This window comes from Larus michahellis, chromosome 4 (assembly GCF_964199755.1).
Source record: "Larus michahellis chromosome 4, bLarMic1.1, whole genome shotgun sequence".
Classification (NCBI taxonomy): Eukaryota; Metazoa; Chordata; class Aves; order Charadriiformes; family Laridae; genus Larus; species Larus michahellis.
Genome location: NC_133899.1, coordinates 17295167 through 17439345, shown reverse-complemented (window position 1 = coordinate 17439345; position 144179 = coordinate 17295167). Strand labels below are relative to the sequence as shown.

At 40.1% G+C, this 144179-nt stretch overlaps 1 protein-coding gene across 2 annotated transcripts; it reads left to right on the top strand.

Moving 5' to 3' along the window:
• Positions 1 to 37498: 37498 nt before the first annotated feature.
• On the top strand, positions 37499 to 116564 carry TOX3 (TOX high mobility group box family member 3). Of its 2 annotated transcripts, none has more exons than XM_074583119.1 (7): positions 37499 to 38229; positions 90637 to 90702; positions 94609 to 94863; positions 109226 to 109495; positions 110824 to 111051; positions 112414 to 112494; positions 114685 to 116564. In XM_074583119.1, the coding sequence occupies exons 1-7, from the start codon at positions 38128 to 38130 to the stop codon at positions 115417 to 115419; spliced, it is 1737 nt and encodes a 578-aa protein (XP_074439220.1). In that variant the 5' UTR covers positions 37499 to 38127; the 3' UTR covers positions 115420 to 116564. The 2 variants fall into 2 exon arrangements, with proteins under 2 accessions (XP_074439220.1, XP_074439221.1); XM_074583120.1 differs by having other exon boundaries at positions 37500 to 38229; positions 94612 to 94863.
• Positions 116565 to 144179: the final 27615 nt, after the last annotated feature.

The following is a 144179-nucleotide window of genomic DNA, read 5'->3' as shown; positions in this document are numbered from 1 at the left end:
CATTGAACATTTTCTGAAGCCGAGAGATGTGAATGAGTCATTGGGAAGTGTAATCTCGAATAACCCTTGACCTTCCACGCTCTCATTCAGGCTGCTGCTACTCACGGCTGTTCATTTCATGCAAAAGCAGCTCATTCTTCTAAGGAAGACTTGAATCCATTGCCTATGAGCGTTATTGGGACATGGGATTAACACACTGTAAACAAGATTTATCTTATCACAACTCATAGCAAGAGACTGCTACGTAGAACTGTAAATTGTCATGAAGCTGTCTCCTTAATCCTTTCTGCATTCACTTTTATTAGATTTCTTACTGCTTCCTTCAGTCATGTTTGCAGATTATTAAAAGTAAGAGTTTGGGAAAATGTGGTCTTTTGAGCTGTCAACTCTGACATTGCTGCATAGACAGAATACATATAAATAAAAACCCTCTTAATATTTGCTTCAGTATTTTCTGGCACAGTATTGTGTGTAATTGTGCTGCTAGCTGCAAGTCCCCAGGTGAGATTGGAAGTGATTTTTGTCTCCCTTATCATGGTTTGATGACTTTTATAATACTGAAGGAACACTCGTTTATTAGAATGGCAGGCTGGGAAAACCACCAGGTCGATATTGAAATCACTGCGTTTTGTGACATTCTTACCTTTGTTTCCACTTTAACACTTCAAACTTTGAGTTTGTTAGCAGTAAAGCACCTACAGCAATAAAAACCAAGTAGTGGGAAGAACAAGGGAATTATGTTCGAGGCAGGGGAGGAACAGGAAGTTTGTTCACTCCGTACAGAGATAAGGCAGAGACACACGGGATACCAAGCTATAATGGGAGCTCTTCCGTAACCGTGTAGCAGCTTTGAGAAGTCATGAATTTAACCAAGAATGGAAGCCAACAGAGCACACCTGTATCTCTGGCACAGCCTTCTCTCTCAAGTTCAGCACAGTCACTTCAGAGTGCTGCTGGTTTTATATCTGTTTGCCAAAGTGGCCTGTGACCTTGTAAGAAATTTCCCTACCTTACCCTGGAAGGAGAACACTCCCCCACCTCCCCAGCTTTTGCCTTGGAATAATCTTTCTATTATTCTTCTAGGACAAGATAGCAACCCTTTCTCATTTCAATTTCTCTGCCACTTATGCCAGGAATTGCTCTCTAGAATATTTGATTCTTTGATCAGATGGCCTAAGTGCCTTCATAGTGCCCATTTCCCACAGCAGGTAGCTAACCAAGCTTCTTTTATTGACTACAAAAATTCTTATTTCTGGTTCCTGCATATCTTTTCTTCTTTAGAAAGCAACAGCACCCCCAGCCCTCCTTTACAGAAGCCTGAAAGTTAAAAAAAAAAGTATTTCTTCTTGCTTGCTGGGTTTTTATGGGTTTCCCATTCCTGATTCACAGCTGTCCTTCCTCCAGGGTAGAAGACCACCCCTGTAAACACCTCTGCCTGCTGGGACTCCTTAGAGAATTGTTACAGGCTGGATTTCTTCTAAGCCCCGTCAAGGGACTTATATAAACCTCCTTACACTGCAAGTAGTTAGTATATCATTTGTAGTAAGCTGTTAGCAATAATGCACTACTGCTTCAAAACAAAATCTAATTAATCACAGAAGCAAGTACAAATGGGTAATTAAATGCAGATAAAAAATATAATTCACACAAGTGCCTAATTATTGTCAAGTTATTACAAATTTCAAAATCTCTTATGTACCTAAGTCACTTTTGAAAATGGGAATGCAGCTCCTGTGTCACTTAAATAGTTTTGGAAATGTTATATGCTGGTTCTCGTTTCTTCCATTGAATGTATTTTATGTGTTCACGTTGAGTGGTTTATACCAGCTATCTGAAATAGTACACACTAGCACAGCCCTGGATCATTAAATATTAGGCCAGTATTAAACTAGACCAACTGAAATGCATGTTGTTGCACGTTGAGAAGGGAGAAAAGAAGGTTTTACTGTGCTTTGCAGATGTATGTTTTATGATAAATGATATTCACATGATTTACGTTAATTTATGAGAGACCAAGGGTGTCTAGTGGTGTCAGAATAATTAGAGAGAGAGGAGTGAGGCCTGGATATGAGAAGATACATTACTCATAATGCATTTGATCAGATTCATTATATGTGGCTTCACACATCTCTGAATTCTCACTGAATTTGCAAAATAGAAAGGGCAACATCATGTCTTGGGGTGCACCCAAATAAGCAAACCTTTTGAAATATGCATCTTTACTGGCGTCAGGGGTTTTAAACAGCAAAAGAAGTAGATGGCTGGCTAGTTTTCCATGAAGCGTCATTTTTCCAGTGGTGTGCTACCTTAATTTTCCCTTGTGGTTTGGTGAAGGTTTTGAGATACAAAATTGCTTTATTGCCTGATTGCCCTGCAAAGGGATAATTCCAAGGAGGTTAGTAGAAAAGGCAGGCTAAGGCAGGCGTGGCCTACCCAGCCCTAGCAGCCTTTGCCTTATGTTTGCCCACAGGATTGAAGGCTGGTGCCGTGTTGGATGGGGCAGGAACTGGAGCAGGATGTTCTCATCAGCCGGTTAGCCCATGCTTCTGGGAAATCTCGCAGGGATCTTGGACACCCGAGCAGATCCTGGAGCAGAGCAAGTCTTTGGAAGAGAGAAGATACAAATTTGCTTCATTCTATTTCTGCCCGCACTAGCACTGCACAGGCTTTAGCCCCAGTTGCTCCCTGGTCAGATTTAGACCCTATGCCAATGCCTTCTCAGTGACACCACGTGAAGCATGTTTGGGAAACTAATGTTAACACAAGTTCATGTAATTATGGAATAGTTTGCAGACTTCCTTACTGGTTTATGTTTGCTGTTGCAGTCAGGCGCACTGGGCTGGATATACTATGGGCAGCTTAATGTATCGTTAATTCTACAGTTGAATAAAGAGGAATTAAAGTAATAAGGCAAAAGAGACTAGCAGTTAGGGTAAATCAAAAGTAGAAGTTGTGTATATTTGGTTCTTCTGCAGTTTAAAAGAAGAAATAATGATGCCAAAAACATTAAATCATAATACCTTTATGGAATGCAAATTTTAAGAAAGGAAAAGCCATGGCCTTCAAGGTGGAAGTGGATGGAATGAGAAGACCCAGTGGCAAAACAAATTTTTCAATGAAAAAAACTGTTTCAAGGTCCGTTCTTGTTACCATGCTTAGAAGATATCACAGAGCTGGAGAAGGACCTAAAAAGAGCAATCTGGAACAGTTCAGGGGTTTTAGGAACTTAATTACAGAAAGGGAAGTCAGGAAAACTATATCCATGGAAAAAAAAAATAAAAGGTGACTCTACTGGTGTATTTAAAATCCTGAAGGAACAGAAAGCATTGACATTATGAGACACTTTGTAATTGTGGCAAATACAGGTATTTGGGGATGTGAATCGCTGCTGGAAAAAGATCAGTATGAAAGAATTAGAGACAAATTTACTTACACGTGGAACATAATGGAAAAAGAACAAATAGAATAGATGGCTCTGACTATGCTAAAAGAGGTGTAGTAAATGGAAGAGGAATTAGGAAAGCATATAGAGGAAGAGATATTGTGAGCCATGGTTGTTATATTAGGGGCTAGCTGAAGCTAAAGGGGGCAGTGTATTGCCTTGTGTCGTATCAGTGCTTCCTAATGCAGTTTGAGCTGTAAAAAATGACCTGGGCAGCTGGTGTACTGCCCAGCATTCACCCTGACACCTGCCTCCTGCTGCTCCTTTGTTCTTCCATGTCTGTGGGCTCTTTCCAGACTCTTTCCTTGGTTAGAACAGCAGTGAGCAGGGCTCAGCCTTTCTGGACCCAAGAGAAGCCTTTTTGCCTCTAAAAGTAGCAAGGACGTATTTTGCTACGTCTGCTGTAGAGCAGCACATCTTGGAGACAAATCATTAAATTGCAAGCTCAGCTTATTTGGAAAGGAATATATCTTCCTAGATGGACATTGTGGATGTTAGGAAAATATGGAAGTGCGAATTGCAGAGACCAGCGCTAACATAGGAAAAAAAACACCTTAATAATCATTAGCTATTAAAAATCTCACCATTTTAAGCTTTTTTACAATTTATGTATAAACACTGTGAAATTTTTCACTTTCATTCATATGTGTTTGATTGTCATCGCCTGGGGTAAGCTAACTTGCATGGTAGAGAATTCCAGCTCCAAACCCTTAGATTGTCGCTATTTGAAGCGCTAACAAACGAATACAATCTAGTTTTCTGATTGTTACCACTTAGCTACGTGGACAAATCAATCGGAAAGTCTGACTCCATCTGATAGCAGTGTTGTTAACCCCAGATATTCCGAAGTCTTAATGCCAGTTTAAAAAAACCCCCACACATTCTTAATGAAGTAATAAATGTTGACTTCCCTTTATTGCCTTTTTGATTTCTGAGTACAATTTAGGGAATGTTCCTGTTGCATTTTTCAGCCTTTTTTCCACAGCAAATGAAGTGTAAAGGTATGTTCTCCTTTTTTAATGGAAGAAAATCAGTGTGTTCAGTGGGTAGGGCGTTCTGGTTTCTTATGTTGTATTTCTGATTCTGCCATGGCCCCGCAGGGTGATTTGGATTAGCAGTTTTCCTGTACTTACATGCTTTGCAAAGTAGGTTGAAAGCTGTGGGTGTGGGATACCAGAGACCAATCATGTTATAGGGTTATCTGGATCCAGAAGACTTTCTTCTGTCCCAAATTCCTGGTAGGTATATTTCCTGTTCTCTCACGTACGCCAAGGAACCACAAGAAACACAGGGTAGTTTTTCCTCTCATCTCTCCTAATCCTTGGCATCGTTCCTCAGACAGTCTATATATCTACTGGTATAATGTATGGCTTAAAGTTTATCTCTTTTATGTTTATATTGTCGTTATCTTGGCTTTCAGTAGAAGTTTATGCCTGTGCTCAACTTGTTTGGAAACATTTTTCTTCATTTCATTTCTCTTCTACAATAATTAATTTTGAAAATGGAGTCCATATTTTATATTTCCTGGTCAGTTCCTGCTCAGCCCTGGAATACACACTTTTGCTCCCAGTGAACAGTATATTTGTGTTTTCCTTTCTGTAACCTGGGGAGAAATTTGGAACAGCATCCATTCTTCCAAGTATTTTCTTTTAAATTTTTGGTCTGAGTTGGTCTTTTCTTAGTTTGCCATAAATGTAACAATAAGCATTTCTCATGAGTTTCAAAGAATACCAACTATGACTCGGTAACGTTAACTTTCTTTTCCATTCCTCACCTTTATGAAACAGTAGAGCTTCAATTTTGGTTACGAACTACTTAAGTTTCTTTAGATTACTGGGATCATATACAATGTTTTTGAACCTGTTTCTTTAAATTACCGAGAGGAGGGCTTTGCTTCCAAAAAGCTTTTGTTCTCACTCGAAGTGAAATTGCTCATAGCATTTTAAATGTGAACTACAAACTAACAGAGTTTCTCCTTAGCAACTGCTGCCTCTGCCAGTGTACGAGCTGTATTCTGAGATTTGAATATGCAAAATGACTAGGTCAGGCTGTCTTGAGGATATAAAAAATATTGGATGAAGTAAAATTTTGCCTGAAATTAAATTTGCAGAAAATCAAATATCTGTTGTTTAGTTCTAAGCAGATGTTGAAAAGGTTTTCCTGGATGCCGTCCTTATTGATAGTATGTCTTTTGATCTGAAGCCAAATAAGAAATCTGGATGTTAGTCTGGATTTGGAAATTTTCTTTAAATAAACATATTAGTTAAGTATGTAAATCTGCTTATCATCACTTAAGGAACGTTGCCAGAGTAAGAAACATCTGGAGCTCAATATCAGCTAACTTATTAATTCACATTTTTAGTATGTTTCATCCAGAGTATTGTAGGATTCTGTTATCTCAATTGCTTAAGTCAGCTTTATCTAAAAGGCAATTAGTTGTAAGTTCTGTTGTTTACACTTAGACTCATATGAAATCCACGGAGCATAGTTTTATAGGCCTAGTTACTTAGCTTTCCAGAGCTGTTCAGAGGTAGGGCAATACACACTGTGGTACGAGTAAATCAGAGCTAAAATAATCATGGCTTTGAAACACCAGTGCTTTCTTTCACAGGAGACAGATTCTGAAAATTAATTGTTACCGTTAAGGATTATGAATTACATGGTCTGGTTTATTTATCTGAACTCATCACTGTGTAATTCCAAGAAAGGCTTATTTGACCTGTTCTTGATAAGGACATAAGTACAGATATCAATACAGCCTTCTGCCATAAAGCTTCCTCAGTTTCATGACCACATTTCCCCTTAAGCTTAAAAAAGGTTCTCAATCGGGTTCAACTTTTAAATCTATAGCAAACCATTTGTACATTAGTATTTTCAGAACTGACGGATGCTGAATGTGTTATGGTGTGCTTTTGCTAGCACAGATGATAGGTTTTATTAACCCGTGACACATACCTTGTAGTTACTGAAGTCAGAATGGCAAAGGGCTGAACCTTCATATGTGAAAAGTGTAATAAATTAAGGAAACGTGTTGTTTAAGGAAATATTATTTATTGGTGGTGAGAAATTAGTATAAATCTCTACATAAAAAACAAAACATCTTGAAACTATGTGCCAAAGCCTTAGGAGTGCACAAGCAAGCATGGAATTTGCACTTCTACACAATTATTATGGAATGTACCTCGTTCACATGCTGTGTTTGGCTGTGAGGTTAAGACGACTACAAAAAAAAAAGTGCGTAGATTTCTCTGTGTATGAATTGCATGCACGTAATTCTGAACTCAGGTAGCAAGATTTATTTTAGGAATGTAAAATTAATTTCGTTTCATTTTTTGCAGTGAAGTTTAATGATAATGGTATTATTAGAGTAAAACTTGGCAGACATACTGGAATTTAGGAAATGTATGGACTCCACTTAATATCCTAGATGGATCCAGCCCTTTCTGGGAACTTGGTAACAATGTAAAGTAGTTCAGGTTTGTGTTACCTTAAAATTAAAGACTGTTTTAGTTGCGAGCTCTTGCAAGAGGCTATTTCTGTTGCCTTTACTCCAGCAGAAGAGGAGTTGGGCCCGTACCGGAGTGCTGGGTGAAGGCACTATTCTCAAGCACTGTTCAACGTCCAGTGAAGTCAGAAGTGTGGGTCTGGTGTCCTTGGGCAGATTATGTAGTGCTTGATGTGGCATCTGCTGATTAATTTAAATGCAATCTTACAGACAGACCATAATGATGTTTTTAATAACTTGATTATCTGGAATGGCTTTGGAGCAAGGGTTGCTTTGCTGTTGTTTGTATTTGTCATTGTGGAAGAGAATACTGATATGGAGTTTGAATTCCTTGGTGCTGCCATAAAATGAAAGCTAAATAACAATATTAATAATAATTTGGAAATATAAGGCAGGTGATGACTTTAGTTTCTAAAGATGATTTTCTTTGTTCTTGCTGCTTCCCTGACTATGGGAAGTTACATTAGGGAAAAAGGAGTTGACCAGGTTTTGATATATAAAAGGAAAAACTGAAATACCTTATGGTGAATCCATGAAAGAATTTTAATATTAGCTGAGCAAACAAAGCTTGTGGGTATGCGCCTCTGTTACTGTTTAAACGATCATTGTGTTTCAGTGTTTTAATAAGTGGAAGGTGCTTCACAATGTACCTACTGTCTGAGTTAAGCTGTTCCGTGTCTTTTTTCTGACTCAAATCAATTAAGTATATAGTGTATCAGTGAATATCCTTGTTTGTGTACTTATAGATACAGTTGCCATCTCCCTCTAGAGAGCGTATAAATTATCAGAGACAGTTTCTCAAAGGAATAGACAAAATAGAACTGGAGGGCAAGAAATTACTATCAGAATAGTACAGGAAAAGTGTTTCCTACATGAAACATAGAAAGTGTCTTGATTTGCATCTTGTCCAGTAATTGCACATTGCGTTACTCAGCACATCACGTACCTACTTTTTTTATTTCCTTATGATAACTTATGGTTCTATATAATAGATTATAATTTTCTACTGTTCAAGATGGAAAAACAAGGGGAGTATAATAATATATATAAACCGAAAGTAATACTTACTCATACAGGAATGTTTCCAGTCACTTATTTTTTAGAGGAATCTCAGTGTTGGAGTGAGAGAAACCTCTCTCATATTATTTTAAACCCTTTTTCACACACATCTCCGCCTTGGAAAGAGCAGTGGAGTCAAAGTAATCTTCATACTGGCTTTCTTATATACAGGCAAAATATATTTAACAGGGAACATTACTGCTATTTTCTGTTGTGATTTTATTTAATTAATGTTATTTCATCTGTGTACAGATGACATACTGGGTTGGGTTCATAATGTGTCTGTTATTGTGAATCCATTAACTTCAGGTGAGATACAGCAGTATGCACAAGCTGAAACCTGTTCTCTCAATCAGATTACACCCATGCGTAGGCTTTTTTCTATTTGTGTTAGTTTGGACCTTCTCCTCTTTCTCCTGTCTTCCCTTTCTTAAAAGAAGTGAAGAAGCTTACCCAAATCTTAGGGGGAAAGCTAATAAATATTATGTAAAGAAACAGTTATCTGAAAAGAAAGGCATCTGTGATACAGTTAATAGTTTTTCATCTACTTCAGGGGAAAGACGTGAACTGACTGGTGCTCTCCTTGCCTTATTTGTTCTTCTGGAAGAAGCATAATAGGAGAAGATGAGTCATTAGTGTGTTATAGGAAAAACGCAGCTCAGTAGTACATTTTATTTGTGAAGCTGACTTGCTGAGATGTGTACAGTTAGGAAGATACCATTGCACAGGCAGTGAAAGGGCTAAGAATGCTTTTCCAGCCCCTAAATGATCAATTGTGTGTGTGTAAGTGATCACCAATGTACCTTTTAGGCTGAAAAGTTTTGACAGGGGATTTCAAACAACTTCCGTGGAGCACTGCAAAGACAAATACTCTTTCTAATGCCATTGAGGGTTACAGATTATTATTTGCTGAATGAAAATGAAAACGCATTCACTCGCACAGAACACAGAATTTCATCACATTCATATATCTCGAATAAGCTGTTGAAAAGGAAAATATTTACTGGAATTCAGAAAGAATTTTTTTGAGTTCTTATGGTGATAATAGGCCCACTTTCTCTGATGCATCACTCGGCAGGTGTCAGCACTGAAAATGCGGACCTAAAATTTTCACATGGAGTTTTCTCTCTTATTTTTTAAGAATAATAAATAGCGGGTTTTGTTGAATCCAAGGAAGAAATTTGTTGCGACTGTAGAATGTGATTCTGTTGAGGAACAATGTGTAGTAGCAAGTAGCCAATGAATCATACTTTCCAAACAAAAAACAGCATATAAAAAAGATCAAGGTTTATTATGCCTCACTTACTATCAAAGAAAAATGTACCAGCAAATGCAATGTTAGCAAATTCAGGGTGCACTGTTCACTTTTCCACAGCAGATGAATGACTGTCATTGATAGACTGGTCAGACAGACTAGAACAAAATAGCATTTATCTTTTGCAGATCAAGGATTCACCTGCTTTCTTTTCCAAGAAAAACATGAAAGCTGGAATGAAATTTTATTGGAAGTGATGCTCCTTCATTGTCAATAGCAGGAAAATGAGTAGTGGAGTGACAGAAGGTAAGCTCAACGTTTGTATTTAAGATTTTATTGCTAAAAGGCATGGAATTCTTCTGAGTCATTCATACTTTTAAGAGCAAGATTGAGCAAGACTCAGCGTTTAGTACCAAGTGATGAGGCCAAATGATTTTTCAAAATTTACTGCCTGGAACAAAATCATTTAACTGCTCAGTATATCTCAGAGTGTGCGCCATGGACTCAGCAATATGGAAAATAACCATGAGGCCCTTTTTCTACCATCTTTTCTCCTTCTTGCTGGATGGTATTTTTCTTCACGGTACACCTCATGACTCTGTGTTTGGGGGACATTCCTCAGTATGGTTAAAATATTCTCGAAAACCACAGGTTATCTTTGTACATTGAAGGAGAAGAGCCCATCCATATTGGTAGAAAAGATCTTTGGTCCACATGCCTTCCCCCCCTCCTCTCCCCCCCCCCCCCCAGTTAGACTGTACCTTTTAAGTACAGGAGGAATGCTATAGTAAAATGTTAGTGTAAGGATAGGTTTTGTGGACTTTGGTTGTCTTCCAATCTCTCAATTTTCTTGACAGAAAAAGTACCCTGCCTATCTAATGCACTACTTGTGTAAATTTGGAAACAAGATAATTCCTAAAAAATAAAGCTGAGAGCTAGGTCTGTGCTTTGGTTTGATTGCAGAAAAAGGTTGAAGAAAAATCTTTGTCTTTGAGTTCCTACTTTGCAGACTAACTCATCTCCTTGTTCACATTAGTGCGTTTCCTTCATAATGCTAAATGTAAATAGGGGCTGGAGAACTGAATCCAGTGATAGCTGCAATGGGTACTAGTAGAAAGAGGCAATAACTTAAAACAATGTGAAGCAAGCAGAAAATAAAGTAGGTGGTCTTATAAATCTAATTTTATCCAAAGACTTCCAATTCAAACAAGGACTTAGAGAAGGAAACCCCCACTCTTTAAATAAATATCTATTATTCTTCAAAAAAAAATAATTAGGGCACTTCAAAAAGTTAAGGGAAAAGGTTTTATTTACTGCCATGCTATCTGAAGTGCATGGCCCTTGTAATGAAAAAAATCCAGTATAGTAAGCAACTTTTCAGATGAGAGCTGAATAAACAGTAAGCTAATTGTGTTTCATTTGCAGACTATTAAATTTGTGATAACCCTATTTAAACACTATGATTCTCTACTGTACTTATCTGATATAATTCTTTCTTTGCAGTATGGCCATGTCCTTCTAATATATGTTGTCACATCTCTGATAAAATGGAGTTGAGGGTGAGACAAAACCAGAAACATCTGGGAAATGAAACCAGAAAAGCGAAGTGTCAGATAGCAATCAATGGATCACTTACGGCAATTATGCTTGGGAAATGAAAGTAGTTTGTATGATGTAATTTGCAGATGATCAGGCTGGTGAAGGGAGTCAATGCTGCTTCCCTGAGGCTGTTACAGAGATGTCTGTGCAGATGTCTGTCCCAGAAATGCCACGCATTCAGGAGAAGCTGTCAACTCCCTGAGGTACCACCCACTTCAGATGGGATAGAAGAGGGCATGTGCCCTGTGGCAGTGCCATCCATTAGAACAGTCTGTGTAAGCTACACTGTAAAGAAATGAGCAAACTGGAAGAGAATGAAACATGAATTGTAAAGCATGGAGAAGTTCCCCTTCCAGTCAGTTTAAGCTTCCTGGCTCAGCCCGATCTCGACACCTCTCTCTCTGGTGACACGCAACTTACTCCGTTTTGCCAGGTCTGTCCTTTCCCATTTGTCCAAGTTTACTTTTTTGTCATTTCAACGCAGCCCATTTTCCTTCTTTATGTTTTCTAGTGCGATTAATTTAGTGATTTTGCTCTCTCCCTTTTCGCATCATATCAACTAATCACTTGCCTGTATTTCTGCTGCCTCAGTTTGGCTAACGTTTCTCCTATGCAACAATTCAACTTTATGCTTCCCCTCCTCTTAGCGCCCCTCCCACCCCCCATTATTTATTAATGGATTGCACAACTCTTCACCAAGAACCTTGACATATCTTAAAGACGTTCAATAATTAAGCCCTACAATGAGCATCCCTATAAAGGGTGCAATTATATTATCTATTTACCAGATGGCTAACCAGGAACAGACATAAGTTAGGTAAATTGCCTTGGGTTAAAAGTTGGGGAAAGGCAGCACTGGGAATAGAATCCAGTCAGTTGAGTTTCTTTGCCAAAAGCTTGTAGTACTACGAAGTACATATACCAGCTGTTGGAGAATCGCTGTGCTGGCCCAGAATTGTCCTGTTCTAGCTTGGAGCTTAAGATCTATTATTGAATAGCTTTTCAAACTCCGTCCTTGCCCTTTTCTTTCCTAAGGGGACAACAGAAACATCTGAACTTGTAAACTTAAAATAGAAGTCTGCCTATGTTTTCAGGCCTCTCCTATACTAGTTCTGTAGGTTAGCAAGGTCTATGCACAGCTGGATTTTTTTATTCTAAAATGTGTATTAACAGCAAAACTGTTTCAGGAAGAGCAGGTCGTTGTCTGTCTGTCTATCAATCTACCTATCTGTCTGTCTTAGTGTGAGACAGTCAGACAGCCTGTCCATAGCATCAAAAAGCCAGGCTAGGTTTGTTATCTGTGCGACCATCTGGACTACATCCTGGATTCTCTGTCACCATTAAACAGATGAATCACACTTTGTAAATAGTGACTTAAGGGTTTTTTGCTGGAGCTACTTGTTTTGTGAGGCTGGCAAATTCTGCAGCAGTCCTTGTAAGATTAGTTCTTGATGTCCATGTTCACCCTTTTATCACGTGAATGACCTTCTTTGATATGTAGAATACTGAGCAGAACACAACCTGTAGAATATTCCAGATGCAGGGTTTGCAGCACATTTATGGAAACATTAACATGGCACACTAACGATTTTTGTGATATATTTTAGGCTCATTTTAAGCCTTGGGGGGATGGACAGTGTGACATTGCAGATTCATAGTCATTTCACGATCAATTAATACACTGTGATCTTGAAATCTCATTTCAGAGTAGACATTCTTAATTTTGATGCTGGGAATTAATCTACAAAGGATAATTCTTATGTTGGACAAAAGTACTGATTCTCTGCTGCAAGAGCTGCAGGCCAAAGCGTGACCACTTCTATAAGGTTGGTCCCATCACCAGGCGTTATGTCCCTGCTCTCACTGTCCTAAGCTGCACCACGCCTCTGGAGGGAGAGCTGGTGAGCAAAATATTGTCATTATTCAGTTGTAAACGTGAAGAAATGACTTTTGGTCATTTTGCCTTTTTGGTTTTCGGTGTCTGACTTGAAATATTTGTGGGTTCCTGGAAGCTTTCTGGTAGGAACACCGAGGGCAGTAGTCTCCTAGCCTTTGGTATTCTCAGCACGCTTCCAAATCTTCAAGAATTAGCGCGTTCCAGGGCCCAAGGTGGTGCCTTGCAGTTGGGCTGGCTGCGGTATCTTGCATAAACTCAGTGGAGTTGCAGATCTTTAGAGGGGCCACTTGAGGTTTTGGCACTAGAAGGATTGAATGCTGCAATATAGATTGCCTTTCTGTTTTGTGGAGAAAAAAAAAAAGCGCCCATCCATATGAAATTGTGCTCATTACTGAGGGAAATAAATTCTTGTCTGTCAAGCAAATGGCCAGCCTTTAGAAGTGGTTAGACTTGCACATCAATTACTAGGGAAAAACAACACCTGTGTACACTAATTATTTCTTTAATGGAAGGTTTTCAGATAGAGGGTCAAATTCTCCACTTGCATCAATTGTATGCTGGAAAGATTCCCTTGTTGTCAGTGGAATAACTACTGATTTACACTGGTAGGTGTTAGAGTAAATTAGGTGAATGTATGTTACGGTGCACAACAGGAGAGTCATCGTAATAGGCAACAGCTTTAACTTTTAAATAGATATTTTATATATTCTTACATGATCGGTGTCCCCTTAAATACTGTTTGAGTTAAATTGAGTACAGTTTTGTTTCTTGTCTTTGTCTCATGTTTGTTGACTTTCTACTCTCCTTACTACTGTCAAAAACATTTTGATGCTATAAATAAAAGCATGGATTAAATACATTCTTTGTGACAAGCAATGTGCAGTGTATTCACTTTTTTCTTCTAGAAGAAAGATATATTATCTTTTTTATTATTTTGAATCTGCACTCTTCCATTGTGCTGAAGATCAGTAGAAGTACATCTGAGACCCAGTTATGAAAAAATGATGTGTCTGTGTGTGTGTATATATATACACACATATACGCGTATATATTCTGCTTGTGACGGGTATACACTTGCACCTGAAAATATCCGCAGTCATACGAACTACAATTTTAAGGAAGTTTCAGACTCTGTTGTTGTTTTTATTTACTAGAGGGGTTCTGTATGATGCTGTGATACCAGATCTTGTGGTATGATGAGATTGCATATGATTAGTAGGATAAGTCAATTAGGCTTTGAGTTTTCCTTCTGGCTAAAGAGTTAAGTGTGCAAAGGATCAAAACCGGAGAGTCACCATGTGTTGGTTGTACCTCCCTGTGCCCAGGCACTTGAGGAGTTGTGTCCTAATTCCCACCGCAGCCAACCATTCTGCAACGTGTCTGATGTTCTGGCAGCTATGTTTATGATTTATACGAATATGGCCAAATCTTTTGCTGGTGTAAGCTGACTCGAGTGAAACTGTGTCTCTTTGCATTAAAGGGAAATTTCACTTATGATGTGCATTATCCCCATCGCAGAGGGAGACTGATGCTTTTTGAAAATCTGACCTTGTCACTCGCTGTGGTGCACAGGAATTCACTTTTAAATGAAACCAAGATACACACAGGAGAAAACATCAAGGGCAGTTAGGTATACATTTTAGGTGAAGACAGTAGACATTGTTGTATATTTTCAAGTTGTATATTTGTACTGAATGTCGTATTAGGCCAGTGATGTGCAGGTATGAGAAAGATGGAAAAAGAGTCCCTGTGTAACTGTCCTAGGGTACTGTCCAAAGTCCAGTAACTGTAAGCTCTAGTCTCATCTCAGGCAATTCTATTTTGTATTTGTCTTCATTATTAACCATGCTTCGTATTCTCTTCCTCAGCTCACTGCAGTTTCCCTTCTTCATTTTATATATCAGGAAGCCGGACAAAGTCAGCTCAACTGGCAGCAGAATTTAGACTTTTATTAAGTCGGATAGAAATCATCCTACTCGGTAATCTGGAAAGATGGTGAGAATTTGTGGGTTTGGCATGATGGTCTTTTTTAATTACTGTGGATTTCAGATCTACGTTTCCCTGCAGTTTAGCATGTAGTTGTGAACTTGCAACATGAGTGTCAAACTCCCCTCTAGTGGTTGCTCTACACAGAGAATAAACATTAATTTAGCTTGATGACAAGTATTTAACTCTGGACTAAAAAAGATGACAATTCATGTGAGATTCTGATGATTGTACATGGCAAAATTTATTTTTTGCCTCTCTCCCTCTTTTAATGATTTAGTTACTTCACATGTTGAAATACTGTAATTAAAACATGAATCATTGTCAAAACAAACAAACAAAAAGAAAAAAAAAAAGAATTATGGCACTATAGTCTGCAAAATGCGAATGTGCCACCTATTGGTGATGGCTTTGCAGTTCTTGATCACTCGTGCCAACAGGTCAGCAGCAATGTCAGGACGAACAATGTCGTTTGTCCCACACAGCACAATAGAGCCACACACAGCTCTCTGCATAGTTGTATCAATGCAGTACTAGTGCTGCAATAATATACAAGCAAGAATTGAGCAATAAGTGTGAAATAAAGAACTGAGTGTTAAAAATGTGCAAAGAATAGAGTGACTCATTAAGTGTCATTAAGATTAAAGAGTTCCATTTCTTGCTAACAGAGTTCTCAGCAGCAGATTGTGAAACCAGAAATATACTCTACAAGGCAGAAGTTTTTTGCTATGTGTGAAGAGGAAAGATATGGTGAACTTGTATGTTTCTCAGCCATCTGAGCTGTAAATTTGCACCTCTACAATCCTCTCAGAGAATCTGTTAATAACTTTTTGGAAGCTATTCTGCTTGAATCTTATAAGGCAGTAAGATTGGACCCTGCCTGCACAGGGACCGTGCCTGGAAAGGGAAAAGCCTAGGGACATCTGACTTTTTGCAATCTCTTTTGTGAAGGTTTTCTTTCCCAGTTTTCAAAAAGAACCTTCATTCAACCTTTATGCATATTCAGAATTATATTTTTGTTGATTATATATTTTACACAGGTACCTCTGGTCTTCTGTAAGTGCCAGTAATTACACTTGTGCATGCAGAGATGGAGATTATATTTTAAAACTGTAGGTCTTCTAATTTAATTTTCTTATGGTTTATATAGCAGTTACCAATTTTGCCTACTCTCCAGGATAATATTCAGTCACTGCTTGGGGTACAGTATCACCTCTACTGCATTTTATTAAGTAGAAAAAAACTTAATGGTAATGTTATTAGTTTCCTCAGCCTAAAAAAGAGAAAGTGCTGTCTAGTAAATAATTTTGAAATGTGTTTTTGCTCATAATCTTGCTGCTTAGTTTTGACGGTGGTTTGGGTTTTTTTTGTTTGGTTGGGTGTTTTTTTTTTTGTGAGTGGCTCAGCTTAGTGAAAGGGCAGAGTCAACCCTGACTGGCTGCAATAAGCTAAGCACTGGTGTGTGACATTAAATGTACACACTAGAATGTAAGATGTCAATGAAAACAAAACCAGTTCTGGAGAGATAAGGTAATAATGATAGCTAGCATACAGCAAGCATGATTAAAATACACCACAGTATAATATTTGACTAATTGTCTAAAAATATTGTTTTTCCTTAAACTTGAGATTTGTCAGAATAACAAAACAACGCAGCAACCTAGACAAAACTTGGAATGAAGAACCAAAAAATCTGCAAATATGGGGTATGTTGTTATACCCATAAACATTGTAAAGCAATAGCTGTGTCAGGTCCTCTTAAAAATAATATGCTTTCATCTTATGTCTTAATGTAAGACCGTCTTTTATAGCAGATGTTCGGGGAGTGCTCCCTCCCTTACGCAATGACAGAAGCACACCAATGCTCCTAGAGAGGTTTACCTTTCAGAACTGACAAGTGCTAAAAGAAAAGTGGGGTGAGAACAGGTTTATAATCTACATCACAGATATGTGGGAAAGGGTTTTAAAATATACTGTGTAAGGGAGAGGAGAAAAATCAGACACATTAAATAAAATCTATATAAATAGTAACAGTGAAGTCATACAATGATCTTTAGCAAAATAAGCCCTGCTGGAGCAGACCACGAGCAGTGAGAGCCTGCTATTTCTTATGGGATGCAGTGATAAAGAAATTACATACTTATTTGAGAGGAACATAAATAAAGATTAATAGGTTAATGAGTTATTTTCCTTTCATTACTATACTATTGTACTTTATTATAATTGCTTTGCACTCATTTAATTAAATTTGAACTAGGGCCAACACAAGATAATTTGTTTTCCCTGTACTAAACAATGAGTATGCAGATTGGAAGTACTGAAGCAGTAATCAGCCCTCTGTTTGCAACACTTTTCTACTCTGAGTAGACATTATAATTGATAATTTGATTGTTGCAGCACTCCGTGCAATATATTTTAAAGCAACATTAACATAATGGAAATTATGTTGTGTGCCTAATCCGAGCTTTTCACTGTGTAAGTATACGAATCCCATTCTGTAATGAATTAGGGTGCTATCCACCAAACGTTCGTACAACCTTTACATGCCTCATTTTGGAGTAGAGCTCTCTGCTTCTGGTCTCCATTCAACGTCTTCCCTATCAAGTTATATCACTTAAGCTGTACTCAAAAAGAGCAAGTGTCACAAGCTAAAATAGCTAAGATAAGCATTTCAGTAAAACCTGATTTGTTCTGGCATAAATCTGTCATTAAAATTAAGTACTTTTTATATAGTCCCTGTACAATTCTTGCATTGTTTCAAAAGAAGACGTTTATCCAGTCCATTAGGATTTATCTTTCTATTGTCTTTTTCCAGCTTCTGAGAAACTGGTAGCAATTCACCTGAGTAGCAAAAACATGATGTGACTCAGATACCAAGGTAGGACTTTTCAATGCCTGTAATATAAATGAAGTTACCTCAGGCTCCCTTTTTTTACACTTTTATATATATTGGACTCTTTTAAGAAACAGAGAGTGTAATTTGTGCATGTTCTACAAGAACAAAAGGAAAGGCTGGGCTTCTGTTTGATCTTTTCTTTATCCCAGTCACTTGCCCAACACGCACTTTTAATATTTAGCTTCCAGTTGCCCCAGTACCTGCTGAGGAGTTAGCCTCTGCATGTCCTTACCGAATGAAGTCCTGAGAACCGTGGGACAGTCCTGAGCAGTTGTGTGCAACCTCGGCAGTCACCAAGGTTACCTTGCCTTCCAAGTTCGGGTCGTGAAAAAGAAGTGGAAAAACAAAGTGAAGTGTGATGGCTTATAAAACTCTGCCAACATTGAACTTTATTTGTTTTCTGACAAAATAAGAGTGGCTTTGCTTGCGTAAATGTTTGAGTCACCTCATTTAATATTTGCCTATTTGCTTTTATGGCCTGAAGTGTCCCTGTATTAAGAAGGCGAGTTGTGGGTTTGCAAAATAAGTTCAGTTTGTTTGAGAAAAGTGTTCTGGAGGAGAGTATTTCACTTACTGTCTTTTAGGACTGAGCTTGCAGAGCCTTCTATATTCTTTCTTGTGCAAGGAATCCTACTGAAGAATAATCACAATTAGTATTTTAGAGAAGTCGTCCTGATGAGGTTAAATGTGCCTGTCGGTCTGGTTGGGAAGCACTGCCAGTGAGTGTGGAGTGGTCCAGGTTGCCTGCTTGGGCTTCTTTTGTTCTCTGCCATGTTTCCAAAGGAAGTTCTTGAAGAAGACAGGAGGCCCGACTGACAGGCTTGACTTCACTTTTGGTTTTGGTTCTAGTGTGTCATTCTTTTTTTCTTTTGCTAATGAGTATTCAACATCGTTATAAAGCCCAATATGTTAGGAGAGATGCCAGTACAATAATCCTGGAGCTGAGAGAAAATTAGAATCAGGACAGGAGAAATGAACAGTGTTACATGTATTTAAGAAGGTGTCAGAGAATGCTCCCTGCGTCGCCAACTGGCTCTAAAATGACTGATCCTCCAAGAGGTTCTCTCTCTCCTTTGCTGTGGTCTGACACTATGTGCCACACCTTCATCCTTTTGGAACTTCTGCAATTTTCCAGCCATGTAATAAGTAGTTGAGGAATCCTGCCCCAGATAGTTTCTCTCTCACATACTGATTTTTCACTAATTTGGTCCTCAAGATCTATTTAAAGTCCAGAAGTAATGAGGTGGACTTTGTGTCAGTAAAATGAGATGGAGCTGACTGCCAGCGGTGGTGAGGCACCACGCATTGCGAAGGAGCCTGGAAACCAGGTTCCCTTCTGTCAGTTAGGATGTAGGGAGCTCCACTCTTCTTCATTCAAAGCCTGTAGGCAGGTTTCTTTCCCACACATAACAGCACAAAGCACAGAAGCCTTTGTAACTTCTCTACTGTTAGGCCTAGCCAAAAAGTAAGACTCTCCTGAGTCTTAATAAAGGTTGCAATCATCTCGGTATGGCTCGGTTTTGCAATAAAGGCTGGTGCCTTTCAGCAGCTTTTGAGCTTCCCAGAGATGGGTTTTGCCTGAGCAAGGAGACATGGAAGACACAGCATCATTTAGTCTTCATCTTGAAGAGTGGTGGGATTTTTCCACACCACTTTAGAATTTGTTACAGTGGGCTACGCCTTCAGAAAAACTAATTTCTATGTCTCAAGTAAAAAGTGGATCATAAGTGCTCTCTCTTTTTATACAAAGCCACTGCTATCAGCCCACAGGGCAAATCCAGGGAGGTTTCTGTTTTCCATTTACCGTACTTTTCAATTGATTGGTCAGTGGTGTGTGTCCTTTTTCAGTTTCTTTATTCCCTCTCTTTCAGACTTTGGAATATCATTGCCTGAAATCCTGAGGGTAACATTATAGATTTCTTTTTCTTTCACACAGAGACCTTTAAACACACAACATACCTGAATTGCCCCTCCATCTATCTTTAATTCAGTCTGGGTGTGTAGCCCAAATCAGAAACTAAACACTGTAATATTGCTTCTTTATGCAATTTAAAAGGTTGGACTAAAAAGGGAGCAATCCTTTTCATAGACGTGCATAATAAATATACCATGGCTAGAGTTGTAAGAACGGGAGAATATCTTGATATGAGGTGTTATAACCGAGTTAAGTTTATAATTAAATCAAAAAGTGCATGAAGAAAGAAAAGCTCTAAAAAGCATGAGGATCATGGAAAAGAACAGAAGGAAAATAAAATAGGAGATTTTCAAAGCTGAAGTTTTGGAGCTAGAGAATTATACCTGCCATCCAGTGTGGATATTTATTTGGGATAAATTAAATAGCGGTTGAGACTACTGAAATGCATGTATCAATCATCTGTAAGATAAAGCTGGTGGAGAAGATTGAAAGATTACAGAACAAAGGGATGAGTGTAAGCAAAAGGAACAAAATAAAACAAGTTTGTGCAAAGGGCTAAGATAAATAAGAGATTTTCTGAATACAAAAGAAATGAGGTCACTGGAGAAAGCAGTGGAGTTTGAGACGTTGCAAAGGTAACCTATGTTTAGTTGACAGAAACGTATTTTTCAGATGTTAAACATTTCGACTCAGTTTTCTCAATGAAGATAAGGTTAATACAAATAAAAGAGGGACAGAAACCGACTCTGAACGCTGACAAAATCCAGGACTTTAAAAAAATCAACCCAGATTTCTGTGAGAAGTTAAAACACGCAGGAGGAGACATGAAGATGCTGAACATGTCATGGGAAGTAGTAGCTGGCTGGAAATGCCTCATGACTTGAAGTATAGTAAAGACTTTTAATTCTTGGCAGATTTTAAGTCATGACAGATGTTTTGGATAGTCTGTGGTTACAAGAGAATAGTTTTGCACACAGCAGTTTCCATTATCCTGCTGTAGGACGTGCTTTTTTTCTCGTTGGCTGTATAGAGAAGGGCACCAAAATACGACCAAGTTGAGGCTGGTGCGGAGGAGCAGTGATGAGAGGCCACATCCTCCTTCTATTTGAGTAGGGTGTTTAATGGTAAATTTAACAAGTAGAGCAGTCAAAGAAGAGAAACAATCTGCCAAAGCAATGTCTCCCAGTGCTTTGCTGGTGCTTGTGTTCATCATACCGTATATAATCTAGCCCAAATTCTTCTATTATAAATACAGTAAGAAAAATTGGACATATGGAGTTTCTGTACAGGCAATTTTGGGTTGTGTATACTCTTAAGGAATATGTATCCTATTCATCATCATCTCATATAGTTCCAAACACTAGGTACATGTAAATCCTCCCTAGAAGGAGAAGATAAAGATATACAATGACATTTTTAGATAGAAGTAGGGGTAATTTTCAGAAGCTGACTTAAAAATCTGAGAAGACACAATGAATAGTACTTATGAGAATAGAAAAGACCATAAGCTTGCAGTCAAGTAAAGAATTATAAAATATGCTGTCAAAGACAGCACAAACCAATGGACAGCAGTAAGGCTGAAGAGTTTTCAACAACAAAGAACAAACAACAATAATAATCAAGGCAAACTGCGAAATGCAAATACAGAGGATTCCTGTAATCTGATATTGGTGAGAGATGATAGTGTTATGGTAGTGCTCAAAAGACCAGTCTCTGGTTTTAGTTGTGGTTTTTTTTTTTTTTGTTTTTTTTTTTTTTTAAAGTTACTGTACAAACAAACAAGGTTCAAAACCAATGCTAGTATGGTATGAGGGCAGAGAGACCGTAAGTGTTTGTTAAAGTTCGAGAAAGCAGGTCTGTATAAGAGATGAAATTAAGAGGTCACCTTGTGGAGTTAGAGATAATTCTGAAGGGAATAGGCAGGATAAATGCCGCCTGGTTGGTTGAACTCTTCTGAGATGCAAGAACAAAGGAGCATGAACTAAAAGAAATGGATGGCAAAAATTTTTAGTTGGAATTTCTTATACGAATAGGAAGCAAGTGCATATATAAAATATTTCACTAATGGCAGCAAGAGTAAGAAATAATTGAAACAATAATTTAAAGGTTTAGTGTATCTAAGGTTTAAAACAGGTAGACATTTAACATTAGCATTTACAGTGAGCTGTTTTCTTTGCAAATAATTATGCATAATCTTTTTGCAAGGCAGATCTAATCTAATAAACAGTAAAATAAGGCAGAAAAACTTTGAAATAGAAATTTTAATTTAGAGGTGGTCATAATTCTGGTTATTGGAAATTTTTCTGCAGTGATTCCTCTGCAGCAGTAGCGTGTTGTGTGGAAAGAGGGAGTAAGAATTACTTCACTATTTTTGTGTCTACCATTTACCCTTTTTGAAAACCTGTATAGCAGAAGGGATTGTGTGATGTACAGGTCATCAGAGGAGTTATTTGTTTCTTTAAAAAAAAATTGAAAATTTAATTTTACATCTGTGCAGAGGAGTACACAAATGCACACATCAACTAAAACACAACACAGGAATTTGCCTGTTGTAGCTCTGAAGAAAAATGGTGAGAAAAATGGAAAAGTGCTAAGTGAAATGTGAAGGAAACAGGATGCATATGTGAATTTTTTACCAGAGACAAACAAACTGCTGTTTAAATGGCAAAATGGAGAATTCTGTCTGTGGGTGCCCCAGACTAACGTGTGCTGTATTTGTTGTTATACGTAAGGGTCGCTCAGAAGCTCAGATGAGGCTGTTGTGTCCTGCCTGGAACTGGGAGCCTTTCCACCAGAGTGATGATGGATCGTCAGATTCACTCTATTGGATAGAAATCTTAATCTTGAATAACTGAAGCTCAGGTATCGTGCAAGACCACTTCTATTCATCCAAAGATGACCGTCTGTATAGAAGCTGTCAGCAGAGGTCCCTATGGTCTGCTGAAACCTGGATCTTCCATTTTTCTTCAAGGATATGAAGATGGGCAAAAATGTAAGTTAATAGTAAATGATGAAGCAATTTGAAGAGCAGAGAATGGCGTATGATTGTAAAGATTATTGAATATTGAATTGCTGTATACTGAAGCAGTTAGGAACATTGATTACTGTGGATTTTAAATATTGGAGGGGGGGCATCCAGTATGTGCTTCCAGTGTGCGTGCTTGAGAAATTGAAATATATGTGCATAACCCTAGAAAACCCTATGGACTCCGAACTGTTCCTGAAACATGCCTAGATTGGGTTTTGCTTCACTAAGCTCGTGGGTCCTGAATTGGTTCAAATCCAGGTAATCCATCCTGAAGAACGAAACATTCCTGAAAAGAGGGGGTACGCTGTCTGCAGTACAGATCTATGCTGGGGCTGCTGCTCTTACAGGCATATCCAAGCTGGCTTGAAATTAGGTTGCTGGGCTAGTAACGTAGCCACAGCAGCACAGAGGCAGTGTAGGGCAAGCTGTTTACCCAGTTTTTCAGCCACGGAACAACATTCACATCAATGAATGCAGTGGAGACATACCCAGAATAAGAATGTGATTTATTCTTTCAATGTGAGAAGCAGCTATATGTTCAACAAAGGCTTTCCTTAGACTAATGGCCAAAGTAGGCCCCAGTGCAGCTCCTCTATAGACCGAGAAGAAAGGATTGTTTGTTGAGGCCCAACTGTCCCCAAAACCCAGTCTGCTGAGTGGATTCCATCATGTATGAGTTCTCTGCTCACTTCATTGTCACGGGCGTTTCCGCAAGCCTGCCATGCACAGCATAACTGGGGAATTTACTACAGCGGTTGCTGATAGAGCAAATAATTCAAAGTCCTGTCACATCTTGAAAAGAACAGATGACTACTATAAACCAGTTTAATATATAAGATATTGTTTACCGATGGAATACGGGGCAATGTGATTTTCCACAGAACCTCTCATTCTCAAGGAATGGCAAAGCATTTAATGAAGGAATGAGTTAGAGTTGTAGTTGTTCAGTCCAGAGCGTGGCTGGTTTAGCACTTCAATGCAAAACCATCATGTGCGCAGCAGTGGCTCACAGGGCCGTGGCCACTAAGGGCTGTGGTGCTGAGACAGGGGACACTGGCCCTGACACTCTTTGTCCTCCTGAACTATTTGTCATATTGCTTACCCTCTCCTTGGATGGGAACCAGAGGAAGAAATAAGGAAACTTTTGTTAATTCTTAGCATTTCCCCAGTGCTAGCAACAATAACTTTGACCGTGTGGCATCTTTAATAATTCATTGCAAGGGCTGCCATTGGGTGAGCCCTAGTTTGCCTGTAGGAATTCTGTTCTCCACAACTATTTTCTTGGTCAGCACGTGCCTCCTGGATTCTTGTGAAACAGATACGTGTTCTCCTGTTCCAGTGTGGGTACCTACCCTTCCTGAACAGGTGAAACAGCCAAGGAGTAAGAGTACACCATTTGCTTTCCAGGGTGATTTGACTTCAGCTGAATTTGAAAGCCGTTTATGCGTCTAATTCGTGTAAAACTAATGCTCCTGAAAATTGCTGCTTTTTAAACCCAGTTTAAAAGATCACTCATTTTGGATGCTGCTCATTTCCAGCCTTTTGGAATACTGTTTTTATTTGCATATCTCTAGCACTGATTCTTGGATGTAACACTGCTGCATTCTTTGCCTTTCTTAGTATTCAGTTTAGGTTATCATTACGGAAAAGCAAGAGCACTCTTCCCAGCAATGAGGTGTCTCTCACCAATGTACTGCCAGCACATTCAAGCATGTGATGCAGATGTTTGAACTGCACATTAGCAGGGTTTTGGTGCTTGCACAATTTGCGGTAAACTTGGCTGGAAGTGTAGGATGGGAATAACTGCTCTAAAATAATGGTGATCAGCTGAAGGAGGCAGAGTAAGTCTGGGAAGCTTGCAGAAGAAGGGAAAAATGCACGTGTTCAGTTGTCTTAGGTGAAGGTTGGTTATAAACCACATGCAAGAGCAGAGACCAGCCCAAAAGGGCTGAGCCAGAAGATGACACTGCTCATGTGACATAGAAAATTATTTTGCTCTATTCTGCTGCCTGCCGTCTCTAAATAGCCCATGCAAGTTTTCCATTAGTGGGGGAAATTTATTTAGTTGGACTAATATTCTTCTTCTGTCTGTAAATAATACCAAGGTGGTGCTGAAATTACAGCTTTTAACGTTTGAGTTCTATATGGCCTGAAAACAATGGAAATAGCTTTTGTCCTATGCTGTGGTCATCGGGGGGCACTCAAACTGCTCTCCGAAGTCTGCAGCAGACAGTGTAGTTTTCATAATACTCTGGGAACCTGAACCCCAGTGTGGGTTAAACAAAGCCTACCAAAGCTTGCTGAGCAGGTGCGCAGCCTTGGATGTTGCAAGTGGTGCGGCTCATCTTGGAATGGCGAGTGCATCCTGAGTTTAGCTCTGTGGCAAATGAGGCAGAACTCCAGGAGCGGTGTATCTGCCCACAGTTGGCCACATGGTCCCCCTCTACGGGCACTTTGGCTTTGTGGTAGCAGCACGCTTGTAGGTAAGTAAATGTTGGGTTCCTGATGGAGGTGGCTGGAGGCAGAGTTCTGTTCCAGAATGCCCTGCAGTTTCTCTTAGCGTGCAGCTCTCGGCACGGGCTGATGCCCAGCTATTATGAGATTCTGATTGGTTTTTGTCACATGCATGATATACTGTGCAAGCACTGGCGATGTGCAGCTGGCAGGACATAAAGATGCCATGGAACCATGGGCAGAAATGGCTGGAATATGATGGCAAAATGCAAAAAATCTGGAAAGACCCGAGAGGAGGATTCCTCAAGGGAAAGGACAGAGTTTATGGAAGTCAGTAGCTACCTACAGTAACTGCTTTGGAGCTGCTGGGGTCTTAGTGCTTTATTAATGAGGGGCACTGAGTGCCTTTCTTCAGTGTCAGTTTTCTGATAATTATTTAAATACAAATTAAAAAAATAAAAAAAAAGGAAAATTGTCCATTCCAATTTTTTCTAATATTTCCACTCACTGATTGTTCAGGCAGCTCACAGGTTTCTGGGAGATTTGTCTTGAATAAATACATAACAATAGAATATTTGCAATACTATTATCCCCATTTAAGGCATCGAATATTGAGGTTGCAAGAAAGCAAATGTGGGGGAGCTAATAGACTTTTCCTGAGAGCCCTGAATTTACTCTGCCTGGAATGATACCCTTTTTAAGCTGAATTACAACAAATCCTTCAATGAGTGAGTTTCAGGACAAATATTAAACATGTGAATTTTAAGTTACTTGTCGGAGAATATTCATCTAGAATTTCTTCTGAATGGACAAAAATGAGATTTTGTAGAAGACAATCAATTATTTCCACTTATCCCTGATAAAGAGGAGGAACTATACAGGCTGACTGCTGAAGCCAGTAAAAGCCAACAAAAGAAACCCAGTCTAGGCATTTCACAATAGATATTCACATAAATATTCACAATTTATAGGCCAGTAAGGTCTCATGCTTGGAGCATGAGACATGTTAATGGGTCCCCAGCTTTGCTCTGCCTGTTCCAGCCCTTGCGTATCATGCAATGGTGGCTCAGCCCAGAACTGCAGCCACTCTCCAGCCCAGGTGTTTGCTGGCCCACACGTGGTGTGTGGAGCCCCGGAGCAGGACAGAGATCATGGCTTCGTGCTCCACAAAAGCAGAATTTCGTCTGGTTGGGCTCAGCTCTCAGAAAGCTGTTCCTTATGCAGGTCTTCCTCAAGTGTGGCTTGTCATGCAGAGCCTCACAGATTGGTACTTAGAAATGTGGGTGGTCTGGTTTCAGAACAAATGCAGATTTATTGGGAAGACAAGACTTTTAAAGGTTCTGATTCAATCAAACACTTAAGCATATCCCTACCTTCAGCCATGTAGGCTATTTGGTTTTTAATGGTACTTACCTTTGGAAAAAACACAAGCTGTTCCTGACATTTCGTGAACAGAAAGGGAGCCTGTGTTCATCAACTTTTTTTCTGCTGGAAATTACTCTTTCAGGTCACCCTTTTACTGTAGAAGTATGGGAGCAGGAGCGAGTCATGCTGAGCCCTTTAGGGGTGGAGTTGCTCTGTGGCATGCAGGAGGTGGAAGGATGGGTGAGAGGGTGGGGAGGGAAAGAGCTGCTACCCCCTCATGCTCCTGGGCCCCAAGCACTGTGTTGGTCACAGTCCTCCATGCCCTGGTGTGGCACAGGCTCCTCTTGCTGGCCCAACCCTGATGCCTTCCATGCAAGAGATTGACTTCACGGTACCTCTCCGTGACTGCTTTGCCTGTCTTCCTTCCACTGCCCCATGGCATTGGTGGCCCTCGGTGTCACAGGGGATGTGCTCTCCACCCTGCAGCACTGCAGGTAGAGCTGCCCCCACCATCCCCTGGGTCACACTCAATTCCCTCTGTGCCCAAGAGAAACTTGCAGAGCCTTGATTGGCGTGAAGGGCCTTGCAGTTACTTCAGCAGTGGGACTGATGTCATTGAAAGAGAGAGAAGAGAGGAAAAAAACCGAAACAAAACCAAGTTAAGTTTTTGAGAAATCCTTGTCAAACAATACCTGTTGTAGGAGCTGCTTTCAGCAAGACACCAATGCGTTATCCTTTCATTTCTGCAACGGTTCTGAGTTGCTTCATTAATGACAGACTTGTTTTGGAGAGTGACGAGGTGGGAACCGGCCCTGTAGTTACACACTGCTCTTTTTGTGAGATCTGCTGTAAAACCAACTGTGTGTTCTCATTACCTCCAAAGACAAGCAGCGAAACAAATTTCTAACACCTTGCCCTCTGTTACAGCTGGACGCTGTTCCAGAATGGTGTGAATCATTCAAAAGTGAAAATGTAACCCATAGAAACATTATTCAGTAGACTTCATACAAAAGAAGGCATTTCTACTTGCCTAATTAAAGGATAACGAAAAAAAAATTGTATATTTTTGGCAGTAGTTGTGGAAGCTCATTGCTTTTTTCTCAAGAGTCAGATCATCATAGCACAAACAATTTACAAAGGAAAAATGTTTCCTTTTCCTGGAGTTGGGTAATTAAAAACTTTCACCCTCATCAATTCACCGAACACCGAAGGAGACATTCCGTGGCTTTTTAGTACCTGGAATTCCATATTTTATTTTTTTTTCAGTTGAAAAACTGTGGTATAGTGAACTAATATACACAGGGCTTACCTGTGCGTTTTCAATAAAGCAATGATAATCTTTGTCGTTGCTCTCTTGACTTTGTTTCAACGTGCTTTTTAATGCAAATTTCCTAATCTAACTTGTAAAACATTTAATATTTAGAATATACTCCTTTAAGATCCATCAAAAGAGGCAAAGCTGCATAACAATGCCTGGTGCTGGAGCATTGTGAGCCGGCTACAAAGGAATGAGGTGATTCTTTCTTTCAGGTCAGAAGGTCAGGCTTCACTGCATTAATTTTGCTGAGTCTCTTTGTTATTTATAACAAACAAGGTCATTTATTTTCATTTCCTTGTTTCTAATTGCATGCATCTCCTTTGGAGTATGAACTCAGTAAACAGGTGGCTGAAATGCTGGGGAAAATGCTTGAAGCTGTTCCAGAAAAAGGGCATGTCCCACACTGGTAAAGCAATTTGATGAGTTAGAGATTTAGTCATAGCAGGATGTGCACCTGCTTGAAAGCAAACACGCTTCTCTTTGGCACACACAGATACATGCAAATTAAAAGAGATTATTTCACTCTGAATGGTGGGTTGATATTTGATCAAATTTAACATTGTATATTTTAAATAAAGCCTTGGTGTATATTCGTGAAACGCAATCTCTTTTCAGCTGCTTTTGATTTTTTTTCCCCCACTTCTCTTTGATGAGTATTACAAATGAATGATATTTCTTCACTAGCTGAGCCTACAAAAAGAGTGTATCTCTGGAGGAGAACTTTATCAGAGAATCTGTATGATGAGAACTACCTCCATGCACTGCAAAAATGGAATAATGAAAAGCTAGGATGTTTGACTGACAAGGAATAAACCAGATCTTAAATTTTTAATTCTAAAATGAATTCCCACAAATTAAAGGGCATTTATTGGAGTGATTGTAGTATGTCTTTTTAATCCAGTAAGACCCACATTTCCAGGCAGCCCAAACGGAACTCCTAAATATATTCATGGGCAGCTTTTGCATAGGTAGTTATTGAATTTGCATTTGAAAATACAGGCACTGTATGGCTAAATCTGTGGCTGCTTTGTTCTGAAAGATGAGATACGTTATGGACTACCTTGATTTTAGGGGCAGTTCAGAGCATAGCAGGAAGCAGTAATTGTCTGGCATGACTTGAGCTTTTGTTGTTGATAGTTGGGAACGGGTCCGGGGCTGAATCCATAAGGGAAAGAGAGGGAGCTTTTTTAGCAAGATCCTCTATTTCCCCCAAGAATGGGAGGCACCATCCCTTATGTCCACAGGCTCTGTGGAGAGCTCAGCGGTTTAAGAAACTGTCTCTGAGCAAGGGGAAAATGTGGGAGCAAAGCTGGAGAGGTGGCCCTGCCATTCCAAGGGACAATTGTTTTGTCCATTTTCTAAGATTGGGCATATGGGGGGCGTTTGGAGGAGGCTCCGCAAGGTTGTGAATCCCCCTGCTCTCCCTGTCATTTTTCTAAAGATTATTCCCGAAGAGTGGGGCAGGGAAGGCAATTTGGTTGTAAGGATTACGCTACAGCTTTCATTGTTTAGGATGCATACTGTAGCCTTTCTATGAGAAGATTACTGTCCCGGGGCTTCTCCTTCCATGCATATGAAAATACACTTTGTAATTTCAGGGAGAAAATAACTTTAACCGGTATGTTGGAGGAAAGAAAATATTTTGTATCTCTTAAAAAGATAAAAATCCAAAACCTTTCTGTAGGAAAATATTTGTTTCTTGAATGTAATTATAAATGTCATTGTACATTCTTCCTGACTTCAATGCTTATCTTGAAGAGTTCAGTGAAAATAAATTGTTTTCATGAAAGCAGAGAAGCCATTTGATAAACACACTGTCTCAGAAAATTGTTCCCGAAGCAGAGGTCGTTCTCTCACTTTAAAAGAAAGAGAATATGTTTTAGAAAACAAGCCAGGCAGCAGAAATAAGCATTTTTTGTTTCAGTCAATTCATTTTAAAAAGCAATGTGTAAATCACATGGAAAATTCTGCATTGATTATTTTGACTGCTGTAGAACCCTGGAATAAATGGAGTTGAAATGGACTTCTATCAAAGAACATTGCATTTAGTAGCAAGTTGGAGTGTTATTTTAGTACTGATTTTTTAGATTTGCTTTTGTGATCAGATGTTTTATTAAATATCAGCCATTCATGGAAATGAGGGCTGATTCTTTAAGAACAGCTTGGCACACACTGTTTATGAGCTTGGGGAAATAGTCTAGAGAACTGGATAAAATCTGTCTTTGGCTTTTCAATGTTGAAAACCCGGCCCATTGAAGCATCAAAAAAGAGAGCTCAGCTCTATAAACTGAACGAAAGTCTCCTGAATGAAAGTATAGCAGTTTGTTTTGGAGATGTTATTGCGGTCCCTAGATCACACTTCTAGAACTCTGTTAATTTTTAATCTGATGAATTTATAGAAGTGTCTGTTACTACATCCTAAACTCTATTGTACAGGTTCTTAGAAAAAACTGTTTTATTTTTTTTAATTCTCAGCTAGAATTATGCTGCTATTAATACCAGAGTTATTAATACTCTCTCAGAAGACCACACCATTAATTAGGAGACCTAAAGGATAACTAATGAGTCCTTTGGAAGACTACTTCCAGTTATTGTATGGACCTGATCTATCCAAATAAAGCTGTATGTCTACAGTTATATCGAATGGGGATAATTTTTTTAGATCTTTGCATGTTCTCTAGCATTGGTCACTAATTATTTTATGTTATAACCTGTGCTGGTAGAAGGTGATGTTAATATCACGATAAGGCTCTGTACCGTTTGAAAGGGACATGACAACAGCAGCATTCTTAGATAATGATTTTTATTTTTAAGGCATGACTGTAACGCTATATACATGGCTTTTTACCTTAAATCTTGGCAGTGTCTCATCAAGTCCTTCAGTGGCTTCCAAGCGATGACCAAAAGCCCATCCCTTCTATACCCACCAACAAAAGATGTGTGTTGCGGTCACTGAGAGTATAGATGACCACTTCCACGGCTTCTGGGGCAGGCAGGACACTGCTGCTCCCATCTCCCCGGGCTACCACGCAGGCTCTCAAGGGTAAGTGTGCCCTCTCTTTGGGAAATACAGTATTATTGCATTAAACCCACAAAAATCACAGAAAGGTGTTTTCTTGATCACTCCAGAAACATCACCACATCCTTGTTTAGAAGCTTTATAATGAAACGTGTGCACCAGAAATATATCGGAAGTCATATAAATGTGTGCTATATATTTTGAATAATTACCTTATAGAATATTGGATGACATTAAAACTGAAAAACATATATGAGTGAATCTAGTGCAGATACATGGATTAAATGTAACCTTTCTCACCTGGAAATACTCTCCACCATATCTCGCTAAGACTTTTTAGATATGTTTCATTAAAGTAATTCTTTCGGTAATTAGACTTGATTCTACTGTAAAATGAAAGTTTCTGCCTGACATTCCTCTAGACTAATACAGAAATTTAAAGAAGAATTCAAATTGCTCATGGTGAGCATGTTTTTTCTTCCTGTAGACGTTGTCCTGAATCTCCCTTAAAAAAGTAGATGCCAGCAGCTTCCTCTGCCCCCCTCTTTTAATAACCCTTTTAGTTTAAATTCAAAAAAATTATGAATGTGGAGAGGGCTGGAGGGGAGAAACAAACAAACAAACAGAAACATACCACACAACTTCCACAGCTTTATATCAACAGATGATATAAATGCAATATATATATATATATATATACACACACACACAGACACAAAGATCCATTTCTAACCAAGTTTTCCTGTCTTGCTTTTAAAATGGCATCCCTGGAAGAAAGGAATAGATTGCAACAGTTTCTTAGTTTCAGTTAAAGCTTTTATTCTTTAATGGTAATCTAGAAACGACACCGTTCCAGTCATTGTTCTCTTAAAGATGTTAATTTTTATATTACTGGACAGTTCCTTTTCTGTTTTCAGTACTGCAATCAGTTTGTTTTTCAACGTGGTCTTTATCTCACAATAACTGTATGCTAGTATGTCAGGATACTGTAACGCTGCAGTCAATAGCAACAGGATATGCGCTCTGCCAGAAAGTAATCCTATATTGTCCATTACACACAGGTTATTTTGGAGGGTTGTGGAATACTTTCTTTAAAGCGGCAGAAACCTTTTTGCTGTGACATTGCTCAACAGTGTTAGTGGTTGTCTCTGCTCTGTAGACAACTAAAATACTTCTTCTTCTGCTAGAATATGGTTAAAATTGTTGTATGTGAGTTGAGGTGGTAAAATACTTCAGGTAAGAGAAGAGAATTCAGCAATCCACAGAAATATCAAAGCAGGCGCATGTGAAAGTTTGAAAAGTTTAATAATTTTCTTTTTCCCAGTTTCACAAAGTAATGCATTCCCTGACTTGGGCCTTGGAAAGGAAATGGAATTTCCAAAACCAAAAAACTTTCTGTTGTGATTTACTTTTTTCCTGCAACGCTCCATACTTGTATTTTGAAATAATCATTTGTATTTTTAAGGAATGCCTAATTAAAAATACTTTTTTTTTTAAAATCCTTTGATTTGTAGTTTTTTAGGTGCAGCAACTGAGACAAAGAGAAGGTAAATGATCATCTGGCAGACAAGCACTAGACTCCAGCTCCCCCGATTATTTGGCTGCTCCCATCTGCTGGCTGACATTCCCTCCTTTACTGCAGGAAACATGGTCAGTGACTAATAAGTGTTTATTGATCTCTGCTTGAGACACTTGCTGAGAAATGTAGATATCAATGAATATTTGATCTGAATTAATGCTGAGAACAAAAGTTTTTTCTTTAGTGCCTCGTTTCTATACGATATTCATGCCTGCATGATCACTTGTAAACGCCAACTGGCTCTACAATCTGATGAGAAAAGGGGACTTCAGTGAGATAAACTCTAATGAATTAATATGCTGTTAATTGTACTTTTTCTTAGTCAAAAGTTACCAGTGTAGTTGTTGCTTTGAGGGGTAAGTCAAAATATTATTGATTCTCATCAGCTGTACTTGATAAGTAGAATATAGGTCTAATTCAAAGCTCATTGCAATCAATTAAAGGGACTTCCTATTGATTCTAGGAGGCTTTAGATTATTTTCTAAACCAGACCTGGTTGGCGCTCTGTCTTCCTTTTCTCCTCCTGTATTCCATCCTTTTTGTGCCCTTTCATCCTCCACATGTGCTCTGGGGGGAAGGGGCTAAGACACTGCTCCTTAAAGGTGATGTTGGGGATGTTGTGTTCTCCCATCCCCTCTTGTTCCTCCCAGTTCTTATGGGACCTAATAGATGTGGATGGACCCTGCACTGGGAAAATGAATGTCAGGTCTTTTATAATGTTGATTCTGCAGTCTTGGTCCAGCCTTGGTTCATTCCACTCCTTCTTGCCTTATTCCTCACTTTCCTGCCCCCTCCCCTGTTTGCTGCCCTTGCCCTGAGGGAGGGGGCTGTCCTGCCGGAGACAGGGGGATGGTTGAGTTGCGGTACTCGTGGGAGGCTTGGCTGGCCAGCTGCACATTTGGGTGTTTGAGAGCCAGCGTGTCTGCTCTCATCGCTGCGGTTTCTTCCTGACTCTGCTCTTTGGTGGACTAAATCTCCTGGTGCCTTTGACTTCTGGAGAGTAAAAAGACCGAGAACGTTACTGAGCCTCTGGTACGGTATCTGTGTTACAGATCGGGAGACTGACACGGGGTTTGCAAAGCAGTTTGCAGAGACTGTAAGGGGACCGGTTAAAGCAGATAAGCCGTAACCATTAGACACATTCCTTTGCTATGTCCTGGTACAAAGAGGACTCGCCAGGCTTGTGTGGGAATGAGCTAGGCCTGGAACATTAGTATTTACCCGTGGAAGGTTTCTGGGCAGCAGTGAGAATTTGTGCACGCTCACTTTGGAGTTCGTATGTGACTGATTCACTCCAATACAATTTCTGCTCTTACATCAGAAAAGCAGCCTGAGTGTTCTTAATGGCTTTTAAAATTGAATTGTGATGATGAGTCAGAAGAAAGTATAGCTGAGGATGGAACAGAGTCACAGTTTGTGTGTTACTGCCTGAATCATAATTGTTGGCATCGGTAGGCATACATTTAAATCGTTATGGAACAGTGCTTTTTGAAAAGTTTCTTCGAAATCAAAGCTACCCAGGACCAGGGAAGCTACCGGAGTACTCCACTTACTGTAGGTAGATGCTTACTTTTATTAAACCAGCAGAAAAGAAGGGAATACTTACTCAAAATTGCAAATACTTCATACTTCCAACTGCTCTGGAGGAAAAAAAAAAAAAAAAAAAAAAAGTAGAATTCCAAAGCCATAGTTTCACTGAAGGACCTTAAAGAGAATAGCTTGAGAGAAGAATTTGTTGGATACCTTTCAAGTGATATGTACAGAAAGATATAAATACTTTGGCTCATATTCCCTCTTTAATGTACTCCTGAAATAAATACATTGTTACTAACAAACAGATTTGACGTCATGTATATGGATTTAAAATGTAGCAGAGATTACTCAAGTTTACTTATTTAATAAACTATGTTGCAGAGGCATTGAGAAAGGAAAACGCACACTTGCCTAGTGTTTTAGTTTGTAAAAGTCTCTCTGGCACAGTATCACATAAAACCTAATATTTTGTTTAAAAAGAAAAAGAAATTAGCATATATACGCCAGTTTCTCTTCTGTTTTTCTCTAAATGACTCATTAATTTCACTGCAGTCTTACTAGTTCTGCAAAAGACTTAATTTGGGCACTCGGTAGAGGTGCCAAAACTAGATTATAGTCAGGAATTTTTTTGGTTGGAAATATCACCAAATTTTTCTATATTCTAATTTCATAATTGTATAAATAGACAGTATTTCAAAAGTTTTCACCAAATAATATTTTTGGGGAAAATGTTTTGCCTAGCTGGAAATGTTGGTTTTTTGTTTTTTTAATTCTTATTCTGTTTCAATTTTTTATTAACTTCCTGTGCCAGTGACATCGAGATGGAATATTTTGGGGTTTTCCTATTGTGGTCTGTTCTTTTCTTTTCAGAAGAAACTGTCAGAAACAGTATATTCATAGAATCATAGAATGGTTTGGGTTGGAAGGGATCTTAAAGATCATCTAGTTCCAACCCCCCTGCCCTGGGCAGGGACACCTCCCACCAGACCAGGTTGCTCCAAGCCCCGTCCAGCCTGGCCTGGAACACCTCCAGGGATGGGGCAGCCACAGCTTCCCTGGGCAACCTGGGCCAGGGGCTCACCAACTTCACAGGAAAGAATTTCTTCCTAATATCTAATCTAAATCTCCCCTCTTTCAGCTCAAAACCGTTACCCCTTGTCCTATCACTACACTCCCTGATAAAGAGTCCCTCCCCAGCTTTCCTGTAGGTTCCCTTTAAGTACTGGAAGGGGCTGTAAGGTCTCCCCGGAGCCTTCTCTTCTCCAGGCTGAACAGCCCCAACTCTCTCAGCCTGTCTTCACAGGTGAGGTGCTCCAGCCCTCTGAGCATCTTCATGGCCTCTTCTGGACTCGCTCCAACAGGTCCATGTCCTTCTTATCTTGGGGCCCCCAGAGCTGGATGCAGTACTCCAGGTGGGGTCTCACCAGAGTGGAGCAGAAGAACAGAGTCATCTCCCTCATCCTGTTGGCCATGCTTCTTTTGATGCAGTCCAGGGTATGGCTGGCTTTCTGGGCTGCAAGCACACGTTGCTGGGTCATGCTGAGTTTATTCTATCACAGTACTTAAAATCATCATTATTTACTCACCATTATTTGCTTATCTTCTGAATTTAACACTTCTAACCTAGACGTGATAGTTGCCCGCCCACCACAGCACCTCATGTGCTTCACGTTCCTGGCTGTAGAGCAGAGACCATTGCCAATGTGGTGGGACAGGAGAGATGAGTCACACTGGTAGCCTGGGGTGAGCTCTCTCAGGGAGCCCCTCGCCAGCCAAGGGAGGAATCGTGCAGCAGCCAAAGTGCTTTGTAGGCCATGCAGTGCCCAGAAGCCACATGCTGCATAGGTCTGCAGCCTTTCAGAGGCTCCTTTCAATATGGCAACGGGATCAAATCCTAAACTTGGAATCATTTGCCGTTCATTCCTCACTGAAGGAATTTCCCTCTGAATTCAATGGGAATATGTTTTCATATTTCATTAAAAGTGTAGAGAACCAGAGCAAGGCAGTCTGGAAATACCTGTATTTATATAGCAGAGCACCTCAGAACTTGGTGCCAATGATCTGCTCCTGTGCCTGAGAATCTGCTCATTCTAACTTTTACACTTGGGCTTACAGAAATGTTTGTCACCTGGTGAATAAAACAGCGCAGGTATTACTTTATTAACCTCCGTTGAAATGCGTTTGCTGTGCCTGTATGCGACCACGTTTCCATCACTGCTTTGGAGGAATGCTCTAACGCAATGTTGCATTCTGAACCAGATTCAATGTCTTTTTATTTCTGAACAATTTGTTTCTCTCAGGAGCGTAACTAATTTGTGCCACAGGTATGGGAGGTGTGCTCGTGTGAACACTGTGCTGTATGTTCCTCAATCCTTTCCCTTCTAGCAACAGAGTAGATTTTGCAGTTTTTTTGCTTTGATTAAAAATGGTTGACACAATGAATATGAAATTGGATTAAGTATTTGACAGAATATGCCTGTTTTCTTTTCTACCGAGGCATTTAACAATTCTTATACCTTTTTTTTCTAGAAAATTAAATTCTAAATACTCCATATAAATACCGATGTATATCTGTGCTATGTTTAATTCTGCTCTTCGTGCAAAACATCATTTTTAGAAATCTTTCTTTGCTTCAAGCTGTGACACATCAGGATCAATACCCTGAGTAAGGGTGATCTGGTGTCTCTGTGCTAGCAAGGGCTGCTTGTGCCACTGTAAATATTGAAAATATGATTTCTAGGAATGGAGTTGGGAAGATATTCCCTTTCTACATGTTGTAGCTGTTGACTGGTTTACGCTTTGCTCCCAGTCTGCGTAGGCAGTGCAAAATGATGCATGGACATGAAGTGGGAGGCATGAAGCCCCTGCGGTGTGGGCTTTAGTCAGAGTTGGGGCTGTGGCACGGGCCCAGGATACCTGTCCCCGGCAGCCACAGCAGGGATGCATGGACCTTTAGAGAAGGTCTTGATGGTGGTGTACAGCTAAACCTTGTGTACTTGTGTTGTCATTGCTACTTTGCAACCAGCTGGAGTAAACTAAAGACACTTTGGGATGTATTTCCAGTTGTGTTATAACTGCACAGGACTCGGCCCTGCACCTGAAGGGCCATTCTCCCCGACAAGGGCACATTTTCAACCTCCTCCTTCCTCACACCTTGTCTGCAGGGCACAAATCATGAGGTTAAATGGCCTTTGTACCGCTTTAGTGTTTCCTCCAAAAGTTCTGGAGCAAGGTTTTGGGTAGAGCTCCACGCAGGGTAGCAACTAACAGCTGTGCAGCGCTGGCTAAACAAATCTGGATTAGTGGATCGCTTTGAGTCAGCAGCCAGTGACTCTGAGAGTTCAGGAAGGTTCCCGTGGGCCAGGCTACTGCGTTTTCAAGTCCTGCTCTTGACAGTACGTTAGCAAAATCTCCTTTCTTCTGCCACCTACCCGGTGTCAGTCAATAAAGTGCATTATAAAAAAAAAAAGGGGGGGGGGGGCGGGGAGAGAAAACCGGTGGAAGAGGTGAAAGTTACTCACCTAGACCCTTCCCGGGGCGGGGGGGCCGCGGGCGGGGCCGGCTGCTGTGCCCCCCCGGGCCCGTTGGAGCGGGGGGGCGGCGGGAGGGGCGGCGGCGGGGCGGGGAGGGGCGCGGGGCCGCTCGCTCCTCCCGGGGAGCGGTGCCAGCGCGGCGCCGGCTCTTTCGGCACTTCTCCCCGGCCGGCGCAGCCCCTGTTGCACCAACTCCGGGGCAGCGGCGGGGCGGCCGCGACACCGCAGTGCCCCGCTCCCCCCCGCCCCCGGGCCCCCCTTTGTCGGCGGCGCGGGAGGCTGCGGCGCTCGGTCCGTCCGTCCGTCCGTCCGTCCGCGCCGGGCGCGTGGCTCCTTTGTGTACAGCAGCTGCTCCTGAATGCGGAGGCAAAGCCCGTGGCTTGGCACCGAGCTTTTAAAAAACAACAGCCCTCCCTCTCTCCCTCTTTCCCTCCCTCCTTCCCTCCCTCCTGCCCTCCCCTCCTCCCGCCGAGGTGGACGGGCACCCACCTGGGCTCCGCCGCCCACCTCTCCTCCTCCTCCTCTCCTTGTTTACCTGCACTTTTCCGCCGCCCCTTTCCCTCGCTGCCCCCCGCCGCCTCCCGGCCCTCCGTCGTTCCCGCTGCTCGGGAAGGCTCGGCGCCCCGCAGCTCCGGTCCCTCGGCGGTTTGCCCGTGCCCCAGCCCCGGGGAAGGCACCTGAAGGTGGATCTATTAAACCTCCCGGCGGTTTCTCCAAGTGCACTTCTTGGACCAAAGCACCGGCATGGATGTAAGATTTTACCCGGCTGCGGCGGGCAGCTCGCTCCCCGGAGACCCCTCCAACCTGGACTTTGCCCAGTGTTTGGGTTACTACAACTACAACAAGGTGATTATGCCCGCGCGTGTTAATTCCTCGTTGCTGCTGCCGGGGCCGCTTCCCCGAGAGCCGGAGCTGGGGCTCCGTCGGGGCGGGGGGATGCCCGAAAGCGCCGGGGTCCGCCCGCGGGTCTCTGCGGGGCCGTGGGACGCCGGGCCCCGGGAAGTTGGAGGCGGCGAGTGTCGGCGGGGCCGGGAGAGCCGGGCCGCCTCCCTCCTCCTCCGGCGGCGGGGTGGCCCCGGGGACAGCCGCTCGCCAGGCCGCAGCCGGCCGCTGCCCCGGCCCGGCGCTCCGGTGCCGAGCCCCGACGGACCCGCCGGTAACCGCGGGGTGCGGGTCCCTCTCCCCGCCGCCGGCGAACAAAAGGCGGCTCTGCCGGGCGCGCAGCCGCCGGGGCTCCGGCCGGGACGCGCTGAACTTCTCCCCGGGCTGGAGCCGCTGCGGGGGCCGGGCATAGCCCCCGTGGAGCCCGGGCATCCCTGCCGGGGAGGGCAGGAAAAGGGACGCCTCCCTCCGCTCTGCTTCCCCAGGTGATCCCGGCTCTGTTATGGCCAGTCTCTAACTCAAGGGATGTAGCAAACAGGAGGATTATCTAAAAGTACATCAGCCGCTAGCACGGGAAGGTAACAACGCTTTGATTTGACGAGGATTGTCAGAGAAGTTGCAGTACCACTTCTGTCTATTCACACCGTCCCTGCGGCATGTGTAGTTTATGGAGTAAGCCTTACCGTCAGGAGCAATGGTCATTTCCCAGTGGCTACCTTCATTTACAAAAATATGCTTTAATAATACGGGGATGATTTGTTTCACAAATTACCCAAATCTGGGAAAGGCAAAGTGAAGAATGACACTGTGACTCATGCTATTTTGAAAAAGACTTAGCTGTTTGCACTGTGATGTGTCAATAGCACATTGAGCTATTAGCACTGGGCCCTCACACATGCACATAAAGATCCCTTTCACACTGTGTTTTTCCTGGTGCTATGTTTGTCCAACCTCTGGGGCCTTTTGTGAGGCACTGTATGAGATGCTGGGGAAAAGAAGGGTGCTGCGCAAAGTTTAAACTTAGGTTAAGACCTGTGTTTTTTAGAATCTTTTCCAAATGAGCAGATAAAGTTTGATGAATTAGAAAGATCACTGTAAGAGGGAGAAATAATGTGGGCTCAAATAAGGAGGTTCCGTAGCTGAAGAAAACTTTCTCCTAGAGAAATTGCTTCTAAATAGATCTCGTGAGCGTATTTCTCTGTTGCTCTTTACGATCATCTCCATCGCCGCTGCTGCGATGTTCAAGTTTGTCGGTACAGATTTGGTGGCTGCCTGCCTTGTGGAAGGGCAGAGATGTACTTCTCTGGAGATGCAGACCAGCGTCCGGGCAGCGCGCACAGCCCCTGCCTCGCGCATGCTCCCTGCGCCCAGGCCGCGAGCATGCTGCTTTGTTAGTAGTTAATATAGAAAGACACAGGAGCATGAATTAAAGATGAAATGTCAGCCTTAACTTTGAGTGCTGCTAAGGACTTCAAGAGCTCTAAAATGCATAGTAAATGTTCACTGTTGTCTGATATGCCAGCTAATTTTGGAAACTCGCAATGCTTACTGACAGCATGCTTACTGTAAATTTCACTTATTCAGTAACTTTATTGTGTTATGCGTGGTATGCATTTTTTTCAGGCTCTGTTACAGGTTACTGTACATGTTCTTTTTATTTTATTTTTTACGCCCAAAATGTTGAATGGCTTCTGAAAACCAGTGGTTTATTGTGACCATTGAGTTGCTGCAAATGCACAGTTATATATAACCTTTTGACTGTATTTCCCTTCATCGTACAATGAGAACAGAGCACACATTCAGAAAAAGTCAGAAGTGACTAACTTTTGACCTATTCAAAATCGCATTTCAGTTGCTGTGCTCCTGAACGTAATTTTGTCAAGTATCTTGTAGGCCAGGCTTCCAATCTGCAGCAGAAAATATTTTAATTAACAGGGTACGGCTCATGGTGCATGTGTCTTATAATAGATATCTTTGTATGCAGAAGGCCTGATGCGGCGCAGACGGGCACAGGCAAAGCTGTGTTGTTGCTGTGAGCTCTTCTTTGGCTCAGCTGGGAGAGCAGCGACGTGGTGTACAGGTGTTTCAAGGACAGAGGAGGAATTTGTGAATGAGTTCCTAGAAAGGAGGATCTTAACGGTGTTAATCTAATCTCATTTTCTCTATTGTTTGTAATCTGTAACTACAGGAATCATTGTAAGTTTTTGTTTGTTTGTTTGTTTTAATTAGTCTGGGAAAAGAGTATGTTTATTTTGAAACCTTTCCTCCCTCCCTCGCGCTCTATCCGTCCTGTCCTTTTCTCTGTGCTCCTAAGGAAAATAAATGATTACTGTGTTAGGCACTGAGATGACCAGAAGGCATAGGAAAAAAAAGAGTTGAAATATTTACTCTGCTGAAGTAAATGGGAGAACTGTTATTGATTTCACTGGGGACAGTATTTCACCTCAAGTCTTTCTGAAACTCATTTGAGTATCCTGCCCACTCATCCGTGCCTGCTTCATTGTTAGGAGCTGAATCCATATTCTCCTTGTGACAGTGACATTGCTTGTGACAACTGCCAGGAAGCAGGAAGTGTGATGGCAAGGGTAAATACGTTGCCTGGTCGTATATACGTGCAAAAGCAGGATTATTTATGTGAAAGTATTCTCAGGATCGTTAAGACATAGAGTTGATGGCACGTGGCCTACCTGTGGAAAACTGCATCTTGTATCGCAAAGTCTGAAAATATCGAACACAAAAGCCTTTTAGTGTTACTGCATTGCACCCTGCGAGACAAGGCTGTCTCCCACCTACATGCTTTAAGCAGGGTTTCCCAGGACTGTCCAGTTTTTTTCCTTTTGTGGGTAGAGCCCTGGCAGAGTGACTTGAGGCAGGGCTTGGGATCTCCTTGCCCTGTGACTAGCAGTGGGAGGGGAACTGCAGCGCGAGTCCTGGGCTGGTAACCCAGGGGGGTTTGGGTGCTTGGGGGCTGTCCTGGACCAGACCCGCGGGTACCCTTCACTTGGTGTCCTTCTCCACAGCTGCTTTATAAGAGCAATGTCGTTCTTTGAAATTGGCTGCCAGTGCTGGATAAGCAGACCTAAGGGCAAGGGATCTCAGCTTGGGGTTTTTTTGGGTGTGAGCATTAATTTAGAGTATACGACAGGTATTTCAAAAGAGACTAAAGTACGTAAGCATCCCTGCCGTTATGTGTAGTACAGCAGTTTCTAGAAGATTCCAGATTGGAATAATTTTTGTTGAGAATGGTGTGCAACATGGTAAGCGCACGTAAAGGGCAAAAGAGGAAATAAAGACACAGAAATACTGTGATTTGTCCAAGGTTACGCGGTCGGTCACTGACATAATCAGGGCCACAACCAAGGTATTCTGAGATTCAGTCCAGTGGTTTATGCTGAATCTCATTTACTCTAATAGGATTACTTACGTGTTTAAAGTAAAGCATGTGCTTAAGTGCTTTGCTGGAGCAGGGCCATATTTGATAAGTTTTCAGTGCTGGTGTGAGAGTACATAACTTGACCCTGCATGTGTCTGGCCGGTGGTGGTTTGGGGTAACAGCGATCCACCTCTGCTTCGTGGAATTGCAGGAGTGAAATCATGGTCTGCCCGTTTCTAGAAGAGTCCTGCTGTGACGTACTAAAAAAAAAAAATTCACTACAAAATAGCTATAAAAATTACAGAAAGTTGAAAGAGACCAGCTGTTGTAAAACATTCTGCTTCTGTTTTGAGCCCTTTTATGGTTCTGCAGACGGAGAATGATTTTGGACATTCGCTATAGTTGAGTAGTTTTTTCTAAACAAACTTTTTCACTTATTGAAATTACATGTCTTGTACTAAAAATATTTAGGGAAGTACTATTCATCATAGCAAATACTTTTTTTTTTTTTATTAAAGGAACCATAATTCTTGTAATGCAATTTGGAAAAGGGAAAATAAAACTCCAAACCCTAAACTTGTGCAGCTCAGTGCTTGAGTTATCATTATATTAAATTCCAGAATCCTTACTTCATTATTTAGCTGTCTACGTTTTATAATGTTTATCTCTTCTACACAGATTGTCCTTGAAGGATACAGATTTCAAACGTACATACCTTAATTTAGGCACTAGCATACATATGTGAATGTCAGAGCTTGATGTTTTTGGCTGAAATATTTTGCATTTTACAAAGGAAGCTCAAGAAGGTTATCTTGTTCTTCCAGAGGTAACGCAAAGACAGCAGTAGTTTAGTAGCGTGCTAAACTGGGGCTATAAGTCATTCCTATTAGTGTGTGTTGTTAGGAAAAAATGGATTACAGTTATGCAAACGATTGAAAATTACTCTTCTTGCAAATTTAGTGTGGCTATATATGCATAGGTTTTTCTTTCATCTAGCAGATGGTGAGAGACAATGGGTGGATGTATGCTGTTAAGATAGAAAGCTCTCTGCTTGCTCATCATCTGCCCTGCATATACGCTCGTTTACATCTGGGCTCTGCCCTGATGCAGGCGGGGCACTCTCTGGCGACTGGAAGCTGATGTGTGCCGTGGTCGCGCGCATAGCTGCAGCCTGACCATGGCAGAGGTGGCCCCAGGTGATGGAGAGGGCCAGAAAGCACCAAAGAGCTCCCACAAAGCGGAGAGCAGAGATGCATAAGCAGAGATGCAAATATGGGTCTTGCTGGAGACAATTCAAGGAAGGGATTGGGAATTTTCTGTTGCAGTGTCAACTCAGTGAATGCCGCTTTATCTTCAGTATTTCCCACTGGTCTTCTGGCACATGTGGCAAGTGTGCTGAGCTGCTGCTTTCCCAGAACAGCCCTCCCCTGCCTCTCATATCTCAAAACCTCAGGACGGTGCAGGCAACTACTCCTGGGGAGCAAAAAAGTTCCCCAAATATTTGTCTGTCCAATCCAGCACTAAAAACATTGGCCGTGTGATTCCCAGCGCTTGGAAGAGGGAGTGCAATGATCAGATGTATACGTCCACAAGAATACGAGTTCTGATTTGTATCATCACCCCGGCTTGTGTGATGCTGTTTTTCAGGGGCGATCCTCCCACAGGCTTCGTGCCGTGGTTGAGGAGCTAGCTGGGAAAGGAAGCCCCTGTGTGCCAAGGGCAGCAACTCTGCAGGACCCACGTTGCTCAGAAAGAGCATGTGTGATGTGTATACCAACTGGATCGTGCAGCATACAGTTTTTCTGTTGCTCAAATAACGCAGCTCCTGTACTGAACGTACCATTTGAGTTGGTTGTATACAAAGCATACCTAGTAGAAGTTGGTTTTTAAAAGTATTTTTAAGATGTTTTTGTTACAATGGGTTACAATTGTATTAGTAAGATAGTTGTAATAATATCCGGTAATATATGAAGAGCTTAACGCTTAGAGGTAATGTGGAGTACTTATGGTTTGTGTGGAAATGACTAGTGTGTGTGTTTTAAAATAATGATAATTTGTAGTGATCACAAGGCTGATGTGTGCGTGCCATGGACATGGACACCGACTCCCAGGTCTGGTTCTAGCGTGGGGAAATACCGACCAAATGCTCTGGGACGGCAAGAGCCATGTTCCCGTAGCATCGCCCGCATCACACGTTGACTGCACACAGGGGTGCTGAGTCCAGCCTAACCCTAAAATGAATTATTATGAATTTCTAATAAACTCTAAAATAGAAAGACAGGAAATAACAGCTTATATTCTTTGGCAGATACTGAAAATGAGAATAGCTTGCGTCGCCTGTAAGTTGTGTGACTCATTTGTTGTGGTTTTGTGCAGTGTTTGGCAAAGCGAGGCCAATCAAACTGCGACCTTTGGGTTGTGCTGCAGGCTTTTATTAAATTTAAAGTTAATACGTGCCTATATATTTGTAGAATTCTGACACTCCCTAAAAACCTAACTAGTGCTATTGAAAGATGATAATCTAATTTAAGAGGAGAAGAATTTGTACAGCACTAATCCTACCTTTTTATCTGTAATCACATTTCTGCTGCCGTAAAAATTGAGTACTGTTACACAGACCTAATAGCAGGGTTGAATTTTCAAATGCTTCAAACTCTTATCTGATAGCCGTCTTCTATACTGTTGCCTGTCTGTGTGATGTATTTATAGAGTGCCAGTCACCATAGTATCTTTGCGATGATTGCTACCAAAATTGAGAACTCTGAGGTGAAAATCTAATCAGGACTTTAGATAACAATGTCACACAAGAGCCTTCTGGTCTTTGCCACTCTGCTCCCTTCAGATGAGGACTTTGATGAGATCACGCTTGCTGCCGCGTTATTCATTATTTATTTCTGTAACAAGATTTCTATTTCATATCTTTTCCACTGCACGTTAGCACCTGTCAAACCAATCCAAATTCTGTTTTGAATGTATTCTCTCTGTTTGTACCTGAAACAATATATTGAAAAATACAGGCGGTGCAGGGCTGCTGAACTAGCAAAACCAAAAGGGGAGACGGACGTTTTAGACCTGCTTCTGCCACAGGTACCTCGCGTAGCCGAACAGATGTTTTCAAAACTTTTTCAGACACTTCATGGGAATGGGCAGACAGGCTGAAAATACTATTTTCGTCACATTAAAAATAGCTGAGTTTGATGAGCAGACTGCTGGAGATGTGATTGACCAGTGCTGCAGACTCAGGTCTGTTGGAGAAGGTGTGCTACTAAAACTAGGCAATATTAGTTTATTACTGAAAATGAAAAACGTTTTAAACAAACAGTTCATCTAGTTTTCAGTTTGTTTGTATTGTTCACGTGCCAGCTCTTGCCATCGGTGTTCTCTGCTCACTCCTGCACGGCCAGTTTGCCCAGCAGCCTGCATTTTGTTGAAAAGCCCTGTGTTAAGTATCAAGAGGGAAAAGAAAAGCGGTCCATTCTCAGAAATGGCCAGTTGAAAGTATCCCTTAATATCCCTTTAAGCTTGATTAAAAAAAATAATAATCGTGGATAGAAATCTGCTTCTCCCCGCCCCCAGCACTTGTGTCTCAGCTTTGTTTATGCTCATTGGAGACTGATTCTATGTGGGCATCTTTCACTTACTTATATGGGCATTATATCAGGCTTGCCCTTGGCCTTTCATGGGAGAAGTTGTTATCAATTCCATGTTTTATTTTTGCTGTTGTAAAATTATAGCCCTTCTTACTGTCTGGGTCACGTCGACCATATATTATCATTCCTGGCCAAAGACTTGTGAGAGCTAAGACTAAATCTTACAGAAAAGAGTGGGTTGTGACATAGTGAAGTTAAAAATGAAGGGTGTGCTGGGATGAAATGCCAGCATTTGGACTGGCAGCCTCTGAAGTAAGGGATCTGTTTGTCTTCTGCTTTTTTTTTTATTATTATTGTTTTTAATTGTTTTGTCATGACCTTGTCTGCTACTGGCTGAGGTGAGAGCTGCAGAGGCAATAGCATGGGTATGTCCTCGCTTTCCTCATCTGCTTTGCAAAGTATGGAACCGATGATTATGTAAAATCATTATGTTAAAGCAGAATATTGCTTGAATAGACACATTTACATTTAGATTTTCTTTCCTCTCTATTTGATATTCTGAAGAGTTTTGATCAACTGGGCAACCTAACAACAGGTTGCAAATATGTAAAATTACCAGCATGGTAGGATTTGTGGAAAATGAAGGCTACATGCAGATGGTTGTGGTCACTTGCAGCAAGTTGTCTTCATCTCTCCGTTTGCTTTCCTTCAGAGAATTTTTCAAGAGAAACTCTTTCGTGTTTAGCACCCAAAGTGGATATAGTTTACGCTGTCATTTTGTAAACAGTTAATATGAGAGAAATTAGATAGCGATCTAAAACCTAAATAGTTTTAGATATATAAATATAAATTAGTGAAGTATTAGTTTTTCTGTTTTGGGGTGGGTTTTTGTTGCATTTGTTTTGGTTTGAGGTTTTTTTTGCAAGGAACCCATGCATGGAAACAACCTGAGCTGTATGAATCATCCTTTCTATCCCAATGGAACAACTCCTGTATTTAAAGTCACTGAATTATATAAAGGTTTGTGGGTTCAGGACATATTTAAACACCTCAGTATTGATTAACTGTCTAATTTTGATATGAAAAATTGTGTTAAAACCATGCAAAAATCAATTGCTGCATAGTGGAGTAGCTTATTTTTGGAGCAGATCATATTTATCTGCTGTTCTTTTTGTGCTACTCTCTTTATAGTCTTATGGCTTATACAAATAGTTGAATTTTGAATGGCTTAGGATACTGTATTTCACTATTACTTTTTTATTAATAAAAGAGCTGTTGTTGAACTGTACTTTTATCAGTAAACTATTTTACTGATAGAGGATTAGCAGTTCTCTGTTTTTTTTAAGCAATTTGCTTTCTGAAATAAATAGGAATTTGATTAGACATGGGAAAATAGTCATTCTGTTTGCTTTAGTAGGTTAATGCTGTTACTTTTGGTGGGTTCTTAGTAGGCGTGTGGATGAAATGATGATAATAATAGGCGGTCATGTAAATATGGGGATATCATGGTATTGATTTGTTCCAGTGAAAATCTTGATAGTTGTGGTTTCCTACCACAACCCAGCATGGTTCCTTTTTTCCTATTGTTTTGCTTGATATGGTTTGAAAAACGTAAAACTTCTATAAACAAACAAAAAAGCCTAATCTCTATACATGTGGCAAAATAAGCAGAATTCTACAATGCGTTTTCTGTTCTTTTTCACAGCAGAACTGTAAGTAAAAACAAGACTGATGTCAAGACTGTATACTGGGCATACAGCAAATGTAAATAGGTTGTGAGGTGCAAACACAAGAGCTTAATTTAGATTTGCTCTACAAAGTAATCATTAAAGTAAATAATATGTTTATACCTATGTGACTTCCTGTTTGTGGTTTTCTGAGTGTCTAGTAACTGTATTTCAAGTGATAAAACGTATCAATTTATTTTGTCCTGCCAAATAATTTACAAGTTCAAGATATTATTGAATAAAGGGATTTAACAGATGCTTCTGCTGCCCTTTCCTTCTGACGTTTTAAAAACCTACTTAAAGTTATCTTTCTGCTCCCGAGTGGTAAATCGGACGCTGTGTCATACGAAGCAGCCTGGCTTCCTCAGCGGTGGCTTGGGTCATCGCTGCTGTGTGAGGAGAGACCTACCTCTTGTTTATGACATAGCAGAAGTAAGGGAAGCCGCCTTTTTTTTGTTCTCATGCCTTCGTCTAAGCCTTTTTTAACATGATAGCTTTGTGCTGGGATGTTGGATGATGTTTGTAAGGTGCATAGGGTGTTGTATGGCTTGTTGAAGATACCAAATGGTTGTTTCAAGGATTTGATGAGCCATACATAGGGGCATTCTCAGTTCTGATGGTTGTCTTACCTTGGCCTTTTTAAAGGAATGTTTGAATCAGACATGTGCATCAGTGGCTCCAGTGCAGTGTTTCAGAACCCCATGCTCTCCCAGTCGTCATGCCTTATGGGATGATGACTTGCTTCTGAGATTTTGCCTTTGTGGGTGCTTTTCCTGTGGGAGGACCCTGGGATCGTGCTCTGCGTCAGCACATTCCTTGGGCGGCTTTCTCACGTCCCCGTGGCTCGCCTGCCTGCCTTGGCCTGGACTCCCTGGCTGAGGGCACACACCAAAGACCTGAAGTTCTGGGAGCCGCCCACAACAAGGACAGAATTTCGGTTGATGTGCAGCTCTGACTGAACAAGGCGAAAGGCAGGCAGTGTAATCTAGGGCTAAATATAACTCAGAGAGATTAATCAAAGACCATGTGAAAGGAAAACTTAGTAGTTCTGCTCATTAAATACCAACTTAAGTAGGAAAACCAATAGCACTTCAGTCTGTTTCATACGCACATTTGTGGTATGTGCAGTGTACAGCTTAGAGATCAATCTTGCTGTACCTGTAATTCTGCTCAAAAAAACAGCTGTAAGATTGTAGTCTGAGCTTCTATGTTTGTTTTGCCTCAATCTGCAATGATAGCTTGCCCAGTGTAAGTAGCAAACTGTTTTTTCTAAATTTATTTGGCAAAAAACTTGTGATAGGATAGCAGCCTTTTTCTGGCTTCTCTGTTAGAAAGTGTTTGAGTAAGGATGGCGAAGATTGGCTTTGGCTTCTATCAGCACAAATATGTTGCTGGTGATAACGTATCATTCAAGTGTGCTGCCTATCTGCCTGTATTCTTCTCTCTAGTAAATAGCAGTTTTTCAAGGAAGGTCTCAGAATTTGCCCTTTTGTTAATAGTCTGGCAGAGAGTTTACATACCAGAAAAGAATCCTGATTCTTCACTTGATAACGTATTAAGGGTTGGGGTTTTTTTTTTTTTTGAGCTTTGTGTTGGTTTTTGTAAAGAAAATTGTCAGCCATTACTTGTAATACATGTAACTAATAAAAGTTGAATCAAAAACGTGACTCTTGTACAGTCACACATTTTTAAAGCGCAGACAATGTGTATTGGTCTGCATCAGTCGTAACAACCTTCCACTGCTTGAGAAATGTTGGGGGAGGCTATTTGCTGCTGTACAGGGTACATATGTCAGGATACAGACATCTTCCTTGGAGATCATGGGGCTCCTTATCATTGCTTGTAATTTCTGGATTGCTAATTAACTGAATTCTATTGTAGTGCTCTCTGCATCATGTTCCGTGTTATTTGTGTGTTTGTGCAGAATTATTTCTAAATAAAAGCTTTTAAGGTTATTCCATCATGAGGCATAAGTGAAAGACAGTGATGATAAAGAGCTTGATTCACATTATGACTAACTGCAGGTGAACATTGTGGTGTTATGCCTCATTCTCAGTGTTTCTGTGACTCAAAAATGATAATAAACTCCATTAAGATACTATGACATCAATAGAGTGAGTATTTAAAATGCATATGAAAGGATAAACCATAGGTAGAAATCATAAGGATATAATAGCTATCTATATAATTTTAGACTCTATAAAGTATTTGTAGATCTTCTGAGTTTCATTTATTCTCTGCATGGATGAGAACTGATATCAAGCATACACCTTCCTTTCTGCCCCCCCCAGATGTAACCTGTTTCTTTTAAAATAAATGTGAAAGTAAAAGAGAAGGAACGATTTCCATGGAGGAAAATCAATTCTGGTCCTTCAGAATCGTGAACTCAGATTGATACTTTGCAGCTGCAGTGAGCACAAGCAACGCGCCACAAATCTGGCATGGAATTTTGACAGTGAGAAATCTTTGCTCTCCTACGTCTTTTTAACTACAATTTTTCCATTTCTTATTTTGTTGAGTCCTACTGTTTTACTTCATCTTCCACGCTGCTGGGGTAGGAAACAGTCGTTGCGTTCTCTGTTGCCAAAGGAAATGGCCATTTGTTGATTTAGAAAAGAACAGAGAAATGCCTGTGAAACACCTTAATGAGCAAGAGGGAATGGTGGCTAGGGAACACTGCTCAATATTTACAATTTGAGGATCAAATATGTTCACTATGCCTGAGTTCCTAAACTTACCGCAGTCCTGGGTGGTGGTTGTTTTTTGTTATGTTTTTTTTTTTGGGTGGGGGGGTGGGCAGGAGAGAGAAGATGGCGAAAATACATGTTTTTCACATTTAAAGATTTCCTATGCATTTTGGAGAACTGATCTTTGGTTCTCATGTGATCAAAAGAAAAAGACAGGTTCATCTTTGCTTCTTCATTCGGTTGGCTTATGGCACCCAAGCAAAGGAGCTCCTATCTGCAGCCTTTTTCCAAAACTCTAGTTGCCAGGGATCTTTGAATGTAGAAATAAGAAATAAGAAGATTTTAGACGATGAATCTCAGTATGTATGCTAGAGCAAGGCCAGTTGCTTTATCGATCCCAACTACTGAAGTTTTCCCTGTGAAGATGATTTATGTTTATCTTAAAAAAACTCCCAAACAATCAATGAGAGAAACAAACTGAACTTCATGTAAGAGCTGATTAAAAACATGCTCAACTTCTTCTTTCTCATCCTTACTTTCTGAAGCCTTCTATGGGTTCAAAAGAAATGGGTGCAGTCCTGCTCTTGCACATAGGAATATATCCTCTTTGAAGAAGAGAGATGTTTCTGCTTTTGAATTGAGCTTCATAAGCTTGCTGGAGAAAATTCAGCTGGGAGGATGTATTTTGAAGTAGTAGTTTCTTGGGCACTGAACCGTTCATTTCCTAAAAGGATAAAGCCACTTCTTTGTACCTGCTGACAAAACAAAGGAGTCGGTGCTGATGATACGTTACGTGGGGACAGGCCGTAATGTCGGTAAGTGTTACTGGGGCTGCTGAAAAGCACCAGTTCTGTCTGGCCTCTCATCCTTACCAGAAGCGACACATCTGCCTCACTAGAAATCGTAAAAATGGTCTCCACTCAGTTTTCTCTGCACTTTTACTAAATGAATGAATCACTATTATGTTTTCTCCAGCTTAGATACCGTATGAGAATGAGGCAAAATGCTATATTCACCTGCTTCAAGTTGGGAAGGTCTAGATAGTCTTCATCTCTGAAGTGTGAAAGAACTGACACATAAAATTGCAGGTCTGGCAGCAAAGATTTTTTTTTTTTTTTTTAAATAAGTACCTTACAGTTGGAGATATTTTTTTTGTTAGGAAAAAAGATCTGAGAGACCTGAAGTATCTGTGCTTTAACAGTAATACTGGAAACAGCAGGGTGAGAGAGAAGACAGTGTTGTTACAAGCGTGGCTGTGTAAACACTGGGAATGAGAAGAAAGCCTCTGTCTTCCCGAGGGGTCAGGTGCTGAGGCAGCCTTCCCGTGGTGGTGGGGACAAGGGAGCAGTAGCCACTTCTGAGGCTCTGAGTTGGTGCTAAATATCATATCATGTAGGTGGCTGAAACAGGAAGCGTATGGTTGATTATAGTTTTAATCTTGTTTAACCTGATTCTTTCAGGCTTTATGTTTACGTTCCTAAACGCGCGATAATGAAGTTGTGTTATGCACTCTGATCCCACGTGAGTCTCGGGTTTGGATAAGGCGACCACAGATGTGATAGTTACAGACTCAACAACAGTTTTGGAGTAGTGCATAACAGCTAGTACAGAAAATTTGTGTCTGAAGTCTAATTTTAGAGTGGAAAACTATTATAAGTGAGATTTATAGATGCTGGGGAGTTGCCTAGTGTCTGTGAGCATGGAGGGACTGCTTAGTTCTTCCTCCAGAAGTGGTGTGCTTTTCCTTGGTGGTATGGAGGCGGGGCGGGCCTTTAAGTTTCTGAAAGAGATGATGGAAAAATCCACGTCTAGAAGTTTGTCAGTCTGTAGAAGCATGGGATCAAATGATTAGATGGTTTGTCTTGGCGTGGGTGTCTTGAGAGTGCACATCTGCCTCCTTACTGCCATGCTCTGCTAACTGGTAACTGCCTCAGTTCCAAGTTTCTAAAAATATTCTGGTCTTGTGGATCTGAATGAGAACTTCATTTTGAAAAAGCATTTGGACAGTGGAACTAAGCAGCCCTTCAGAGACGTATATGAAACACTTGCAAAAATTTGCAGCCCATCTTAGTATCCATTTGTGTTCTTGAGCAATGCAAGTCTGTTTCTCTTCTCTAGAGGTCATAAAAATTGGAAATGATGGTAGTGGGTGTCTTGGTTTTGCCTTCAGTACATGAAGGCAGAGTATGTAGTCTTGTTTGTGTAAAAAGTTCCATCTGCCAGCACCGCTGTGAATATTCCAGCCTAGGAAGGGGCAGCTACGGCAACTACGCGGTTCTTTGCAGTTATGCTCCTCCACCCCAAGGCTGGACGCTTAATTACTGGTAGCCTGACCTGTTCACAGGTGTGGCAAAGGGAAATTGTGTGGCAAAGGGAAAACGGTGATCCCTTCATACATTTGGTGGTTTCTGCTTTTGTAGAACGTAGCCTCTTCATTTTTAAATTTAAGCAAAACTGTTGACAGTACCAATTGTTTTCATATACATGATAAAAGTGGAATTACAGTAGGGTAAGTTAAGGATTAGAGTTAAATTATGGATTACTAGTTAATATCAAAGGTACATCGGTACAGGATAATTCCATTCTTTCAATCTGTCCTTGAAAAGTCCAGTTTACAATCCTACTTAGGTAGCAAATTGATGAATTTTATACAACTCCTTATATAATTTTATAGAGTATTTGCACTTGCAGACACAATGATGAAATATTTCTTCTTGGCTGGCGTTGCAAGGATGCTTCTATCTTAACTTTGCTAAATCAGTAAATTAATTTGAAAGGAATTCAGTTCTAAAAGAGCTCTTATATTAATTTTCTGTAAGCAAATTAGAAGTTTTTTAGAATGCAGCATTCCCAGGAAACATGCTTTATGCTTTAACCTGTGATGTTCATCTGTATCTGTTTTTAGTCTGGTGTACAAAAATAGCAACATAATTTCTTACCTACTCATCAGGGATATTTCTACTGCCATCTATTATTATTATTATTATTGTAATTATTATATCTTTCTAATTGCTCTTACAATTTTTTTTCTGGTCTATTTCCTTTTCCCGGACTATTATATGATAGAAAAATATAGGTGGCATGTTTATTCATTTTAAACAAAGATGATCTGGTTACTTCCTGAGACAGTCCTCTGGTCCGAGTATATAGAAGTGAAATTTCCTCCAATTCATTTTCTTTGAAAAGTTGCATTAAATAAGGGTAAAACTGAGCAGAAGTTGTATGGCAACAAACAGGATCTTGAGAATTCTCCAGCTGGGGTGGAATGAGTTTAGTTGTTGTTTGCAAAAGAGATGGCCCAAATGTGTGGTACAATAGTCAAAGGCCCGGTAAATCACAGATGTTTTTGCAAGGCTGTCGTCTGTAGCACTGAACATGGTAGGCTGATGTTTTTGGAAGCAATCATTCAGTTGGACTGGTCTTGAATCTCAGACTAACCAAATCTGTAGGTTAATTTTGAAAGTCCTGGAAAATTTTAAATGTAGCAAATATCTGCTAGTTATGAGGTTTTTAAGAATTGGATGGCTCTTTCTGGACACCAGTGGCCACATTTCTGGAGGTCTGCTTATTTGCATTTGTGGCATGATTTCCTGGGAATTACTGAACTCTGAAAGGTACTGTGAAGATTTGCTGCTTGGTTATAAGGCAGTTCGAGCGCAAAAAATCTTATTGTCAAGTTTCATTGCTGCTATTTCTTAATATGTCCTGGGACAGGTGCATAATTTTGTGCACTTGAAGTGTGATTATAAACCAGTATACAAGTTTTTAAAGAGGGTTCTAGCTTTGTCTTTTTTTGAAGTGTGGGTTCCTTTGTTGTTGGAGTTAAACTTTGAAGCAGGTGGCTGTAGCTGATGTAAAAGTTTTCTTCAAAGCCTCAATTATCCAAAGTAATGATTTTTCCTACTTCAGCTGCTTAATACTAACAATAGGATATTATTTGTTTATGCTCGTGCATCAAATTGGTAATTAAGTATTTTATCTGGATGAAAAAAAGAAAAATAAATTATTTTCTTTTCTAGTAAAGTGGACTTTAAAAAAGGGTCAGGGGGATCTGTGAGGCTCTTCTAGCATCACCCAAACCCTGAATCATAGAATGGCTAGAGCTGGAAAGGGACCTTAAAGACCATCTAGTTCCAACCCCCTGCCCTGGGCAGGGACACCTCCCACCAGACCAGGTTGCCCCAAGCCCCGTCCAGCCTGGCCTTGAACACCTCCAGGGATGGGGCAGCCACAGCTTCCCTGGGCAACCTGGGCCAGGGGCTCACCGCCCTCACAGGAAAGATTTTCTTCTTAATATCTAATCTAAATCTGCCCTCTTTCAGTTTAGCTCAATGTCAGTGCATTTATCCTTGGCCTAATGTATCAGAAACCTTTTATGGTGCACTGGTTTGAGAGGTATGGGCTGGGGTCTGACTGGCTGGGAAGCGGATCTCTCAAAAAGGACCAGCGGGTCCTGGTGGATAGTAACATAAATCAACAACCAGGAGCAAGCTCATGGAGGGCCAGCAAGATGATCAGTCCCTGTGCGCTTGCCCTCTGAGCTTCAGGGAGCGGGACTTGTCCAGCTTGGAGAAGGTAAGACTTCAGGGTACCTGACAGCAGCCCTAGTACCTGTGAAGGAGATGGAGCCAGAATCCTCACAGGGGCAAATGGGGGGAGGATGAGAGGCAAGAGGAACAAGTTGAAATGAGTGGTTCAGACTGTATGTTAAGGGGGGGAAAAGGAATCACTTTGAAGATAATGGGGTATTGGAACAGTTTGCCCAAAAGGGTTGTCTCTGTTCTTGATGGTCTTTAAGACCTGACTGAAGAAAAGCCCCAAGCAAGTAGTTCCTGAATTCAGTGCAGCCTGTGCTTTGAGCAGAAGTTGGATTAGAGATCTCCTGATGTCCCTTCCAACCTGAACAATCCCATGGTTGCACAAGGTGAATAGATAGCAAAGATTAATTTGATCCTCCCTGTACTCTTTTAGAAAAACATGGATCTGTAAGAGTGGCACTGTTTCACCCTTTGTCTGGAAGGTCCATGCAGCGGGAGAAGCAAGCACTTGTTTCATGTTCAGGATAACTATCTTAACTCTGACGGTGAAGAGTTTGCTTTCAAGTTGAAGAACTGGGATGGGAATCCCAGTCCTGCAGGGTGTGCCTGTGCATGCTGGTGTGAGCGAGCTGATAATTGTGACCTGTCTAGAGCATACGGATTTAATACAGCTGGCTGGATACCTCTCCCTTTGTAGTTGCATGTTAACTCATGACATCCTAAAAGAAAAGATTTTTGTTTTGTTCCATGTAGTCTTGCTGTAAGGGATTGCTACTTAGAGCCCATCAGATTGGTTTGGCAGATACAACAGTGTAGAAAATAACAGCGTGCAAAAGCCTGTTTGTTTCAAACTCCAATCTGGAATATGTGTCACTGGTACCTCTTAGCTTTTTATACGTGTGACTGGGCTCTTGCTTCTCTAATTAAGTTCTAGAGTTTCCTGTTCCTTTCTTTCTTCGGAATTATAGTCACACGATAATTCAATTTTTATTCTCTTTACTCTTTAGAAAAATTCATCCAGAGGAAGGTAGTTCAAGCACCAGAATTTCCTATAAACCCTGTTACTTTTGACACATAGAAAAACAAATCACAGTAGTTTAGCACAAATTTGGAGCTGTAAAGTGGTTTTCCTAGAAAATAAAACTTTGTTGTGCACAACAGTCATGGATGAATGTTTCTTGAAGGACACTTTTAACTTAAGTAGGCATTAATTACTGCATTGTTCATTTCTTCTTCCTCTCTAGTTTGATGCCGATTGCTGGTTGTGTGGAGGCTAAAGTGCCCATGTGTGAGAGGAATGGGGAATATGGTGAACTTTAAAATCATAGATTGAATAATTTGCTATTTTTTAAAGTCCTAGTTCCAACCAAAATCTTTGTGGTATGTAATGGTACCCAAAACAGTTGCGTGCAGTAGGGTATTTTGGATTCTATATTTAAGATACTAGAAAAGGATCTGATTTTCAGAGGATGAGTATTTCAGTTACGAAAACGAAACCCTTTAAAATGTCCATGTCCAAACCCACCCTCCTGATCACCATCTGTATTGTAATGAATTAAGCATTGACTGTTTAGTGCAATCTGAGAATAGGAAGCGTGAGAATCATCATGGTAGTGATTCAGATCATTACTACTAGAGAGCAGCCTCATCAAATTGCTTTGTTGGGGGGTGGGGACAAAGGGGGGACGGGACCCAAACACTAAAATCGAAAAGAGCTCGTGATCATCTTCCAGACCCAAAGATTTCACTGTCATTGAGATCTACTCCAAACATCGGAAGGAATAGTAGGTTGAAAAGAATGTAACATCACTTTTGTATCTTGGTACATTTCGAAGCAGCTTTATTCTTACTAAAGTATTTTATAATCGCATCAGTTTATTAATCAGAAATAATTAGCTTTTCCAGGTTTAGAGATATTAGTCGCAGAAGTCTTAGAGAACATGGACAAGGATTTCTTACATCTGGCAAAAACATGGTGCTACCTTTCTGGAAATGGAGCTTTCCCCATGTTCTTTCATATTAGTTAACAGAAACCCTCCTTGAAGAAGGATACTCATCAAAGAATGTTTCATGAAACAGAAAAACAGTACTCATAAACCCTGCTGGATTCCAAGAGTTATTACATTTTACATCATATACAGTTTATTTTTCCAGATGCCACAGTTCAAAATAATGTATTTTTAATACTACTTGTAGAATTCTACAGATTCATAATAGCACGTGACATGTTAATATCCTCTGTGACATCCTACTGGTCATATCCAACTGTGATAAACAGTTGTATATGCTATCAAAGTGACATCTATTATAAAAATAAGGATAATGCAAAAGGATACAAACAATCCCTTAAATTTGTAAAGACTGTTACAAATCTTGAATGTTAAATTGAAGGAAAAAGTACATGCTAATGCTGAGTTTATGCCTTCAGTTAATAGTCCTTTATTCCTTCAGGAAAAAAAATCAAGCAGCTATACTTTAAATGAATTTAATGAACTGCAAAGACTGACATTTTCACTATAAAAGTCACACTTCATTTAATGAAGTAGTTAAATATTGATGCTATATTAAAATACAGGCTGAATAAAAATGGCAATATGGTTTTCAAAAAAGGAATTTGATCTGTTTTTTTCTTGTTATATTGAAAATTTCATGAACGGAGAAAAGGGAAATACAGCAGAATATCTCCATAATAAACACAAAGCACTTTGTTGAAATAACATTAAAGTTGAAAGCCACAAACCCGTAAAAGCAAGGAAATTAAGTCACTGTACTCTTAACTCAGTCTCTTTGTGCTTGAGCACTGAATCTCTGAAACAAATGGGTCCGACATTATCAGCATTCGATGTGCAATATTTTCTAAAATTCTTGAAAACTAAGACAGATTGTAACCCTGTGCTACAGGTGGCACATAAAAGTCCTAGCCATGTGTTTACCGGGGATGAATAGTTATATCATGATATTGTTTGATCTTAATTCAAAGTCCTTATGTTTCAAGTGCTATGATTTCAATGGCAATATTCTGGCAAAGGTGTGTTTCCTGTGTTGTGGCTTCCACACGTGTCCATTGCTGTAATTTGAATTTTCAACTTCATTTTTATATCTGCACTTTCACCATAACGGCATAACATTGACAGTGGATAAAGGAATATTGATGGCAAACGTGGCTGAGGTTTTTCCCAGCTCCAACACCTATAGAATGGTAAAGGGAAAAGAAAACAAGAATGAATCTTACCATAGATGTCAGTGGGAACAATGATTGAGTGACGATATGATCGGCTTCACTTTGATGGATTGAGTTATGTTGTACTGTAATTTATAAAGCTGTACTAATTCTGACATCAGGCTTCTGTGTATAGTAAAATACTGAGGATGACATCTTTGGCCCATTGAAGTCAATGGCAAAACTCCTATTAATTTCAGCCGTCTGTGATTTCATTCTCAGTGGCTGACTTGTAAAACAATGGCAAATCGATTTAGTATGCTTTTTTTCCCCCTTGGGAAAGATCTCTACTCCATGTAAAATGATTTGTCTTTTGACTTGCATGCCCTTACCCTGAAAATAAGAATTTTAATTCAGGATAAATATAGTCTCATTTCTTTCCCATAACTATTGTCACGTAAACATCAAAGATGATGGAAGAAAGTGGAGGTATTTTGAAGGTGGTTGGTTGTATACACAGCGGTATATGCCAATTACTAATAGAAACCAATGATAAGGAATGCATCTTTCCTATAGAAGACTAACAAATCATTTCTGTAACTAGCAGCTGTCAGATGTGGTTATCTACATGTGTTGGTGGAAATGTGGTTTAGGTGTTTGGTTTCTTTCCCGTTATATGCAAACAGCTTTTCTTTAAAACAGCAACAAAAACGAAAACATTGGAGTCTGAAAAACTAATTATATAAATGTATTTGCGTTTGGAAGACCTGCAGTATTTGTGTTTATGGTAGTGATCCTCAAAATTCTTCCTAAGAGGCTAGATCAGGATCTATGTGCATAGTTACGTCTCCTGGTATTTTGCCACAGCAAGCACTGAAATGATCTACTTAATAGAACATAAAATTTTGTACGGTATTATGTAAAATCACCAAGATTTACCTAGAATTAATAGAACATTGAAGAATTTCTTCCTCTTCTAGACATCCTTCCAGAAAAGGAAGAAAATGTATGTCAAATATGAGTTCATGCTATTCATTGTCCCAAACTAGTTCAGGTTCTGCAACAGCCGTGGCTCTTGGTTGCTGATATGCTTTCTGCTTAAGGCAGCGGTCCCGCTGAATAGAATAGGATAAGGAATAACCCAAAGAGAAGCGCTTGATTGCATGTTTAGCAATCTCTCTCCTTATGTCAGTAAAGCTTTAAAGAAAGAATTGCAAAAGATACCTGAAAAGGTATTTCTATACCGCAGATATTCAATAGTTACATATTAGAATGCTAATATTAAAACTGTAGCAGTGCTGCTGTCTTTAACAGTAGCGTAGGGAAAAATGTTTTATTAAACACTAATTTCACTAGTTATTTAAGAAGTATCTGGCTATGCACACATTAATCTCTTTTTCTTTTTAATTCAAAGTTGATGGTCTAGGTCTTACACATTGTATTTGTGAATAGGGCACTCAATAACTATGCAAAATATCTATTTCTCCCATGGGAATCTGTGCTTTGATATATTCTGATCCTTATTAAATTTAAACAGGATCAAATTTATACAGCTTTGGCAGAGATTTATTAAAATACACTGAGTGGACAGCTTGTGGGAGTGCAGTGTGCTGTAATAACATATGCCTCTTACCAGAGAATAGTAATTATTGAGAATCAAATAAATCTGTAGGAGGTTAAGTATATATGGAAAAGATATCAATTGTAGTTTCCTACAACCAGACAGAAGTACTGTCTGAAGATTTGTTGCTGTATAAAGAAATGAACCACCCTTATAAAACCCCGAAATATTCAAAATGTCATTTACCAACAAAGCTAGTATTCATCCAGTCTTCAAAAAATGTTAACGGCATTTGCTCAGTAGCATTAAATTAGTTGTTCAGTGCTCTTCATCTGCATAAGCAGATATTCGCATTTATACCAAAGATTTATTAAATGTAATTGAAAACTATGTTTGTTACAAAGTTTTGTAAATTTATTTTCTTAATCAGGATCATCATGTCCTTGGAAAGGAAAATACAAACTAATGGTTGCAGATTAAACAAAGAGTTTTTTTAAAGTTAAAAATACATAAAGTCCATCATTCATCTAAAGTTCAGCAATGGTCTGTTTAAGATTAGGTACTTTAACATTTTAAATTATTGTATGTGGTGATTTCACTAGCTTAAGAATTGAAAAATTGCTAGGTGGGTCAGTAAAAGCAATAACTTCTGGCGTGGTTGTGGTTCGAATCTGTATTTTGTGATACAATTCTTTGGAATTTCAAAGCTTGAGACGTGTCAAAATGGTAATTGTGTCAGTAAACGTGGAAAAAAAGACAAACCAACCATCAGTGGGTAGGTGGGAAGGCAACAACGTATATCCTGTCCCTGTCTTCACTGCTCCTGGCAAAAAGATCTATGGTTATGTGTTAAGACAGGAGGATTTGGAGGAATGCGTTCAAGTTTGTGAATCTTGGGCAGGTTGTGCTGTGCTCTCAGGGAACATGGCAGAGACAGTTGGGTGGTTCTGGACCTTTCGTGGTTTGGATCTTCCAAATAAATTTCCTTTGGAAGGCTAAAAAAGAGGTCTCTTCACACAGCCACCACACTGGTTTCTTCAGTTACATATGGAGTTCTCAACCTTGTTTTCCATCCGTCTTCTCTACTGATTACTACAATCTAAAATAGATTTGGTTTTGAAGCAGTAGTTAAAAATCCATAGTTTTTGTGCACTAGTAATTTGTAATAAGCCATTATTGCGGCTTTTATGGGTTTGGGATGTTTGAAAGTTAGCGGTATCCCAGTAGACTCTCTGTGATGTGTGCGCGCGACCGATTCAGCACTAACGTGACCTTCGGACTCTGGGCTTTGCTGAGATGGTTTAAGCGAGTAGGACTTCATTCGGACTATCCTACTTGCATTTCTCCCTGTGGCATGAAAGGAATGGAGTAATTTCAGCAGGAAATGTATTTCTCAGGGCTTATTGTATTAAGAAAGTGACTTTTTAAAGCAAATGCATTTAGATAGAGCTTATATTTGATTTAAAGCTAGTACCATCAGAATAATTCTGCATTTTATTATGAATATCTAGTGAAAGCTGTCTAGTTTCTTGGTGAGAAATGTAAAAGAGATTAATTTTGGTAAAAATCTTTATGCGTAAACAATTGCATTCTTTTTAAAAATTTCACCGATTCACATGGATGTGGATGTAATACAAATCTAGTTCACTCCTTATCAAATTGGTGGTGGCTCTTTTATTAGTCTTTTGTCCTGTAAGTCTTCTTTCCTCCTCTGGTTCCAAACATAGTTCAAGATTTTTCTAAATAAACTAATGAAACCCAATTACTTCAAGCTAGCAAGGGTATTCTCATAAAATAACACATGTTCTGTTTCTGTCCTTTATTATGAAGAGAAGAAACGCTGCGTATTTGTTAAAATAAAAGTCAGGGCATTTGGGTTCCAATCCCATTTCAGTTATTACATTGCTGTATGACCTTGGGCGAGCCGTTTATTGTGCCTGTCCCTCCCTGACTTTTTCTATGAAAATAGAGATGATAATATATAGGGACCTCCTGGTAGTGTGCTGAAGCTTAATTCATTGCTATCTGTGGAGGGCTCTGGGAGACCTGCCTGGGCACTGCTGCAGACTTTTCTATACCTTCATGCATATTATGACTGTGCGTAATATATGTTGTTATATATTAAGTATATATGCATATATAATGTGTATCAGCATGTTTGACTACCATCCTGTGTAATTATAGTTTATATTAATGAATCATCTTGTGACACTACTGACACTTTTGTTTCCATTTATGACTAAAGTGAAATAAAGATGTACAAAGTAGGAGGAAATTATTTTTCTTAAATCCACAGGTGTCTATTTCTGTGGGTGTCAGGATTATTTTTTTTTTAAAGTAGGTACACAGTAACAAGATACACATGGATTTTAGTTTGTAACGGGTTAATAAAAACTGAATAATTAAGCTAAAAAGAGGAATTGCAAAGTCAAATCACTAGAATAGCAATCCACTTACATCTTTATGCAGATAGGAATACTGTATGGTAGGTAGCTGCCCAATTGTCCTAAATTTTGGTGTTTAAGGCTGTATGGAATCAAGTAATTGTGGAATAAAACTGTGAGTCTGATGTGCTGCAGTTCTAAGAAAATCTTCATCACATCTGTTAAATATTTCTAGGTCATGCTTTTCATTTTCTAAGCCTATTAAAGAAAACATGATGTTTTGCAACTGATTCCTGTAATGTTTTCTTGGGAATATACTGATTTTCTTTGGTGCAATATAGATTAAGGTGTCCTTTGTTTATAAACAGACATAAGACAGTTTCTAGTTTAAGCACAGGAAATTTATTGTTAAAAAAAATAGCTTTATTTGTTGATGGAGACTGGCTATGTTATGCTGGTTTGTCTTTACTTTTATTAAATCTGATGTGTGATAGAAAAATTGTAAATCTTCCAGGGTTTTAAAGAATAAGGACGATAATGTCTGGAAATTATTTCCTCTTTTAATGTCTCAAATCAAACATTTTGTGACAAGCTATCATAGAATGGTTAGAGTTGGAAAGGACCTTAAAGATCATCTAGATCCACCCCCTGCCCTGGGCAGGGACACCTCCCACCAGACCAGGTTGCTCCAAGCCCCGTCCGGCCTGGCCTGGAACACCTCCAGGGATGGGGCAGCCACAGCTTCCCTGGGCAACCTGGGCCAGGGGCTCACCACCCTCACAGCAAACAATTTCTTCCTGATATCCAATCTAAATCTCCCCTCTTTCAGTTTAAAGCCATTACCCATCCTGCTATCACTGCATTCCCTGATAAAGAGTCCCTCCCCATCTCTCCTGTAAGCCCCTTTAGGTACTGGAGAGAGGTGCTCCAGCCCTTGGATTATCTTTGTGGCCTTCCACTGGACTCACTCCAACACGTTCATGTCCTTCTTGTGTTGGGTGCTCCAGAGCTGGACGCAGCACTCCAGGTGGGGTCTCACCAGGGCAGAATAGAGGGGCAGAATCACCTCCCTCATCTTGCTGGTCACACTGCTTTTGATGCAGCCCAGGATGCAGGTGGCTTTCTGGGCTGTGAGCGCATGTTGTTGGCTCATGTTGAGCTTCTCGTCAACCAACACCCCCAAGTCCTTCTCCTCATTCGTCACAGTAAATCAAAGTGACACAGTGGCTTGTAAAAGATTGTCATCGATACTGGTATCCTCAGGGTCAAACAATCACATAGCCTCTTACTTTGAATGGGTGCTACTGCCTATGTGCTTTACAACAGGCCCTAATAGAGGGGAAAGTTCTTGACTGTATTGGGGGGATTATTAAGGTTTTTAAAAAATATTTTTTCTTCTTTTTGAGTAAAATTTTATCTTGACTGCAATATTTTGATGTTTTGTATCATGCAACAATAAAATTTGTTTGCAGATGTAAAACAATATGTAATAATTATGTCACGGTTTTTGTGCCATGACGTACTGTTCTACATGCCATGCTGTTCTACAAAGACAGCGTAAGCTAAAGGTAATAGCCTTGTAGTATTTGAAGACAGCTAAAGAATTGTTCTAAAATGTCAGTGGCTGTGGCATTCCAAAGCCACTGACTTTGTCTTGAATGACATCTATTTCCTCTTAGAATCGCATTGATTAATTAATAATGTTCAGGTAGTAAAAGTTTTAATTTGAAGATAACATATTAGGTACAAGATATTAATTGCACCAAAGATAACATGCTAATTAAAAGGTTCATGCACAGTTGTCTAAGGTTAACAGTGTGCGCTGGAATACTTGGAATAAAAAACTAATTATAGTCTATTATCTGAATGCTGTATTTTTGCAAAGGTAGCATCTTTTGTGCTTTCTGACTTTGCTTTTCTGGGGAAGAATTCTTTGTGCAATGTTCCTTTTGCAGTGAAGGTAGTTTGAGAAGAAAACAGGCATTGTAAGCCAATAATTTAGAGCAGTATAAATAGTTCTGCATTGACTGTTAGTTCCAAATGCAGTTGCAAAGATTGCATCAAAACAAATGTATTTAAAGTCGTAGTTTAGAAAAGAAACAAAATGGAAACCTCTCACATCTTTTAAAACAAGGAAATTGTTTTCTTGCTAGGTGCTTTATTTTAGATAGAGGAATGATGCACTGTGTAAGCAAAGTAATTGATAAAAGTCTTAAATATTAGTGCCTGCAGTTTGTGTGGTGATCTGGAGTCTGTCTCCTGGGCCAACTTCCATCTTGTCCTCTTGGCAAAAATGGAAAGGAGAAAAATGCAACTCCTGTGGCTCTCCTATGATTTATCCTATTGCAGTGCAATTTTCCAGCACAGCAGTTTCTACTGCCTCTGTCCTTGGCAACCTTTGGGAAGTCTCAGTGTCACCTTATCTAGCTCACAGGAGCGAAGCAAAAGCTTCTAGTGCTGGGAAGCACTGGCTTTCGTCTACAGGAAGGCTGCATGTCAGTGCTGGCTTCAGGCTCAGTGAGGTCGGTCTGCCACTTGTGCCACGAGTAATATAAATAAATAGCATACATAATGCAAGTGTTGTAGTTTGAGATACAAAGATTATCTCACATTTGAACAGTCATGACTTTTTATGCATTCTCCATGCAGGGCTACACAGTGGAATGTACTTCCTAGACTAAAATGAAATCAGCAACTTCATAGCAGAATAAAACTCAATGAAATGGTAGTGAAGTGGGTTCCAAATTCTTACCTGCATGAAGGAATGGCTCTGGACATTGACTGGGAGCTCACACCAGTGTTAACATTCATTATTTGTTGGCTTGGAGGCAACAGCCTTTCTTAAACTCTGTAAACCATTTATAAAATTCACTAGCTCAAAGTGCAGAGGCTGTATCACTTGTATTTTAAATCATCAAGGTGAATAATGGAAAAAAGTCTCTGTGCAAGACAATTAGTCAAACATTTAAGGAACGTAAATCTTCAGTGTTGGCTTTCTCTGTATGAGGAGAGGCTGAGGGAGCTGGGCATGTTTAGCTTGGAGAAGAGGAGGCTGAGGGGAGACCTCATTGCCCTCTACATCTACCTGAAAGGAGGGTGTAGAGAGGTGGGTGTTGGCCTCTTCTCCCAGGTGAATAATGACAGGACCAGAGGAAATGGTCTGACGTTGCGTCAGGGGAGGTTTAGGTTAGATATTAGGAAGAATTACTTTACTGAAAGAGTGGTCAGGCACTGGAACAGCCTGCCCAGGGAGGTGGTTGAGTCACCATCCCTAGAGGTGTTTAAGAAACATCTAGATGTGGCACTTCAGGGCATGCTCTAGTGGCAGAGATTGTAGGTTGTTTGGTTGGACTTGATGATCTCAAAGGTCCCTTCCAACCATGAAGATTCTATGATTCTATTCTATGATTCTATGATTCTCCAGTGCTACCGTAGGTGGCAGCAGCAGCAGTTGCTGCCCTGTACAGTGATATGCATGTGTAAGGGGAGGTATTGAGTTGCACATGAATACTACATGTTTAGCTGAAATAGCTTCATATCACTAATATTCTACATTCTATAGTTATACTAAGAAAAAAAAAAAAGAAGTCTTAAATTATTTGAGCCAGCCAGATGACTTACTAGAATAAAATCCATCATTCACTTGTTATGAGTGGTTGTTTCGTTCTGTAATTCTGTAGTGCCAAGAAGTAATTCACCAAATAATGTTTCTGTCATTTAGAAACCTAAATGGTTTGGAAGTTTACAGCCTAGTGTGTAGGGCTGAGCTCTAGACAGAAAGTGTCTAAATCCAAAAATACTAGCTTTAAAAATCTCTGTTTCAGTGTTCTTCTCCCTAAAGCCTATAGGAACGTGTGATTTTTCTCAGAAGTGTTTATACCTAGAAAAAGTTCCTGTGTTGCTGCAGATAGCCAGCAATGCTGCCATTTGCAGAAAGCCTGGTAAAGAAAAGACCACAGCTTGGTAAGACCTAGATCAAAGAGAATCCTGCTTTCATTCAGGGCAGCAGCCTCTGTCGCGGAGCTGGGATGCCTGCAAGTTATGCGCAGGCAAGAATCAAAGCACAGTGTTTTGCAGATCTAGCCCTAAGCCAGCGGAAGGGGACTTGGTGTCTTGAATGTGGCACTGTTACACTTCAGGAGCGAGCAAATGCCAGGCGGTTTCCAAAGGCAGACTACTATGTCGTAACTCAACCTGTAAGCATGTGGCTTTCTCTTGTTGTTTTTTTTGGTTGTCCAATAGACGTTACGTAACAGAAGTAGAAGCAAATATAAAGAATTAGTGTCTAATCAGCCATTTTCTGTAAATAAAGGCTGTATGAATATTACCCCTCTTTTGGCCTCCTTAATTTGATACCCAACTGGATATTAACATGCGATCTGGTGATTAAATTTTGGAGCCTGATTTATCCTTTATCTTATAGATTTTAGTGCTTTTGGCTTATTCTCTTTGCCTTTGGAACAATAGTCCTTGAGGTTTTCCTACTTAAGTTTTAGTGTTACCTAAAATCTATACCCTGTGATCTTAGAAGTTTTATTATTTTCATTAGACACCCAGGGCCAAGAGTTACAGAGAAGTTAAGTAACTTGATCAAGGTCGTGCAGATTCAGATGGCAGAACTAGGAATTGTACGTATCTTTTCTTCGCTGTAATTCTATCCTTCCTTTCCTAGTGAGTGTTTCCTTGTAAGATGTGGAAACCTATAGGTAACTCCATTGAGCCTGTTACATGTGTATCAGTGGCTTCCAGGGAAGAAATTAAAAAGCTGCATTGGACTGTAACGAGTAAAAGTCCCTGGGCTGAAGAGATTGCGCTGTAGCATTAAAACTTTTCCCCCTACCCCTTGGCACTGGTTGGGTGTTCCTAGGCTACCCCCTTTGTGTGTCTGAGGCCTCTCTAACTCTTCAGGGAATCGTGTTCAAGAAATAAATAAAAGAATCTGTCTTCCAAGAGTAGTGATTCCAAATCAGCCCTAACAGATGTGAGAACAACTTCTTGTGCCAGAAAAATAAAAAATTCACAGGAATATGTTCCTGTTGGTTATTGCTCAGGGATAGAGACACTTTCAGATTTGATTCTAACTTAAATGACACATACCATTGTTTAAAAAAAGCTCAAAATGAGCATACATAGACATACAGATAAAAGTTATCAAAGTTACATAGAGTTTTTCATGGGGTATTTGTGCTTTTAGTAAAATGCTTTTGTTTGGGCTGGACATTGTTTAGGTGCTCTTAATTTTCTTTTTCTCTTCTTTCAAGAACAGACCTTACCATGCAATAAGGTGCAAATTGATTTCCTCCAAAATAAAAAGATATCTGAACTACCAGCTATTTGCTTAAGCAGTAAAAGACAAAGACGTTACCTTTTGCAAATCAGATTTTCTGCTTATGTTTTTTTCTTACGTAGGCTTCAAAATACACTAAGCCTCATAGAAAAGGTAACATTTATGAATGTTTTCATGAAAAATACTGAAGTATGTGTTCTGCATCACATTGCAAGGAATTTTTCTCTTGGCATTCAAAACACTGCTTTTTTTTTTCAAGGCAGCTTATTGGTAGCATGTGGATTTTTGAAAATAAAGAATCCACGTTTCATAGTCAATAACATCTCAGGCCTTTTCAGCCTGTACATGTCTGGGTAACGAAAATTTGGTATGGTTGGTGCTTCAGTTCAGCGAGTGCCAGAATTCTCCATTATTCATGATTTATAGTTTTTAGCATAGTGTGGTTCCATGTAAGAAGATGGTCTTCTGTAGACAGTAGGTACCATCTTCACTACGGAAATGAGTTTGATGTTCTTTGCAGCAGAATCCTGAAAGCGCTCATTTGAGTGGGATGGGCTGAACTGTCCTATCACATTGAGCAGGTGATGGTTAGTACGTTGCCCAGTGGTGTGACAACTTCCAGACGCTGAAAATACAGTCTTTAGGGCAGTTTATCTAACTCTGCGGTAACAGCAGAAGTTAGGGCAGTTATCTAAAAGTTAAGTCTTTCAGTATTTCACAGAGGTTATTGTTTTGGAATCATTATAATTATCCCAGAGATCGGTATTTCATTGTAAGAGAGGGTCGCATCAGAAAATGTGGAGGATGGTGCTTCAAGGAGTTATTGTCTTGGCAGGTCATGAACAGATGTTTCGGTTCAAAGCTGGTGAGTGTGCTGTGTTGGAGACAGCAGCCAAATTCCATGTTAACAGAATCTGCAAGGGACAAAGGACTTTTTCTTGCACCTTTGGATCAGCTCCCTCTAAAGAGAAGTGCTGTTAGGAGTATTACTGAAATAATGTCAGTGGCACAGTCCTGGAAATGATCATCGGCAGCTCCTAGCGCAGCATGTTATGTCAGAAGTATTATAGCCAGCGTAAGAGGTGTTAGGTAGAAAAAAATCTATCTGAGCACAGTTTAAACAAGCTGTAACACGAACTAAGGCAGATTAAGCCACTATGCTAAATGAGGAAGAGATGCTCAATGAAATTATATCCTGGGGACAAGATGTGTCAGATGCAAATGTATGACTGCCTCTAAAGGAAAGCAGTGTTGGTTTTTTTTAAATTTTGTTTAAGCGTAATAAAGAGTTGGCGTAACTAACTGGTTTGACGATTCAGGGCTGATTATTGGGGAGGAAAAAAAGGAAAGGAAGTTGAATTTTAAAGTATCATAGTTAGAACTCAGCTGCGTAGAGCAGAGAAGCTGTGTACGTGGCATACATAGTCATTGCTGCTCCTGGGAAGCGCAGCCATGCCCATCTGCAAGTAGTTGAACTAGTGGACAAATAATTGTCAAAACCTGGGCTTCTCTAAGCCCTACCTGTGAATGAGACTGGTGCAGACCATCTGAAATCACACTTCCCCGTGGCCCAAGTTGTTTCAAGCCTACTGAACTGAACTTGGGAAGAATTCTTTCCTTTGCAGGAACTGGAAGCAGGCTAGGTAAAGCTCTCATGAAAGTCAATGACTTTCTAGGCACGATGCAAGAAGTGCTTAAATTTTGAACCTGTGCATTGAAGTCTTTCCTTGCCAGCTTTTTTTATTGATGCACATTTCATAAGTGAATGGGTTCAGTTACAATGCAGTATCGCTGTATTTGTTAAAAGAATCAATGTGTAAAAGTCCAATTTTGAACAAGGGGAGGCTGTAGCTGTGCATACACAATGATTGGAAAGCCCAAGCCTGCGTTGTACGTGCAGCCCGGTCTGACAGCAAGCTGTATTGTTCACTAGGTGATTAGCTGGCCTTCCACCTTGAATGTACTACTAACTCTTTTTAATGTTATAGTTACTATTACATGCTCTTCTAATCACTGTTTCTGATGCCCGGCTAGTATAGCAAGCAGCTCTATAGTCCGCTTAAAATATAAATGAGTTTTCTGTGTTTTTTTGCTTGATGTCAGCTCACGTATCATAACAAAAAAGAGGAAGAGAAAAGCCACGGCACCTTAAGTTTTCTATTAGTTTGTGTTGAACAGTGCTTAAAAAATTTTACAGAAGGGACAAGAAAACTTGCAAAGCCTTTATGAAAACTTATTCCTTTGTGCTTGATTTTTCTACTGGAATAACTGTATCAGGAAGGGAGTTCAAGGGTCTTAATTCTTAATGTCTTCTCCAACAGTAAGAATGTATCTCTTTGAATTTTGTGGAATTATTTTAATAACTTCACACCTTGTTTAAAATTTCAGATTTTTGCCATTGTTATAACCTCTGCTAATGAAAATGTCCATTAAAGTGTCACGAATATTTTAAATACATATTCATGCTGGCTTGAAATCCTGCACATCATTTTCTAAACTAAGCCATTAGCATTGATAGGTACTGTTATTTTGCAAATCTTCACTTCAGCAATTTGTACACGTCAAATTTAACCACTGCACAATTCCTATATAGAGTAATAAAACCATCTGAGTTTAGCGCTGTCTATACACACGGCTCTCAGTATCTCTTTTGACGGTTGATAACGATCATGCTGCCAGATATGTTTTTCACTGTATAATGCGGAACACAGGTCACTGTTGGTAAACCTACTCTAATCATGGCTTCTCAGAACACAAATCCATTAACCTGTAGCGATAACCCTGCTGCAAAGACTCGACACAAACAATGCTGCGCTATAAATGATGGAGTTCATGGCTGAACTGCATTTGAAAGGGCATTCTGAATAAAGTTAAGAAAGTAATGTGGAAGAAAATTTAATGAAATTTAAGATGAATTGCCTGCTGTCAAGGTACAACTGCTTGCTGAAGTTTCTACTCGGAGAAAGGCTAATTCCAACTAGAATATTGCACACATGTATGCATAGCCTAACTCAAGCAATATAGAATACTTTCTTTTTTTCTGAAGGTGTTTAGCAAATACTTTTACAGGTTGCTTCAGTGTCACTCAGTCTTGAAGAACTGAAGAGCCACTTCATCATCAAGAGCCATGGAATAATTCTGGCATGACAGACGATGGTGATGGTAAAGCTGACATTATCATAACACATCGTCATCACTTTTGATGAAACGTTCCACAGCAAACATCAGCTAGCCAAGGTGAAAATCTGCTTCGCTTCTTGTTTGACTCCACTTCTTGGAATATTTGTTGCTTGCTTGGGTTTTTTTCCCCTCTTAACTCTAGCATATAGGGATTCTCCCTATATATATGTGTCTTGGAAGCAGATGAAATGATTGCTTTTTTTGCTTTAATCAGGTTCTGAGACCTGAGGGTAGTTTCTGTGACACGCCTTCTTAGACTTTGATGTAACATTATCTCTCTTGCTATACGTAGGATCACCTCTGGGGCCGTGCTGAGATCTCTCTCTCACTTTCGTTTTTTTTTCAACAAGCTCTTTGAAAACTGCCTCAGGCCTCTCTTTGTCATTGTTCAGTGTTTTGATTTTTCTGGCTCCCAACCTTCGCAAAACAATTGTTTTAATGTTGTTGGAATCGGACTCCGTTCAGGAACTAAATTCAGTAAAATATTGAAAAGTCATTGTCATCTTGTAACCAGAGACTCTGATTTGAGTGGTTTGTTTCATTATTAACTTGTTATTAACCTTTTGGAAGAAGTCACCTCAGACAGAGAGAACTGGTAGATAATGGACATGTGGCTGATCTTGAGAACCACTGAATCTACAAGCTGATCTTTCTAAGTTGCTTTATGTTGAGAATCAACTGTCTGCAGCAGCCGTAGGCTGAACCACACGTGAAAACCGCTTGTGAAGTTTTTTAATCTCTCTGTCATCGCAGAGACATGCGCTCATTCTTGAGAAAAATCTGTTCATAGAAAGAAAATGGCCAAGGCTGATGTCGTCAGTGAAAGAAATGTGACAAACTTTGAACTTGGAATTGATGCGGAGTGCCTGAAGTCTTCAGCATCTCGGACAAGGAAGGAAGAGAGAACTCATTTTGTTCCTTCCAAAGAGGGGCTCAGTGTGCATTGGTAAAGGCATTTGCAGTCACAGATACTAATGCAGATAATACTAATACAGCATAATACTGGGTTGGCTCAGATGAAACCTAACGCCACTGGTGGATTTCTTGTGAATTGTCCATTGTCTTGTCAAAGCCTGCTGGAAATGGCGCTGGGGATTGTTGTGTGATTGCTCTCATGCTGATGTAAGAACATATAATTATGATTAAAAAGAAGCTCAGATCAGCATTCCAGCTCATAGACAAGCATCCCTTGTGTTGTGCAGGGAAGTGTACCATTTTAGCAGCGATTACTTAGTTACCACCTATAATGTGTTCTGTAGTCAAAAAATTAACGTACCTACCATAAATACACCTATGCCAGGTCTTGATTTTAAATTTTGCACATCTGTTAATATTTTTTCTTGTCCACGCTTTTGGAAATGTTTCAGTATTTCAGCATAGTTTCTGATACTTGTAGAACCCTGTAAAATAATGACAGAAAATAAGATGGTCTGCTTTTCCCTTGAAGTCAGATACAGTTTGAATGCTCTTAAAAAGAAAAGTAATGATTTTAGTGCTATAAACCCAACTCAGCATGACTGAAGTCTCTGTTCATGAAAGGACTCTATTTGGCTTGTATAAAAGAAGTCTCTGGTCATTTTCTGGTGATCACAGTGAAATCCATCTTACCTCAGTACCGTAGGTTCGTACTCGCCGTTTGATTCTGCAGTCTTTCCTTGCATTCAGCAATGTTTTCCTGGATGAGTAAGTCCCTGGTGTGCTTAGCAGCTGTATGAAACCACTCATGTAAGACCTGATCAACATGAAAAAGGATTGAAGAACTTACTGCCTAAAAGAAATCTATGTGGGTGTATTTTAATTGCTACATTACCATGACAGTCTACAATATTTATAATTCTAAAGACTTCTTTGAAAAAAGAAAGATAAGCGGCTTGTGTGCGATAGAAAAAGCAGAGTCAATACATCAGATGTTTGTCAGATAAACATTGCAGATCTACCCTAACGAAGGTATTGCAATTGCATGAATGTCCGAGATAGTTTTAATGTCAAAAGCTTAATGCCTTTTGGTGCCTTTAGCCGTTCTGATTTCCCTAAGTGATCATAAAGTTATAAACAGTCTTTCTAGGAGGTCTCTAAGAATCCTGTTAGGAGCTTTTTATTATACTGGCAAATTCGTATTGAATTGGTGTTCATTTTCACTATTACAGAATAATCAAATCAGTGCTGTTATTATTATACTGTTGAAAAAGAAAATAACGGGGATGTAATGTAAAATGGCTAATGTGATGAAGCGCTCTTATTATGTTAGGTTAAGAACGCTATGGCTGCTTGTTCGGGCTTGCTTCAAGCAGTGATGGAGGGAGGAAACGGGGGGCGTTTCGTTTGTGGCAAGAGGTTACGTACATTCTCATTTGAACGTGTAATTGTCTTTTGATGGCCGAAAGGGCGATTGCTTTGCCCGCTCGTGCTTTCTGCCAGGCTGTGTTGTTGGTTCTGGACTGTAAGAACTGTCCTACTGTCACACATACGGTGCTGCGATCTCCTTTTTTTAACCATGACTAGCATCTGATGGGTCTCTCTCCAGAAGAAATGGCTCATATATTCTTTTATGTTCATCTGAGCTTTTTTCCAAAAGGGAATAGAGCTTTTAGAGTACATTGTTAGAAAGTACAACAAGCCCCCTGAAGGTTCAAATTTGACAGGGATGTTAGGAGGCAGGTCAAGTGACTGCCTAATGAAGATGAATGGAGAAAATTGCTGGTACAAGAATCACGTGGTGGGCGCTTAGCCCAGGTTGCTGAAAGTGTGATGGAATCTCACGGCTTCATTTATCAGTGTCATATTTGGGCTAAAAGTGAGCAGTATTGTTCTCATTTCTTCCAGATGGATAGGTCAACTTTAATATTTATTGCTCTTGTAGAACATTTGTTTGATGTATTTCCATTAGCCAGGCAATAATAGAAAAGCAGTGGAGAGAAACATAAAACAGCTCCCTTCCTCTTCAGCTGAAATATGGCATACACTAATGTGTAAATATTTCTAAGACTGTCGCTGATTTTTTTATTTTTTTTTTTTAGTTGATGACATGATCATATATATTAAGGACTTTTGTAAAAATAATGGAAAAGCCACATGAAGGAAATATAAAATATTTGACTTTTGGTGTGTGATTGTTAATCTTTTAACTTTTCGTGAGCTTATAGTCCTTTTCAAGAGTGGCTTTTGCTTAAGGATGTCAACTATATATATATATTTTTATATATATATATATATAGAGAGAGAGAGAGAGAGAGGGAGAAAAGACACAATAATGCTGTATTTGAATGACCGTTACAAGACTGGGAGTATTTTAGCAAAATCAACTTACAAATTTGGATTTCTTAAGTGGAATATAAAGATGTTTGTTCCTGTCATCTTTTTTTCTTCATTTCTGTCATCACTAATTACTTTTTCTATGATGAGAACAGACCACTTCATCTGGGTTGATGTAAAATTTTAAATAAATAAGGGATCTAACCATTGCAAAATGGTGGCTTGTAGCTAATAGTGGTAACCCCTGGTTACTGTTATTAACTGCTTTTTTTCCCCATTTATAGGAATCAGGTTCAAGGTGTTTGACATATATTATTTTATACTCTGGAAGGAAACTTAGCTGTTTGTGAAGCAGGTGTTGTGTTAAGTGCAGTGCAAACATCCTAGCCATATGTTTCTATAATTTAAATTAATTTGGTACAGTCATACTGTTAATCTTTAGTGACTTGTTGATTGGCATTTTGCAGACATATTTCTGGAAGGCACCCAATACCATTTTCTGTAGCCTTTCTGGCAGTAGCAGAGAGTAACATTTCCACAAATTGGAATCTTGTACAGCTCTGGGAAGGGAGCCAAGATTTAAATTAGACAATAACCTCTGCTCTGTATATAGCTTCTATTCTTCAGCTGTAGGGAAAGTGATTTGTTTAATACAGTCAGCTCTGTAGCATATAATAGACTGATATATGAGTCACTCCTTGGCAATGTGTGTTTCTTAAATTTATATAGATTGAACAACTAGTTGGTAATGTACTTAGTTACAGTTGTGCAAACAATAACTATTAGCAGAGCTGAGCAGACCTAGAAAAAATTGCATTTGGTTGGTGTTTGCTACGGATTCTGCAGAACTGTTGGATTGTAGAACAGTCCTTCTCTTCAGGTGCAGAGGAAACAATTTCATAAACACGGGTATTGTTTGAGCTTTAGAAAATCAATGACAAAGCTTTTATATCACAGTTTAATGTTTCTTACATTTTGTATATGAACGCGTGTACAGAATGTTCCTTAAAAATTAAACTTCGCATCAGTCTATGTTGTAGCTACATAATTAGGTTGCAGCTCTTTTTGTTTTGCCCTTGTATGTTTTTTTTCTCTCCTCATGTTAAAATCTGTTGCTGTCAATTGATATCTGTGAATGCAAAGAATTCTTTTCTTTCCAAACAGCAAGGATCTTTTCTTAAAAGGAGAGCTCTTTACACCATTCGGTTCATGTTTATTTAAAAGCTTAAAATCATTAGACCAAATCTCACTTTTTGTCCAACAGAAAATTGATTTTGCTAACAAAAATGGTGTGGGCCTGAAAGAGAATATTCAGAAATATGCAAATAAGTAGAGATAGAAATCTGTTTGAGCAGCTGAACAAAGCAATCAAATTTTTCCCATTGAAAGTTTATTTAGCTTCACTGTGAATGTTTTTGAACAAAATTATAAACTGCTGTTAGTGAAATACTTCTTTTTATAGGGAAAAGGGGATTCTTTTTAAGCAGAACTATTTTTAATACTCTACGTTTTTCTGCCAGGTCTTGTATTTACCAAATAAAGCACATTGTAAATATTGAACAATACACAGATACATTTCTTAACAGTTTATAGTATGCTGCATGTTCTGGGTGGGTTCCAAGCAGTAGTTAGTATAAATGATATGCCAATCAAAATTATTTTTGCAACTATAACCTGTTATAATGCAGTCTCTTATCTGAAGTGTCAACTTGATATAAGCCAGATCTCTTTTTTTCCTTAAGCTTTAACTCTTACACGTATAATTTCCCTTGTCCTGAACCTAATCCTGCTTCTGTCCCGTAAGCTTCTCGGTAGTGCATGATAGCAAAGCATAATTTATCTGACGGTTATATAAATCTTAATCATCACTGCTTCCATTAGGTCATGTGCATTTTATTCCTTAGTCAGGATTGAATTATGTACAGAGTATCTGACGTACTTCAGTGAGTGAATGAGATTTGTGAATGTCCAACATGCCCCTTCCAGGCCAGTTTTCTAATAATTCAGCTTCTGCGTAAAAATCGGCGTTTTCAAAAAAGTCCCCTGTAGCCGGCAAGATTACTGAAAATCTGACCATTTCTATTGGTAAATAAATGTGTGGTTTCATAATGTGCCAGATTTGTCATCGTAACTAGCTTAAGGAGTTCCTGCCTCAGCTCTTCATCCCTCCCCCAAGTGAAAAAGAGACTTCAATTGCATTTACCTCCCCAAATCCTTAAGACTTCAGTGTTTCTTTTTTGCAGTGGGACCTCAAAAACCGTTGTATCAGCCTAAGCAAAGGGATGCTGCATGATAGAGCAAATAACTAACCAAACAAGCGGCTGGAGGTTTGAGGCACGATGTACAACGAGATCTTCTCTGGAGCCCAAGGTGGCACTGAACGACATGGCTGCAGGTGCCAGTGCTCACATTGTGACTTCGAGTCACTGGAGTGTCCTTTACTTTGGTACCCACTGCTGCTGATAGCCGAAATGGAATCCTGCATGTAACCATTGTATGGAAGCTGGCGATGCTGTACACCTCCTTCCTTGTAGTTAATGCTCATTCGAAACGTTGATGACTCTGTTTAGATGACCTGAGAACTTCTGGTGTGAGGGGAGTGTGTGAAATTGCCATTTTTAGATTCTGATAATAATAAAAAAATCCATAAATGAGGTTGAAGCACTGTGATATTCACAAGCTGAACACCAGTCTTTATCTCTGAAGGAGACAGAGGTTACTGGGCCAGCAGCATGGGTTGTACTCAGACCACAAGGGACCTGACTTTCCCCAAATTTACGTTTATGGAGCAAAACGTAGGAGAATTGAACACAGTAGAAAAAGAATTTGCATTTGAGAATGGTGATGGATTTATAGAGGAAATGTAAGACTTGCCATATTTACAGAGATTGGGTGTTCTTTCAATTTAGTATTCTTTTTATGAAGCATTTAGCGCGTACTTCTCTGTACGGAATGTAATCAATACGTGTGCCCTCACTCACTCCTTATCCCCTTTTCACACATGCATGGTTAAATATTACAATGTGGCAGAAACTTTTTTCTTATCTCAGGAGATGATATATTTATATGTTGACATGAAAATTGATAGCCCTTTTATTTTTTTTATAGTAGCTAGTTTAGCTACAGATGATATTCCAGTTACTGGAATATCGCACACCGCCACCGTCTGAATGAGATGGTACAGCCTGATTTATGTTGGCAAATGTCCCTTCACCGTTTTTCTCCCTGGTGAGTACCATTGCAGACTTCTGGTTTTCCTAGGTGACCCTTAAATGAGTTATTGTTTGCGTTTTGATTTTATGAGAGATGTGGGAGTTTTGCCTTTTGGTGTATATGGTTTGGTTTTTATATCTGGTTGGATGAAGGTGAGACGATAGCCCTGGAAGAGATTCCTGTGTCATGTGTAAGCTGTCATTGTTGGTTTCGGTGGTGGTAAGGGAGGTCCCTCACAGAGATGTGTGAAGGCTCATCATGAGCAGGTTACCCAGAGTTTCCCATGGACATATTTGAGCATGGACATGGACAACTGTTCCATACTGTTGGGAAGACAAAACCGAGATTGTATGGGAGACAAAGGGAAAAGACCTTTTTCTCTAAAACTATTTGTGTTCTGGAATTATGAGATTAATTTAAATTCACTGTTACAAGACGTCCAGTTTTTCAAAGTATGAAAAAATGTCATTCATATGAAAGTGTATGTAAATATAGATGCTTTGAATTGCTTCTAGGTGCTCTCAAAACCATGTTTTGCAAGATATCACAAACTTCTAAATCTTTTTTCTTTTAATTTTTAATACCTCTCCTTTGCGTTAATCTTTCCTCAAAGTTTACTTTCATCTCTTTTCTCTTACCAGTTTTCAGTTTATCTTTTCCTTAGTTATCTGATCAGCTAATTTTTTTTATCCTGCTCTGATAATCATTGTCTTATTGTACCGTTCTATGTGCCTTTCTTCCACCCTTTCTCTGCCACCTACTACCCAGCACTTGTACTTCATTTTATAGCCCTTGTATATCATTTTATTACTCTCAAAACCAAACTATGTATATTATATTTGACAACTCATTTCTCCCATGAAAACACATATATTTTTATGTGGTTCTTAACAAGTGTTGAAAATACCATTAAGCGACCTTGTTTTGATTAGCAAAGGAAATCTTTTTCACTGGAGAACTGTTTATCCTAGATGCTTACACAAATGAAGAGAAAGTCATGATTTAGAATACCATTTAGTTTTTACTGTGACCAATTACTTATTTCCCCACCCTTGGTTGGTATTTTCCTCTTTTGGTGGCAAGAGAGCTGCCAGAATGTCATGTGCTTTTCCTCTTGTTCCTGCCTTTTTTGTTGTGCTCACATTAACAGTGTGCAGCGTCTCCCAATTCAGGTAGAAAAAATTACTGAGAAATTTTGTGGTAGAGCAAAATCTGCCCCGTTTTGCAGACAATGAAGCAACGAACCATGTGCGTTTCCTGTGATTTGTTCTTACTATGAACACATTAAGCAATTTTCATGTTTCATACTCCCGTGCATGGTTTTCCATCCTTTCACTTTCTCACCAGAACTGGAAGTGGGATTAATAGTTCTCAACTCTTATGCAATTTTGATATCACAGAAACATAATCTGTCTGTGTCATAAAATTTGGCTAAAGTGATTATGTGGTCCGAAATCTAATACAGTAATGAGACAGCTTTAGCCCTGGATATTTGGGGGAAAAAAAACCCTGAATATATAGGGTTTTCTGAGAGTGCAGCGAGTCCAGGTCCCTACGCAAAGATTTCTGATCTCTGGGAGATTTTCTGTTCTAGAAGTGGGATGGAATGATAAGGTTCAAGATATAAAATAAAAATGAGAGAACTCCGAGTAGTTTGCAGGTGGTTGTAGCAGGCATCCGCCTGCCAGAAGCACATGCTTATGGTGCGAAGTATTATTTGGTTTGATCAGAATGGTTTCTGTGTCAAAAATACCATCTTGGAGACACCTGAAGAAATGTTTCTGTAGAGCTCAGATGTCCATCATGACGTCAGCTGATAAGGAAAACTTGAGCGCTACATTAATATAAGCCTGTAATATTTCCCATTTGAGCTCCAGTTATTAACCTGGCTTGTAATTAACAGGTATTCCTAGGAACATCTTGCATTTTCTGAACATTCAGGCAAAGAAAGTTCATGAAGAGATTACAGCTAATTCATACATCTAGTTTGAATTGATACTGAAGCTTAATCTGATTATTTTAAATTCAACTAAGAAGTATGCAACTTCTTGCACATCTTTGGTGTGAACAGCATGAGACACTGAATTGTCTCAGTCCACTAAATTAGGAGAATATTTTCAGAGCGTGAATTGTGAGCTGTGGAACAGCTTGGCAGCAGAAATGCCACTACTGTCTGGTGTCTTTTATACTTCAATAAAAGAAACTCAAGAATTTACATGTATCAAAGTGCAGGCTTGCTTACATCAAGACATGAAGTGTAGTACTTGACTATTCAAGAGAGCTTTTATTACCATTTTTAGGCATATATTAAAAAACATTGGTGTTTCTTTTTTTCTGTGGCATCTGAAAATTATGAGGAGAAACTACATTACTGAAATGCCTGGTGTGCTTTTTAATATGCACTTAATTCTAACGCTAATTAGTCATTTAGTATTTTGAACCCTCAGTGCTGAAGATGACCTGAAGACTTGAGGGGCCTGGCTTTCGTATGGTGCTGGACATTTCCAGCCCTGCATTTGTGAGGCTACTGGTCAGGTTGCATTTGAAATAAGATTATAAAGAGAGCAACCTGATTTGTCTTAACAGGCATGAATTTACTTTTTATAAGTTTTCGATATTTTAACATTAGGCTTTTCATGGTTTGTGGTTTGTTTTTTTTTTAATTTTATTTTTATTTTGTTACTGGGAGTGAAGGTTTTGATTGAAACTTTATTCATTTCACTCGTCATAAATGGAATTTGCCATGTACCCTTTGTGTGCCCTCCACTCTCGGCAGAACCTCAGGGGCTGCAATCAATATCAGAAGTAATTTCTGTGCCCAGTTACAAGAAGAAATACACTGACCCAATTAAGTGAAGAAAATGCTAGACTGTAGTAATGGATGAAAATGCAATTAAAGTAGGTTACTCACCTACAAAATAAAGTTGCTGCTGCCCAAAACGTCGCCTTCAGGTTAGAATGAAACAGTGGGAAGCTAAAGATAGATAAATTAAGCCTGATTAGTCTCAGTGGCATAAATTAGGAGTACAAGCTAGCATGAGGGATTATTCCACTCTTAAATTTAATTCTCCTCTAGCGTTATTGTGGAGCATTGCATCCAATTCAATCTTGCATGTTTAAATAAAGTTAGTTGTTGCTGAAGACTCTCCAGAGGCCTCCCTGCTGTGGGATTTGTAATCCAGCCCCAGTTAAAAATAGTGAAGAAATCCTCCAGGTTTAAGGTTGATGTGAGATGAACAGGAGGAAGCGACATGTCATGTGTCTGTTTCCAACATGCATCTATAAACTGTATTATATTGCCATACATAATTTTTCCAAATTGGAAACTGCCTTCAGCTGAGCAAAATTCCCAAATCTTGTGCTTGTCACTCAGTGTCTTGTACAACCCCTGCTCTTGCAAGGTATGAAATCCTTGAAGCCTCATCTGGGCTTCCCTGTTCTTCCCCTGCAGAAGGGCATTTCTTACTGCAGCTTAGAGCGTTGGTTGAGGGTAGCCATCACTGGCTCTAGCGCTGCAGTGGGTGTATTTCTGGGGGGCTTTTCTCTATTTCTTATTTGGATATGTATGTAATAAGAGCAGATTACATCCTACAGACTGTCTTTGCAATAGATGGCTTGCTTTGGACAGCCTTGCATTTAATGAAATAGAGTTAATATAGATTTTACAAAATACTATTCTTCTATTTGATTATGATTAGTACTTCTGAAGTGGAAAGTATTTAATTTCAGAAAAAAAATATCACAGAGAACCCATGGTATCAACATGACCGAGAGTTGAGACATTTAAGATTTCATGCGTGTACTGATTTTAGCCTGAAAGTGTTTTGACTAATCCTCCATTATGATTATTATAAAATGTCTGTATCTGCTTCACCCTTTCTCTATCAATTTCATATTTAAAACTTGATATAATTTGCTAGTGTAGTAGAGCTGAATCACAGTCTAGAATGGAATTTACGATTTTCTCTGGAGTGAGTGAAATTTGATATAAGATTCTAAGAAAAGCTACTTAGAGCCCAATTGCAGTATAATCACATCACTTTAAATTCATGTGAGAAAATGTTACAGTAATCTTGAATATAGTGATATAAAACTATTTCTTGGGATTCTAAGAATAAAATGCTGTCATTGTGTTAAGAAATGCTTAGATTCAATGCTTGGACAGCTTATATAAAATAAATATGGAGGGAGGAGGCATGATTAACACCTTGGTTGTATGAACTTAATGCTTCGAAGAGGAAGGTAAAAGAGAAATTTTCATAAGGCAAAAACAGTTCTGTATTTATGCATTTTGTTTTTCCCCTCAGAAAAACCTATTAAAATAACCATTACGTGAGCTAAAAACAAACTGTTGGGGGCAAAAGGATACTCACATGGAGGTGTAGTTAGTTGTCTTACAGCCCTGCTGAGAGGGAGTTGAAGAAGGGCCCTCAATACTGACCTTGGTGTGTTAGGGCCCAGGGGGCATGGTGCTGCTCTCCCTCAGGGCCTCGCTGGCTTTCTGGTCCCACGTGTGCCAGAGGATGCTTGTCCACACACAGGGCACGAGTTGGCCACCAGTCGTGGCCCCCGGTGCTGGCATGGGTGCTCCCGTCCCAGCCCCGAGGTGCGTGGGAAGGCAGGGTGGAGGGGCAGCCCCAGAATCAGATCCACAGATTGGGTTGGGGTCTTCCTTGCAAGTCATTTTGCAGTGCCACGTGTACATGCTGGGGCCGTTCTGAGAGGCTGCTGATCTTTTTCCACTAGGTAAATGTCACAGAGAGTAGAGATGTTTCCACCCTCTCGCAGGGCTGTGGAAAGGGAGCAATCGTGCTTTACCCTTGCTTGGGTTCTTTAGAGCTGTTGTGGAAGAAAGCATAATTTAACTGCCATCTGTCCTCTCATGTCACCAGAAATAAGATCTCATGTATAATGTGAGCTGTTTAGATAAAAGTAACCCATAAAATACATACAATGAATGGATGCTGTGAAACTGCATATTTGATAAGACCTTTCTCAGGTGGAATCTGAATTGCTACAAAGTTGTAGAAAAATAGATATGAACAAGAGACCTAACCACGTAAGTAACTTCTTTGCGTTTTAGCAATATATTCCTCCATGACATTTATGTCTAATCTGGTTTATTCCAGCAACAAGTTCGTGCTCATGGGAGTGATCACAAAAATAATTTTGTAGTTCATCACCACAAACAACTCTAGGTTAAAAAGCAAAGAAAGAAAACATATTCTTTAAATATTCATATGTTTTTAAGCAAATACTTAAATCACAGTGGCTGCTCCTTGGCTTTGTTACTGAATGTGTTTATCTGAACATTTGGTCCCTCCCCATATTTTAAGCTTCAGGCAACGACAGGGTGTGATGATAGTGAATGTACTTCAGAACTCTTTGAAGTAACATCTGTAGATCTTGTGGAGTCTTTTTAATGCGAAACTTAGTGGGTTGGTCTAAGTTTGATATTTGTATTAGCCTTCTACAGAGGAAAAATAGTCTTAGTATACGTAGGTGGATGCAGCGATATACCCAGTATCCATGTTTGAGTCTCCATTTTACTGCCTTTGAAGCCAAGGTGGGCAGAATGGAAAAATCCATTCTTGCCTACAAAGAGCCAAAACTGTAAATTGAAACTCTTTGAACATGTGACAGCAAAACATTTGGTACGTTTGTCTTGGAGAGAACTTTCAAGATTCAGAATAATTTTGTAACACCTTAATCTTGTATAAATATTAGGACCAGGGCTGCACTTTGGACCACCTTTTAATATTTATTCCTTTAAATATGGAATAAGTAGCATTAAAAATCTGGTATATATTGAATGACCTTGACTGTCAGTCAACAGAATAATAATACTGTGCATATTCATACGAAGTTACTTCTTGCATATAAAAACTTTTAGAGACTCTATCCTTCTTAAGAGATCTGAAAATGTCTAACATGAGACCATTAAACATTCCTTTCATTACTGTTCCTAAGACTTGCACAGTATCACACTTGGCAAAATATCATTCAGTTACTGCTTTTGGCCGTGGAATTCACTGAAGGAGTTCATATTAAAGAGTTTGGCTGGGATTAGGGAGATTAAGTCAGTGCTTTTTATTGTTATTGTCAAAGTTTTTATTTGCTGGCTGAAAGCTTTTAAAGTCACTTCAAATATTTTCATTCTAATTGCTTTCCTAGAAGTTTTAAATCTGTACTGTCTGCAAACAGTGTGTCTGATGGAGATTTGAGGATATATGAATAAAATATAAATGTCTATTTTTCTTTAGGATCTTGGTCGAGTATTTTATCCCAGAGATTTTTTTGACTCTTAAGCAAAGATTACAGAATGTGTGTGTACACATATACACATGCATAGACACACGTATATAAACATATATATATATATATATATAACAATTTGTGCGGCAGATGTTTAATACTCAAAAACTGGACTCTAAATGGTCCCCTGAATTAAAGGCTTTTAAGATTTTAAATATCAAAAGATTGTCAAATGTATGATTGTACAGACACTTATGTACAGATTCAATAATTAATGAACCACTAATGAGATTATTCATTTGCCTAAAATTCAGCATTGGGGATGCGACTGCAAAACTGGGTGCTTAAATACATTTATTTTAATATTTTGTGCTCCTGACTGTTGGTGGGTAGTTGCTCATCAGCGATGCGTTCTTAAGCAAATTAAGCTTTCTGGTGTGAAATTCCCTATAGGAACTCCTTTTGTTTCCAGCGGGGCCTGCTTCTCCTCCTGATTATTGCAGGGTCCTGATATGGTGTGTTAGAGAATCCTGATGTGGAAGGAACGGAGAGAAATAACTGTCGTGTAGTCAGTTCTGCTGGCTGAAGTCACTACGACTAACACTTCCCGGGTAGTTTTTCACACGTACACCAAGATTTTTCCTAGAGAATTTGCAGGCAGAACGTAGCAGGAAATGAACCTGCTTCCAGAAGATATTGTCTACTGAAAATAAGAATAATACTGTAGTCTGTCTCAGAAAGCTGATTCCTATTGTACTGTCCTACAATAATCGCTAATCGTAAATTTGCTGTAAGAGTGTGAATGGAAAGGCTCAGTTATAAACTTGGCATATATAATACATGTTACCTAGTGGTTCAGTACTTCACGTTTTGCTGCCGAAAGCATTGTCTCTGTGCATGTATCCGTACCCTTGCGCACGCACGCACATAGCGGTTTGATCTGAGGTAACTTGGATGCATTATCTGCTCCCTGATATTTGGTCAAAGGCTGACCCAAACGGACAGCCTTTTGATGGCATCTGGTCCAACTCTCCATCGCCTTTATACTCAGTGGCTCAATCCTTAACCTCCAATGGCTGCACGTTGTTTATGGTAAATAATACTTTTTGCACCTGGCAGCGCGTGATATTTCTTCTAAAATGTTAGCACCCTGCCAGAGGAGTATAGACATTTCTACGGGGAGCTGTGTCGTGTTAAAAGTCGAGGGTACCATTTTGCATTCATTCTGAGATGAAATTGCTTCTTTCTTTACAGGGTTTTAAAATTCATGTTTTAAAAGATGCTTCATTCATTATAACAATGTATCATTCTAACTCTATAAATCCCTAACAACTTTAGTGGTCTTTGTCTGTGAACCAGCCGCTAAAATCTGCTTCATTGTTTCTAGTAGCAAAAATAAAACAGAATACTTGTATTTTATAAAATAATATGAATACCACCTACTGCTTCTGAAGTATTGAAACCGTCATGAAGGACCTGCTCTTCCAGAAAAGAACACTCTGCTCCTGCTAGGAACACATCATACTTAAAAGTAAAGGCTCTACAGAGATTAGCTGGATATCCATCTAGAACAGATGTGATTGGAGAATTCTCGTCTTATTTTTATGTTCATTGGGAAAATCCATTGTGTTTCCTGATGAGAAAACCCAATATTTAATTTAATACATCTGATGAGGACACTGGTGCTCATAGATTGTGGTAGTTGATACTATTTAAAAAACAAAAAAAAAAGAAAAAGCCCCCTCTCCCAGCCCTCCTCCCATGCCATCTACTTCTGGTGCCAGAATAATTTTAGTGTATATTGTTTTGTTTGGAGTAATCAGGCTGAAGTAGCATTAGTCCAGCTTCTCATCTTTTAATTACAGACAGTTTATTGTCTATGCTGTCCCACTTTCTGCATGGTTCCCCACCAGCCAGCTAGACTTAGCAATCTCCATTAATTTAATTTGGCATTTCATTCAATCAGACAGGCTGTGAACATGATGAATTTTTTTTTTTTTTTTAAATAACACAATGCTCATTCTTAATTGATGTCCTTATCAGACATTGTATTTGCCAGAGCTGTAATTATTGGTCAGGCAGCAAAATCAAATCTGCCCAAATGCAGTGAAGATGTTCTCCGGTGAAATTATTAAGATACAGTACTTAGACCTGCAAAGTAATTTAGTTTTGGTCTGTAATTACATCTTTTGGGATCGTTGTCTTTCTTTTTACTCATAAGGATAGTGTAACCTCAGAGGAATTAATTTGCCAAATATGAAGATAGAACTGAGATCCTTGCCATAATATATATTTGTGCAAGTAGATATTATTCTATATAAAAAATAGGAGCATGCTCGCACCGTAAAAGAATTATTTTATTAATGGCCATGTTTTAAAAAATATGGCTTCTAATTTTATTGCAGAAATACTGGAAGTGTGATCAGTTGAGGCTGCCATTTTCCATAAGCAATAAACTGGCATCAGAAATGACAGAATTTGGACGTGTAACTATGTAAAATAGATACGCAAGCGGATATGTAGTGCTGTGACAGAACTAGTGCAGAGCTAGTTCTGCAGGCAGTAGTTCAGCATTGAGCTGGTGAGAATTTTGTCTGGAGATAGTGTCCCGAGAAACTTTAAATGTGTATTTTGACTAACCATTAACTAATAATTTTGAAAGAAATGCTAGTGCCATGATAACTAAGTCTGAATTGTGTTTTGCAGTAAGGGTTGGGATATGGCTTTCTTTAATAAAATTAATAGGAAAAAAAAAAAAGACGGGGGGAGTAGATTCTGTAATAACTCTATTTATTTTTTTTTTATTCTCAGATATATGAGATGTATTCTTTGAGTACAGAATTGCAATCATTCCTTTTAAGCAAAATGTAAGTCTCTGGATTAGTTAGGAGAAGATGGTAAAATGTGTTTCATTCCTGTTCTGGGTATAGTTTGCTTGAATTTTTCATTTGGGACATTTATTCACATTCCGTGGTTTTGATAGTATTCTTTGCTGGAACAATAACCCTTCCAATGGTTTCTTCTTGCTTGTGGTTTCACTATTAAATTAAGCAGCAATATTATAAAAAGAATTATTTAGAAAATCTAACGTATTTGCCTGGTGAATGTAATGTCACTCTTGAGCATTAAAATACTAGTATTTTAAAAATCATTTTTGTTCCATTGAGAGGCTCAGATAAAAGTCTGGGCTCCTCTATGTCTGGTTTTAAGTTACTTAAGTATTTGCACTTTTTAGGAAATGAATAGTGGGTGTGAATTCTAATGTTTTTTGGATTAGAGTTGCACGATAATTGAGTCGATTTACAGACAGAAACGTAGTTGTAATAAATACTAATGACTGAGTCCTGTAAGTAAAATAATTTCTACATTAAAATCAGTAGCAAAATTCCCGTTAACTTTTATAGGTTCAAAATATTATTGTGTGTCCGTAACACCTTCAAAATTAGTTATTTGCTTTACTTTTTATGCTTTTTTTAAAATATTATGGTTTTGTGGTGTAAACTTCTCTGTTGCTTGTTTTGTTTCCTGCTGTGGCTTTTGACTCATCACAGTTGCAAAAGAAGAGCTCAGACAGTAGCCACTATTTAACTTTTTGAGATTTTTCTGAAGATTTTTTTTTTTTTAGGACGACATTTAATCACTGATTTTTATACTGAACTGCCAAGGTTTTCCGTGACGTTCATCGTGAACTTCTTTCTTAAAACAACTGATCGTTAGTCTCAGCTTTTGTAACCCACCAATATTTAAGCTTTGGTGAGTGCAAAGGGTAGCTTGAAAGCACATGTAGCATTGTATCGTGCTGATTCAGAGTGGCTAATCCCTTGATTCGCAAACAGGTATCGTAACGTCTGGCCTAGGATGGTCTATGAAAACGCAGAGCTTGTAGAAGTGGGGCAGTGATACAGTTTTTATAGCCCCAGTCCTGGGCAGGGGTTTATTTGTTCTTCACTGGGGCGTGCGCTGGGGAAGGAATAGGGGGCATGACTTTTCCCTTAGCCCTGCCAATACACACCCTTCCTAGAAAAGGTGAATAAGGCTAGATGTTGGGCCTCAGGTTCGGTAGTCAAAGCTAAGAGAAGAGCTTCAACAAGCTATTTTATAAATAATCAATTTTCTTAGCATTCTTTGTACAACGTATCAGTAAGCAAATGTCCAGTTGCTCTCATTACAGTCTTCATGTTGGTCCTTACAGATGTTAGTAGGGCCAAGACTCAAGTGCCCTTGCAACATAAATGAGGAGACAACTGAACTGTCATCGTTTTAATGCAATGATTTGCATGAAGAATGAAAGCTGTGATTCACAACAAGTTCCAAAGAGGTTTTGTTTGTTTGCAATCCATTTCACGATATCAGCGTATGTGCGTGGTTTCCGTTGGTGTGCTGTGGCAGTGAGTTGTGGTACTCATGCTTAATATAGCTAAGATGGAGTTTAATAGAGTTAAGATGGAGTCTGTTGAACTCCTGAAATTAAAGGAAACAAATAGTTTGTGATGCAATGGTATGTGTTGCCAGAGGAAGCTGAAAAGACTTTATCCTTTTGTAGTTACAGAGATCTTTAGATGCAAAAGTTTATGCAAAAGCTACTAATTGCTATGGCTACGTAATGTGTAAAGCATCCCAACGCCAGCACGAAGCAAAAAGAATGCTGGGCTAGGTGCTGCATCTTACTCTCCTTCTGTCCCAGGGAAATCCAAGAGGTGGGACCCCACAGAAGTATACCTGGGCAGAGCAAAGTGATGGATCTCACCTTGAATTGGAACCTCCGCTGTCACCTATGGGAATGCTCTGAGATGTTTGAGGGGTCTGAGCAAGGGATCCTTTAGAAAATAAATGGAGAAAAATGTTGACTGCAACAAGAGTCATTTCACAAAAAGCATCTTTCCCAAATTATTTTACTAAAATAGACAAGAACCCCTTGTTCTATTTAGAATGATTTATAACTGTTCCCAGCTGATCACAAAGTGTTTCTAAATTAAAAGCCATTAATTATAGCCTTATATAGATACAAAGATATGCAAGAAGTGCTTTGTAATTCCAGCTCTGCACTTCAGGTGAGAGCTTTTTAAATTACTTGGACCATTGGAGCCACCTGCTTGACTAAATGCTGAGGGCCCTGTGTTTCAGTACTCATCAGTGCATTGCAGTGTTAACATTGTTACTGATTTTTCTCATTTCTCCAGGGCAAATACTAATTAATGGATACAATTCACAGCTGATTAGCTGTAGTTTCTTCAGTAATTACATTCGCAGACTAACTGTTCAGAAGAGGATTTCTAACCCAGTTCTTATTTCACTCTAAGCTTAATTTGTTTTTTGAATTGTTTAGGTCCTTAAGATAATAACCATTTTATTTTCTTTTGTTGTTATAGGTACCGTTAGATAATAAGGAATTTTAATCTTAGAAATACTGATAATTGTTGTGTGCCTTCAATGGATTTCTAATTCAGAGACAAAAACCATAAATTTAAATAATATTAGTTATGATCCATACTAACAAAAGTCTAAATATGCCACGTTCTGACATCAGTGCCTGAGTCATACACAATAGGGTCTTAAATATTGTATCTCAAGAGCAGAATGAATCTTAGGATATGTTCTTGTAACTTTTAGCTTTGACATTCCTCGTTACATCATTTGCTTCCACAGTCTTAATAAAATGGAAAATTATGTTGTCACTTTCCCCTTTGTTTTACTTTAATAGAACAAAAAGGAAGAAAACCACTTGGCAATCAGAACGGCAGTGGTTGTGGTGTGAGGAATACATGTAGATCAAAACAATGTAGAATTTTACTCTTCAAGGTAAAAATCAGCTACGTTTCCATGTTGAGGCACTGGAGCCCCTAGGATGCTAAAGCTCATTAAAATAGGATAGGGTTTGTTCCTATTTATTTACCCAGTGTTAGAGCTATATTCACCTATTGTACCTTTGCACTTAGGTGTAATTTGAAAACCCGATTTCACTTTTTTTGTTACTGTGGAAGGAACAGCTCTATTGGAGCCATTGGAGTTTTTCATGTAAATGCTTCTTAGTTTGCCACTAACTGACATGAAAAAAAATCCATCCCGTCGATCTCACTGTTGAGCTGAAGTATGATGTCTTTGTACAACAAATCCGCACACACATAGCCTTATGTGCCAAAACAGTCATTTGAATGTGCAATTTTATTTGAATTTTTTAATCTCCAAAAATGGGTGACATCTGGGCTTTTAAAAAATGGGTGACATTACTTGAGTATCTGCATAGCTGGGGATAACAGAGTTTTAATAGCTATGAGGCAGCCCACATATTGTGTCAAGGCCTCTGTTGCTAAACATGTGTTATAGGTTGAAAGATTCAGCGTGATAAGTACACAAATGGAATTTCATACTTCAGAGTGAGGACTCTCATTCCTTCCTCCCCATGATTGTCTTCTGATTTCGTTGATGTTCTGTTCTGTCAGTCAGACCATTCATCAGGTACATGAGGCTCTGATTCTTTGTGTTCATCTTCCTTTTTTCATCCTCTATCACTGTAGTTTCCTCCTCTTTTTTTTTTTTTTTTTTTTCTTTTTTCCTCCTTTTAACATTTGGTCTTACTTTCAGAAACGGATTTTGGAGTTTTCAGGGAAAGAGCCTTTCTTGAAAGGATGGCTCTGGCCTCTCCACTGCTCTAGCATGCTGGAGGAACTGGAGAGAGTCAGGCTCTGAAACACTTCCCTGCTAAAAACAGTCAGACACCAAGTACTGCAGTAGCGAATGGAGCTGGAGCAAAGTGGTTTTCCTTTCAGGACAGGTTCAGCTGCTCTGAAGGCACAACAGAGTTTCCTGCAAAGAACAATCTGTGCAAGCGTGTGGTTGCCCATCCTCATGCACTTGTTGCAGAGCTTATGCTGCTGGTGGTGGTGTTTGCTGTTGTGGTTTTGGGGAGGAAGGTCCACCAAGAGTGGGCAAGATAAAACAAAGCCTTCCTGAAAAAATTTGCTTTACAGAACTCGAACATGGGAGTTAAGGGAAGAGTGCTTGGTATGGCTGTAGCACAGTGATGTGGCAGGGCGTTGTAGGGAGAGCACAGGGACTTTTCTCTCCTTTGATACTCCTACTTTGCGGTCTGCCTGATAATAGAAATGCGAAAATGTGAAAGCCTGTGATTTAGTGTCTTAGTGGTAGCTGCGTGACATGTGTGGTATTTGTTCCTTGAAGCAAAGACTCTAGATGCCTGCCTGCTCCAGGAACACATGCAGAAATAGTTACCAGACTACCTGCTTTTTGGAAGTGCCGTTTAGGGAATAAGGCACACTAGTGCCAATTAACCAAATGCTGATAATCTCTTTCTTTTATATGCTCCGTCTGAAAAAAAAAAAAAAAAAAAAAAAAAGAGAGAGAGTAGTTATCTTCAACAAATGTTCACACTTGAGAATTTGGAGGAAATGACTGTGGCATCTGAGAGGATCCTTTCAGATCACTCGTGTGTGAGAGGAGTTGCACCTCAGTGGGAGCAAGCGGGCACTTGGCCCACGCCACCCTGGGTAGATCTCAGGGTCTCGCTGTGATACAGCTCCTCCGATTTGCAAAATCTTCTGGTGTTAACATTCACTGGGGGCGTGGGATCTCAGCTGGAATGAAGGATTGACAAAGGGGGATTGTTTGGCTTTTTAATTTTGTGGAAAGAATGGGATTTTAAGAACAACGCTGCAGATTCTCGTTCTTCCCCTTGTTGACCTTCGTGTCTTTAAAACACGGTCTACTCGGAATAGTAATACGCCAGCTACTTCCAGCTGCAGCAATCCTCCGGATCAGGATCATCTGCAGAAATACTATAACGTGTGTCAGGAAAGATGTAGTAGAGTCTAAATGTCTTTTCTGGAGAATAGTCTCTTTCTAATGGACACTTAATTTCCAAAGTCACCTCTAGGACTGTGGGGTGGCTTTGCTATGTGGACAAAGAAAGTTGAAGAGCCGCACTTGGATTTATTCCATGTGCAGACCTGGGGATGCAGAGTATGTAATGATAATAATGCTGAATCCAATCTAGTTCTGACTTCAAAGAACATCTGCAAAATTACCTCTTATCTGTTTGTTGTTTTGGTTTTGTTGGGTTTTTTCAACTTTTTTCTATGCCAGTGATGGGGTAAAGAAAAGTTTATTGTGGCATGCATTAAAATCCAAATATTTGTTTTTCTTTCAGTTTGGAAACAATAACAACTACATGAACATGGCAGAGGCAAACAATGCATTTCTTGCTGCAAATGAGGTAGATGTTTTTCTTTTTTATCTATGCCCATATTCTTCTGTTTGCTGTGATAATTTAACAGACTTTGAATGGATGAAAAGTGAAGTGACGAATTTCTGTGTGTTTTATGGAGCACAAAATAAAGACTTTAATGAGAAAGAAAATAACCTGACAGCTCTCCATTACTAGTCAATTTAGCTGTCCATAAGGCTGTTACTTACATAGCATGTCAATAGAAACAAATCTGCTTTATGTATGAAAAAAATTATAAACAGAAGGAAACAAATAAAAAGCACAGTAGGTGTACACTTTGAAAGCAAGCTTAGTAATAGTCCTTTCTAGCTAATGTGCTAATTTCTGTTATAGATACAAACATTTGAATTTGGGTTCTTAATACCCATAGAAGTTAGAAAACCAAAATCGACTTTGTTGCCTGAAAGGGCAGCCCGGGGGCCGGGCCGGTGCTGCTGGCCTGTGGAGATTTGATGTGCCTTTGAGCATGGAAAGAGGAGAAAGGGATGGCAATGGCGGTCCCCGGGTATTTCTTACAGTGGTGCCGCCTTGCAGCAGTTCATAGACCATCAACATGCTAATCCTGACCCCAGCTCTAGACAGAAACACTTTTTGCTCATCACTAAAACCTCAACGGCTCCTATTCCAAAGGGAGGGATGGAAAGTGCAAGACGCGCTGTCTAGCAATGTGCATAGCGATACGGAGAAGAACAACTAGATATTTATATAGGGTGCCCGCCATAAATTATCTTCTCCACGTGAGGAAAGGTTAGAAAACTAGGCAGCCTTGATTTTACATGTCGTAAAGTGTCGATTCAGTCGCAGGTATTCTTGTGCACTTTTTAAAAAGTGATCTTGGAGAAAATAGGCAGAAAGGTGTAACAATAAACACGGAGGTTAGAATCAAGAGTCGTATTTTATGATCATTTGTACAATGGTCACCATCTCTTTTTACCCAGCAAGACTGCTTAGATAAGGGAATATTGTTTGGCACTAGCTCCAGTGTTATTTGTGATAATGAACACAAACCCCATCTGTAATGACAACATGATGTTTCTTTCTGTAGAATTTCTTTCCTACATTTGAATCAAACATTGATGAAAGCTCTGCTGCCAGCAGCTGTTCAGAGACAATTTAATTCCAGCTGTGATAATTCACCGTGTCAGACATTGGCTGTTATATGTTGATACAACAGTTCTCCAGATTTGCATTTTTATCAAAAGGAACAAATGTTTTGAACATTTCAGTACAGATGGCATTTAACCATGCACACGTTTTTTTTTAAAAAATGTGTAAGATATAAATATTTGAAAAGTTAATAAAATCACAATTAAAAAGTGTGATTGGTAAGATAAATCCCACAAACGCTATACCATCTTTTGGTGGTAACAGCACCTTCCTGCAATCCCAAATTGCATACTATTCAGGCTCTTTTAACAGACTGAATAGCCCAGTGATTTGGATTTACGACTATTTCACTAAGGGGCTTTCTCTCTTCTTAGATTACATCTATTTTATCCTCAGTCTTAGGTCCATTATGTGTTTTTTAAAAAACATGTATACGTATTTGGACAAGTTATATTGTGAGAATTAAATTCACATTTAAAAAATGTTAAGGTAATAATCAATTTACTCTCCCACTTGTAATAGGCTGTAAGTATTAAGATGAATGCTACTTTTCTAAGTAAAATATTTTATTATTATATTATTATATTGTGTTATATATTTACACAGCTGTCCTAGAGTTATTCTGTTAGACGAGGAAAAAAGATCCAGTTCTTATAATTACTCCTATCTCATAAATATGTCAAGTAAAGAGAGGTTCGAGTGTACTATAATAATACTGATTTCACTGAACCCTTTTGCTTGAACAAGGAATAAAAATATGATTAAGTGTTAGTGTTCGCATTAAAGCGTGAACCTGGCTTTGCAATTACTGCATTACAATGTATTTAATTACAGTGTTTTTACATTAACGTGAATGTAGCTTTCTCGCTATGATTTTGGGCCTGAGCACTGCTGAGCTAAAGCCCATTTTATTCCTGTAAATAATGCCTTAAGAGTGTAATCCTAGAGCACATTCAGGCTTAGAAACCACGCGTTTGCTTTATGTTTTCTGTCTCCATGTCATGATTACTACGACCCATTTTAAAGCACCTTAAATATTTATTGAAATAATATTTCAAGTGTTAATTACAGTGGTAATGAAAACAGCCAAATGCCACATATCAAGAATGAGTGTTTATTCGTATTGTTAATGTGATATGTTAGATTTCATTAAGCAGTAATGGGGTAGCAAATGAGTCACAAATTACAGTTGCATCTGTTACTAGACCACATTAGTGCCAAAATAACTGCAAATGCAGCCATAGGGTTATGTTCATTAGCCAACCACTTCTCCTGGCCAATCCATCCTTTGTGTTTGTGAGCTTAAGGGGTTCACGGGAAGAAAAATGCACACCTTTTGTCGTACAGCAGCGGGGAAGTCAAACGTCTCCCTCGTCCAGGCCCGGCTTTCCGTCCAGCGTGAAGTTACAGCCTTGCAGATGGAGGGAGATGGGGAGAGTCTCAGCAGAGCCTGACGGTGCTGCAGACTGCAGCAGGCTGGGACCTCATCATTTCTGGTGTGAGACCAATAATGACAGCTGACAGGTTCTATAGGCAAGCGGAGGTTTTTCTTGTGTTTCAGTTTCCATCTTCTCTCAAGCGGTTATTAATTTATATCATCATTAACAGTTTGAAGGATGACAATTTGCAGCAGTTAATGAGATCTTTCACTGAACATATCATTTTTAAATTAACTGGCATTAAGTCACTCTTTCAAACAATGTAAATAATACATAAAACAATCCCCTCCCCAGCCCCCTCCCCTCCCCCCGAATCCTGAACTAATGCAAACAAACAAATCCCAGAGCAGCCTTGCATGTCCGGAACAAGACAAAAGTGCCTATTTTAGGATTGCCAACTGCCCGATTTGATCAAGACAGTCCTGATTTGGGTACATTTAAAATGGCCTAATTTCAAGCACTGAGTTTCTATTATTAAGCAGCAGTGGACCTGAAATAAAAGATGAAAGTTAATTTAGCTCGCAAGAAATTTAAATAAGCGTAGCTCATTTGTTTCCCAAATAAAAGTCAGCAGTGTTGAGGCCAGATATAGACTCTACTTGAATAAAGATTATCTTTGACAGACGCATGCACCCGTACGAACACGCACAAACCCTGCAGATAACTGGCGGTAAATGTTTTTGCTCAAGGCATCTTAACAGGTGTTTAGTTCGTAACAAACCTACTGTTCAAACAAAGCTGGCTGGCTTCTGAAAGCCCTGGAAGCTGCTGTAATCGCCTGCGCTCTTTTAGACGTGTCTCTCCTCCAAATTACAGCCCTTCTTTAAAAGGGGACATCGTACTTTTGGGACGGAAAAGAAAAGAAATAAAAAGACCAGAATTATAATAGTTTGTGTTTATTAGTGGACAAAAAGGAAAGAAAAGATGTGAAATGGTCAGTGCTGAACTAATGTTGTGTGCGCACTACAAAATTGTCAGTATTTTATGAAGCATGAGAATAATGTAAGCTGTTTGTGCTATTTTACTAACATATCAATAAAGTGGCAATTTGTTATACAGCCAAATCCAATGTAGCTGATATGCAGACTAACAACAAAGACAGATGTTGCTAATTAAGTACGCATTAAAAAACTGTTAATACTGATACTCCATTAAAGCCATATGATAATGAGACTTAAATCTTTAATCAGAATGATCCACAAACCCCATCAGCATATGAAACTTTAAAAATTTGGTTGCGTATAGAGTTTGCATTTAAGAACCAAACCAGATTTGGACCGCAGGTCCGGAGGTGGTTGCTGAGAGCAGCGTGCCCTGACGTGGTTTGCCTTGTCCTGTGCTTCTCTAGCAGACGTTCCACACGCCGAGCCTTGGGGACGAGGAGTTTGAAATCCCACCCATTACCCCCCCGCCCGAGTCAGACCCCGCGCTGGGGATGGCAGATATACTGCTGCCCTTCCAGGGCCTTGGTGACCAGCTGCCTGCGCAAGGAAATGAATTTACACCTCAGTTTCCCCCCCAGAGCTTGGATCTTCCCTCTATTACGATATCCCGAAATCTCGTGGAGCAAGACGGCGTCATCCACAGCAATGGATTGCATATGGTAGGTGCGGTTCTGTTGTCTGTCAAAGCACGGTGATGTAGACTTGTGTCATCTATCAGTTTTAATTGACCTCTCAGAAGATCTGTGTGATTCCTTGGTGGTGTAGCCTGACCAAGCACTTGCCGGTGTTCTGGATCATGTGCAGGCGTACTCTGTATGAATGATGACACGTGTTGTCACTGTTACACAGCAAACAATAATACGCTATTATTCAATTCCCTAAGGTAGTTGGCAAATGGTTAAGGGTTTAATATTGGTGGATTCAGGAAGGTAAACGTGGTTGTTAATGTACAGCGCAATGCTATTCTGTGTGTGAGCAGACCTCTTGTGAAGAAGCAGTCAGGCTTTATAAACACAGAATTTTAATTTTGGGAATGGACTTGGAAGCCCATATCCATCAGCATCATGTGCACCCCAAGTGCTGATGCAGTTCAAAAATGTGTTACACAATTGACACTGGCATCGAGAGTTGAAAGACCGTTGTGTTGGCCGGGGTGAACTACGGCATTTAGAAGGAATTGCTTGTCTGTATTTCAACTATAGGACCCACATCTGGCAGCCATCAGGATATTTTGAAAGTGCGTTATTGAGAGTAGCTCGGAAAGGGAGCCAGACAGCATGCCTGCAGTAAAAACCCATGTAGTTCCCTATATTCTGTGGGCTAAATCTTTGTAAATGAAAATTGATGTTGGTTTGGTTTTTTTTTTAAAACTCATAACAGAAGTGATAGGTATGTATTACCTTGACCATACTCAGCAATACAGGGCCATAAAAAGACTTCGTTCTGTCCAGTGCTCTTGTTGACCGTAGCAGCTGGGGCAGGTTGGGCCTGTTCTCCTGCTCCTGGGCTGTTCCCGAGCCCTCCAGAATGGGGAGGGACGATCTGGGTGTGGGGAAGAGCTTAGTGACGGGGACTGTTAGGCTAATTCCAGTGGTCGTTCCTGCTAATGAGAACAATCAAAACCAAAGCTGGATGGAGTCTTCCCCAGAATCTATAGGCACCGTGGGGCTGTGATCTCCATGGGAGGGCACACGGGGCACTTCCCACTTTCTTGCTGTATTTCCCTTTCAGCTTTGGGGGATCTCCCTGCCTGGGTTTCTCTAAGCTTTGAGCAGCAGCGTTCATACTCGCAGGCATGAGACACAGCTATGAGTCGCTTTATCATGCTTAGCATTTTAAACTCAGTGGCTACAATTAGAATTAGTTCCTGTACTGTGCATTGAAGACAGAGTGAATGTTTAGCTTGAACAGATATTTTACATCAACTGTATTTTCTCTGATTGGCTGTTTTATATGGGACCTCTTGCTAAACTCAGTGTAGTGAAAATAAAGATTTACTGCTGGACTGTAATAAAGGTCAACATGTTGTCATGTTATGATTTCATGTAGATCTTTTTTCTTTTTTATTATACTGGCAAGAAAAAAATAATTAAAGGTTTACAAATGAACACACACCAAATATTTCTCTGGAATTTTGCAGGCGACTGGCTTCATTACAAATTATAATATTTCCTTGGAGGTCATGAAGAGTACCTAACACTAATAAAGTATTAAGCACAAACTGTTCATAATTTAGGAGGTACAGCATTCAGTAATTCCGTAGATAAAAAGCAGGGACTGCCTAAAACAGGCCTTGAAGGATAAGATACTTCTTTTTAGATCCCATTTTGCATGGGATATTGTATGCACTGACTTGTTGGGTGACTACTAAAGAAAGATCAGATTAACAAAACCTGAGAGTCGGGAATGTTATGCCTGAAAACTAAAGTAATGGAGTGTGTGTACACTGAATACAATGAAGCTTGCTCAGAAATATGTAATAAATATCACGGGCTGGGTCAGCGTTGGGCTACGTGTATGGGTGTCCCCTCAGTGTTGTCAAGTGGTTTGTATTCTGAACCCGTTTTGCCTTGTAATTTTGCATCCGTTGACTGAATGTGATTCTTCAGTGAGTAAATGCTGTCACCTTAACAGTTCCAACCAGAAGAGGCCTCCTGGTTAGATATCTCTGTTCGCACAGGATGAGAGGCTTTACATCTTTTCCTTTTTTTTTTTTTTTTTTCTAGACTGTGCCATGTAGAAATTAATGTCATAGTTCACATTGACTTCAGCGGTAAGAATTTGTTCTCGTAGGGGCAAAGAGAAGATCTAGAGAAGCTCATGCTGCCTTAGCCCAGTAGTCCAGTGGTATTTTCTGGTATGACTGCCAGTTCAAAGCTGTGGGTTGGCAACTTATGTGTAGTTTTGCTGCAGAGAAGTGATGAGGAATTCTGTGATTTGATACAGAGGAGCCACATAGGGAGGTTTGTGTGTCAGACACCTGCCCACAACTGCTTGATTTGTTTTACACTGTGAGATAGAGCGGCCTCTGCCACTGTATTTTAGTCAGTGGTCTTTTTCTTTTCTGCTTGTAAATGCTGAGTAGCTTCAGAATTTTAAAAACATTAACAGAGGGTCTTTGCTTAGGACCCTGAACTCACATAGCTCTCTTTAGTACTCAAATTTTCCAGCAGTTAATCTGTGTTTCAAAAATAGAAAATGAAAACATTATATCATTTTTTATGTGAAAAATGTGCACTTTATTAAACTGGTAAATATTTATTAATAATATTAGAATTCATCTTTAAATTAGACATTTCATGAATTACCTTGCCTTGGAGCTATAAAAACTTTATTGCAGCAATAAAAAAAATGTAAAGGAGGCATTTTGACTATGAAATTTCATTTCATGGTCAATTGAATTTACTATATCTGAAAGAACTAAAGATGGGGTTGTAAAATAATTATGATGTTCGTATACACTTACAGAACAACGTTCTTACCCAGCGATACTAGGAGAGTGTTATTTAAAGGCTGCATTAATAGTGTATTGCTAATCACTAAAGCTTCTTTAGCTGAATACAAACTTAAATTATTTTAATATGAACTACATTGAGTTTATTTGCTACCTTGTGAAGCATTAGAGAGCTTTACTGTAAGCAATATTTAATTTAGATAAATGTAGTCCTACCCTGTTGAAAAGTCCGGTAGAAGAATTTCACCTTGAAGAAATGTCATGAGATTTTAAATCACAAATGTTGAAAAAATAAAATGGGCTTGGACAGAATTATGATTAATACTGTGTGTCTTTGGCTTTTTTCCATGTACTACCTGACATGTTCACCTATAAACTTGAATGCAGAATCGCCAGAGGCATGGTTAAAAATAGGTTATGTCAAGGTTTTCCTATGTCTCCCTTAGGGTACGGAGTTGAGTTGGCTAGCTACTTCGTAATACTTCTGCAAGTATCTCACATATTTCCCACAGGAAGACCAAAAAAAAGAAGGAAAAAAAAAGAAGAAGAAAAAAAAAAAGGCGTCATTCTCTTTTTAACCTATTCTTTGTGTATTATTATATTGGAAAAATCATGGTGCAAGAAGGGTATTTATTCTCGGCATAAATGTGGCCGCGCGATTATTAAAAGATCATATTGATGAGTTACCAGTTGTTCATACCATTAAGATATACGTGCTATGGAAACAATGACAATTTGTCACAATGCTGATTAACTTCATTATTATTGGCAACAAGCACGGCGCATTTCTCTTACTTAACAGCATTTTTCTACATTTAAAAACAGACAACAGCAACAAGAAAAGGAGATAAAATGGAGGCAATTTGATTGTTTTTAATATTTTAATAATATGCAAATAAAATCCTGATGTTCAAAAGTGAGTCACTGAAAAATGGAGTGTGGATGTACATTTGACTTCAAAGAACACATGGATTTACACGATGCAAATATTATCCCTATAAATACTTGAATATAAATAAGTGGAAATCAACTGCGATATCCTCATTAAAAACCAACCCCCAATATTTTATATTAATGCTGTTTTCTGTTGAGCTGCCCATAGAAAAATTATTTTAATCTGCAAACTGTGGCAATTCTGTAAAACTACAACTTGTGCTCCTCAGGGTTCCTTTTTTTAACACCTCTCTATAATCTGCCCAGCCTGCTGAGTAGCATTGACATCAGTAGTACATCAATTTCAGAAAGTGGATTATTTTTACTAGACAGCTATTGTGACATATTGGGTCAGTCATAAATGAAAGATATTCATGCAAGCATGCAATACTTGTAATGAAGTCTCACTCTGACCTTCTGTATGATTGATTCTGTAATTTAGTTTTCTCAGGCAGTGCCTGAAATGAAATGAAATCATGTTGAACAAGTTTTGAATACCCACAGTGCACCAGGAGAAGAAAAATCTGCAGCCCCAGAGGCTTGAGAGAGAGCAGCTGAACGATTTATCTCCATGCTATTATAGCCTTTGCCAGCATTCAACATTTCTTTTTTTTTTTTTTTTTCTTATTTGGCTTAAGTACTTAATTCTGCAGGTAGCTGTAAATGGGAAAATAAAATGCTGTTCAGATTTAAAATGACAGGACAGGAGTATGTGCAGGGGACTGATAAAATATCTTGAATAGAACTGACCTTTCATGTAGCTGAAAGTTACTGGGGGATTCATCCTCATAATTACCATATAGATTATTTTTATTTCTTTCCTGCAATGAAACATTTCAGAGAGCAGTAGTGCTGATTGAATGAAAATTGAACTTGTTAACATTCTTTTCAGCTTAGCCTGTTGTACATAACAGAAGGTTAGCTTTGATGAATTTCAAAATTCTCTTTCTGATATCTAAGAAACAGACAGTAAAATAATTGTCTCTTTTCAGTCTGATTTTTTTTCTTTTATTCAAAAAAGTACAGATGTTACAAAAACAGACTGGTAATTTTACATATATTGCTCCTTATACTACTTATGCCGCTGGAGAAAATGTGTTTCCTATTTGATGAAGATTTGAGCCTGTTTATATTTTATAATTGTTGCCGTGCTGTCAGTGCATTCGGGATCCCACACAGATAAGGCTAATTCATGGTGGAATACGCTCATCTTTAATTACATTACTACTTAGGAGTGGCACTGTGCTCAAATCAAAGACGTGATGGTGACTATTGCTTTTATTTCAAGAAGAGACTTTTTAAATAAACAGCTCAATGATGTGTCTGTGAAGAGCTGAGTTGCAAATTTGAGCTTATTAAAGGCTGCATACAACAGAAATACTCATGTTTCAGAACAATGGTGCCTTTTACTTAGAGGTCTAAATCTTTTTTAGTAATTTAAATTCCCAAATTACTAATTAACTTCAAAGGAATAGATGAACAGAAGATTGCAGGAATAAAAGCTAAAAAAAGTTGTTTTAAAATTGGCAAAAGGCAGTCATTTCACTACTCACCTGACTGCATGCCTCTAATTTGTATGTTTAATTTTCCTTTACAAAGAAACTTATTTGTAAATCTCTCTTTTTAATACCCAGTCTGTAATCTCCTATCTAGAGAGAATGGAGTAGGTTTTCAATTAATACAATGTTATAACAACGTTGTTTAATGCGTTGCAGATGAAACAGTTATTTCATGGGTCATTAATGTGTTTAACGCCTGGAACGGTCTATTAAAACAAGCCCTTGTTATTGTTATGAACATGTTTATTGTCATCTTTAATACAAAACATACAACTAATTCCGGAAGGTTATAATTATGCATTTATAGGAGCAGCAACTATTCTTACTAGAGAGAGAGATTATCTTCAGAGTTTTCTTGTTTCTATTTGTTCTCTGATTGCTGTGGGGGGTCACTAAACGCAAGGTTTAGATCAAGAGTGTCACCCTGGTTTGTATTGGACTTTCCCAGCAGAAGGGGTTGGCTGTTACCACTGCTGTTCTTAATAATTTGTGGTACCAAGAAAAAATTATCTCAAAATTAAGTAATACCAAATTAAATGATGCTCTGGTGGCTCAGATCGCTGACATTTGGCCACATACAGAACCTTTCAAGTGGTGGCTGACACTTTGTGAAATTAGACCTTTAGGACTCCGTTGGGATTTTGCAGCTCTGTGCTTTGCTGATGAACTTCCAAGTCTTTGCATAGTCTTTTTTCTTTTTTTATTGGTGTATAGTTAAGTATTTTATTTTATGTCTGGTGACGTATTTGTGCATTTTTTAGTTACCTTTCAGAGAGCATGTGTGCACGGCTCGCGGGGCCTCAGGGAACGTGGACAATGGGCTGGAAACCCTGGAGGCGGCAGACAGCAGTGGCTTCTGCACAGGAGCTACGTGCTACGGCTTTAACACGACATGAAGATGGTGCTAGCCTCATGACGTACTAAATAATAGAGTTTTAACAGCGTGTAGATTTTCATGTCCTCAGTGACGTTGTAATACTCGGTGTGGTTAATATAGTCACTTTTCTGAGACGTGCTCTTCCCTGCTTTCTCATCCGTACAGTCGCAATGGGCCACCTGTTAATGAGCTGTTGTTACGGTTGGAGAAGGAAACGTAGTCTGGTGGTGTTTTCAAAAATAGGCAACTCATAGTAACTACAAGGACCTGTCCGTAGGAAACAAAGTGGCAGCAGTTGCCAAAGACACCTGTCTGAATAGCAGGTACTGCCGGTGGAAAAAAAAATAAAATTAAAAAATGATGCAAGTAGGTTATTACCTATCGAGATACATGAGGGATTTCTGCATGAAGGGAGAGAAACCCTGTAACATTGGCGGAAGTCTGGGAAAAAAGACTGTGCCTATTGTATATTAATAGTGCCTAAATTAAGATCCATCAGCTGCAGAAAATATTGTGAGGTGCCATATGACCATGTGGAATATGATCCACCCCACTGGGAAAGCTGTCAGGAATTGGAGCAGAAGCTGAATCTCTGATACTCCCAAGAACTGAGCTCAGAAGGAACACGGATGTGTATGACCGTGGACACCAGCTGCACATTGAGCCTGGACCATGCCCTTCAACTATTCTGCTTCTTGAGTTGACACTCTAAAGTCAGGAGCTGCTTTCCCAAGCCAGGCAAATGAGGCAGGTGCTGCAGCTGGTCTGGATGTGTTGTACCTGGCCAAAGGCTTTGTTGGGTCCAGCCACCCTCATTCTCGGGTCATTTGGAAACTTCCTTTGAAATTCATGCTATTCTCTGCTGTTACCACCTGTGTTTCCCCTTGGACAGATTACGCAGTACTCGGCTTCCACTTCAAGTTCTCAGGCTATAAAGAAATGCTAAGTCTCTGTAGAGTTTTAAATTATTCTATGTTGTCAGGTAGCTGGAAAAAAACCCACAACCTGTCTCTAGTAATACAAAAGATAATGAGACCTACTTTTCTGATTTGCTTTAAAAGCCAACAACAAACAAACAAAGAAAACCCAAACAAAAAACCCCATCTCCCCACAAAACCCAAAGAAACATACCCCCTTTGCAGAATACAACTACCAACGCTTGTAGCAATTTTTGAACAAACAAATGCCATGTAACCCCCAAGTCTGTCCCCCCTAATTCCTTGCACAATTTTTGTTACCTTTGATAATGTTTGTTAGTTGTCATGCTGCCTTGCGGTCTCTCCCCATGTTGCTTACTGCATAATAAGGAGCTTTGAAGTCTGCCTTTGATTCGGTAGCTGAAGCACCTGAAGTTGCAGAGGTTGTAACAAAACTGCTAACAGCATTTATCTGACACTCTGGGACTCGGTTTTAACTCTCCGGGGTTTGTTTGCAGTGTGCCTTCGCTGTTTGCATACAGCAGACCCAAGCTTGTACTGCTAATGTGGAGAGAAGCTCCTCGTGCCAACAGACTCATCCCATCGGAGCCCAGATCTGTGGGGTCTGAGTCACACGCACATTGTGATCGTGCTGTTGGGTTCCTTGTCCAAAAGGAGTGCGATGCAATATGCTTTCAAGGATGGTAGATGTTCGGGGAGAAGAGAGAGGAGAATCTGTTTTTAAATGCCTCTATGAAATGGTGTAAAAAATTAAATTTTCAGGAAGCTGTGAATTAGGTGATGCTAAAGCATCAGTAGCAGCCACTGTGCATGGGTGGAGGGCTGTAGCAAGCCCACGGTGCCATCCGTCTGTAAGAGCAGAAGCCTTTCTAGAGCAGGAGGACTCAATAGCAAGCGAGACACCCAAGAAGCATTACCCCTTCAGCCCACTCTGGGGACTGCATGAGGGACCTACAGGGTCACAGGAAAGTAAATGGGTAAGAACAAAGATCCCAAACAGCAAATGCTCCATGCTAAGGTGATGGGGCATCCCGGGTAAGGATTACAAGCATTTCAGAGAAAAGTCTTTGTCTCTTAATTTGGTAGTTTTGTGTGACTTTTGGCCTAGCTGTGAGTTTCAGTGTTTCTTCACCATGAAATGCAGCGTTTTGTTAGAGGTAGCTGAGCATGCTGTGGGTGAGCTGGTACCGGGGGAGGCCACGGAGCAGTGTTGCAGAGGTGCCTCATCCTGGGGCCCGGAGAGGCTGGCCTGGCAGGTGCGCGGGCTGGTTGGTCCTGTCCCTTGGCACCTTCTTGCTTGGAATGGCATCTCTGAGGTGGTGCTGCACTGCCTGGCCGTGCTGTGCTCCTACTGCCTAACGCCTGAGTGTGGTTCCATAGAAGAAATGGTTTGAAGTTGTGATTTGGTGGTCTCACAGCACTCTTACCACCCCCTCTGACAGGTCAGGCCGTCTGTTCTGAAGGAGGCCCTGAGCTGCATGGGGGAGTACGAGGAACACCAGCCATGCGAGAGGTCACTGCAGACATGGTTGCAAATCAGACCCCAAAGAAGAGCAAGGGATACTACGTCAGAAAGATTCCAATAAAACATGTTAAACTAACTTGGAGGTTGCAGCCATGTAAGAAGATTCTGTCATATAGCAGGAGGTGAATTTTGAGAGACATCTGAGATTGTCAGAACAAAAGGAGACAGTTGCTCAGTTTGGAGGAATAAATCAGTGGACCCTCATGTTTGTTGGGTTTGGTTTGATGTTTGGTTATTTCCTCTTCACGTCCCTTCTCTGGTTTGTGTGCTCTGTGTGAACAGAAAAGAGTAATTTCTGGTGTAGCGGGACTGGGGGAGCGCACAGACCAAGAAGTTGCATATTCTTCGTGTTCTTCAGGCGGCAGAGTGCGCGTAAGCCTCCTGTCACCAACTGATCTTTTAGATCCAGCTGCAGACATCATTGTTTTCCAAACCGACATGTACAGTTTGTTGTAGCCTTTACTTGGGAATTAAGCTAGGTAAGGTTTACTTTTCTACAGAGACATGAAGCAAAACATGGGAGTTTTCTCATTGCCTGGGAAAAGAAGCTGCTGCTGCTTGTAGTGGATCTCCTGATAACTGCAGTTTGACAGATCTATTACTGATGGCAGCATCTGAGGAGGGGAGAGGAAGGACACTTCTTCAGTGGTGGCAGTACCAAGTGCAACTGTTTTGTATTCTATTAAGTAGGGGTTTAATCTCTGACAGAGGAAAGCATCCTGTTAGTTTGATTTGTTTTGATTGGCAGTGAATTCCAATCTTGTAAAAATTTAGATTAATGGATCCTTTTATCTGTACTTTACTCGTGGAGAAAAAGGAGTATTGAGGATTTCTTCTAGAGATATGCTGACTTGCCCAAAAGGAAAGGGTGTAATTTACAGACAGGGACAACTGAGGATTTCACTCTTTACATTGCAGGGCATTTGCTTCAACTTAAATATATCCTTTAAAATATTACATCAGCTTATGTTACACTGACAGTGATGAATTCCTAAGGCAATAGAATATATAATGTTTTAAGTCAACTTTTGAAACCAGGGCACAGTGAGCATAACCGTAAATGCTGGGTTTTGCACAGTTATTTTTGTTGGCAGATTTCTCACTTTCCTTAAAAAAAGTGGCTCATGCAGTGTAGGGTCAGATGCCAGCCCTGCATCTTCCTGGAGGCATTTCCATGGGCTCAGGCCTGACGTGGCTAGAGAGAGTCTCGCTGCAGGTGTTGCCTGTTTAAATGATTGAAGGCCATAGACATTGATTTTAATCAAGACTTCAATATTACTCAAAATGTTCTAGAAAGTAATTTCCTAGCTATATTTTAAAATATGATTTTGAATGTTCCTAGAGGTTAAAATTATATCAGGGTAGAAACCCGGGATAAAACTGCTGTATGTAAATGATTCTCAAAATGCAGGGTGAGTGGAAATTAGGGCATGTCTCGATGTAATGGCTGGATGCATTTATCTGTCAAAATAAATACTAGCTGTATTACTAGCTGTATTAACTACTGGATGCTTAATGAGTTGATAGCAGAAGAATGAACTATCTTGTGTTACGTTGATTTTTCCTTAGTACTCGATGGTATGTTTTGCTTTTGCTGGCTCAGGTACAGTAATTGTTGAAAAACCCCTTTGGTAACGCTGTATGAATTAAAGTGTGGGAGTTCACACATTCCTTTTTTTTTTCATTACTCTGTTGTTTGCTTTCCAGTGGCTGTTAAGGAACTGATATTTTACCAATTTTTGAGAACTTAAACTTCCACAAATCAAAGTAAAATAAGCTGTATATTTGGCGCATGCCGTGAGACTTGTGTCCTTTTGGCAATATGACTAAATATGACTTCTTGAGCATGACTGTCCAAACAGATTAGAACAGTTGAGAGTAGGATAGTTTGATGGACAGATAGCCTTATGGTTCCTGTGATGAGGCTTTCCATGCGCCTGATGCCGAATGTCTCAGTAACGTGTGCTACTGGAGCTGCGCGAGAGAGTGGTGACAGAAAGCCAATGTGCCTGGATACAGTCACCATACAGTTGTTTTGAGAAGGGGGAAGCATTTTGGACCATATTTTGCCCTTTTTATCCATGCGTATAATTGAAGAGACCAGAGAGGTGGCTGGCATTCCCCTCAGTAAACATCTTTGTAGCTTAGTTTTTTTTGGTAGCGCTCATGTAGGATAACAACAGCGAGATCTGAGACAAAGGCCTTTCAGTCTGCAGAGGAATCACACAAGTTATTTCTCTTTAGTTCTCCGTTTCACACGTTATGTCCCTGTTTGATTGTCATGCTGAGTAAACCAGTGGTTGAGTTCTGCCTGACTTGTGTTCAAATCACCAAGTTTTGCCTATAGCTTCAATCCAAGACTGTAAAGCAGATCAGGCTCAATCAAAACTTGATTCTGTCCGCTTGAGAAGGTCAAGAATTTTTGTCAGAACTAATCTGTCATTTTTGCATGATGTTACAAAAATCCTGAATGCTTCTAGTACTTGTGTATCACTTCTCTTTCAGTTTCTGTGAAATAGCTTGTGGTGTTCTCTAAAATTTTCACAGTATTCTCAGTAGGTTATTTTGAATACACGAGCTTTTCAATTTTCATGTAGTAATGTAATTAGGATGTCACGTGGACGTTTCAATGCACTTGTATTTCCATGCATGCTCCTGATGTAAGATGATTTTTGTTGTTAAACATTTCATTCATAAACATTTTGTGCATAATCAAATGCCACTGACCCTTTTGGTTCAGTATTGCTTTTTGTAGCATAAGGGGGGAAAAAAAAAATCATTGATGGAAATTATGTTTTCTTGATTATAGATTCCTCCTCCGAAAATTTTGTTTGCTCAGGAGCTATATACAAATGCTGTGGGCTTTCATGTTGCTACTGACTTAGTTCCCCTGCCTTCTTGCTACTTGCCAAACCACTGTAGAAACAGAAAATATGGTTCATGCTTCCTTGTCTGAAAGCTCTTCTATAGGTAACATACGTTGTTGAGGCCCACAACACTGTACGACAAAGTAAAAAATGCAATTCCCATTCATTTCTTTGTGATTTTTTTTTAATATTGATTAGCCATGTAACTTAAATTCAAAGTGTAGAAAATACAGTTTGCCATTATATGCACATACGATGTAAATGATAAGAGATCAAAAATTATACAAAATATTTTCTTTTATATAATATATTTTATCTGTTTGGTGCTAGATAGCCAGTTACAAAATACTCTTGTTTCAACTTCTAGCTTTTACTGAATTTTTTTAAGTTTTTTTAAAAATGCTTAAAAAAATAGGAAAAGATACAGAAAAGAAAAACTGGAATTAAATAAGTGGATGTAAAAACCACACAATCATCAAATAGTGTCAGAAAAAGGGACACTTAAGAATTCATGGGCTTGTGTATAAAATTAGATTCTGGGTCAGTGCAAGTCAAGAGAATTTAGTCTCAATAAAATCATAGATGCAACTGAAATGACAAGACTTGGAGTAAATGGTTTGTAACCCATGTCATCACATTTTTTTGCCTGGGTGTGAAGGCCAGGAAGGCCTGTATTGTGTAACAAGAAAGAGAGAACAAAAGCTAGCCTTTTAGGTGTAGAACACCTCCAGGAAAGTACTGCCTGCAGCAAAATAATGAAGAAAGTTAATTTCTATGAGAGAAGGTCATTCCGATGAACTCCACCTTTGCTTTACCAGCAGAGATTTTTTCTTCATGCAATAAAGTAATGTCTGTAAACTAAAATGAACGGAATAATATGCAGAGAGTAATATCGTTTTACAAAAGACTTTGAATGACTTCCAGATGCCGCTGCCAATACAAGTCACAATGAAAACGACCCTATAGTTAACGGTAGTAAATTTTCACAGAAAGGTGCCCCGAAGCAAATGGGTATTTCAGCCAATATGTCTGATGTTTTGATCTTTCTGTATCAAGTGCTCCACTTCTGGCACATGCATTCATCTCTGAGGAGCTACACTCCTTTACTGAAAATACTAAAAGAATTTAGGAAGTAGGAGAAGCAGCGTGGTGCGGTACGGGTGGTGATCCAAGCTGGCAATGGCTTGGAAGGCGTGGGGAAAATGAGGGTGAGACCCAGCGTACAGGATGTGGATCATGAGCTCGTGGGGTTAACTTCATCTGTACTGGATCCAGGTGCAACACCACATGTACTTTTATGAAGGATTTCTTTTTTCTGTGTAAGCTTCAGCAGAAAGACACATGAATGCCAAATTGGGCATTAATATGATTTACTGCTGTAGGGAGGCAGTGTGCTGCAACCCTTGTACGTCAGATGGATGAGGCGGCGGGGGGACATCTTCTCTAAGGAGTGAATTGTCCCTTTGTACGGCTGCACTGCTCCCGTCCCAGACGAGGTTTCCAGGGGCGCAGAACCGCTGCCTCTGCTGAGGGAAGAGTCGTGGAAAGGAAGAGGAAAGTCACTTGGGCTGAATTTACCTCCACGCTGACGCAGATTTTTTTGAAGACTGGTTCGGGCTTGTCCACAGTTAATAAGGGAGCACTGGGGAGGCCAGGCTCCGTTGTGGGAGTCCGGTGGACGGTACGCCGGGCTGCCAGCATTGCTGGTTTGTTCTGTGTCATTTCATTAAGGATCATTGCACCTGCTGCTAATTGCGATGTAGGTTATTAAAAATGAAAGAGTTGGCAAAATCTAATTTATTTCTCATGTTTCTGTCTGTTCAAACAATGGCCATAGATTAATCAGGTTGCTGAATCAATTTGTGAGCTATTTATTCTCTCCAGTTATTAACTGTTTTAAAAATCTTCTTTTCTGTTTAAACGTTCGTTCATTGTATAATGATCTGCGCGTGGTTAAAAATAACAAACCTGAGTTGTTCGTAGGCAGATTCCGGTTCACTTTACCTTCAGGGTCTCACTTTTATTTACAAATGTCGTAAGTGTTGTGCAGATGTAGAAGACGACATAGTTTGTGCCCTCCAGAAACAGTAGAAACAAAACCGTGCACGCACTTGAGTTTCTGAGTCGTGAAGAACAAGAAAAATGAAGTCAGTGATTGGTCCCTGGCTTGCTACTTCCATGTGCGTTTGGTTGTTGGATTAAAGATAAAAATATGTAGTTTTGTGCAGTACTTGCGAACAAGGATTTCTAGGAGTGATTAGGGTTGCTGGAACGGTTCTCCAGCGAGCTGCGGCATCTGCAGCCGAGCCCTGGCAGGGCAGCGTGCTTTGTCTAACACAACTTTCAAATCCCTCTCAGACAGGATTCTTTTATACCTACCACTGCTACTAGTAACAGCAAAGAATAATTGAATGTCAGTAAAGGAAGATGCTTCTCTCTCTCTCTCTCTCTCTCTCTCTATATATATATATATATATATATATCCCCCTCACCCTGGTTTTGTTTACGTTCTGCATTTGACAGCAGTTTGTGTCTGCTCGGTCGCAATGTTTTCCCTGTATCATCAGTCAGCCTGTTTCCCTGTTGTTAATGTGGGTATTTCACACCGCACCAAGAGAAGAAATGTTTAAAAATGGGGAAACGCAATTTTTATTCCACCGAAAAACCCCACTCACAAGTGGGGGAGAAGTGAAGTCCAGGGCAAGTTGCTGCATTTAATTAATTAAAAATGCGTTTTTAATTCATTAAGAAACAACGAAGCAAACTGCCAGTTGTCAGTGTCTGTTCTGTAAGCCTGTGAAAATAACTTCACCTGATGATGCTGTATGGTCACTGCTAACGACTGAATACCGTTTCAATCTCTTTTAGGATCAGAGTCACACACAGGTTTCCCAGTATCGCCAGGATCACTCTCTGATTATGAGATCCATTGTCCATATGACTGATGCTGCCCATTCGGGAATTATGCCTCCTTCTCAGCTAACCACCATTAACCAGTCTCAGCTAAGTGCGCAGCTGGGGCTAAATTTAGGAGGCACTAATTTGCCACACACTTCTCCCTCCCCTCCTGCGAGTAAATCAGCCACTCCTTCCCCATCCAGCTCTATAAATGAGGAAGATGCAGACGAGTCAAACAGAGTAAGTGATTCCATGCCCAGCGGCGGGTGAGCGGTACGTGTCCGTGTGCTGTATTCTCATGAACGTGGCAGTATCCTCTCGGCTGCAGTGTGGTCATATCAAACACAGATGTTACACCACAGGGGAACAGGATTCATGTGCTGTTTAGCTTCTTTACTTAAGAAGTTTCCATATCTCCATAATAATAAATGTAAGAATATATGTATATATTTGCTCTAGTACATTCATAATTCATTTCAGATTTTATAGATGTGGTGAATCTCTTTACTCGTCAACTTTGGACAGTTTTGTCATTTTGGTATTCTCTAGAGTCGCATAAAACATAGATGCATTTAGATAGCAATAAAATAAGCTTTCTTCTAACTGAAAGTTTAGTTAATTTACATTTTGCTTTAAATAAATCTGTTATAAAAGGAAAATTGTATCAAAAAATAAAGCAAAAATGTTATTATGGCAGTATATTTAAAGGGCCTAATTTAGACTGTTTAAGATTTAAGTTAATGGAAATTGTGCTTATGGAAAAATCATTGTACAGGATCCTCAAAATATCAAAATTACTAGTGAGTGGCACACCTAGAGCCACTTTATCCCCTTGCAGCAATATCTGTGCATCCTTCAACAAAAAAGGGCACGGGATGGGAGGAGCCCACGGGGACCAGAGTCACCCGTAATCCTGGGTGCGCTGCTCGGGGGGTTCCCCATCCCCGGGGCAGGAGGGGGATGTCGGTACCGGCCATAACGCGGAGCCTCCAGCGCTGCTGCACGGGCCCCCGGCTGCACGAGGAGCGGGAGGGAGGTGGGTGCCGGACGCGCCGGGCCTTGGCTGCAGGTGGATAGAAACTGCAGAGTGTTTTTTGCCTGAAGGGGTGGGTTTTCAACGTCTGACCCACCTCAAAGTCCTGGGAATCAGGACATGCCTCCAAGCTCTTGTCTTTTGAGTCTTTACTGCTGAAATTACATCTTAATAGAAGAGCATAGATTGCCTCAAAATATACTACAGATTAAATCTTAATTTTTTTTTAATACAAATTAGTGTTGGGGTGTACTTTTTTAGGTCAAGCTCATAGGATTGACTCTCTGAGCCATGCTTACAACGAGTAGTAACTATCCATGCATTTAGTTCAGGTAGATCTGATGAGATTAAGCTGAGACTAAGTACTATTTGGTAGGACACTATTTGTGTTTTCGCACAACAGGGCTTTCCAAAACATTGCCTACATAGTAGCTTTATCTGTGTATTATTAAGAGAGACAGTTAATAATTTTTTTTTAATTAATCTGTTTTGTTTCATGCATGTATTTATTGTTCTTGTTATTACTGTTTCTTAGGCTACTGGAGAAAAAAGAGCTGCCCCAGATTCTGGCAAGAAGCCCAAAACTCCAAAGAAGAAGAAAAAGAAAGATCCCAATGAGCCACAAAAGCCAGTGTCAGCATATGCCCTTTTCTTCAGGGATACACAAGCTGCAATTAAAGGGCAGAACCCAAATGCGACATTTGGAGAGGTTTCAAAAATAGTGGCATCTATGTGGGACAGTCTAGGAGAAGAACAAAAACAGGTAAAAAACTGACGCCGGGTTGTCTCACAGGAAGTAAAATAGTAATCCTTGCAAAAAGAATCCTGCTGCCGCTGCTCTGAGTGGACAATGCTGCTTGCTGATGTAGACCTCTTACTCTGTAGAGCTACATTGATTTTTGAACTTGCTGAAGACTTGGCATCTAAAAAGCATTTTGTCGTAAGAGCCATTCTGTAGTATTAAATGGCTGTATTTGTCTTTAAATTTTAAAGGACAGTTTGCAAAAAAAGCTCAGGTGATATTGTCCTAGAGTCTTCTTAAGACCATCTTTTGATGATTCCTATTTCAAGGCTCTTGTTTCCTATTAATCGGAAGTTAGAAGAGAAAAGGGGGAAGGTACAGCACATTTACTATTTTCCTTTGATCTGCCTTATGAATTTGTTACAAAGCGCGTTGATTTCCAACCTTTGAAGCCAATCCTTCGTGCCTCATTACACCGTTGCGTGTGAAATGTTATCTCCAGCTCAAACTTGGTACAGAATGATGAGTTTTGTTCTTCCTTGAGGGTTGTTATTCTTTCTATACACATGTAACTCCTACACACGGATTGAAGGAAAAAAAATATCCTTTGAGGCTGTTTGCCTGTTGATACTCCCTGCAGCTCCCAGGAACAGTTAATGGCAGCTGCAATGGAAGAGTAGGTTCCCATATAGGACACCTTCTGGCAAGATATGAATGATTCTTGTCTGTGAAAATTTGGAAACTTTTAGTCTGATCTAACAGATGATGGCGAACATGATTTAGAGGTGAACTTTAAATTTACTGATGATTAAAAATACAGATTAATTCATTTTTGCCAAACCGTTCTTGTTTAACTCAATAGATTCTCTCATACTGGGTTTGGGGAAAGTGCATTGTCCGAGCTCTATGAACCACCTTTTATAAAGGTATAAAGATATTTTTTTTGTATGTATATCAAAGATTTGTTTAAAAAAAACCCACCTTGGCATTCTTTGCTATTTTATACTACTTTGGATACTTTTTAGCATCTGAAATACTCAGTGTTCTAATATCCCTGTTACTTGGAGTCATTAAAATACCATTTCCTGGGGAGGTAAATAGTGCATAGGGAGTCTTGTCAAACAGTTGGTTGCTCTCGCAGCCTTTTTTATTCACAATAAATCAACATAAATTGTGGTGCAAGTCCAGCGAGCAGACCTGAGAGCCTGTAACCACCTGCAAGAACATTTAGACCTTTCAGAGAAGAAAAAGTGCATAGAACAGTAGAGTGTTTTCGGCTTTTTTTGGTCTGTGCTTTTTGTTTCTTTGCAAATGATTTTGAGAGCATTCTGGCAAAAATGTCTTAATAATTGAAGTTGGTGAAATTGTGGTCTCTTTTCATAGGTATATAAAAGAAAAACTGAAGCTGCCAAAAAAGAATACCTAAAGGCACTTGCTGCCTATAGAGCAAGCCTTGTTTCGAAGGTAAGCCTAGTACGGCCTTCAATGTAATGCAAGTTAGCTTTTGGCAATGGTGTTTAAATATGGGCGGGTGGGGTGCTATGCAAAATAAAAGTAGAATCCTAGGATTTCTGTCATACAGCTCTGCAAGGTGTTGTGCTGCTGCTTGAACCCTGCTTAGGCTCTGCAAAGAACCAATTTCATCTCTCTAATGGCACAGTCATGATTACCAAACAATAACCTTGTAAATGTGCATCTTCCATTATCTACGGAGGCAAAATAATGCACTTCACTACAAAAGTAAAATTCAGTCATGAAAAATGTACTGACTTTTCGACACTAACGTTTGCAAGCTATTTGCAGGGGTTTGTTTTTCCTCAAGTGCTGCTTCTCGAAACAGACGTGCTTTGCGTGGAGCTGGAGAGCAGTTATTGTATGACAAAGCTTAAGTATTTCTTGCAGGTGAGGGGGGGGAGAATGCACGGTGGCTCTGAGTTTGGAGAGTCCTCACAAATGGACTAGCTGGCAGTGAGCCACGTGGAGTATTTTAGCAGATCCTGAGTTAAAATAAAACTCATGAAGAAAACAAAGCTCTGCTGTCTTACTTGAGAATGTACCTTTTAACCGGCAGCACTGCACTGGTTGTAGATCTGTTGCATCTCAATACCATGAAAGGAAATATGCTTGTGGCCATCTAAAATGTGGGTAAAAATTAATCAAGAGGATTCTTTCTCTAGTAATATTTCATAAAGATCAATTACAAAAATAGCTTCAATCACAAGAAAAAAAACAGAAGAAAGTGATGATACCTAACTCCTGAGAATGTTAATTTGAATGTACATCTGCAGAGCATTAGTAAATCACACAGAAAGTTGCTGTGTATTTTAATTATTGATTAAAAATGCAACAGCAGAAATAATAATATACACATCCATCCTTGAAAGCTGGAAGATTTCTTCTTCTGTAGAGAAGCTGTGTTTTTCTATTGTCTCTAGGACTTAGATAATGTTCTCAAAGCCTGTAGTATCGCAATGCTAAATTCAACGGCAGCTGGAGTTCTAAATACCTTTGAGAAAATTTATTTTGTTGGCCCTAAGTTCCGTTTTCAAAAACACCACAAATAGTATTTTCTTCCAAAATCCGGGGGACCTGGGCTACCGAGTAACTTGTGGGAAGCCTGTGAGTGGAAATTACACTCTAAGTCCAGTATTCATCTCATCTCCTCTAACTTAAGACATCCTTGCTGTAGCTCTTTCATCCGAGGTGGTTACTGAGAGTAGGGTTGGAATAGGCACTTCTGCAGCACAGTTTGACGTGTTCTAAGGTAAATGTCTAAAACATGTCAGTTAGTTGTGCTGGAAGAGACTTTTTCTCTCTGTTGTCTTTATATAGGCAGCTCTTCTACGTGTCGTGTACAATGCAGATGTGTAGAACTATGAAAGACGAATCCTACCTTTGGTGCATAAATAGATTTAATTTAAGCATACACAATATTTCTAGATTTACCTAATAAAACTAAGCCTTCAGAGGCACCATAACACCTCATTTATTGCAATAGGCTTCTTTGGACTGTAGTTTTCCTGCAGTTTTGCCTCATCGGAAACCTGTGGGACACTGGGAGTAGGCAGGATTCCCTAAGCAGGGCACCCCCTGATGCACCCGTACCCCTTCCAGGGTACTCATTCGCGTGCCTTGACAGTGTTCCCTTAGAATTTCGTCTGTTGTAGATACCTGGGACACGATGCCTTAGATGCAAAGAACTGCAACAAGCAAATTAAAAAAGTTGTTAGAGAAGTTTCATTGTTTGTACGCTACTCTTATGCCATGATAACTGGTGCGGGGGGATACGCTTCTGCTCGTATTTGTCCCCCAAAGAACATGGCTTTTTTGAAAACATGTAAGTATAGAAAGTGTTGGGCCCTTTTCAGCTCTTTCAGCCACAAACTGTCTTTGACATCTGTGACTTTCTGGTGTTGAACAAGGCACAAGTTTTTTGTCCAAGTAAGAACTGGCGGTACCGTATGCAGAGACAGATGCAGAGGTGATGTGGTGGGCCGGTGGATCACTGATCTTTTTCAGATTGATGATTGATCTTTCCTGATAGAAAAGAAAAGACGAAAACGTCTCCCTGAGTAGCTGTGACTTTTATTTCCATGTAAACAGCAGTAATGTTTTTTCTGTTAAAAATACGATGAATTTCTTTTCCAAACACAGGCTGCTGCAGAATCTGCCGAGGCCCAGACAATTCGTTCTGTTCAGCAAACGTTGGCATCCACAAATTTGTCTTCCTCCCTTATTCTGAATACTTCTCTTTCTCAACACGCGACGGTATCGGCATCTCCTCAAACTCTTCAACAGTCCCTTCCTAGAGCGATCGCTCCAAAACCTTTAACCATGAGACTGCCCATGAATCAGATTGTCGCTTCTGTTACCATTGCCCCCAACATGCCAACAAACATTGCAGCTCCCTTGATAAGCTCTATGGGGACAAATATGGTGGCAACACCATCTTCCTCTCAAGTCAGTCCCTCCATGCAAAGCCAGCAGCACCAGATGCAGCAGCTCCAGCAGCAACAGATGCAGCAGATGCAGCATCAGCAGCTACATCAGCATCAAATGCATCAGCAAATACAGCAACAAATGCAACAGCAGCATTTCCAGCACCACATGCAACAGCACTTGCAGCAGCAGCACCTCCAGCAGCAAATGAATCAGCAGCAAATGCAGCAGCAGCTGCAGCACATGCAGCTCCAGCAGATGCAGCAGCAGCAGATGCAGCACATGCAGCACCAGTCCCAGCCTTCTCCTCAGCAGCACTCGCCGGTGGCCTCTCAGATCACTTCTCCCATCCCCGCCATTGGCAGCCCGCAGCCGGCACCTCAGCAGCACCAGTCGCAAATACCATCTCAGACACAGACTCAAGTGTTGTCGCAGGTCAGTATTTTCTGAAGATAAAATGATCTGGCGACATGGCTTTGTGTTGATGGAGGGGGTAGGGGTAAACCGTATGTGGGTGAAAACTGTAAATTGTTGATGGTAGTTATGCAGGGATGCATAACAGATCAAATGATCCTCTAAAGTGTCTATTAGATAGGCAATAAAGAACTACAATGTAGCTGTGTATCATCTTTTAGCTGACTATAAATCATTTTGTTTTTAAAAAAAAAAGAAAAAAAAGCTGTGCTCTTTTTCATGTGATGCCTTTTTAATTTATTTAAGCTTTACCTACAATATGTGAATCAAATGGCCTAATAAATACCTGGACCTTATGACTGCAAAATGGCCTTTTGGAGTTATATGGTATAACCCTTCTTTCTCTAAAAGTGAATAATGCACTTCAAGGCAGTATGATGAACTCATGAAGCCCTTAAAGCACAGTTGTAACTACCTGTAAAATGATGATTGGATTTCATACAATCATACTTGTATGACATGAGTTAGTTGATGGCATTTTTTGTCATGAAAAAATAGAGTAAATCACAGATTTTTGCCAAAGCTCTTAATTTTTTTTTTTCTCTCCTAAATGTCTTCAGAAAAACAAATGCAAGTAACTGAACTTAAATGTTTGACCCAACCTTTCACTTCATTTCTCCAAATAAACCTACCATAGTTTGTAAGAAAATATATATTGACATTTACCCTCTTACGTTAATTCCAGTTACAGAACAAATGTGAATATTATATTCTGTGTTGAAGTGATGAGTTTCAGATTTAATACACTGTATTTTTAAAAGGGAAATGCACTTAAATAAAACTGTTATTACAGAAAGCTAAGATGAAAAATGCAAGAGTTTTTAATACGCTGTAAAACCAGTAGAATATTTAAATGAAACTCCACAACCGAATGATCAATGTAAATATTTTCTTTAAAAGTTGTAAGTTTTCATATCATGTGTTGTAAAGTTTTCATAAATGAGGCTTTAATGTAAACACTGGTAACATGAATTATTAATTGCTACATTGCTTATTGTGTTTTTATGCTGTTTTATACTTTTTTATGAGTTATGATAGCAGCAATTAAGTTGTTTGTATTTTGCTTATCTAAAATAAATGCTTTTATCTTGCTATAGAATAAACACATTTCAGTAAAACCCATGGGCATAAGTCTTTGGTAGAAAAACCAGAAGTGTTTCCTTATGAAAACACTTTATTGGGAAATTCATTTAACTTTTTGGATTTTTATTTTATCAAACATACTGGGTAAATAGGTAGCGATGGGAACCGAGTGTGGGATCGGCTCTTGTATCCATCAAGATGTGCTGCTGAAGGGTCACAAACAACTTCTCTGGGGTTTCTCCACCTTCCTTCAGAGAGGGAAAGCAAGTGGTGGAGTTAGGAACCGTTGGTGGCGGAGGGAGTTAGGAACCGTTGGTGGTGGAGGGAGTTAGGAACCGTTGGTGGCGGAGGGAGTTAGGAACCGTTGGTGGCGGAGGGAGTTAGGAACCCTTGGTGGCGGAGTTACAACCTATTGGTGATTCCGTGTTCCCTTTGTCCGCAGGAACAGGACAGCAAACCTGTCTCCCAGCAGTAGTGTTCAGAGATGTAAATAAGCACAAATTGTGGTTTTCTTTGTACCTTTGAGTTTCAGCTGTAAGCACAGCTATTGCCATGTGCTTCCCATCTATAAGCCCCCAACTCTGACTCGGGCTGATCCCGAGTTGTCTGATGTTTATTTTATCATAAAAGTAGGGCACGATAGAGGGGGGATGGAGAGGGCAGGTATTTCATGCAAAATGTTCACATCCAATATGTTGTCAGGTTATTAGTGCTGTTCACATATTTTTACTCTTGACGGAGAGGAGAAATCCTTTATTTTCTTCTTTCCCTTCTTTGCCTGCAATAGCTGTGCTGCGAGTGCCGTCTGACCACTATCCCCAGTTGTCTTGCATGATTAATTACAGCATCTGTCCTGTCAGAAGCTATAATGAAGAGGTCTTGATAAAAATTGCAAATTACCACTGGCAACAATCTTAAACTGCTTATGATAAAATGAAAATTAAAAACAGCAAGTGTCAAACCTGAGCAGAATCCTAATCCTGTTTGAGGCGGTGTCCATGGCTACCACGCGCAGGCCACGACCGAAAAATAATGGAATATAGATCCCCAAAAAGTTGCAGCCAGACTTGAGGGAAGAGGTACAATACCGTGTGAGTTTATTAATAATGAATTCAGCTTTCAATATTTCATCATCCTCAGGTACTCTGTTTATTATGTACAAATATTGAACAGCAAGAGGTTCTAATTATAAATTTATAGATTTCTTGGAGCAGAAAAAAATCGTGTATAAATTGAAGCTTTTCATAATAGGTGTTAGTTGACAGGTACCCACGCTCCTAATAGCCTTAGTATGATATCTGATAATGTCTGGGCCAGCGGATGTTGATTCCGCGCGGGAGGAAGCCTGCCTGCATTCGCGCTGGCACGGCAGAGGCCGGTGGGGAGGGAGTTTTGTGTGTGCCGGTTCTAACCAACCTTACGTAACAAAGGGAACCATTTTATCGTCGTTTCAAAACCTTTAGACAAATGTCTTCAGAAATAATTGCTAAACCGCATGTGACAGTAATTGTGTATTAGTTCCATAATTGTCATTTTGAAGACCTATGAAGTATCGTTGGAAAAATGTCACTAGTGATAAGAGTTAATTACAACTGAAGTCTGTTTTCAACTATTTGCAGCGAGAAGCAGGTGTTATTGCACTCATTAAATGATTTCATAAATCCTGGGTTTTATCACATTTGATTAAGAGCTGCTGAACTACTGATGGTCAATTCCAGGAAAAATAGTTTTAATTACTGCAGCTAAACAAAATTAATCATTGAGCAGGACTGTACATTTTAAATATCAAAATTTGAATCTTGAAAAACTGAAGCATCCCTCCGCTTGCTACAAAATTGTATTTTACATTACCCACAATAGCATATTGCGGAACATCTTGTGTTTCAAACTGTGCAAGTTGGTGTTCGTATTCCCTAAGTCTAAGTGAATAACTTTGCTATCATAGGTCATAAATAAAACTGCTAATTTAAATCGCTTAATATGCAGTTTATACAGGAAAAACGCAGTATCCGTATGATTTCAGCGTCGTGCACGGTTTAAAGAATGTTTTCCTTCATATCATTTACAAGCACTTAACTGCTCCCTGCTTTTCCCAAGGTTTCAGATGCTTTATCACCCCGGTTAACCACATTCTACTTTCACATTAACCCAGGTTGACACATGATGAAAGAACATAAGGAGGTTTAATTTTTAGCTGACACAGGGTCATTAGTTTCTAACTTGGAGAACAAAGGCTTTAAATACCTCTATGCAACATAATCTCAATTTTATATTATCACCTGACCATTGTGGTTGGCAGGACAGATGGATTAAATATCTCAAGTTTAACCAGAAGTCTCGCACTGGCTCTTTTCAATGGGGATTGGCTATTTGAATGGCTCCTTTTCCATTTCTCACTTCATGGAGTATTTTGCGGCACCGGACTTCATTCTAACCTTTCCCTCCCCCCTTTGTTTGGCTTTTGTTTTGCAACAGCTGTTATTATCGTTTTTGGTCAGCTGTGATTGCTGGAGGCAAAATAGGACCAGATGGTGTTTTGCTATGCATGAATGGCGAGTTAGAGGAGTTTAGATTGAATAGGCCAAGTTTGAATGGTGTCTATGCACCACCTGCCCTCTTCAGCAGCAGCATACACATCATCGGAGCATGATCTGTCTCAGACCTACTAGAATTGGATGGGAATGGAGAGAGCCTCGTTGGATTTTCTCCATATTTATTGATCTTCCATGCACTAACAGCATAATGCAGTACACAGTCAATTTGAGTTAATTGGATATGACACAGCATGTACATGTAATCTATCACTGTAGTCTCCTGGTACACTTTAGGTTTTGCTGCCACAAGAACACGCAGTATTAGCCTGCATTAATAGGCTAAGTGGATGGAAGCAAAACAAGATCATTGTAGGGCTCGATTTAACAAAATACACTGTAGTTTTAAAATGATACCCTTGAAACGGCCAGAGACGCAGTTAAATGTGAACATTTCGCGTCTGATAGGCTGGACTGAGTATTCTGGCACGGAACAAAATGTACCTCGTTCCCTTACTTCCCTGAGAGGTTCGCCAGTGAAATTGAAACGAAGGGTGGACTAAAAGTAGGGAGCGGCGTCAGCAGCCACGAGCCGGTGCCGTTGGCAAAGGGGCGTGTGTTTATGTGGAGGAATCCACTTCGTAGCAGAAGGGATAGTATATTAAGCAAATTCTGATTTCCAGCCCCTAAAACACAGAAATTAAAATTAGGCATCCAAATTGCGTTTAGAGTAGCAAAGGGCTGCTTTGGTATCCTAAAACTGGTTGTCGAGGTAGAATTTAAATGTCAGAGAAATTTAAGATCTGTTGCGTCCTCCATTAAGGTGGACTGAAAGACACCGGCCGTACAGGAGTTGTGTCTGGACCTTATGGAAAAAAATACATAACGATAACATATAATACATAAATCGCTTGAATTCTTGCATCAATTGGATGTTTAAAAGCCTACATACGTATGTAACCGGGGGTTGTTATCACGCTCTGCCTAAGTTGGCAGGAGCTGCTTACTCGGCGTCTTTGTCTGTGGTGTCAGGTAGCCAAGTGAGCTACTTTATTATGAAAATTGCATTTAACTGAAAAAATGCTAAATATTTTCAAGTGCCTGTGGGAAAAGCGAGGTTTGTATTAAAGGATTTGGTTCTTAAAGTCACCAAGAAGCTAACGCTTCTCAGGTGCGTCTGAGGGAGAGAATTTTCGATTATAATACTAAAATCTTTCAGAAGAGAATGTATTGCTTTGAATGAGCCGTTCTGACACTTCAATAGGCTACGCTGGAGATTTATAATGTACTCTGTTTACCTCAGTTAAAAAATAGAAGTGGTATTTTAAATAGTGGGTTTTGTCCGAGTTCTTGGAGCATTAACATCTTCAGCCCCTACACAAACCCACGTAGTGCAGTTTCCTTAGGAGGTTTGAAAAGAAATATGTTTTAATCTTTTAGGTAAAAAAAAAGTTGAACGGATAATTAGTGGTGTAGTTGTACGAGCACTTTCTGCAGGCATCATTTCTTCTCTTTCCTCTCTGGGAATACCTTTATTGATGCACCCACCTTGGGTCTGTTATTTTCTCCAAACTGGAGTTGTTACATTACTTTAACTCTGCTGCTCCAATTGAAACAGAAAGGCTTTGATCCAGCAAATCACTTAAAATGAGTGGCTAATTCACGTATATAAGTAGTAATTTCATTAAAGCGACCACTCGTATGTTTTGTTATACAGTTGCTCAAGTGCTTTCCTAGATCAGGGGTCTAATTGCAAAACCTTGTATTTGTTTTCCAAACAATTCCTAGTAGTGGTAATAAGAATAATCAGAACCTAAAAGTAACATAACCTAACTTAACATTTCCTCCATTTTCTTCTATTAAATTCTATTCTAAACAAGTCACAGGTCTGATTTTCAAGTGCAGGTATCTAACCTTTATGCTGGTTCAGCGACTGTGCATCATCATAGATGTGTAAAGAATTAACCACCTGTCTGGTGATCTGTACGCTCAGTGGGGTAGATGGGTTTCTGCTGCGCGCGGGTCTGAGAGCCTGTACCTGGCTCAGCAGTCCCAGCTCTTGACGGAGCAGATGCCTTGACCAAATATTTGTATGTACAAAACAGAGAAGTAAAGGCAGGCAAACAAAGCACCGTTATACCTACTGGCAATATTTATAAAACCTAAAGGGTATAGTTACTGCAGGCTGGTTTCTTTTTAATGCTATATGCCGTAGCGTACTGATAACAAACATACACGCTGCATTAGCATGAAGTACATCAATAATAAAGCCCATGTGTTGGGCTTTTCTCACTGGTGGTTATAGGTGCTTAATTTTGGAATGGGTTTTGGTGTTCCACGGATCACGAGAATTGACCATACAACATGGATTTTAAAAAATAATAAGTAGCTGTACCATTGCTTACTTTCTTTCCTGTTCCTAATTTTGGAAGTGCGGAAAATCACAGGTCACTTTTGAAAATTCTGCCTTCTCAGCTGTTGATCAGGGGATTCTCACTGCTCCAACGATGGGTGGATGGAAGTGTGTATATGTAAGTATAAATTGGGAGTAGCGAGCAACCCATGGATGTGCTCCAGCCTTACACAAAAGTGCTTTTCTGTGTGTGCCCTTACCCCAGGGTGGTGAGCGTCTGGTTACTGACTTCAGTGATACAGGGCCAAACAGCTGTGGAGCTGCACTGGGGCATCAACCATGTCATATTCCCTGTTCCTCCCACCTTCTTCTCACTTTTCCTATTGTCCCTGTCTGCATTTCTCCCTGCCCTGCTAATCACAGTGTCAGCCAGGGCTTACTTGCCCCACGCCAGCGCTTGCCCCCTGCTCCTGCCTGGTGACCACTTAGGGAAAGCGCCTCCTGCAGAGCTTCTCCTCTTCCACACCCCCTGCTTCTTCTTCCTATTCCTGATGATCGCAAGGAGATGAATAAATAGTCCAAATACATGCTACATATTTGTTTAAAGGGATGTCCAGATGTGTGCATTTAATTGTATGTGGAAAACGTCTAAAATGTATGTAAAAATGAGGCATGCGTTTGGGGGCTTTTGGGGTGATATTCTAGGTGCTTCGCAGCACGTGCTGCCAAAGGATTTGGTTACTGCTCAGCATACTGTGGTGCTGGCAGAATATAGATGGAGCTGGTGATAATTGTCATCCTTGTATAAACAGACTTTCTGCCTTATAATGTTGTGGCAGATAAATCTATAACTGTTTTGGTCACTTACAACAAATAGTGTATTACAGCAGAGCTTGAGCTCCTGGTGGAACACACGTAATTCCAAGTGTCAATTTAGAAATACTTGTGTTTCTATAAGGAATGAGCAGCCTTTCTTTTTTTTCTTCCCCCTTTTTTTTTTATCCCAATGCAAATAAAATCCTAATCCTTCACTTCAGAAAACGGCCAGAGCTTGCTAGCAGACTTGGAGAAATTAAACATCTTTGAACAAAAATAGTAATAAAAATGTAATATTCTCACATTCACTTCTGTTGAAGGCTGCTGAAGCTGTTCTTGGCTTTGAACCCGAGGCTGAGTTTGTTCTGATTATTTCTTTCCGTTTTCAAAGCTACTGATCAGCAAAAATTAATTGATAGATGATTCTGCATCTCTGACCGTTCAGCTGCACAACGGGCACGTCCCCGTTGGGAACCTGTGCCAGGCCCGGTGCCCGCAGCCCAGGTGATGGGCACGGAGGGCAGTGGGTGTGAGTCCCTCAGTGTGGGCTCCGTTCTTATCTCATTTCACGTCATATTAGTGTTAAAGGTCAACGCAAGATGTAACTGATCATTTCAAAGGGAGGAATACCAGCCAGTCGTGGACCACTGCATCTTCTCGGCCCTGTCGCGATGGGTTGGGGCAGGAGATCATTTCTATGCCATTAGGCCAAATTCTCTGCACAAGCAACTCCACAGAGCACCGGACCTTTAAAAAATTAAAGCCAACTTTGCAGTGTACTCAGGGCTAAATAAGAGGTCCTGAAGCCAGTAGAAATAATCCCAGTGATTTCAGGGGACTTTGGGGCAGGGCTTTAGCTGAAGATGGGCACAAACCCGCAGCCATTATGAGCGTGCTGGTAATTTTTTCAAATGATGCAGGAATAATTCTTGCAGAAAGAGAGAGAATTCGAAGGAGGGGGAAGAACAGCAATTTTTGTCCTGAATTGAGAAAATGGAAACTGTTGGGTATGTGTTGCTATCGCAGCAAAGTGTTTCTATCCAGGCTCAATGCTTCAGCATGTAAACAACTTCCACGGAAATCTGCAAAGAGACTGTGCAGAGCATCTGGGAAAATATTCATGATTTAAATGCATTAAGAAAAATGATAATGTTATTTGACTTTGGTTAATCAATAACAGAGGAGAAATGTAACACTTCAGTTTGATTAACCTTCTGCCATACAACACAAAGTCAATGAAATCAGAAATACTTTGTTCTTTTTTTAAAAATTTGCATAACTTATAGTGGGGTTTCATTTCTGGGAGTGTGTTTTTTTCCTGTTGTTATCTATATATTTTATCTGAAGTTTGTTTATTGCTTTAGAACAACGCATTTGTCCACTGTAGACAAAATATGCATTTTGTTCAGTTCCTTACTTGAGGTCAAATTCTCTTGAGGAGAACAAGTGTGGGTTGTGTAGCTGTCAAAAGAGGGTTTAGTGCTTGACCCTAAGAAGCATTCAAAGCCCAGATCTCTCTTTTTTATTGCTTTTCGTTTTCATTGTTTGTACTTTATACTTAAGAAGGGGCCTCTGCAGAGGGGAAAGCCCCTGCTTTGGTATTCACAACTAGCAGCCTTCTGCTGAAACACCTCAAAAGCTTTTCACGGCAAGAATTTGGAAACCACTGCTCTGTGTCGACCGCTGGTGCTTAATCCCAGCCAGGGACGGAGGGGTTGGGGCAGGAGGCGGTGGTACACGCGCCCGAGGGAGCCCAGGCAGGACGGGGTGGAGGTGGAGTCAGGGGTTCAGGGCATGTGCATCAGTGTTCCTGCAATAAAGTACTGGAGATATGTAAGCTTGGATGCCGTGAAGCAGGAGTGTGAACCCAAAAGGGTAAGTTGCTGAATTAATGTAGTTTAGAGGAAGATAGAGACAATAGCTGTTTAACTGGATGCGCACTGAATAGTTGATGGTACAGTTTTATGTATCTGTGCTCAAACAGAAGTTGCGTCTTACATTTTCTACAGATGGTGTTTATATAGTGTACACAAACTCAGCGTTCGAACTAGCCATAAAAAAGCCTGAGGTTTTGTATAATTATTCACAATTACTATTGTGCAATTGGAAAGTGTAAGTATTACATTACATTTTCTTTTATAGAACTACAGTGCAATTATACTTGGTAATAGCTGTTAACAGTATGAGGTGCCTTATTTGTAAAAAATGCAAAATACTTGCAGTATTCCTAACCGAACATGAGTTTTGGCTAACATACAAATGTAGTGAAGGTGGATTCCAGGTCCTTTCCATCCCAGCTGGCAAGACTGTTGGCCTTATCTTTTTTATCTCGGGTAGTAACTCACAGTTCTCCAGAGCCATTCCGAGGGAGGCAGGAGCACTAGAGGACCAAACAAACAGATGGACTGAGATAAGAGGAACCTGAGCAGCAGAGGAAGGTCACCTCTTTGGAGAGTTACACAATTCGTGTGCCAGCTTGTCCACGGCGGGGCCATGGCTCTCACTGGGGCAATTTCGGGTGCTGGCAGGTGTGTGTGGGGGGGTGGGGTGCAGGAGCCCTCCCCTCGCTGGTAAAGGCATGAAGTGGAAGTAGTCTTGGGAAAAGGCAATGACTAGATAGTTTCTCATCTACATATCTTGGGATAGACTACATATACTATGTATTCTGGGATAAGAAACCCTAGCGAGGAGCAGTTGCTGCCCTTCTCGGAGCAGAGGCTCCAAATAAGCATTCATATGGGGAAGTGTGGCTTTAACTGCACAGATCCCCAGCCAACATCTGGGAGCCAAGGAAACGCAAGGGGACATGAGCACCCTGTATCAGCATCACCTGGTTCGGCAAAAGAGAAGTATTTCACGTGGTAGTGTCTCGACAGAGAATACGAGCAAATAAAAGTTGAATAAGTCAAGAAACTGTGCAAAGAAGAAATATAGCTTTCAGCTTTTTTGAAACTACCAGAAATGGAAAAAAAAATTCTCTCAAGATTATGGACTGCATGAGCTTTTATGTGCAGCAAAAAATTCCCCCAGCATTGTATTTGTTGCTCATAATATTCAACTGGGAATAACATGACAGGCTTGCAGAGTCCCTGCAGGGCGCGATGCACATATAGGCACTATCCAATACTATCCCTACATTCTTGAGGGCAAATGTTGCTTTCTGTTTGTTACCACTGCTGCAGTGTACTCTCATTTTTATGCAGGCTTGAGGCCATATCATTAGTCCCTGAAGCCTGTTCTCAACAGCCAGGCAACCTCAATGGTAAAGTGACTTTCAGGATCATCACGGGAAGTCGCTGAGAGATGAGGGAACCTTCCCTGTGAAACGGGGCTGGGGGCTCGCGTTGGCCCGGCTCTGGGATAAGGGCGTTGTGGCTGCTGCCCGCATCAGGCCTGGGGAAACAGGAAGATGCGCCCGCTTTGCAGGTCTGGAGCATGGACCTGGGAAGTCATCTCCAGCTCTGCCCAGCTGATTTAAGGCGCTCCTGGAGGTGCTGCTTGGGCAGGGGGTTATAGGAAAGAAAGTGTGTCCGAGCTGGAAAGCTATGTCTGCTGTGCTGGTGCTGGAGGGGGCTGGTGGCCTCCAGGGCACTGGTGGCGAGGAGGAGCCCTGCGGTGGCCGCTGCGCTCCACAGGCACTGCTGGGAGCCCCAACGGAGGCTGGTGGTGAAGCACCAGACGTCATGCAAGCCCAGAGCCCTGCAGCAGCGTCAACAGAGGAGCAGAAAGAACCAAGCGCAAGGCCGTGAGTCCTTTTTGCCTTCAAAGACCTTCACTAGAGGATTCAGAGCTCCAGGAAAGGACTAGTTTAACGCCCATGCAGAAAATGTTATGTCTCCCATGTAAGATTAAAAGCCTGGGGAGGAGGAGGAGGGACAGGAGAGAGATGATTTCCAGCCTGTAATCCTGCACTTTTGAAAATGTGGATTGTTTGATGTTTTCCGTTTCTGTTGCAAAGCATTAGCTTTTGAATTGCAACGTCTTGGGGTCAAGGATAGTTTGTTCTTGGGACAGTAGCTACCACAACGTGGCACTGATCTGTCCAGTGGCTTCTGTACGCTACCGAAAAATAAATGGTAACAGGGCAATGTGGAGGAAGGTAGGACTCAGCGTGAATGGAAACGCCTACAAAAAGAAAGCAGTTCCAGCGGTTTGCTGCCACCCTCCTGTTGGTGCAGTCTGGTGAGTGCGAAGAGCATTACTAAAGCCACGTTCAGCTGGCTGGTCTGGTGATGGACGTGGGGATCGGGACGGAGCACAGGACACCAACCCCTGCGGGCCGGACTAATTGTATTTTGGCCTTTACTGTACAGAGCAAAAGCATGTGACCAAGCCTAGAGATATTCAGGTGATAGCGATTCGGCAAGTGTTTAGAACTAAAAACCTGCTTAAATTTCAAGGATTTTAATTACAGAAAAATTATAAACGCTAGTGAAAGTCCCGATCAAATCAAACCAGTCTAAATCTCTCCCAGGCACCAACGTCCTCCGCTGCCCTTTGAACCTGGAGATAAGCTAATGATATCTGTGGCCTGCTAAGAGACCTTTTCTGGTTGCCAGCGTCCTGACCCTACCTTGTTCCTCCTGGATTCAATGACTCTTAAGCACGTGCTTAAAGCTAAGCTCCTTATGAAGTATGTTCCTGAGTAGGAAACATAATTAAGATTTAAGAACAGTAGAAAAGCCTGTAACTGCTCATAATCCATCTCATCTTTCTCCAACCTTGGAAATAGAAATAATGAGAATTCCCAAAGGATTTATGCTTTACTTTTATTTTAGTTTTTGGTTCTATTAAGATTTCGCTCTATGAAAGTGAAGTGAGAAGAAAAGTTTGTTAGGGAGGTTTTTGTTAAAACTGAAGCAGCAGATTAAATAGGTGACGTCATGAAAAGCTGAACCAGGTTGCTATTATTCTTGGTGATTAATTAAAGTCTGTGATGTTTAAGTGCTGATAGCTGCATCTGTTTCTTTAAAACATCCTCCTGGGTTTCCCACATGGAAAAGTGCAGGGTGAGAGGCTGGTCGGCTGTAGCTCAGGGCAGATATTGTTGCAACTGAGATTTGCTGGTCAAGTACTGAAAGAAACTGAGTCCTTGGAGCAGAGTAGATAGATGACTCCTCTGTGAATTAAACAGCCCTTGAATAAAGATTCATTAACCCATTAAGAGTGTCATATGTAGCATTTCCGTCCTATGTTTTTAGTTTAGTGCCAGTGAGATTTTAACCATCACCTCTTGAAATCAATTGTAAAGCTCGCAATGGCTTTGGTGCTACTGGACCAAATCTTGACGGAGCAGCTTCAATACTTTTATTAATAAAAGAATTATTACAACTCAGAGCCACGCTGAAATGCCCGCTGTGAGCAAGGTGAAGGCCGTTTTGACTCAGAGCCCAGTGCAGCCCCGTTCAGCTTTGCAGCACTGCATGAACGATTGTGAGCGATACTGAGCTTGGGGAAAATTGAGGATGTAGCTGGTGTTGAAAGAGTTGATACTCTTTCTCCTTGAGGTATTTGTGAGTGCAGTGTCTTGCCTTCCACACCTAGGCAATTAAGCAGCTAGTCATTACAAAAAAAAAGATGCTGCCTCCACAGTCACAATATTTGTTCACAAAGCAAAATCAGTATTGCTGGGGGTTTTTGCCTTCATATAGCGGTGGGATTAGATTCTCTTCCCTACTCCTTTTCCCACTTTTGGTCCATATACAGCTCTTTAAAGCAATACAGGTTTGCTTAAAAAAAACCCCACCTCAGTAGCACAAACCAAAAACAACGTGTTCATTGAAGTGTTTTGTACATCACAGTTGCTACTTACCATTTTTATTCATCTTGCATTTATAGAGAAAGCCAGTCTTGATATCTTGAAGGCACTTTTAATGAGTACACATCATGAATTTCCAACTGCTTTTAGACGGAAAATGATTTCCTTTCTATTTGACACAGAATCATGTTATTTTACATTTTAAAAGGTTCTTGCACACCTCCCCGGCACCTGGATTGTAAGTGATTATTGGCTATTGTAGTTAGAAAATGAAAGTCTGTAGATTTTACTTCACGCCTGTTCAACTAAATAAAAAAGTTAACTTCTGCTTAAAAAAAAAAAAAAAAAAAAGGAAAAAACCTGCCGCATAGCTACTGTACTCTCAGCTACAGACCTGCTCTGACATATTCATGAAAAAGGTCAAATCCTGCCCTCCTTGTCTGTAAAGCACCTCTACCGGCCGTCCCATTGCTCTCGCAGAACGTGTAATCAAACGGTCAGACTCCCCCTGTCTGGATGCTAAACGTTCACATGGGTTCAAAGGATGGACGGGTCAAACTTATCCAGGAAAATCCATTCAGGTTTATTCAACCCAATTTCTGGTTTGGGCACCATTTCTGGTTCGGGAAGCCCCCTAGGTAAAACTTGTTGGAGACTGGAAGGCACGCTGGGAAAAAACACCATGTTGTGCGTGTCTTGTGCTTAGCCTCGTAACACAGCAGCTGGCTCTGGGAATGGGCTGGGTAAGCTTTTGCTATGCCTATATTTAGGTCTTACGTTTAAAGGACTAATTTAAAAACCACTTGCAAAGGTTACTCCAGCTTTGGGAAGTTTCGGAATGGGGAAGGCAAAGCTGAGTTTCATGAACAAACTCTGTAGGCAAAATCTGTGAAATTGGGAGGTTAAGAAAATGGGAGGATTTACTATATTGAGTTAAGTGAGTCTCTTCCAAGCCTTAAGCCTGATTGTCGCGCACTGAACAGTAACTGCAAATGTTCTTTTTTAACCAAGCTGTAAGTAAATTAGGAGGGTTTTTCTTATTTTATTTTTCAAATATTACTAAAATTGAGTACCACTCAGCTTTGACCTAACCCTGCTCTGCCGACCTGTCCGAGTAACTCCCAGTTTCAATGCGAACAGATGGAGGCTCCTGCCCGTAAGTGGCTGTGGTTTGATCACCACTAATCGGATGACTTTACTGACCTTCACAATTCAGTGTAAGAAAATAGTGCGTATTTTGGACAGAACCCTGTAAAACTTCAGTTTGCATTTAAAAATATTTGGAGTGAAGAGGAAGAATGAACTTTCACTACCCACATTATATAGATAATTAAGAATATGAATATTAAGAAGCTCAGTTTAAAGAGCTACTGATTGATTTGCTGCAAGTTACAGTGAATAAGGTCTGCAAGGAGAAAACAGGTTTACAATTTAAAGTTTGTAATTAAATCATTTAGAATTTGTACCATTTCCCATTCTCATTACATTTGCAGGAATAAAGGACTTCTGTCACACAATTTAGCAATTACTAGGGTAAAAGAGATTTATCTTTTCTGTTAGTTATTTTGACGATCATACAGTCAATGCCAGAAAGCAGCCCAAAACCATTGTTATTTTTAATGCAGGATGTTAACATGCTTTATTGTCTGGGCAAACATGGCACAGAGCGGTAAGGACGATGTCCCACGGATGGCATGAAATTAAAAACTTGCTTCCAGGGTTTAACAAAATGCAGGAAGAAATCTGCTGGAGAGCAGCACGCTTCCCACGGGGACCCCTGGAGAGTGCAAATCCTTCCAGCGTGGCAGGGGTGACGCAGCCAAGGGCTGCTGGGTTTCTGTGGTGTGGTTGCCCACACTTTGAGCACTTTTCAAGTCTTCCCGCTCCGAATCCAGTTGGGCGGGTTTGGGGTCAGACCGCTAATAGTGGCCTTTGAAAGGGCGCCTTGAAATGGGAGGCTCGGCAGACTGCTGGCAGTTCTCGGGGCTTAAGCAATTTAATGCTGATGCCTGACGCCTAGGATCTAACATACAGTCTGCTCAGTGTTCATATTTAAGGACAAATTTGCAGACAGGGAGCAGAGAAATGACTTGTTTTTTAGCTAGCTATCACATATGGCTGTTCAGTTTTTGTGTGAGGTCTTTACAGAGAGATCTAAGACTTGTTTTCCAAAACTCACCAGCAGAGAATATGATGGCAGTTCTTATTAGGAAACAAACACAGCTCTATTTATGCAGAAAAGCTGTCTGTTCGTTAATGATCTTATGTAGGTAATAGCTAGCAGTAGCGATGGTAATTCATTGCTTGGAACACATTTACCCAAAATACTTGTATTTATTTTCAGAGAAGATGACATATACTGACTTGTTCAATACAGATATAAAGAAATATCTGTTGTGTTTTACAGAACAACTGTCTTTATTCTCTCTTTTCCTTTGTCCCTTGAGCTTTAGAGTATGACTATTTAATTAAAGATTGAACGAGCGACCAAGTTTAATTTTTTCTAAACAATAAACTCCAACATATTCAACAATGTCTCATGCCTTCCTGGCATTTTGACGTACGCCTGCAGCAGAGAGTCTATTGAATTTGGTATGTGACTAAAATCTAACAAAGAACACTCTCTACTGAACTCTAAATCTGCTTGGTTAAATCATTCAATGTGCTGTACAAGTTGTACAGCTGAAACTGAAAATAAGCAGAGCCCTTGCAAAACACAGCCAAGAAGAAGCTTAGCTAAAATTCTCAAGACCCGACTTGGGAGCTTTGGGGTAGTTTTGACAGTACAAAACCCACTGAAATTGTCACTTTATAGGAATTCATCTTATTTCTTGTTACTTATTACTATTCCATTACTGCTTAAATTGAAACTGGGAGAAATGTGTTTGGTTGGATCCTTGCAACCAATTACCACAAGGATTGTTATTTGGGTAAATGCATTATTGCAGTAAGAAGCCTGTCGGACTGGGACATGGCATTGGCTCAGCATTGACATCCATACAGTTAGACAATAAATCCTTCTTGTTCAGGATGTGAAAAAAATGCCCTCTACTGAAAAATAAAAGTCCTCTTTTGCATCTCCAGTACGTTTATCTGTCAGACTGTACTCTGCAAGGGAGACACTCCATGTATTGGCACATTGTAAAAAATAGAAATAACAGTAAGGCAATACATTATCACATCTAAATAACAAATAAAGAAAATAGGAGGCAACACCCTCTGAACTTTGAGAGGTCTATTAAGACTGCATTTCATGCTAGATAGGGCCTAGAGGAATGGGCAAAAGAAGATGAGAATACTCTTAGAAATCTGGTGAAATGGTGTTTGTTATAAATCCTGGGCTAAGGCTTCATCTTTGGTCAAACTCTGTTGAAAGCAGTGATTGGAAATAAAAAGTGAGGATATTTGTGAGCTGTTTAATACAATAATCTGAAGCCATGATAAATCTAAATGACCTGTTCCACATGGAGATTGCACCCTGAATTATATCGGGGCAGTTATAATGAAAATAGCAGGTGTCCTATTGCTTTTTGGCCAATTACCATAGTTAATGAATGAAGCATTTTTTTTATTACCATTTAATTACCCAAGATTGTTCAGCTCACTTGCAGCAGCTGTTTTTCTGCAAAGCCTTACTTTTGAACCCATTTTTTTTTGCAAGTAGGTCATCTAGAGCACAAAGAGCTTGATCCAGCACTGTGCATATGAACTTCTGCGCTTGGAAGATGGGAGATGAACCCCAAGGGTTCATTTTTTCTGCATCCTCGCATGCTTCAGGCTGGAACTATTGCGTGCACCTGGGAACCGAAGTCTTCCCACCTCCTTGCTTTTTGCCAGAGCCGTGTTTCTCAGCATCACGTTTCTTTCTACCAGTGAACGTGACCACCAGCAGCCGAAAGATGGGATTAATATAAATATGGTCTCTGGTGTCTGGCCGTGACTTCTCCACATGTTTAAAGCCAGTTGCCGTAACTATTGAAGAAAGAGTTCCTTTTAAGTGCTTTCCCTGGATGCTGTCCTGCCTGCTCTTCCCTTGCTGTACCCCAGTACATGCTCCAGCGAGTACTACTGGCCTGAGCACTCCCAGCCTGGTGGGATCTAGCCCAAACGCACGGGGCCCAGCTCTTACAACTGGGATGTCAGGATGGCACAAGAGTGCTTCACTGCACTGTGTAGCCTTGGCATAGTCATTGCAAAATAGCCTTATAACTTGCTGTGCAGTAAATGCACGTGGTACTGAGATGCACTCCTGCTACCAGAAGACATCAGCTCAATAAATGAATTATTGAGTAAAACTATATGGTCAGACTAGGCAATCACAGTGATCCCTTCTGGCCTTAAAATCTATTATCTTAATTCTCATTTACCCTAAGGCCATTTTACCCCCCTCTAGCAATATAAATGGACCTTAAGGTTTGAATATTTATATCCCCTTTGAGGTACCTTTATGATGCCAGAGTGATGCCTCAGTAACCTTTGTGCGAATGAGAACGCGGATCTTCGAGTCCCTCAACTGCTGTGTTGGAAGTTGGCTCAGGGGCTGGGGTTTTGCTCGTTTCTGTGGTTTTCCTTGACTAATCAATACGTGTAGACTGTTTGGGAGTCCTTGTTTTAATATTTTATTAACATTGATTCGTGTAACTTTGCTTATGTCTTCTGTGCTGGGGATTGACTAATTAGTGACATAACCAGTAGATCCACCTGCCCTTGGCATATTGCTCAAATCAAGGTGCACACATTTCCCAGATGAGATGTGAAATAATACCAACCTGTGGAGAACTGAAAAGAAACCAAACAGCAAATGTAAAATGGTCTGGGCTATAAGCTTGGAAATGAGTCCTACCGGCCCACAGCTGGATGTCAGATGTCTCTGTAGTGTTGGTGAATCTCAGCTGGTGCAAATCTGGGTGGCACCAGAAGCTCAGTGTGAAAGTAGAACAGCTTGACCTCAGGGCTACCTATTAATGTTATTGTGTCTGTGCCCCCGGGATTGGGTTTTCTGCATTAAAACCTGCAATAGGATGGCCCTGATGAGCAACACATGCATGCACACTCTAGTAGTAGCCTCATCTTTCTTGTGGTCTAAACATGATCTAATAATAAACAAAAACTCATGGTGGGTGCTTGGATTAGATGAACATCTGCTCACTAATCTGTTTTTAAACTGCACAGTGGCTCTTCCCCGTAAGCTTTTCACTTGGATGAAAACATAGTAAAGAAGAAGAAAAAAAAACCTACACCGAAACAAAAGAGAAATTCAGATGCTCCAGATTCCTGCTGGATAAACACTGGCATTCAGCGCTTCCTGGAGCAGAGCACGCTGCTCCCTGCGTGGAGCCCTTCGCGCCGCTAATGTCGACCCAAATGCCTCCTACAGAGAGGGGCTCTTTTTGTTTCATTGGGTATTGAATGCAGCGTTACAAGCCATGACTTATGGCAGGAGAAAACAGACACCCGAGGACAGATTCCTCTGTTGCATAATTCCATGGCTGAGAAATGTGCCAGGGAATGCAGAATTACGACCGACACTTTTCCAGCTTTCCTTCTCGTTGTCTTCATGGCCCAGCAGAAAATTGTGACAGCTGGAAGCGAGGCAAAAATGGAGCTTTATTGCTTTCGGGACTAGTCAGATGGCCTTCAGCAGTTACTGTAAGAAGTGAGAACTGGTCCTCTTAACGGATCTGCCACAAACCTGTGGACCTGGTCTGCATATCTATTGCGATTATTCACTCCTAAAGTGCTCCTGGGAGTCTCTGTATGGTAAATGCCTCCAAGATCGTTCCACTTGCAAATCAGCGACCAAAGCTACTCCCTGCAAGTGTCCAAACCATCGCTGTGCCTCCTCACTGCAAGAACAGCAAAGTGGGACAAGCGAAGCTTAAAACTACACGTCTGGTAAAGCACCATTCATTTTCAACCTAAAAGTGGAAGCCATTCAGAGTAAACAGCAGGGAATAACTTTTGTTGCTGTTGGTTTGGGGTTGGTTTCTTCTATTTTTGTTTTGAAATATGGGAACCGTCAGCAGGTCCGTGCTAGGGTATGTCCCCGCGTGCCCCAGCCGCTCCCTCTGCCCAGGACCCCTGGGGCAGGTGGCTGCAGCATGGTCTGGCCACCTCAGTTTGGAGACCGGCGCGGGGTGCTGTGCTGACCCTGCTCGGAGCGGGGTGCTGGGCTCGGCAGACTGGGAGTATCGATCGCGGCAGCACCCAGCCCTGTTGCACAAGTGCTTTAATGAGGCAACGGGCTCCTTAGAGCTTATTGCTTTGGATTACACCGTGTCGCCTTCTGTTACACTGTGTGAAGCCCTAAGCTGGGCTGACACGGTGTAACTCAGGGGACCTTGATGTGGAATGACATTACATGATGCAGCGTGTGAGAAAATCAAAGTTTGTCTCTCCTGGCATCAAGTACTCGCTCCCTGTCTCCGCAGCGGCCGTGCAGTCCAGCCTTCAGCAGGTGATGGCAGGGTAGGTGTTCGGAAGAACTGGGATATTTTCATTAAGTAACTTCAAATCTCATTAGCAAATTTTCATAAAGTGATAATGCAGTGGCAATATTAGCCTTATTAATCCAATATGAAAGTCACTCTCATGACAGAGAAAAGAGCCAATAAAAGCCTTTCGTTTTGTACAGGCTAACAGCACACTCACCAGTGTGCTCTTAATGAATGCAGAATTTTAATCTCCCAGAATCAGTTCAAAGCTTTGGAGTACAGTGAATTAATACCAATGGAAACAGTTTTAAAGGTCCATTTTTACCTTCATAACAACTGCTAGTACTTGCTGAGATCAAGAATCATTTGTTTTTTTTAAAAAAACCAAACCCACAACTAAATAAAACCCCCGAAACTTTTCATTTAAGCCTGACAGGCAGAAGAGATTTGTGTTGTTGTATAGCTCCAGATAAAAGCAGCATCTAGAACTGCGTTGCAGTTGCTAGGACGACTACCCACTGCACACACAGAGACCTGCTGACTGCAACGGGGAAAAAAACCCGTGTGATGGATCAGCTCAACCATCAGCCTCCGTAGCAAAATAAAACAGCAGGGCTATGGTGATTTCTGGACTATGCTCATACTTGGCCAACGCTTGATCTGAAGAGAAAAAAAGTAGGGCCACCATCTATTTCTAATTTCATCTTCAGACCTTAAAGCTTTTTGTAAGGAGATAAAATGCAAAGTAAGCCCAAATGTTCATACATTTTGCAAGCCAGTGGCTTTCCTCTTGCTCAGATGTTTTGCTCGTGGTATGCAATCTGTTTTGTAGATTGCACCGTCTAAAGCCTGTCTGAAATCAGAAACCACATGTTGCCACGTGACTGATTGCAGGGGGAGGAGGGAATAGGTGCAGGGCAGCGCTTGCCCTTCTCCCATCTCCAGCTGGTCCCATCCTGGTGGGTCACAGCGAGACGGACCAGCCCTCTCAGCAAAGAGGTGACCTCCCTCTGCCACAGCGGGCTTGGTCTCACTGTCCCCAGTAGAGATGCAGGCCCATACCTGTGTCACCTCCATCATCTGGTGATGATGTGTCACCTCCATCGTACCTGTGTCACCTCCGTGTGTGGAGCATCATCTGGTGCTGAGGCAAGATGCAGAGCTGCACCAGGTCTGAGGTGGGGCCAGTAATTAATTCCAGCAGCAGTTACTGTTGCAGACGAGGACTAGTTTATGCAGAACGAATTTAATTAGGTGCTGGTTTCTCTTTACCGAGTCATCAATTAGTGCACGCACATAGTGGTTTGTTAAAAGATCAATAGGGTGGGGTTTTAATTACTTAGAGAACATTATTTACGTTATTTATCCCATGGTCAGTCAGGTGTTTTTGTGTTTATAAAAGGGACTTGGAAGGTTCAGGGCTGCTGCTGCAGCCCCAGGGAGGCTGGTTAACCACTCTTTGTGCAAGGGATGCTGCTCACGGGAGTAAGTGCCTTGTGGTGTTGTCAAGAAGTGTAGATAAATGCTTCCTAGAAGTAATCAGTTTCTTTAGTTTCATACTGCATAAAGAGTTTCTAACTTTAAAGACTCTTTTCATGAATGGGAAAATATGAAATCAATTCCATTTATCTGAATGAATCTTTCAGCAAGCTCAGGGTTTAGTGTGGGGGCACTGCAGGCAAAATGTAACAAATGCAGTAGCATAAAAATGATTAAAACATGATGAGCGAGGTTACAGAGATAAAAAATGAGAGGGAAAGATTTGGAAAAGTGGAAACAAGAAATCTGTGTGATACTAAAGGGTTTGTCTATTTTTCATGTTTACTTCTTCTGTGTTCATAATTTTTCAGTCCATCATCAATCACTGTCAATTTGAAAAAGTGCTATACTTAGGGTCATTTATCCAGGGCTATTGAAGGCTAAAATTATGCAGTTTCAGTCAAATATACATGAATAAAGACTGTCATTTCTGATTAATGACATGTGACTTCAGTGTCTTACAGAATCATCTTGCCATCCAAGCTTTACAAAAAGGTTATTATGTAAGGCCCTTTCCATAGTATATCTACTTTTCCTCCAAGAACGCTGCGGAAGCCATTTTGCTCCCATTAAAATCAGCGCTGATATCCTTTATTATGCTGGTGGTAATTGCTCTGCAGATTTTGAGATTGCCAGAAAAAGTAAATTTTTGCAGGATTTGAAATTACATTACTGAGGATGGTTACCAAGCTTGTGGTTTTGGTGCTGCTTCGTAGTTTGCTTTTTATTTCAGTTTTAAGAGAAAGCCTAGTCTTTTATTGGAAAAAAAAATATCCATATAAAACACTAATCTCGTGCAATGTATTCAAAAAAGCGCCACACATGACATTTCAGCATTAATTACTGTTTTTCATGATTCACCATTTCCCTTATCTCCCTGGGCATAACGCAGCCTTATTATATGCATTTGCCCAAGAAAGGAGAAAGAGCGTGAGTTTAGAAACTTAAGGGCAACGTCAAGGAAGGAGGGAAAGGGAGAACAGGGACGATCTCGTGGCCGCCTCGGAAGCAGCGCTGGGCAGCACAGACCGCAGCGTACCTTACGTTCTGCCTCAGCCTCTCGGGTACTTCTCACTCCTGTGAGCGGGCTGCCTACAGCAACCATCATACCAGCGCTCTCCTCTCAAAGCTCCCCTTTCTACAGCTGATGTGATAGTGGTTAGGCTGCAGCTGTATTTATTAGCGATCATAATCTTTTTTTCCTGGTACTGTTGCTAGTAACGAGTGCTGCTCCATCAAAATATAGAAGGGCTTCTCTGAAGTCTGGTTCTCACACAGGAACTTGGAATTCTTTTTCCTCTTCCCTGAATGCCATGAGCAAGACACGCTTCTTCACCTGGGTGGCCATAAAACAGAGGACAGTGCGATGAAGGACAGGAGCATCGGAGGAACTGGGGCGCCTGCTGAGAGCCCAGTTGCCCATGGAGCTGAGCAGGCAGTAGTGCGACTCCTACCCTGGGTCATCCTTTAAAATCACCTTTTATTCCCCCTGGTCCTTAGAGAAAAAGTCCAGTGAGCAAATAACTCCTGCCCAACACTCTTCTCTGGCCTTTCTTTTCCCTGCATACCCTACACATATGACTCAATATCAGCAAATTAGATGATGCCAGGCGCTGTGTATTTGGGCTTGCATTTTCTAAAGGAAGAATCTTCTGTTCTTGTCTTAAGCCTTTAGTAGGAAACCCCAGGAAAGCCACCGCGTGAGCTTTGCTGGGAGGAGGCAGGTTGCACAGAAGGCTCCCGGGTCCGTTGCTAATGGTTCACCTCTCGCAGGCCTGGGGCTCCACACTGCTACTGTTTGCTCACTGTGCTAAAACCTGCCGTACAGCTCTGTGTCTCTCTGCATGCAGGAATAAAAACAGACTTGGGATAATCCAGTAGAAAGGCCTAACAGCTAGGTGAATCGATATTTGTCGTATCATGTCAGAACGGAGCTATTGGTCCAGACTCTCCCCTTGGGACCTCCTACTTTTACTACTTATTGCTCTTTTTACTATGTTTTATAAAACTGGAATTTGTAATTCATGTGAATTCCATACAATCAATGAGAGGAATGGCAACAGCAAGGAGTATATAAACTAAAATGTGGGGAAAAAAATAAATTAAAAATTAATTCTTTCTCTTAAGCATATAATTTTTTAATATTTCTCTGAATATTTAGGTAGAATTTTGTGTTGCTGTGTAGGTACACAACACATTTTTATACTTCTACCTTTCTATTTTATTTGTTCAGATTTTTGTCCTTTGACCCAAATAGAAATACATTTTTCAGAATAAATGTTGAGCCAGACAGAGTGCTCCTTGGGAACCGTCTTTCCAGCCCCATGAGGTGCCACTGTTGGTGAATGTGCTATGAGTGAGTACTGCCCCTTGGGAAGTGATTCCTGGTCCATGACAAAAAAGACATTGGAAGAAGCAAGAAGCTTTGAGGTGGGATGAGGTTGAAGCCCACAGCATCTCCAGGAGGGTCTGTTAGCTAATCTCTTCATTGCTCTTTTGTTTCTAGATGCTTCTTTTGTAAAAGCCTTCTGTTGTGCTGAGGTGCCACCTCCACTTCCCCTTCCCAACTCAATTGAAGGTTCAAGTATTATCCCTGTAAGTTGCAAATTTTTGTCGTTATCTAAATGGTCAAACAGACTAGATTTAAAGGAAACTTCCCTAAAACGAGCCACTCTTTGTCTGAAAGTAAAACGTAATTTTCTTCCATTTCTTTTGTATTTATTGCTCACGGTACTGTTAGTAGATAAAGACTTGTGTGTTTGGCTGTGATAATTCACGCCGTGTTTAGTAGTTAGGAGCTACAGACATGGTCAATGAACTAATTCAATAATGTCTCACCTTCTGCTATGTGATGTGTTATGGGACCGTGTCCTAAATGGCTGCAGAACGTCACGTCCCAAAGCGTTGTTCTGCTAGGACATAGCAGGGGCTCCAGGGGTGGGCATGCATTTTGAGAGATCAGCTACGTAATAACTGCCTTGAGACTTGGATGCTGTCACCACTTAAATTTATGACTGTGTTTCTTGTGAATTAGCCTGTGTAATATATATAGAATCAAAATTTGTTAATATATGTATGTGTGTATTATTGTCTGGGAAATGTGTGCACACAAGCACACACACATATAATGTCTATTATATGCATTAGTGTTCAGTTACTATCAGTATTAATGGACAAATTTACCTACTGCAAAAAAAAATGCTCAAAATGTAAAGGTTAGGAAATAAATTTTTTTTAGGAAAATTTTATTAGGAAAATAATAGGAAAATAAATTACACGAAGGAGGAGAAAATAAGAATAAGAGGAAAAAAAACAAGATCAGAAGCCAAAGGAAAAAGATTTTGGGTAATCAGTAGACAACAACAGTAAGAGTAGTGAGGAATGTGCAAAACCTCCTATTTGCATTGCATAGTGCAACACTGTCCTATTTTATGCTATTTTTTCTCTGCAAATCAAATGGTATCCAGAATCATGGCATGATATAGTTGAACCAACTCTCATCCATTATATTTAAAGACCACAACACAGGGCATCTGTAATATAGGGCTGTACATATTTCTTGTGGTTCTGATACTATTAAAGCTACTTAAGTGTCATGACGTGTTTATTTATGAGATCATCAAAGCCACTTAATAACTTTCTCTTGGTTACTTGTTTACATCTGTGTAACGCAGAGCCAGATTGTGCAGCCCACAGTCACATCGGCGAGCACTTACTCATGCGAGTTGTGCCACTGACATAAGGGTTTCACAATCTGGCCCATAATGTATCAAAATACATGAGGCCAAGATCTTATCACTTACAATCATGTAAATCTGGCTTTAATCCATTTAAGCTCCAAGTTAGGTACCTAGATATAAATCAGTGAAATTTCGTTGGCTGCAGTATTTGATTCAGGGGAGCTACTCTGATTTACGCTGAGAAGATCAGGCCCATTAGATTTGCAATTTAGAACTGCATTTGCTCCACTGCATGTATAAACATTAGGATAGCTGAAATTAACTTCACCACAAAAGAGATTATTTTCAACACCGGCTATTTAAAATATCTCTTTGCACAATATAAACAAAGAAAATTATGTCAGAGTTAGAAGTAAGAAGGTTTAAGAGTCACATACGTCTTAACCTTTACACTGGCTATGAGTACATCAGTTCCTACAAGATGAACTGCATTATAAAGTAAATAGATCTGCTTTAAAAGAAAGGTCAGGACACATGTTCTGCTAAAATCTAATTTCAGTCTATTGCCCTATAACCTACTGCTCTCTGGAATACAACAGATATAATAGTAAAGAGCCTGCATTTAATTATCTATGATATAAAGCCTCCTTATCCTCCTGAGAATATTCACAAGAATAATAGAAGGTATTCTCAAAATACTGTATTTACTTCTGTATAGTGTGTGCATTCTGTTTTAACTGTCTTTTCTGCTTTCTGGAAATATTATTCTAGCACCTCTTCTACCCTTAATCCAGTGTTATATTACTTTTATGTCCTGAAAGACTAGATTGTTTTACAGATCCAAGCAAACTGCATTGCATACCGTTAGCTAGTGGTAGGTTCCTGTGAGCGTATTAAGAGCGAGCTTTGCTCATCATCCTTATGCATTAACTGTTTGCTGCTGCCTGTTTTTAAGATGAATTACATTAGGATTCAAGAGCTTAATAATAACATTAATTTTGCTTGATATAAGCCAGAAGAACTTTAAAGTGAAGGGTACTCGTCACAATCTCAGTGTTAGCCTGGCAGAGAAACACCTAAGATAATGTGTAGACTTAAATAAAAGAATAATTAAGATGGGCTTAGTCATGTTATAACTGATGTGCCATGCAGCCCTAAATCAACATGTCATTTAGAAAGGAGATGGATGGTAACTTAGCTTTTAATGGTGATCATTCAAACACAGGCCTAAAATATTTAAACAATTTTCAGGAAACAAAAGAGAAAAACACCTGTGTAGGGCTTAGATCTAAATGAGGATATTTTTGTCTCATGTTTGACACCGCATATATCATTGCAAACAGGCATGTACAAAATATATTCCGAACAGAATCAGCTGGCCTAATTACTGAATAAATTAGAGTAACTACACCAAAATACAACAGCTGAGGATCAGGCCTGAACCAGCCATAGCAATCCATCCCACCTGGGACCTGGGAAGGACTCTCCCAGAGGATGCTTTGAAAGTAAACGTCCCCTAAGAATTAGCATTTTAGTGGGCTTTAAGAGGTTTCTAATTGGATTTTTGCAGATGGGTAAGGATCGATTCCCTGTAGTTTGAATCCAGAAGATGATGGAGCTGACTACATTCAAAGCGCACACTTCTGCCTTCGTTCCTCCATCCTTCACCAACTCCACTATCTTAAGATGATTGTTCAATATGTAGGTGAATTAGAACTTCATATATTTACACAAATACTTCCCTGGAGTCTTTTCCATGGAAGACAGTGATAGTCATTTAAGGTAGTATTCTCTTATCATTTGAAACTCATCGTTCTCACTGAAGTCCAGGGTGTTCTGAGAAAAGGAAGAAATTGATGGAAAAGGAAAGGAAAAAAACAAAAAGAAAGGAAAACGAAGGAAAGGAAACAGGATGGCTCCTAAAGGTGTCCCAGGAAAAAGAATAGTGTGAATTCATACACCTGTGAGTAGCTTGGGAATGGGATTGGAAATGCCTATGAAATTGTTACACAAAAAGATGTGATGTTCTCTTTTCTTATGAAATGTCTTTCTGTGTTACTGTCTTGTTAGAACGTGCTGCTTTGGTAGAGTTTACGGCAGAAGCTCCTTGTAAGAAGCACATCAGTTTTGGTATCATTGTGCAGTTGGTGTTGCATCCATGGAGGTCCTCCTTGCTGCCAGTCCCCTAGTAGCTGAAGCACACGAAAGGTCTAGCAAGAACTAACGATTAAATGTTTTGCCAGAGGCTCTGGCAGGCACTGCATGGTGATGAGCTCGATAGCATTCTTTGAATCTTTCAAGAAAAAAAAAACCAATTAAAAATAAATCACAAAATAGTAAATATTTATCTTACTTCAACTGTTTCAGTCTTGCTGCTTATTGATTTCCTGGCCTCCTATCTCCAAAAGGCCTTCACACCTGGTGAAAAGGCAGAGCACAAAATGAGTTACTGGGCCACTGGTAGGTGCAGATTTATATTTTATTTTTTTTCCTGTGTTTCTTTCAGAGATCACCACAGACCTCGCTTTCAGTCTGGGATTGCTGTAGCACAGCTCTTTTGTGGAGGAAAAATGATGTGATGACCCACTGGGGGGGCAGGGGGGGCCCTGAGTGACCTCCCTTGTGGGAATTTTCTTGTCCTGCTTGGTAAGTCCGTAGAACTATTGCAATCTGATGCGCTTCAGGAGTATAAAAGATGCTAAGGCGTGTGACTGTGCTGGTGAAGCTGGTTTAATCGTACTCAAAGGAGAACAATAAATTCCACCTAGAAGCAAGAAAAATACCTCTAATTCTCCTTTAGGGAGCATCTCTATAACTAACTTTCCTATTCCAGTGCAGTGAGACCCAGCAGTCTCTGCAGAGACTCCAGGGTTTACTGTTTCAAGTTTTCTTAGAAACCTTAATACTTCCACACAGGAGAGTTCCTTCTGGGGCATTAAAATACAGATCCCTAGGACCCCTCTTCCGTTTCTTGCGAAATTAATGGTAATTACAAAGAATGATTAGCAGCTTCAGTGCTTATTAGTCTTACTTTTTAAAATTCTGAAACAAATGTTTTTTTCTTCCACTGTAACTGATCATTTTAATTTCCCTTCTTTGTCTGTAATAAAAATTGACGTTAAAGGATGCCTGAGGCAGTGTAATGAGAAAATGAAATTAGTTTTTCAGTTGGCTGGTCAAAAGCATTTTATACACGATAATAAACAGTTTATTTTACTCTTTTGCTTATGACATAATAAATGATAAAAACATTTTCTTGAAATAGATATTGCCCACTATGCTACTGAGAGCTCAAGCCAGATCTTTTTCCATTCATGAGGTCACATAACAACTCTGAGGAATGTTTGCCGCGTTGATCTGCTTTTCTTAACCTTTTTTTTGGTCATACGCCATAGTGGGTCTCCACACCAAGCATGACCCAAAATTTAGGGCTTTTTTCTTCCTTGTTGAAGACCTTTCTCAGAGAAGCGGGGTCAATTACACTGTGTCACCTAGGAGTAAATCTGTGCCAAGGCATTTCTGAAGAGTGGCTCGGAATTTTGTATGATATCCTTAAATCCTGTAGCCAAATCCTGTATTTAAACCAAGTTGTGCTGTTTCCATTGTAAACTGTTGAGCAACAGAGGGAGCCCGAGCAGGAGCACCATGCAGCCAAGCAAGCCCACTCTGCTGCGACACCCCATTTCTTCCTCTCTCTCTTTAAACTTGGGGAGGGGGAAAACTGGGGTTGTTAATGGTTTGCATAAATTTTTGATCGTCAAACTATCCACAGATTTCTGAGGCCATATTGAGAATATTTGTAGATAAGGGGAAAAAGAGGCTTAGGCAGTTGTTCAGGGTTCAGTGGAAGTCTGTGACCACTTTGAGATTTATCCTTTTTCAGCTGCCTACCCCTGCATCCCTATTTTGCGTGAATTGTAAAAGCCTTTTCTTCAGAGAAGCTCTTTCTGAAGTGAAGACATGAGATGCCTTGAATTGTTTAGATTGGTTCAGATTGATTATAGCGGCTTCTTCAAAGCAAGAAATCAAGATAGGCCAGTGGTGAGATGAACACATAACATATTGATAAATGTAGTTACATATATGAACCAGGGAAGAAAAAGAGAGAAAAAGCTGAGTTTCTTACACATGATTCTTACAGTTCTTGACAGCTTGAACTCCCACATGCTTGAATAGTTCAATACTGGATTAGTGTGATGCCTGCTTGGCGGATCCTGTGGGGCATAGACTCAGCAAGAAACACATCATTCAGGATTTTGGGGACAGCTTGTAAACTGTCCAACACTACCGGCAATCCCACTCCAATCAAAGTCAAACTTGAAGATGGAATGAGTGGCGGGGGGGGGGGGGGGGGGGGGAGGAGAAGCTCTCTTATTTATGCTCCCATAATTTATGTTCTGAATTGCGATTAGTCCATTTCTGTAGGATAGCGCCAATGAAAGATTTATTTGTAAGATATGAACTGTACTGAGCAAGATACAGCACGCTTAATTACAAAAGAAAGAAGGAAAAGCAGAATGGACATACAAGGACTGAACTGAA

What these genes read in the sequence shown, in the direction of transcription:
- TOX3 (XM_074583119.1), top strand. Translation starts at nt 38,128, where the DNA reads ATGGATGTAAGATTTTACCCGGCTGCGGCGGGCAGCTCGCTCCCCGGA. An exon ending in ACAGCAATGGATTGCATATG is followed by an intron (nt 94,864 to 109,225) that starts GTAGGTGCGGTT and finishes AATCTCTTTTAG; the next exon opens with GATCAGAGTCACACACAGGT. An exon ending in ATGCAGACGAGTCAAACAGA is followed by an intron (nt 109,496 to 110,823) that starts GTAAGTGATTCC and finishes ACTGTTTCTTAG; the next exon opens with GCTACTGGAGAAAAAAGAGC.